Source organism: Lynx canadensis, chromosome A2 (genome assembly GCF_007474595.2).
Source record: "Lynx canadensis isolate LIC74 chromosome A2, mLynCan4.pri.v2, whole genome shotgun sequence".
NCBI classification, from domain to species: domain Eukaryota; kingdom Metazoa; phylum Chordata; class Mammalia; order Carnivora; family Felidae; genus Lynx; species Lynx canadensis.
In genome coordinates, this window is record NC_044304.2 from 117,520,147 (window position 1) to 117,664,325 (window position 144,179).

Below are 144,179 nucleotides of genomic sequence, written 5' to 3' on the forward strand. Positions count from 1 at the left end.
GCTCAATAAATGGTATTCATTATCATATACCATTATAGCTCTGATCATCATCCCAAATGTGTAAGGTACATCACCATAGCAACATGGCTGTCCTTAGACTGATTATGTAGAAAACTAAATTGAAACAAATTTAAATAATACCCACACCTCTTTTAGACATTCTTCTAGAAGCTGGGCTGTCTGAAAGTGGATTAGTGTGAGTGGGTTGCCTGTTCACGTGCTCTATCTTGCCTGTGTATTCACTGTTCCCTTCCTCTATTCAGACAAGAAGAGAAATTCCGATCTGTGGGTGTAGTAAAAGAGCACAGGTCTTTAAAAAGCTACATGGAGTGAATGGAGCCACCAAATTTCAGCAGCAAAAAGTCTATACATAGGGCTCCGAACTCAGAATCCAAAATGTCATTATTAGCTTTAACATTCTGAATTAATCAATTCATCCTAAATCCACACCTCTGAGGCAGACACAAAAGCCAAATGTAGTCCCCACAAACTATCTGCTTTGGAACGTCGTTCAAATATTGATGAGTTTCAAATGCAGTGTATTAATATAAAGAAACTGTAGGCCACATCTGAAAGCCAGACTTGACCCTGGAGGTGAAAGGGATCAAAGATAGATATTTACTATACACATTGCTTTCTGAAGCTATATGGGAATACCAAATAATATCCAGGTTAACTATTGATTTTACTTTGTTTCCTCCCATAAAAGAAAATTTCTGGAATTACAAAGACTACCTACAAACTGACCTCATCTAAGAAGAGGAAAAAAAAAAAAAAACTAGGAAAAAAAGCATCAACAGTGTGTTCCATTGTTTCTCCAGTTCCAAGCACACACATACACCACACAAATGCACATATACACTTAGCTGATAAAAAAAAAAATAATTAGCCTTTTGATAGAAAAAAAAAAAAAAAGCATTACCCGGGAAAAACTCTACCACTGCGAGAATAATGTTGAAGCATTTCTTCTTATCTTGCTATTCCTTAAACATGGGCCTGCCAAATATTTTATTTCCCTAGTTGAAATCACCACAGGAATACTACAGAAAAAGCTCTGTATGGCCCTAGTGTTTAAGACGGATCCATCATAAAAGGTATCATCTCACCTTCCCAAGAAGACTTAGGACAAGGACCTATATTTGTTCTTGTGAGGTTGACATGGGCTAAAAGAGATGCAGATGAATCTGGTAGGCTCAGAAATGTATTTGTAATTAACACAGGAGTAAATGTCATAACTCCTATTTGGCAGGAGTCAGGGGTGGTGGTGCGGACAGTTACAAGAAAGGTCGGGAAACACAGACCAGCCAGGGAAGCCTGCCTCCCTTTGAGAACAGGCGTGCTGCTACTCTACTCTGTCCAAGGGTTCAGACAGCCTCCACCACATACGGTACTTAAGAACCACCAGATGCAATTGAAAGGACCACAAAGCTGATGCAACATCTTCCCATGGGCTGATGGCCACAGAGGGGGTGCCTGGAGTGGCCATTACCATGGAGGAAATCTGACTAAGGGGGCCAAGGAAGCAAGTCACAGTCTCCTGTGTCTGGCCCTCAGCTCATTGATCACATCAATCAGTCAGAACCATGAATTCTGAACCAACTCAGCTGCTTCAGATGGTCTGGTAAAGAGACCCTGAGGGTTTTCACAGGATGTCCCCCCATAGCCCATCATTTATCCACATCCAAACTTAGTCCAGGGGCCTGGGAAGCACTGGGATTCTCTGATCAGGGCCCACCTCACCTGTGGCTCTGTCCAGGTGTGATTTTAAGTATATAATAAGAATCTCTTTCTTGAACCATTCCCTTCCTCACCCCCAATGCACCTCACCCATCTTCCCAGGCTGAATGCTTCAGTGTCCTATCTTTGAATTGCCCTGTCCAGAAAGAAGCTTCCTTTAAAATGCAAATGCAATAAGGTACATTTTTAAAAAGCAATTTAGCTTATGCCAGGTCCCTCAGGAAATGGGAGGTGGAGGACAGGGAGGCAGGAAAAGTATCTGGGGGGGGGCAGTCTAAGTGGGGGACCCTGGGAGGGGCTCTGAGCACCCCAGGAGAGCAGGGAGGCTCTGGGTGCTGAAAGAGCGGCTTCTGGTGAAAAGTGACAAGAAAGAACTGCAAGCATGAGAATGAAGGCAGATGAAGGAGGCCACATTTCTCATCTCTTCATTTGGGCCCTGGCTAAAGTCCCAAAGGGTCTAGAATAGTTTGGGCAAGACTGTTAATAGAGATTTTTCATTTTCCCACACCTGGTCCTGTTTTCAACGATCTAAAATAAGAGTTGGTATGGGGCACCTGGGTGGTTCAGTCGGTTGAGCATCCGACTTCAGTTCAGGTCATGACCTTGCGATTTGTGAGTTCAAGCCCTGCATTGGGCTCTGTGCTGACAGCTCAGAGTCTGGAGCCTGCTTCAGATTCTGTGTCTCCCTCTCTCTCTGCCCCTCCCCCACTCACACTCTATCTCTCTAAAAAATAAATAAACATTAAAAAAAATGTTTTTTAATTAAGAGTTGGTAAACCAGGGCCCACAGGCCAAATTCAGCCCACCCCCTATTCTGCACCTATGAGCGAAAAATGGTTTTTACATTTTTTTTTTAAATTTTTTTTTCAACGTTTTTATTTATTTTTTGGGGCAGAGAGAGACAGAGCATGAATTGGGGAGGGGCAGAGAGAGAGGGAGACACAGAATCGGAAACAGGCTCCAGGCTCTGAGCCATCAGCCCAGAGCCTGACGCGGGGCTCGAACTCACGGACCGCGAGATCGTGACCTGGCTGAAGTCGGACGCTTAACCGACTGCGCCACCCAGGCGCCCCGGTTTTTACATTTTTTAATGGTGGGGGATAAAATCAAAAGAAGAATACTTCCTGACATATGTAAATTATATGAAATTCAGATTTCACTACGCATAAATAAAATTGTATTGAAACATGGCCACACTCATTTGTTTACATATTATCTATGACTGCTTTCCACTCTCAAAGCCTAAAATATTTATCATGTAGCTCTTCATAGAAAAGGTTTTTGAATCCCTGATCTAGATAGTGGTTAAGAGCATGTGCTCTGTGGCCAGTGGTCAGGGTAGATGTCCTGGCACTTCTTAACTTCTCAGGCAAGTCACTTAATTTCCTTATCTGTAAAATGGGGACAAATTCTTATAGATTGAGGGTACGAACTGAACTAAGGGCACAGCCCACAATCTGCTGCCTCATGAGCGTTCAATAAGTGTTAGCCATAATTGTATTTTAATGTGATGAGGTACCAGCACATTTTGTTATTCTTCCACATCTCCCTGTCCTCCATTCCAAGTTAGAATTCATCTTGTGCTAGAATAAGACGTACTTGACTTCGGAAGACTTTGGAAAGCAATTTGCTTCAGGGGCTCCTGGGTGGCTCGGTTGGTTGAGCGTCTGACTTTGGCTCAGGTCATGATCTCACAGTTCATGAGTTTGAGCCCCGCTTCAGGCCCTGTGCTGACAGCTCAGAGCCTGGAGCTGGCTTCGGATTCCGTGTCTCCCTCTCTCCCTGCCCCTTCCCTACTCATGCTCTGTCTCTCTCTTTCTCTCTCTCTCTCCCTCTCTCTCTCCCAAAAATAAATAAACGTTAAAAAAAGTAAAAAAAAAAAAAAAAAAAAAAAAAAAAAAAGTAATCTGCTTCAGTATAGCCACCACAACCCAAAGCTTTCAGGGGAATAATTGCACAACAGGAGAGGACAATCGTTTGCACCAACCTCTAACCCCTTGAAACCCAAACTTCTATTTATTTCCCATGACTTATGGTAAAGCAAATAAATCATCTTATAACCACTTTAACAAAAATAAGATTTAATTAAAGCAGAGAGGTGATTTGACTCACAAATACCTCTGACGGAAGCTACACGGAGTTGGGGCAACATGAGGTGAAATGAATCACTGCTTGAAGCACTCTCTCACCAGTTGGGGGGGAAGAAAAGCAACCAGTTAGAAGTTAGGTACCTTGGGGTAGAAGCTCTTTGCTTTAACTCAAGAATTTCCAGGTTGGTTGGTTTTTGTTTTGTTTCGTTTCGTTTTGTTTGTTGTTGTTGTTGTTGTTGTTGTTATAATGCTCATTAGTCATGTGAGGCATCTATGAGGGATTAAGTTAGAGAGCAAACATTGGAAGAATAAATAAAGCCCCAAGTAGCTTGGGGGTAAAAAGCGAAGGGAAGAATTCTTGAGGGTGTGAAATGAAGCGAGTCAGCCTCTCAGACAGGCACTGACCTTCTAGGAGCCAGCAACTGCTACAATAGAGGTAGGAAAGGCAGGCAGATGGCCGTTATTTCCATCCTCCTAGACTTTGAGTTAAAATAAGGGAGCAAGGGACAGATTCTAAGTCCCTGGGTCAGGTAACAAGAATAGCTACCATTTTGTGAAGTCTCAGAACAGATGTGCCAAGCAGTCTGCTGAGTGTTTCGTACGCATTATCACATTTAAGCCACTCAATCCAGTTAGATAGGCTTGCTTGGCTCCATTTTACAGATGAGGAAACTGAAGATTCGGGAAAGCAAACAACTTGCTGGAAAACCGTGCAGCTAGTAAGCAGCAGAACTGGATTTTTTTTTTTTTGAATTTTTGGACTTGTTGACTTAGCAAATGTGCATACGTAACTCATGTATTCAAAAGGCGTGTAGTAAAAAACAAGCTAGTAAGTTTCCTTTCTTCTCTCCCTCCACAGAGGAAGGTGCTAATGCTGGTTTCTTTTGGACTCACTCTAAGAAATTCCATGCATTAGCGAACATGTGTGCACATGTTCCTTCACTCACAAGTGTAGTGAAGTAAACACACTGCCCTATGGCTTGTTTCCACCCCTCAACCCTTAGTAATACCTTTTAAGAACTTTCTGTATTGGAATACATACCTCTGGGACTTGAACCAGACCACCCAGCTCCCAAGTCTGTGCTGATGACCATTTTGCCACATTGCCTCTTGTGTACCGGTGAGGAGGGAAGCAGGAGGCGAGAGTGCTACCCTCAGAGTCTGGCTCGTGGGGAGAAATTCTCATTGAGCATTTGCTGTTTCTAGGACATGGCAGTAAATCCAAAGAACAGCAAGACCTAGTTTTTCCCTCTGTTCATTTGGAGTTAAATTGCATACGCCTACGACCAAGCATGTAAGCAGGGATTACCCAGCACAGACAGAAAATGCCAGTGGGTTTCAGTGGAAGGTGAGAAGCGTTCAGGAAGGAAGAGAGAAAGCTCAGGGGGGAAAGGAAATGGCGTGAGGAGGGGGAGGCTGGTGGCTGGGGGGACAGGCGTGGAGGGCCCACAGGGAAGTCAAGCGGGTCAAGCGGAGCCTGCTTTTCAGCCGTGGTGTGATCACATGCTGTTGACTGTGATATGTACTGCAAGTACTTTGCTGTTAATAGTGGAAAGCTTCTCAGCTTCTCAGTGTTCACTTTGAAAATACGAAGGTGGCTCACAGCTACGGTGATTTTCAGCAGGTTTCTGCCCTGCCCAGGTAAGGAGGGTGGAAGTAATTTGAGAAGCTTTTCAACTACTCTTCCCAAGACTTGCCACCAGGTATTCTAAAGGTGTGTTGAGAAGGAGCAGTATACTTTTTTTTTTTTAATGTTTATTTCTGAGAGAGAGAGACGGAGAGTGAGACGCAGAATCCAAAGCAGGCTCCAGGCTCTGAGCGGTCAGCACAGAGCCCAACACGGGGCTCGAACTCATGAACTGTGAGATCATGACCTGAGCCAAAGTGTGGCACCCAACCTGAGCCCAACCTGAGCCACCCAGGTGCCCTGGAGCAGTAAACTTTAAAAGCAATTCCACATCTAACCCCCAGAAGTCTATCCTGATGTCACCCTGCCTCTCTAGTGGTGTGGTGGGCTTTCTTGAGTGCAAGTGAGAACCTGCATCATCTGGATGGTGTAGGGAGATTGTAGACTCTGAAATCATTTGGAAATGATGAAGGGTAGAACTCCCACTTCTATCGGATTCTTGATAAAGACTCTAGACCTTCCTGGATTTTGTATCTAAAGACTATCTTTCCAATGAAATAGAATAGAAAATATTAAAAGGCATATAGATATATTTGTTTGTTCACTGGGCATATTTGTGTGTGTGTGTGTGTGTGTGTGTGTGTGTGTGTGTGTGTTTGTATGGACTCTGAGTCTCAGCATCAAATGGATTTCTTACACTAAGTCATGGTCCAAAGCATTTGAAATCTGTAATCTGCTCTAGAATATTCTACCTCCCCGAATTCAGCAACATATTCCTGAGGAATCCAAGCAACTGGACCATGCCTAGGTGTGCAGATCTCACATCCAGAGGAAGTTCAACCTCATTAGGAGAGCCACACATTACAAAGGCCAAGAACAGAAGGTGAAGACACCATTGGTGACTAAAACCACTGAGAGTGTTTGGGAACACCATGCTTCAGGATTGAGTCACAGGAAGCTGGCATATAATAAGTCAGCATTGGTAATTCAGGCCATCCGACAAGCCAGAACTGAATGACAACTATTGCCCCTTCCAGTGATGCTGTGGTTCTGAACCAACAGTGAATGGGTCTTACCTAGCCCGTGTGCATCGATTGAAATGGACACAGGTGGGCCAGACTCAGCAGGCCTCCAATATTAGTGGGCAGGGGCATTACCAGGATGTTTGTCAAACATCCAGGTTCCCAAGCCCTATCACCAGAAATTCTGACTCAGAGGGGGAGATCATGGAGTTCACAGCCAACCCACACTTGGAAACCACTGAAAAAGCAAAGCATTCCATTCCCATGATGGCAGTTAGGTCAATATCCACCTGTTGGCAAGCAGAATTAAGCAAGTGTACAGGACTAGGAGAAGGCTAGGCACTGATGGTTCTTAAAAGTATCTCTTAGGCTCTTGTATTAAGAAGTATATAAATGAAGAAGTATATAAATGAACTGCGTGTAGATGTGTGTGCATGTGCACATGTGTAATTTAATTAAGGAAGGGCAGGAAAATAGGGGACTAGGAAGAGGAAGACGACAAATGGAAAAGGTATGCCCTTCCCTTCTCTTCCTCTAACATTTGGGGAACAAGATCCAATCTCCTGTATTTCCCTAAAATTTGAAAAGGGTAGTGATATGAATGAGGTCAGGGAGTTCCTTGGAGGCTCTTTCTAAATAGCAGGAGGTGGAATAATGACAGTCACAGAACGAGCCAGTGGAGTGTCAGATCAGGAGAGGGAGATCACACATCCAGGTCTGATGTGAACACGAGAAAAGAGAGGGCCAGTATCTGCCTGATGGGACGTTTTGTTTGTTTGTTTTGTTTTCTTTGTTGCCTGATGTGTGATTTAAACTACAGTTGGTTCTTTTGACAGATTATGAAATAGAGAAACATACTTTAGAGTTCATTATACGATAGAGGATACTATACACTCATTACACTAAAGATCGGATACAGCCAATTATTTGCTCAAGGCTGTATGTTCGGAACCAAGACTTGAACTCAGAGCTTCTTTGGTGAATATATTTCATCTGCTTGTTCTGGATGTGAATGGCTGGCTGGCCACACAGGTAAAAACAAAGCCAAGGACGGAACTGACAGTGTCATGTGTACCTGGCAGGCACTCAACAAACATTTGTCAAATGAGTCAATGTCTTGTTTAAAAGATACACAATGTTGGGTCAGATGGCTGTGAAGAGCTGAAGCCTAGCACCTAACAGCTTCTATAAAACATGGCTGGGGGCTCCTGGGCGGCTCAGTCGGTTAAGCATTCGACTTCAGCTCAGGTCATGATCGCGGTTCGTGAGTTCGTGTCCTGCACCCGGCCCTGTGCTGACAGCTCAGAGCCTGGAGCCTGCTTCAGATTCTGTATCTCCCTCTCTCTCTGGCCCTCCCTCACTCACTCTCTGTCTCTCTCTCAAAAATAGATAAACATTTAAAAAAATGAATTAATTAAAAAAAAATAAAACATGGCCGATAATCAAACAAGTTGTTATTGATCCCTTACTCATGTGCCCAGAACAATAATAATACCTAACACTCACTGAATACTTTCTAGGTGCTAGGCACTTGCTTTCCATCCCTTGGCTTATTTAATCTTTACAACTATCCTACAGAGAAGGAACTGCCATGATCACCATTTTACAGAGCGGGAAACTGAGGCACAGAAAGGTGAATTAACACAGGCCCTTACTGCACAGAACTTATAAGCAAAATTTGAGAACAAGTAAATTCTAACTAATGGCTGCTGGATGGGATTTATCCATGCAACAGGAGTGGAGAATCGTTAGGGCATTAGGAGTTAGTCCTATAGGAAAAACCATCATAGGCCGTAGGACTGGAGAAAAGTTTATGGCACAAGTGGGATTTTAGCTGCATCTTAAAATCCAGGCAAGACTGAGATGTGGGAGAGTGAGGCATCAGGAATAAAGGAAACTGTGTAAACCAGGGCGCGGGGACCAGAATAAAGAAGGTATGCACAGGGGGCCTTCCTGCCTGGGACGGAGACCTGTGTTGGGGATTGATGAGAAGTCCATTTGGATAATGTGGAGTCAGGTTATAAGGGACTTACACCCAGAAGAGGGAGTTTGGCTGCTTTCTTAAGAAGCCTGTCTCTGTTCTTGACTAGGAAATAGCCCCAAAGAACTAAACATAAAGGGCATTAGCTTAGTAACATCCCGTGAGAAGAACAGGATGAGGCATCAGCTTGAAGGCCAAGAGACCAATATGGCCGTGGCTGCGTTAATCCAGGTCTGGAGGCAATAGGCATGAGGGAAAAAAGACTTACCTGCCAGACCATGTAATTAAAAAATAAGTACCCATGCTGAGTCCTCCAATGGCCAGGCCCTGTGCTAGGACCCGGGGAACTCATCCTCTTGCATCATCACAGCAACCCTGGGAGAGTTGTGTGGTCCCCATTCTAAAGAAGGGACGACTGAGCTCCAGAGCTTAGGGTCTCAGTGACATGAGCAGGCTCTGGCAATGAACGGGATGCCTCCATTTCTTCTCCAGAATGGATCCTTTGAATGGCTTCTAAGCCACTTGAGGGCACAGAGGCAGTTGGGGGCGATGAGTTCTGTTTGGGGTTCATTGAGTCTGAGTTGACCATGTGTTTGTAGAGGGAGATGAAGATACTAGATGAAGAACAGAGCTTATCTCTAAGTTTGGAGGCTCCTGTCCCACTCAAAGACGGTGACTGTGGTTACCAGGAAGCCTTTCTCAACTGTGCTTGACCTTTGCATCCAAAAGTCTTGTTTAATCCATACAACAGTCCTAGAAGTGGGTATTGCCCCTGAAAGATAACACACTGAAGGTTAAGGAACTAGCCAGTGGACATTGGTTAGACCCCAAACACTTCCTATTCCAGAAGCAGCATACATCAAGATATCCATTGGCTGGATGAGGAATGAGCGACCCTTCTCACAAACCTACTCCATTAGGGCTGTTCACTGAAGGCTTCGGACTAAAAGGGTCAGAACACAGAACACAGAACACAACCTTTTCTGAAAGCATTCTGGCCTTCTAATCCAGGTGTAGTCAAGAGAAAGTCGTACCAAAGCAGCATAACTCAGTAAAGTGTATTTTTAAGGGTTTTTTTTTTAATTGAACATTCCTATTCCATGATTATACAACAGCTCTTTTAAAAAGGACAGCATAAATTGTAACAGATTTGTCTCTGTCTTGCAAATATTACCCGTTCAGGGGCCTTTGGAGCATCTGGAAAAGAAAGTCTGCCAATCCACCAGCAGATGTCTCTGTTTTTTCCTAAATGAATAACGCGCTCCCTGTTCTCAGCCACTTTGTTTCAGATCCAATTAAAGAACGCCTTTCTCAACTTGTCCCCAGAGATCCCAAAACACATTTGTCTAAAATCAAAAAATTCCCTTCCTCCTTGATTTCTAAATGGAGAAATAGAATGAGATCACTTCTATATCTCCTAAAAAAAATCAGTATTCAAGTTTCATGTACCCACTTCTGGTAAATCTTCTAAAACCAAGCTCATACTAAAGAATATACTACCCTCAGCTTTAACCCTTACCATAAGTCCTACTCATTGACAAATTTTGCTACAATTGGCAGAAGTAGCTTGAGGAAAGGAGACTCATCTCAAGGATAAAATTTTAAATTCTGGGTGCTTAAAGTAAGTTTCTGAATGGACCATCTAAGGTTAATAATTCAGCAAGCCCATACTGAGCAGACAGGGAACACCCTGGTTTGGAAGTTTCTATGATAGAAAAGATGCTGAAAAAGAATTTAAACTTATGGTGAAAGTAACTCTTCATTTAAAACATTTGCAAAAAATCAGAAGCCAGCCAGCCATGCTGGCTCTGTCGGAAGAGCATGTGACTCTTGATCTCAGGGTTATGAGTTCAAGCCCCATGCTGGGTGTAGAGATTACTTAAAACTAAAATCTTTTTTTTTTAGAAAAGTTCTATTATTTTCTTCCTGTTATGCCTTTTGCCCTCAAGACATTTGAATTTTAAAATTACATAAAAAATAATAACTAACATTTCCTTAGTTTTTTCTCCCTGAACAAATTAGAGTTCCGCCTTCAATATACCCATTGTAGGCCTTGAGAAGTGGCTTTCCCCATGTCCAAGGTGAGTCCTGTTGGAACACTTCTCAATGAACATGACCCTGGGAAGGCAGGAAAACCTTCTCATCCAGAACCTCTCAAGGTCAAATGCCAGAAACTCAAAACCTGCCCCCAGCAAACTGTTCAAGTCAAGATTCAGGTTTCTATGGTGACATCTTTTTATTTCCTGACCACTAAGCCAAGTTTGGATTCTTATTTCACCCCTTAACAACACACATCTACATAAAAAGGAATGTGTTAGGAATAGACTTGACCTTAATGGAAATAAAGCCTCAAGAACTTCCCAGTAATTATTCAGAAGATTTCAAATGAAAGGTACATCAGGAGTCTCAGCCCAGACATTCTGTGTTTTCCCAGCAGAATCTTGGCCTGAACCTTTCATTACCTACCTCTCCTGTGTGCAGAAGAGAAAGTCATCCGTGGACATGGCTTTGATCCAACGAGCCTATGCTAAGCATCTGTAGATCTCACTTTTGCACTAAGTATCATTGTCTTTTGTGTTCAAAGGAGATGCCACATACCCCCTGTTTTGGCTCACACTGTATTAACGTGTGACCCGAATTTACTGCCAGGCTGGATGATATGTCAGCTGTGCTTTAGATATTTCCTTGCACTAGAAATCACACTGAGAATGTGTCAATCTGCTGGCATTATGCCACCAATGGCAAATCACTATCACCTCCCTTTATTTTTAGCTGTTAAGGGACAGGTGAATACCATCCATCTATTTCGAGTGCTACTCCCCTTATTGAAGCTTTTGGGAGAATTAGAGCTGGTAAAAGGTGCAGGCAATAGAGAAGGCCACAGCTCCCATGGTGGAGCGGTCACAGCATTAGGACAGGTCTCAAAGGACTGGTCACTGCAGACCCTCCCTGTCTATACTCTTAGGGAAGGGGAGGGAAATGGAAGGTCTTCTAGCTCTGTAGCTGTTGTATAAAAGGAACAAGTTTCTCCACAGAAAACTCTACTCATGGCCTAAGGGAAAGGGGCTTGGGCCTAAAGGCCTGGCAGGGAGGAGTCCAGGGGAAGGCTGTGAAGCTGTGGTCTGGATGGCCCGGCAGGCTTACTCACAGCCTGGCTCTGTCCCATGTAGCAATATGGTCTTCCACAAGTCACTGAAACCCTCAGACCTCAGTTTGCAAAATGGGAATCCCAAAATCCATCTTACAGGTATAATGGGATACTTTTCTGCAAAAAGTAAACATACTTTTTTAGCAAACATTTTAATGAAATATATGTATGGAAAAGTTGCACAATGATAAACTCAATGAATGTTCACAAAGCAAACACACCCAGACCAAGAAACAACAGATAAGGGGAGCCTGGGTGGCTCAGTCAGTTGAGCGTCTGACTTCAGCTCAGGTCATGATCTCGCGGTTCGTGAGTTCGAGCCTGGCATCAGGGCTTGCTGCTGTCAGCATGGAGCCTGCTTGGGATCTTTTGTCCCCCTCTCTTTGCTCCTCCCCAACTTGTGCTCTCAAAAACAAATAAGCTTTTTTTTAAAAAAGTTACAAAGAAACAACAGCCAAAAGGTAGAAACAACCCAAACATCCATCAGTATATGATAGGGTAAACAAAACAGGATATATACATGTAACAGCAAATTTTTCAGCCATAGAAAGAATGAAGTACTGATATGTGTGAAAATGAGGATGAACCTAGAAAACATTTTGTTAAGTGGAAAAAAAGATGCAAAACATCACATATCATATGGTTCATTTTATTTTAAATATTCAGACTCGATAAGTCTATAGAGACAGAAAGCACAGGGGGCAGGGCAGGGGACAAAGAGTAGTGACTCCCCAGTGAATATGGGGTTTCCTTCTGGGATGGAGAATATGTTTCGGAGTTTGATAGAGGTAGTGATTGCACAATATTGTAAGTCTACTAAATGCCACTGAATTGTACCTTTTTAAATGGCTAGCTTTATGTTATGTGAATTCCACCTCAATTTAAAAAAAATGAGAAGAAAAAAAAAAGAAACCACATAATCAGCACCTCACTCCCTCCCCAAAATGGCCACGACCTTGACATCTAACACCATAGACCAGCTCTGCCTGATTCTGAACTTTACATGAATGGGATCATCCAGGATGTACTCTTTATATCTGGCATTTTTCACTGAGTGTGATATTTCTCTGAGAAATAATGCATGTTGTTGTGAAAAGCAGATCCCTCCTCGCTGTTGTATAATATTCCATTGTATGAACATACCATAGTTTTTTAAACCCACTTAAATCATATTCCCTTGCAGCCTGCTTCTTCCAAGGCCAAGCCATGTGGCTTCTTTTTTAATAACAGTTTTATGAAGATATAATTCCCATACCGTATAATTAATCCCTTTAAAGTGTACAATTCAATGGCTTTAGGCATATTCATTGAGTCGTGTAACAATCACCCCATCTTGAGACCATTTTCATCACCCCCAAAAGAAAGATGTGTCCTATAAGCAGTCTGCCCAGCCACCTGCCCCCTAGCCATCAATGCACAGTCTATCTCTGTTTCTATAGGTCTGCCTTTTCTGGGCATTTCACCATGGATTTTTTACTGCAGAAAACATGGCAGGAACTACCTACAACACAAAGGCCAATAAGCAACTTTGAATTTAAAATCTCTTATTTTTATCTTTATAAAATAAGACAATGTTCATGAAAGCCAGATACAGTTGAGATATGGTTGATTTCTAAACTCCATTAGCCCCCATCTATATACCCCCACTAATAAATCGAGATTAAAGGGAGGAAAGGGGTGACAGAGGAAGGAAGACAAGTAGTTCAGTTCTGTCCTGACCTCCCCCCCTCTCTGGGCTCAAGCTGCAAAGGGGAGAGGGAATTCTATGAGAGGGGAATTGAAGAGAAGTCCCAGGTGCCATGATATCCTCCTGTCTCCATATTGATGGAAAATCTCCTCAGGCTGCCTTCCCTGGGCATGTACGCACATCAAAATAAGCTTACAATGCAGCATGACTAACCCGGCACTTGCTTCCCCAGCCACCCTGTTACCCTGATTCTTAAGACATCTTAAAACATCAGCAAGTAGGAAAAAAGTGATGATTAAGTTACTTTTGAGCGTTGATGACACCTGAAACCCAGACATTTTTTTATTATCCACAGCTAAATGGAGCTTCATATACATATTTGCTTAAATAAATCATTGCATACATAACCTGGATTATCACACCTCCTCCCCTCTTCAGTTGTTGAGTATCATGAATTTTTAATCAAACTCCTTCTCTTCTGCCTGAACTTTGAAGGTCGCCACACTTCTATTCCCCACCCCACCTCACCGCCAACTTTGGCTGGGGTGTGATATTATTCATTCTGGCAGATCCAAAATTTTATCTGTATTTATAACCCCCTTAAAGACACTCACATTTCCTGTGCCTAGAGTTGCCATATGCTCAGGATTTTTCAGTATAACCCCAACGTTGAATCTTCCTTCCATCATTTCTGTAAACTCACTCATATTTTCACACTATGTACCCCAACTTTGTGTTCTGAAAAGATGGCCTATATTTCTATTCCCATTCCAAAAGAGAACTCATATGCTGCACCCAAAGAAAAGGGGACTGTTTAAGGATGGACTTCCAGAACCACGTCACGGGTCCCCCCACCACCGCCCTGGGTGGATGTTAAAAAGACCACTTTGGGAACCCAGCTGGTCATAAAATCAAACCAAGGAGCCAGAGTATTCCATTTACTGAGCTGTTACACAAGAGTAGCACGAGCTACCTGGGGTTTGTCTATTACCCACAGACGGAGCCAGACTCCCAGGTGGCTCCTCTGTAAGCAATGAGAGACTGCCCCACCTCACTTTACTTCTCCATCAAATGGGGCCAACAAGGGTGTTATGAGACATAATTGCTGTTTATAGAGAACGTCAGCATCTTAGATGAAAGGTGCCAGAGTTTGTCCAAGATGAGCTAGTGCTTTGATCAGTGGAGTCCAAGGAAGAAAAATATATCCCATGTCGTCTGAGAAGTATCCTGCCTGCCCAGAGAAGCAAGGTTTCACTTTTCAGAAGACTTACGGGGGGGACTTTTTGTTCTCGTTTGAATAGGGTTTAGAATCCTTGGACTTCACTTCAGGTCTGAGGTTAAAGGAAGTCCTCAAACACAAAGGGAAATAACAACTCATTAGAACCATAGATAGGGCATCCAAATCATTCCTTCCACACAGCCACACACCGAGTACATGGTCCGATAAATTACTTTATTTGCTCAAATCTGTCCTAATGTCCACGAGACAGTCCCCAAGAACGATGTTAGCATAACAATTTCAAATCACAAAAAGATGAAAAATCTCAGAAAATTATATGACACAATTATTTTGAGTTACAGGAAATGTTTACACTCCATTAAGAATAATTCAGAAAGCCACACGTGTGTTCCCTCAAGCTGAAGTTTGAGCATGCAAACAACAGCAAAGTGAGACGTGGCTCAAGTTATTATTTGAGTCTAGAGAGAAAGAGAGAAACTCCAGAGTAATGCGGCAGATTTTGACACGAATGTTTAAAACTTACACATGTCTCTCTGAGTGCAAACCTGAAGAGGCTTACCGTCTTGTTCTAACAACGATGCCACTGATCACGACATCTTAAATTCCTCTTTAGAAACTTTAGACAGGCCTGAGGCCTATTCTTTTTTAAATCTGTTATAGTGGCACGTCTTCATATTTGGAGGGTAAATTTGATCCTTTTAGACGGCTAAAAGGCATTAGGAACAGATGGGTGATTGAGTACTCTACATGATAAACCAAAAAGGGAATGTGATTATGATGTAGTGAGAATTAATTTTCTCACATAGCTGATAAACAGGTCCTAAAAGCAAATCCAAAGGAGCAGTTCCAGAAATGGTTCTCAAGGGCTGATGTGGTAAATCTACTCACTCCCAGACAGGGGACAAACCCAGCATGAAGAATGCTTCGCGGCTGTCATTATACGGAATGCTGGCGTGTTAGGATTTGTCATTTACAACGTGCTTCAGCATAATAGGCCCACCTTTGCCCTTCACAACTGCCCTGTCCCGAGTCTGAGTACAGACCCATGACGTATGTAGCCTCAAAAAACATCTGCAAAGGGGCGCCTGGGTGGCTCAGTTGGTTAAGCGTCTGACTCTTGATTTCAGCTTAGGTCATGATCGCACTGTTTGTGAGTTCGAGCCCCACATCAGTGTCTGCACTGACAGTGCAGAGCCTGCCTGGGGTTCTCTCTCTCCCTATGTCTCCCCGCCTCTTCCCCCTCTCAAAATAAATAAATAGACTTTAAAAAATTATTTTTAAAAATCTACAAAATACAACATTGAGACTTTTTTCATAGTGTTCTACAATTAATAAGATATATTTTCAAATAATAATGCAAATTTACCCAATAGTCCTCAAGTCTCTCTAGCAGTCAAGTGAGTCTGCCCAGATCCACAAGGGTCTCAAAATAAAGTAGAGATTTAGAAGGAAAGGTGCCAACTCAGTATCAGGAACAGGAAAGTGATCTTTCAACTAGGTGACGGGTGAAACTTCCTCATCCTATACAAAGGCTAAACCAACATAACAAAGGGGAAAAACGGGAAGTTAAAAGACCACAAGAAATGTAAAAGCCTAATTCCAAACAAATTATCTTTATTATTACCTTTATAGTCAACATTTCTTAATATTTCTTACCTCCAATCCTTTTCACCCAGATATAATCATTGCGTCAGAATATCCACAACCTCGAATACACTTGGAAGCAGCCCGAAGATTTTCCAGGCCACCAAATGCTCCCCTAGGCCAATTTTGGAAAATGTGGAGGTGAGGATTTGAGCTGTGTTTTCTGGCAGCACAGGGTGCAGTGGTGCACGTGGAAAAGTCTGTGTCACTGAGTTCGCGCTGTCTCGCAAAGATAAGTCATTCCTCCGTGGTTGTCAGAATGCATATCAAAGATCAAAATAATGGCTCTCTGTGCCTGTAGCTGTTTGCACATGGAGTTTATTTATTTATTTTTTTATTTTTTTTCCAACGTTTATTTATTTTTGGGACAGAGAGAGACAGAGCATGAACGGGGGAGGGGCAGAGAGAGAGGGAGACACAGAATCCGAAACAGGCTCCAGGCTCTGAGCCATCAGCCCAGAGCCCGACGCGGGGCTCGAACTCCCGGACCGCGAGATCGTGACCTGGCTGAAGTCGGAAGCTTAACCGACTGCGCCACCCAGGTGCCCCATGCACATGGAGTTTAAATGGCACTTATTCAAGGCGCCCGGGTGGCTCAGTTGGTTAAGCATCCGACTTCAGCTCAGGTCATGATCTCACGGCTCCTGAGTTCGGGCCCCGTGTCGGGCTCTGTGCTGACAGCTCAGAGCCTGGAGCCTGTTTCAGATTCTGTGTCTCCCTCTCTCTCTGCCCCTCCCCCATTCATGCTCTGTCTCTCTCTGTCCCAAAAATAAATAAACGTTGGAAAAAAAAAAATTAAAAAAAAAAAAGAATAAATAAACATTAATTTTTTTTAATGGCATTTATTCATTTCCCATGAGCAGTAGAATATAAATGTTTCCTAGGGTGACTAACTGTCCCAGTTTGCCCAAAACTGTCCTGGTTTTAGCACTGCAAGTCCCACGTCCCAAGAAACCCCTCGGTTCCAGGCAAACTAGTACAAATCATTGATCACAGGAACAGGTGCCCAAGTGAGGCTCTCAGATATATTAGAGCTGCCCGAGGGGAGTAGAAGTCAGCTCTCCTGACATCATCCATCAGGTCATTTTGTCTGTTTGGCTGGTGCTCACCTCCAAGAACTGACTTTCCCAACCTTGTGACCTAGCAAGAGAAGAGTATGAAGGCGAGATCTGGGCCCCAACTTCAGAACGATACATGGACCATCCTGTATCAGTAAGGGGCTTACACGTCAGTATTTTCAAACTTCAGACAATAGTTTGACATTCATGGGTCATGAAATTAATTTACCGAATTATAAACAGCATTTGCAACTGATGAAATAAAATAGAACAATACAAGTAGAGAACACTAAGGACAACACTCATGGTAAGGAAGTATTGTTTGTAAAGCATACTTCAATTACATATCCATGTCTGCATGTACTGGGTCTCAGTGTCAAACTCACTGCTTAGTGTGGGTTTCAGCCAAACATTGAAAGCCAACAGATTAGATAATCTGGCTCTGAAATTTTACAGTCCTACAGAAGTCATTTTTGTAAATGTTTTTCTCTTCTGTTGTAAAAGTTCCTGGAATAAAAGTTACTGTTGTCCTATTTGCGGCACCCAGCACAGGGCCTTACAGTTAGTTCACTCTCCATAAACGTTTCTTATATTCCAACGCCCCCACGAGAACATACTCCAGCATGATCACTGGCGCCATCTTTCAGCTCCAGCAAAAGCAGTAGTCCTAGGGCCGGGTGGTGGTCCCAGTCAGTGGGAAAATGGCCTCTTGACCATCGTTGCCTTTCAGCCTGAGAGAACTCAGAAAGCCTGGTAAAAGCCACAACCAGGTGGGCAGCAGCCTCTGCAGATACAAACTTTGACACTGAGGTGAGATGCTGGGTCTGGGAACAATCTGGTTCACTTGCTGGAGAGATGAACCCTCTAGCAAGGGAAAAGCAGAAGGGAGAGAAAAGGGAACAGATACATCCCACGATTGAAAAACAGATACCAGCTACACATCACCAATGACTTCTAGAAGCTTGAAGCATGACAGGTACTGCTGGCAAATGGCTAAATAAAAGAACAAGAAGTATAATTTTATGGATTGCCACTTTTCAATAGCAGGATAAAGAAAACACCAAGGTTGGCAATTTTTACATCAGGACCCACAATTAGGGAAGCCATTTGTTCTCAAAGCGCCACCACCACCACCCCCCCCGAAAGAAGTGGTGTAAGACTTTCCAGAGAATCGGGTCTTTAAGCAAAAATATCAGCTTCCCGAAAGAAAAATGTCATTTCCTTTTGTTTTTTTCTTTATGTCACTTCCTTTTAAATCACATTCAGTCACTCCAATGTTAGTTAAAAAGATGGAAATGGAGAAGGCCCAGTCTTTTAAAAATTAGGAAGTGCTATTTCTTTTCCAAAATACAAAAACAGAGCAGAAATAAAAACTTAACATTTGGGGGCACCTGGGTGGCTCAGTCGGTTAAACGCCTCCCTTCGGCTCAGGTCACGACCTCACGGTTAGTGAGCTTGAGCCCCGTATCAGGCTCTCTGCTGTCAGTACAGAGCCCCATTCAGACCCTCCGTCCCCACGGCCCCCCCTCTGCCCCTCCCCTGCTCGCGTTCACTCTCTCTCTCTCTTTTTCAAAAATAAGTAAGTTAATTAATTAATTTTTTTTTTTTTTAATCCTACATCAAAGCCTAAACATTAGGCCACATCAGAAGCGTGGCTGGTCATGGGATGGGCTCACCCCCCAAGGAGGGCGCCTGAGACCCTGGGCCCACATCACATGCTGCTGAGGGAAGTCCATCCCTGTTAGAGAAATAAGGTTTCAGGGAGTGAGTTGACAGGGGTTACAGGCTGTCCAGGCAGGTGAGGAAGGACATGGAGTGTAGACACAGTAGAGCTGCACGGGTTCCCAGAACCCGGCAGGTGGACTGCTCTAGTCAGGACTTGTGGCCCTGGCAAAACAAAGTTCACAGAAAGGACAACCATGCCTGGAAGGTCCGGAGGAACAAGGCGGCCAGATCTCAGCAAGGGTGAACCGGGCACACTAACTGGCCACTTTCTCCTCTGCCGTCAGTTTACTAAGTTCCTTAAAAGTGGGTTACAAGTGAAACTTCAAAAGGAATCCAACAAAGCTACTAAACGGGCACCTAAGTGCTTCACGGCCTTTCCAGTCTCCTCACTTGACTCCAGATCCCCAAATTCCCAGGAGAGGGGCCAGCTCGTCACTCCCAGCAACGGCCGCCTGCAGGCCTGCGTCCATCCAGGGGGGCTGGATGCTCGCCTCTCGGCCGCTCATGCGGTCAGCTGTGGCTGGGGAGCAGAAGGGAGCCCCGCGAGAGCAGCCTGGCTCCCCGGACAGCAGGGCTCAGGGCAGGCAGTTTCCCCAAACCCAAGCGACCCCTGCGGCTGCAGGAAGTCCAATCCTGGATGAACGAAGAGACAAACACCCACACGGATGCTGGCCCAGGAGAACAATACAGGTACCCAGAGAGGAAAACTAGGGCACAACAGGGGAGCCTCATTACAGGAAAAAGAGAGTGGTGGCTGACCGTGGGGCGCACGGTGAGGAAAGGACGGGAGACCCGTTGGAACAATTGCTTCTCTTGTGGGGACCCGGCCATGGAGTCGTGCACGTGGTAGGGAATCAACAAAGATCATCTCGCTGTTTAAGCAAGAAACTCAGCAGCTTACTTAGCAAACCAGGGCGGCTTTGCCTTTGAGGAAAACCTGGATGAGCGAGTTAAGTCGGGGCTGCGGCCCCTGCTGCTTCAGAATCCCGTGGGGAGCCTGCTCCAAATGCAGATACCAGGTTCCAAAAGAGCCACAAAAACTCCTGAGCTGGAGGGGTGGGGCCCAGGAATCTGTACCTCACCGTGGGCTACACCAGCATAGATGTGGGCCATCTTGCTCTCTTGGGGAAACTGTGGTTGTATTTGATTGCTTGCCCTGCACTTCAGGTTAAAATGAATCTTTCTCCAGCTGAACAAAATGGAGGCACTGGCAGTATTCACACCAACATAGCTGGTGTGACCGGTCCCCACTGTGCGGTGAGATGTGGTCCCTGGGTGGAGGTTTTCTCGCACCCTCCTGCACACTGCTCCGGTTTTCCCAGACTGTTTTATTCACGGGCACCAGCTCCAGGGCCAGGCAGTTCCAGTTTCTGTGGCAATCCCAGGGGCAGGATCTCAGCTCCACCCTCCACCCACTTGGCTGATAATGAGGTCATCCTTTCCCGACCTGACACCCTGGGACCAACCAACCCTGCTCCTAATTGTTCCCTAAAGGTACACGGAGCCAGAGCATGGAAGGTGAGCCCTATGGGCCCACAGATCTTCAAGTACCAGCATCTTCCCTGCCCTCACCCTATCTCCCCAGAACACAGAAATGCTATCGCTTTCATTTCCCTTACTTGCTTCTTGTCTCCCTCAGGCACAAATATCTATTGAGCACCCACTGTACCCTGGACCCTGAGTAAGCAAAGCGAGAGTTCTCCAACTCACAGGGTCTTCAGTTCTCCAAAAGAGTGTTAGGGGTTCTTGTCCTTTAATGTTACGTTTTCATTTTAATGATAATCCTTTTTAAAAATCTCACTGCCATACAATCTAGAGTTTGTATTTATATTCATGAATACATTCTCACAAAGTGAAGGCCATGTGATATCATGTTATGATGAACAGTCAAGGTCCAAAATAATCTGAGTGAACTAAGCATTTAGAATGCCAAGCATAGTGGGATCCAAACGCAGAGGAACCTTGTAGTACCCAGAACCACACTTTCATCCTCTTCGAAAAGCCTATTTTGTACCTACCAGCTTGTAAAAGTTCACGTATGGTGAACGTTGCAATAAGTGAACAGTAAAGAACCTTTCTGTGTGTCATTCTAGCCATCATGCAATTAGACAGTCACTTAATGCAGATTTCCAGGATGTGGCGATGCTAACCTTACTTTTGAATGAACAAGACAACTCCATAGAGTTATCAGCTGGCATTTCATTAAAACAGGCAATTCTGGAATGCTCCAGGGTGGAGTTTTAATTAACTATAAGGTCTGATTATTCGGAACTAGAAAATAGGGCCAGACTATCGGGCATTCTCTCCATTAGCATTGAACCCAAAGGCCACAGTAAATACAGAAGGAGACCTGAGACCACCATGTCAAACTCAACATGACCTGTTAGTTTCAGAACAAAAGCATCATCTATCACATTAAATTAACGTGGCTTGCTTGAACAATACTGGTGTTGCAGATGTGTTTGGGTTTCATTCATGCACTGGCTTTGTTATGATGATGATATAATAGCTTAGTACTTATTGAGAGCTTCTTACATGCCAGGAACTATGCTAAGCACTTTACATGGATTAGCTCATCAAATCCTCACACCTCTGTGAAATAGGTACTATTACCTGCACTTTGCCAGTAAGTGAACTGAAGCACAGAGAGATTAACTTGCCTAAGGTTCCATACCACTGGGATGGCAGTTCTAGTGTTTGAACCCAAACAGATTGGGTTCCAGAACACAGATTCTTGACTACAACACTGTACTGTTTTATACTTACATCATTTTATATACACACATATATACATCCTTATATCATTATATATATATATATATATATATATATATATATACACATATGTGCGTACGTGTGTGTGTGTGTGTGTGTGTGTGTGTAGGGACTGGCATGGCATGGAATATATATATATTCCATATATAAAAATGGAAATATGGAATTACATAAATACTATGTGCCAAAATTTATATAGCTTTGATTTATACATTCTTAAGTAGCTATAATGAATTTTATTTAATCCAGGGGCACCTGGGTGGCTCAGTCGGTTAAGTGTCTGACTCCGGCTCAGGACATGATCTCATGGTTCGTGAGTTTGAGCCCCGTATCAGGCTCTGTGCTGACAGCTCGGAGCCTGGAGCCTGCTTCAGATTCTGTGTCTCCCTCTCTCTGCCTCTCCCTTACTCACACTCTGTCTCTCTTTCTCTCCCCAAAATAAATAAACATGAAAACAATTAGCACTATATGCTAATTTGGATGTAAATAAAAAAATAAAATTAAAAAAAATTTTTTTAATTTAAAAAAACATTTAATTCAATATTCAGCTTATAAGAATTTCTTTTTTAATGAGGTATAACTGACATGTAACATTATTTTGGTTTTTGGTGTACAAAATAATGATTCTATATTTGTATATAGGTTGAAATAATCACCACAATAAGTCTAGTTAACATAGAATTTCTTTCCTGATTAAGCAAACAAATAGAAAGGTTTGTAGTCTATTCCAGTGAATGAAATGCAGGTGTAGTGGTTTCTGCTCAGGATAACTGGGGCCCAGGCTGAAGCCCTGGGTTCCCGTGAAAGGTTCTGCTGAACATTAACCTAAACTGCTGTTAGGTTAGATCCAGTATGCACGGAAGCCTGAATCACAACTGACTCTGAGTTACAGCACTCAACCCAATGTATTGCTCAGCCCTCCCCTCCCACATCTGCACACACTGCAGGGCAGGTAAGTTCCCCCCTGCCACCTCCCAGAGCTGGCACCTGACTGTGGGGTCTCTATCAAGATCAGCTTCCTCACCCTCCTCCCTGCCCGTCTCTTGTCGCTGCATGCAGCCCAGATGCTTCCCCTTTGGCTCAGCTGAAGCCTCAGTAGCATATCTGAGTGCACCGCTGAAGTCTGCAGCTCTCCAGGCCAGTATTACAAAAGTGAAATTACGCTATTAAAACTGCATTTCAAGGGAGCCAGGAAAATGCAAGCAATAAGGCTTCTGTTCTGCTGGAGGGCCCATGAATTACCATCCTCCCTCTTTGCAATCACGGAAGATGTGAAGCATAATTACAAGTTAATGAAACATTTTTGCATGTGACGTGGGGATTAGAAATTAGAGCGCTGAGAGCATACTTGGAGTTAGATGGTTCAGTTACAAGTCACATTGCTTGTTTACTAATGCAAGCACTTTGCCCAGCAGTGGTGATTTCAGCCTTAACAGTTGAACCTCGGTGATCTCGCCGCCCTTGGGTTGCATCTTGTCCACTGTCCCGTCCCAGCTCCGTGAGTGATGAAAGGTGGTCGCAGAAGCAGCCAAGTGCCTTCCTGGTCCCTGGGTCATAGCTGTGGCCTTGTGTTCTTGAAGTCAGCTGTCCCTGTGATGGTCTCCTAGTGGTCTACCTTCCTGCTGGTCGCAAAAGAGGCAACTCCCCTGGCAGACAAGTTTGGAGGCGTGTTCCAGAAGGCATTCTGGCAGCCTGGAGCCTGCTTTTCTAGCCTTTCATTGATTGTCATGTTCCTAACTCCATGCATCAAATTCCTTTTCTGCTATTTATTTATTTATTTATTTATTTATTTATTTATTTATATTTTTAGAGAGAGAATGTAAGTAAGGAAGAGGGGTGGAGAGAGAGAGAGAGAGACAGAGAGAGAGAGAATCTTAAGCAGGCTCCATGCTCAGCACAGAGTCCAACATGGGGTTCGATCCCACGACCCTGGGATCATGACCTGAGCCAACATGAAGTGTCAGGCACTCAACCGAGTTACCCTGGCACCCCTCCTTTTCTGCTTTAACTACTCACAGTGGTTCCTTTTTCTTGACAAGAGCTCAGCCTGATACACTTGTATTGATTCATGTAATGCCAACAACAACCCTACGAGGGAAGTATTATTATCCCCTATTTACAATCTGAGGAAACTGAGGCATAAGGAGGTTAATTAGCGTGTCCAACGTCCTATTAGGGAGTGGCAGAACTGGGTTTCTAACTCAAGCAATCGGGCCCCACAGCCCATACTCGGAAGGCTACACTGTGCCCTCAGTATGCTACGTTAAGTACAAGGAATTCATGGCGCCCCACTGGACTTGAATTATTTTTGCGACTGGATGTTATTCCACTGGGGATTCAAATTCCCAGAAGAGTCTGACTGGCCCAATTCAGGTCTCAGGTCCCCCCACCTGTCCTGCACTGAGAGTTCCATCAACAACTGCATGCAGTGAAATACAGTATTTCCACCAAAAGAGAGTCTGACTGCCATTTCCCAAGGACAGGAAAAGGGATGCTGGCCGGACCAAAACAACAGATGTCCACCACAAGTACCAAAACGGATCTGACTCTGGTCATTGCTCAAAAGTGGCGTGGAAAAAATAGACCAAAAAATGCCCAGATGTTAGGTGGAAACTTGGCCTTTGTTCAGTTGTTAAATAGTCCCATATGGACCTTGCAAACCACTCATGAAATGTAAAGACTTTTGTGAATCACGTAGGCATGGCCTCGAAGCTGCCATGGAACGAAGACAGATATTCTGGAAAGAAAGATTGAAGAGAGATGACTGTGGAAGTGTGATGACTGGGGGCCACCCCCACCCCCACCTCAGACAGGACTTCTGGGACGCTTTGGCCAAAGCTCTGCAGAGCTCAGTGGTGGCCCTTCGCACACTATCAGGGAGACCAGCTGGACAATATCCTTGTGCTATGACTGAAAAGGCCTTAGAGGTGCCCTGAAACAGTCTGTTTGCTGAATGAGAACCTGATGCCCCAGTTCCCAATTCAGAATGTATTTCTGGGCAATTGGTGGCTCCCTCCATTTCCTGGAGATTTGTAATTTGATTTCAGAGATATACGTCATGGTACACTTGAGTGTCTCCGGCACCTCTGATTCAGTATTTTTGAGTCATTGTTTAGAGATTTTTTTTTCCGGAACTTCCAAAATAAAAAGTCCCTTTTTCTTTCTCTCTCTCTTTCCCTGCCTCCTTCCCTCCCTCCCCTCTGTCTCTTGTATAGATATATACTACTATCTCAGGTAAATCCCTAACTGGTGGATTTTATAATCCCTTGCTCCCAAGATAAAAAGGAAAACTCCGATTTTTAAACCCCAGGCAGGCATTCTTTGCTGCTTTTCCCTTGTCCATCATTCCCTGGGATTTCTCCACTGATTGCTTCCCATCGTTAGCTACTCCCTGCTTTTTGCTGAAGGTTGATTTTGTAGCTGAGAGATGGTTACAAAAATATATCCCTGAATATAACCTTTTCCCAAAGCTCTACCCTTCTCCCAGCCCAAACCTCGTGTTTTTACTTTTCCCTTCAGTATAAGCCATCTCCCAGTTATAAATTCCTAAACCTCAGTGGTGGAGACTTCCCTCCCCATCTGGTCATTCCCTGAACTGACCATAGTAAGAAGGTCTGAGGCATCATTTTATGAAGACCACCTTTCCCAATGATCTAGACCACAGGTCTAGAAAGAGGAAGTGGATTTGTTCTCTTTGAAGCCAGCCTCCTGCAGCCTTCAGCAGAGCCACACTTTGTCACCAGCCAAAAGGATGCTGAGCTGACGTTTTCGCTTACCTGTGTGGATAAAGTCATACCCAGGAAAGAAGCAGAAACATATGAACCCCTGGGCATTCTTTCTTCTTTTAGAATAGACAGAATTTCAGGAAGGTTGGGTCTCGCCTGATATGCCTGGTATTCAATGGGCAGAAATCAGCACGTTCACCATATCAGCTGAGACAGAAAATGTGTAGGGAAACGAAAGGAAGCAAATACCGTCTCCGACAAGTGTGAACAATCAGGTCACCAAGAGTCAAAGCTCTCTGAACATTCAAGGAGGATTTTCTCAAGTTTTCCGTGAGCTGGTGAACAATCATCTCCGTGGAGCCAATAATTTACATCAACCAAGAGGACAGTAGGGACCTGCATCAAGACGTGGTGAGACAGATGACTTACAAATGACAGATGAGCAGCAGAAATGGTCACACTGATGTAAACCATAACCATGGTGGCGGCCACGGCTAGTGCAGCTCTCAAGTCGAACACCTTCTTAATGGGATTTCATCCTCAGAGTCATACCCAGCTCCGCCACGGCAGAAACTCAGATCTTTTGCCTGAAAGTGCCAAAAAGAAATCTTACCTGAACGCAGGTGCCGGGTGAATTTCGTAACTATGGGTGACCTTGAGCCTGGTCCCTTCCCTTCTCCATACCAGATATTCAAAGGAAACGAGAAGATATTACTTCCTCTTTTCATATCAGAAGCCACAAAACAATTTATCCTACCACCTCTTTTTTATTTTTTAATGAATGACACTGATGTAATGCTAATTTAAGAAGATATTGGGGACGGGGCGCCTGGGTGGCTCAGTCAGTTAAGCATCTGACTTTGGCTTAGGTCATGATCTCACGGTTTACAAGTTCGAGCCCCATGTAGCATTCTGTGCTGACAGGTCAGAGCCTGGAGCCTGCTTCAGATTCTGTGTCTCCCTCTCTCTCTGCTCCTCCCCCACTCTCTGTCTCTCTCTCTCAAAAAAATAAATAAAAACATTTTAAAAATTTTTAAAGAAGAGATTGGGGGAAAACTCATCACATTACCAAATCACTCTACTAAAGCTACCTTATCAATTTATATCCCCTCCTTTTATTTCTGCAAAGTTAAAACCATTGTGTATATGTGATCTGTTCATCTACTTTTTTCATTTCTCATTATGGCAAGCATTTCCCGCTATTTCAAGTTGCAGAAGCATTATTTTTAACAAAAGGATAGGCCATCATATTGTTGACCTTAATTTACTAACTCATTCCCCTATTGTTCATCCAGGTGGAAAGAGTCCCTACCAGGACAAAACCAAAGAAGTTTCCATTCGCCATTAAGAATGGAGTTGTAAACTCTATTTGGAGAATAGTTACTGTACAAGCTGTATATGACTCCCCAGATGTAAGAGTGGGCCAACTCAGCTGGATTAAACTCCCACTGCAGAGGAGAATAGGGACTTGTGGAAAATTCCAGAACCTGAAGCTTTATCGTAAAACTGAGATTAGGGTGTGAGGAATAAGGTATCCAGCTCAGGTGCAAAACCAAAGCAAAACAACAGCACCAAAAACCCCAAAAAACAAAAACCTCTATGACAAATGTGACCCATAATTAGTTGTGGTTAATGCTGCCGGTCTTTTGCCCTTTCACATTTAAACCTTTAATATGAATACAAGTTCTTTTAAAATAACTTTAATCATTACTTTTTTGTTATTCTTTTTTTTTTTCACTGAAAAAGGAATATATGTATGTTTGTTTTTTTTTTTAATCCAGAGCAGAGTAGAGTATCTCATATCACCAGACAGCTATTCTTCATCAAGAAGCAAGCACTCCTGGGGCGCCTGGGTGGCTCAGTTGGTTAAGCGTCTGACTTCAGTTCAGGTCATGATCTTACAATTTGTGCCTCCCTATCCCTCTGCCCCTCCCCCGCTTGTGTTCTCTCTCTCTCTCTCTCTCTCTCTCTCTCTCTCTCTCTCTCAAAAATAAACATGAAAATTAAAAAAAAAAAAAGAAGCAAACATTACCAATAGTCTCTCCTGTGTCCTTCCAGAATTTTTCTTTGTATTTACTTGTGCATGTCCCTGTTTATTATTTACACAAATGAGGACACATACTATATTGCTCTTGCTAGTTTTACTTGACCTTGGATCTCAGACTGATGTATCTGGGCATATATAATCTACTTCATTACTTTTTAAAGAACTGAATAGCTTCCCATTATATAAAAGTGCTATAATTTATTTAACCATTTCCCTGTTGAAAAACATTTTCATAGTTTCTAGATTTTTGTTTCTGCTTTCTATTACAAAAAACGTTGTAACCATAATGCTTTTTGATAGTTTTGGGGCACCCAGAAGTCTTTGATATCCTGAGCAATCTTAATTGAATATAATAAATTATTTTCATATAAAGATTTTCATATAAATTAAAATAATTTGTATAGATTCCATAAAAGTATTTGACAAAATGTAACATTTTATTTCTGATTTTTTTTTAATTCTCAGAAAAGAAAAACAAAGTATTTTCCTATTTAATAAGGAGATAATAGAAGCATTCCCACTAGAGTCAGGAAAAAGACAAAGATCCCCACTCTCCCCACTGTTCTTTAGCATTACTTTAGAATTACTAGTCAATGTAAAAGAAATATAGAAGTACTAAAATTGGAAATAAGGAAGTAAAATTATCTTTATCTGCAATGATGTATTATAAAACTAGAAAAGCACACAGAAAATCAACAGAAGAACCATTAGAAGTAATAAGAGTGTTCAGTAAGATGACTCTCATACACTCTTGGTGACTGGTAAATGGTTCAACCCCTGGTGGGGGAATGGGGGGGAGGGGAGCGGGGATTTGGACCTTCTATAAAAACTAAGTGTGCACCTAATCACTGAGTCTGCTAATTTCACTTCCAGAAATGCACCCTTCAAATACCCTACCCCCAAGGACTGACAGACTGATGGCACAGGTATGTATAAAATTGGATATTTTATTAGTGTATTTTTCACAATAGCAAAAAGGCCAGAAACGACTTGCTTTTCAAGAAGCTGCCTATACATGTAGGAGGTGGTATATGATATAAGCATAAAATAACTCTTCAAAGAATAGCCAAGAAATTGGTCTCAGTGAATATCTCTAAGGAGCAAAACCTAGAAAGGATAAGACAGCTTTATTTTTCATCACATGCCTTTTGTATGGTTGGAATTTGCCATGTGCCCCCCAAATGTACACTTTTAAATGATTTACTTTTTGTACTATGTGTAAGGCTTTTCTAGTAGATACGTTTATTTTCATGAAATCCTTGATCAAAACCCAGAGACTGATTTCTAGTTCAAATAGATGGATGGCTTTTGTTCAATTAAGAACATGTACTCGTTGACATGAGGGGGAGGGAAATACACTTTAGTTTTTTAGTGTTTTGTTGTCATTGTTGGGGTTGCACTTGTCATGTTTAAATTTTTTTTGTGGATATATAATTGAGGGTTTTTTTTTTAATTTTTTTTAACGTTTATTTATTTTTGAGAGAGACAGAGACAGAGTGCGAGCAGGGGAGGAGCAGAGAGAGAGGGAGACACAGAATCCGAAGCAGGCTCCAGGCTCTGAGCTGTCAGCACAGAGCCTGATGTGGGGCTCAAACTCACAAACTGTGAGATCACGACCTGAGCCGAAGTCGGATGCTCAACCGATTGAGCCATCCAGACACCCCAATAATTGAGGATTTTAGTGTTGATAGCTTTGAAATGGTAGGACTGTGTCCCTACTCATGGGACCTTACAGGTCAATATTCCTCAAGCCCCGTGTCCAGGTACCAATTCACATCACTGAACATGCTGATTCTGCTGGCACATGACCCAGGACTGACCCAGTTTTCCTGAAGGTCTTCAGGGACCCAGCCAAATGGAGTGACGTGACCCAAAGAACTTAGTCCAGACCAGGCCAGCGGGGGGAGGCGGGGGGAGCTCATCAGGTGGCTGTTCGCTTGCTCTAGCTGGCTCCTTAATTCACAGTGATGACATGGTTCCACTGGGACCTCCATCACTTCATTTGTCCTTCTCCTCTGAAGTTCACTTCTAATGTAGGGAGAGGAGGCAAAGATTTAAGGACATGTGGTGTTTGCAACAGAAAATTGTACCTTCAATGACAATAACATTTTAACCTTAAAATTACCCAAGACTAAACTGTATTGATCAGTTCTCAAACCCCAGTCCGCCGCGAGAAGATGGGTCGCACCTTTCAATGGGAAAATTCCCAGGCCACACCCTCAGGAATTCTGCTTCACCCGGTCTGGGGTGAGACCTGGGAATCTGTATTTTTAAGATTCTCCCCATGTCATTCTGATGGGCAGCCAGGCTTGGCAAACACAGATATAAATTATTCAGTTACACCCAGATTACTGTGAATCGTATAACAGTCTAATAAATTTTGATGTGACCCTTTCGGGGAAAAAAGTCCCAAGACAAATTGTTTCCGTAAAAGAATTAAAGTAATCCTCAGGAGTAAGTAAATTAACCCCAGTAAACACATTGTAGTTACTGCATTCAGTAAAAATTTTGTCTGCCTAATCAATAATGAAATAAGCAGAGAGAGGACATTTTAAAGCCTGCAGGAGATATAATTCAAACACTAGCCTAGATCTGATAAATATTTTATAGACAATCAATTTTATTTCATTCTACTTGAGAAATGAGTAAGGGCCTATGATGCTGTTTGGCAACATCAGGTTTTTAAAATTGAATTGGAAGCATACAGGGTTAGTTAAACTAATGTGAATTTCTCCCTCAAGGTGAGTATTAGCAACCTCATAACTGAAAAACACCTGGTCACTTTCTGTCACTTCACGTGGTCTTTTCGGCTCTGGGTCTGAACTGCGGATCTGTGAGCCATCTTTTGCTGGGTAGTGGTGGGGAGAAACCTCCCTGCTCTCCAGCGGTTTTCTGGTGCCTCCCAGACCGGGTCCTGGTCCTCCTTGACTTCCTCCTGCTGAGAACCTTGCAAAACCTCAGGTTCTTTTCATTCATCAACGGACTGAACCACAACAAACGTGCCTGCTAACAGTGAGTGAGCTTGTGGGTTCGCATGCACAGAGGGTGAAAGTTGGTCTCGGTTTTGTTTTTGTTTTTTTTCTCACCCTACATTTCCCCTCCTAATGAGTAAGGTGTTTTGTAAAGGATAAAATCAAGCCAGCCTAGAAGGCCTTCAGGGTTTGACAAACATATGGAGAGATTCTCTCGATTACAAACAAGGAATGGAGTCTGTGAAACTTAGGTGTTTCCGGGTCTCAGAAAGTTGCAGGACAGGGCAGTCCAACTCCACGTGAAAATGTACTAGGGAAACTGGTCATCAGAGTTAAAGCTGAGATTTTTCTTCTAAGGGGAAGCATAACTTGAACGTTTCCCCCATTTCCTGGCCCCACGGCACTGCGGGCTGCTCGCATTGGCTGATGGGTTTGGTGTCCAGACTAACGAGAACCTCCGCGGGATTTAACTGGGATGCCACAGCCGGCCTCTAGAGGTCGCATTTCCTAAAAGAACTTGGGCTTTCCCCGGAGGCAAGGGGAAGAGAGTTGGTGATCGAAGCTCCGGACCCCCAGGTTAAGCCCCCTGAAAACCACCCTTTTGGAGAGAGTGTCCCCAGAAGAGAGGAAACTAAGGTACAAAAGATTGGAGAGCCGTGTGCTTTATTTCAAGACAAAACTGGAAGGTGAAGACAACTGCGCAGGGGTGTGTCCCGCCACGGCCACGGCCCCCAGCCCACCCTCGCTCTGCCACCCCCAACCCCCACCCAGGGCAGACTGTCCCCTGCTGGCTAGAGCGCTGTGGCTTAAAGAGCGTGTCTTTCGTTTGGGGGGGGGGGCGGTGAAAAGAGAAGGGTCTCTAAGCACTCTAAGAACAGGGTGAGGAAGCTGGGTCTCTGAGTGGAGCCGGAGGAGGGCCGTGATGTGAAAAGTCAAGCAGTCTTCAGACCCACCCGCCACCAACCAGGAACGGGTTGGGACAGAGGGCTACGACGCCCTGCTCAGCACATTTGCACCTAAGAGAGAGGAAACCAGCCAGGGGTGGGAACTGCTGAATCAGCGCCTCAGTACCAGTGTCTTTATTATTATGATCTTGGTCCTCAATTGTCTCTCCTTTGTCCCCTCCTCTGGGGGTATCGAGGAGAAGGGGTAGATATAGGTTGCTAATGAATTTCTCATATTTCTGTATTTATAACACACAGGAATACATGACTGAATAAATTGGATACAAAGAATGCATGATTCTTTGAGAATTATATGAGAATTCTTGCGTGCAAATTATGTGAAAACCATATGAAAATTTACAGCCTTGGTTGGCTCTTTATTCAGCAAAAAACATTACTTCAAGTTGGTCAATGCAACGTATACCTCCCTTTCACATAGACAGGTTTTCAGTGCAGTTATTGGAAGTAAAATATTTACACTGACCTCCAAGCGTTTTATTTTAGACGAAACGATAAAACACACCCATCTAATAATTCAAGATCAATATGAGGCAGAACAGAATTAGAACCTAACTAGCGCAGAGGTGGATGAAAATCAGGACAGTGATCTAGAGAAGGAAAGCATCAATGGGAGCGGGGGTTTCTGCTCCAGTAAAAGGTTTCGTAGAGAAGAAGCAGGACTCCAGCTGAACTCTGAAAATAATTTGGTTAAGTGTATATGGGAGTGGAGATGAAGGAAGGTTGTTGGAGAAGCAACCACAAAAGTACAGAGCTCACAGTATGGAGGTTCCTTAAAATTTTTTAAATAAAACCACCCTATGATCCAGCAATTCCATTCCTGAGTATTTATCTGGAGAAAACAAAAGCACTAATTCTAAAACACATATGCACCCTCATGTTCATAGGAATATTCTTTACAATAGCCAAGATAGGGAAATAACCTACGTGTCCGTCAGTGGATGAATGGATAAAGAAAATGTGGTATACATATATATAAAGCAATGTTACTCAACCATTAAAAAAAAAAAGTGAAATCGTGCCATTTGCAACATCACAGACCTCAAGGGCATTGTGCTAAGTGAAAGCAGTCAAATAGAGGAAGACAAATCTTGAATGATCTCATTTATATGTGGAATCTTTTTTTTTTTTTTTCATGTTTATTTATTCATTTTGAGAGAGGAAAACAGAGCATGAGCAGGGGAGGCACAGAAAGAGAAGGAGAGAGAGAATCCCAAGCAGGCCCTGAGCTATTAGCACAAAGCCCAAGGCAGGGCTCTATCTCGTAAACCATGAAATCATGACGTCAGCCGAAATCAAGAGTCAGCCACTTAACCACCGACTGAGCCACCCACACAACCCTTATATGTGGAATCTTAAAAAAAACAAAAAACAAAAAAAAAACGAGCACACAGATTTGTGGTTGTCAGAATGGGCGGTTGTGGGTGAGCCAAATGGGTGAAGGGAATCAAAATGCACAAACTTTAATTTATAAAATAAATGTACAACGTGGTGACTATAGTTGATAATACTGTATTGCATAATTGAAAATTGCTAAAAGAATCGATTTAAAAGTTCTCATCACAAGAAAAAAAGTTCTGTAACTATGTATGATGACAGATGTTGACTCGACTTCTTATGGCAATTGTGTTGCAATATATACAAATATAAAATCATTATGTTGCACATCTGAAATTACCATAATATCGTGTGTCAGAAATTACCATAATATCATATGTCAATTATACCTCAATTTAAAGAGAAAGTACAGAAGCAGGATGAGAGGGGCTGTCTGTGCGTGGGACAATGAGATAGATGTCTGTCTGTTGCTCTCCATAATCTGTGACACTGACAAGAATATCCCCCAAGTTACCTGCTCCCTCTACTTCATCATTTAAATTAATCTCCCTCGCTTAATCTTAATCCCCCAAATTGCCAGCCCCTTAATCGCTTAATTTAATCCCCCAAATTGCCTCAACATATCCATGTATTACCCTGTTACACCCCCCAAAAAAGCCCCACGAGCCAAAAATAGAATGGCTCAAAGGGTATCCATAACTTGTCCAAAGTCATAGGACCCCAATTGACATTGGCTGAGTCCAGAGCCTGTACCACTAACTTCTACGCAATTGTATACACCAGGGGTCAGGTGATGGGCAGCACCGAGTGGCATAAAGCTCTCAGATATGTGTTCTTGACCTGCACAGGGTTTAGAAAAGCAAAGTGACTAGACAGCCTGGCTGCCCAACCAGCCTAATTTCTATTCTCCTCCTCTCCTTGCTTCACACATTTATGAGACCTAGCCAGGCAACTGTGCTTGGGATCTTGGGCTGACACTGAGGCAGGGGAAGGGGCAATGGAAAAAAAAAGCCTGTTCTTGAGACTCTTCTAAAAGAAGACTTCGCAAACAAAAGACAAAAGAAGGGAAAGAGATAGGACAAGTCAACAAGGTTTTTCAAAGGCTGTCCGCTACCATCAGAATCCCCTGAGGAACTTGTTAGAAATACAGAGCCCTGGGCCCGGAGAACACGTACTGAGTCTTGGAGATGGCCAAGGAGTCTAAATTTTTAATGAGCTCCCAGGGGTTTCTGATATGCCTTTGTAATTTGAGAACCATTGAATTATACTTGTTCCAGAAAAATTTCTCACAATCATCTACTTTTCCCTTTTTGCAAATATAACAGTTTGCCATATCTAGTGGAAAATAGCATTCACCATCAGTTTCACATATGTCCTAGAAAACCCTCTAATCACCTAACTTTCCTTTCTCTGAGCACTTCTTTTTATCTTTGAGCTTTGGCGTGCCAAACTGAAGTCAGTCCCAAATACGTTCTGGACCAGCCCTCACATCAAAGGGCTTCGTTGTAATCCAGCTCATCTGAGCCATTTTCACCATTTATTTTCGGTCTGTCATTACCAAGGAGCTGGTCAGTGGCACTGAGAATAAATTTTTCACACTGACCGAAGCCCAGGGTTCATGAGCCACAAGACATATTTGAGGGCCACAGGCAATCACTAAACCTCCTCCTGCTCATCCTCTGGGAAAGGTGGGCAAGAGAAATCCCTCCAAAGCCTCAGGGCAGTGAGGGGTGCCCATTCCCTTGCCCCTGACTTTGGAAAAAAACTTTACATCTCCATACATTTCCTTTGAAGTTCAGTATGCCTCGAGAGACCTTCCCTGCCTGCCACACCCATACACATCCTATTCATCACAGCTCAGAAGTAGTGACCATCAAAATAGTAATCATAAATAGGTTTTGCCCCTCTTATTCTGTCCTACCTTGCTGTAATTTCCCTTTATAGCACTCATCAAAATCTGCAGTGATGTATTTCGTGTTTATTTCGTGCACATCTATGCATCCTACTTGACTGAAGGCTGCATGAAGGCAGAGATCATTTGCTTTGCCCATCCTTGTATTTATAACCTGTTACAATTATAACCTGTTACAATGTCTGGCACATAGTAGGTACTCAATTTTAATATTATTGAATGAATGAATGAATGAATGAATGAATTTATTGACTATTTTCAATGTTGTCAGGCTCTGGGCTAAATGCTACTGATACCGGGTCTGTTTTAATCTTCTCGACAACCTTCTGAGGTAGGTATTATTATTACCCCTTTTGAACAGATAAGGAAGCTGAGGTTCAGTGAGGCTCAAGAATTTGTCAGTCACACAGCTAATAAGCGGGGACCCTTGGATTCAAATATGACTTTGTCTACATCTACAACGCAGCTCTCAGCCACAATACCACACACTTTGAATAATTGCAAATGGTGATGGGGATAATTAAGATGATGATAAGATAATCATTTAAACACCTCTAAATCAGAAAAAAATCAGAAGACTGATAATACTCAGTGTTGGTGGAGATGTGGATCACTAGGAATTCCTAATACATGGCTGGTAGGCATATATATTAGAAATCATTTTAGGAAAAAGGTTGGCAATATCTAATCCATTACATTATACTTATACTATAGCACAGTGCACGTAGTGAAATATGGATAAGCTGGTGCGGCCACTGTGGAAAGCAGTATAACAATTCCTCAAAACATGGAATTACCATATGATGCAGCAATTCCATTTTGGGGCATATATTTGAAGAGATATTGGCACACCCATGTTCACAGCAGCATTTTTCCCGAGAGCCAAAAGGTGGAAGCAACTCAAGGATCCATCAGTGGATGGATGAATGGATAAGTATACTGCACAGAATGTGGTGTGTGCATATGGATCCGTGGATATGATTTAGCTTTAAAAAGGAAGAAATTCTGGGGTGCCTGAGTGGCTCAGTCAGTTGGGCGTCTGACTTCTGCTCAGGTCACGATCTTTCAGTTCATGGGTTTGAGCCCCGTGTCGGGCTCTGTGCTGACAGCTCAGAGCCTGGAGCTGGCTTCGGATTCCATGTCTCCCTCTCTCTCTGCCCCTTCTCTACTCACACTCTGTTTCTCTCTCTGCCCCTCCCCCACTCACACTCTGTTCCTCTCTCTCTCTCTGCCCCTCCCCCACTCACACTCTGTTCCTCTCTCTCTCTCTCTCTCTCTCTCAAAAATGAATCAACATTAAAAAAAAATTTTAGGGGCGCCTGGGTGGCTCAGTCGGTTAAGCGTCTGACTTCGGCTCAGGTCATGACCTCACGGTCCGTGGGTTCAAACCCCGCGTCAGGCTCTGTGCTGATGGCTCGGAGCCTGGAGCCTGCTTCAGATTCTGTGTCTCCCTCTCTCTCTGACCCTCCTCCATTCATGCTCTGTCTCTCTCTGTCTCAAAAATAAATAAACATTAAAATTAAAAAAAAAAATTTTAGAAGTATACTGCCCAGAAAAGGGGGCTCTGACCAGACTACCCATGCCATATTTTACTCCTTTGCTGGGTATCCCTTTTAAGACCATTGGCTGATTGATGCTGGCTGGTTGGTGGTGGACTGTCACCAGGCTGGCAAGAGGTCTGGAAACTTTGAAAACGAGGAAAGGTTGAATGAGAGGGGTGCTGGTCTGGAAAGCGCCCATGGGCTTGTTGGAGAGTGTAATCGAGAAGTCCAGCTCTTTGCTTGGCTAAACCACTGTTCTGTTCTCTCTGGGAAATTCATCCTCTTTGATTAAGCGAGTAACCTCAGAAGGAGCCAGATCCACAGAATCAGCCTGGAAAAAGGAAAGGGCAAGTTAGGGGACACAAGAAACCTACCACCAACTACCAGAAAACCTGTCTTATAGACATGGATTCATTCTGGGAAGTTCCAGAGTAGGTTAGAGGCCACAGGGGAACTGTATAAACAGAGCTGGGTAAGCACCTGCGAGATGGGCTCCCTGTGAGGTCTTGGACATGTCCAACCATCTAGATTGGGAGAGATTCCAGAACTAAAGGCTGGGGAGGCCAAAGAAGATGACAGTGTGTCCTCTCCTGCTTTATGCTAATGATTCAAATGCATCCAAATGCTAGGCACCCTGCCCGCCAGTAACAGCATTTGGTTTTAGATCCACTCAATGTTGGAGTTGGATTTTCTGTCTAATTCTTCCATAAACCATTCTGATTGTACCATGTGCTAGATTAGCCCTTTTTACAAAAGTTGCGGTCCCTGGAGAATTAAAACTTCTGCCCAGGCTTAGGTTTTACTATTGATAAAGCAAGCCATGCATTCCACTAATAAAAAGCAGTTTAAAGCAGATGCATCTAGTTTATTCTATTTTGCAGACCGGTCATAGGTGCTACCTCCCCTATAAACAGTCCACCATCTTTTCAAGTTTTTTTCCCACATGCTTTTTATTTTTATTTATTTATTTATTTTTCACAGAAAAGCCAATTTATTATTACTAATGTTAGCTTTTGTGGAGGATTTTAGGTCACATATTAGCAGTCTCATCAATAATGTGACCATTACCTATAATCAAAACTTTTCAGAAATAAAATTATATACATATATAATGTATAATATAATACAAATATTTTTTCTATCCGTTAATTTGCAAAGCATGCCCATTCATATCTGACTGACCAATAGTACATAAATATCCTTTTATGATAGGCCAGGACATCCATTTTCTCCCAATTATACAAAAACAAATGCAAAATAGTGTTACGTGACTTCCTTGCCTGAAATGATAAGACTGTGTGTACATACATACATTTAAATCCCTTTATTCCCATTCCATGTTTTTGGCTGAACTTTCTTCGTATAATATCTGCCCTTCTTATGAAAGGCATCTCTATCTCTTCTCTTGTGAAAGGCATCACTATCCAGTTACCCAAGCCAAATCTCCTTCTTCTCCATCCCCCCCACCTCTAGTCACTGAGTGCTAACAAGACATCTTCTTAAATCTTTCTGGGATGGATCTCCTCTCCATTAGAATTCCCTTTTGCAAGCCCACTTCTTCATCAGTCAGAACAAAAGATTTTAATTGCTCTGCTGCAGTTTTCTCTCCTTTAGTCAGTGGTGACAGCTCCACATCTGTTTGCTTTCGTAGTTCTTGTATCATGGTCATCGTCTTATTGACAGCACAAATGCGGTTCTTACTGTCTTTCTGTTCTATACCAATTGGTTTAAAGCGGGCATACAAAGTTTGATATCGAGACTTTATTGCTGACAATTCCTTTAAGAAGGTAACTGGATTTCTCCTGCCTGCTGTATCAGGATGACTAGTCTTGATTTCATATTCCAGCCTGTATTGAATGTAATCCAGATCAGAGCTTTCTGGAACATCAGTTCCAGCTTATCGACCTCCGCCTCCATGTTGAATCCCCCACATGCTTTTTAAAGCATTTCCATATTCTGCAATAAGTGTTTCAATCACCTTTTATGGAAACCCACAAGACACTGAACTTAAGGATTTGTATAAACAGCCACAGGCGGTTGTCTTTCGATACCGTACAACGCACGGTCATGAAGAAGGGACCACAAATAAGTCAGCTGATTGCATGTCACTTTAAAACCACTGAATGTAGACTAAAGGCCGCTGAAAGGTTCTAATCAATACTGACTCCAACTTGAACCCCATGAGAAATGCGAGGTATGATGCCGATGTCTTTTCCTAAATCTGGCGATTTCTTTTCTAAGCAGTAATTAAATCAGTGAAAATGATATAGATTTATGTGAGTTGTTCAAATCTTTTTAGCAGCCATCACGAAACCAAAACCCCACCGATACACTTTACACGTCTGCGATTGGCAAATTTTGAAATGTCAGATCCACGCTAATTTATTTTGCAAGCCACTCCAGGAAAGCCAGTCTCAGCCCAAGCCTCCCCCTGCCGGTAGGAGAACGGTTCCAGAAAGTCCTCCAGAGCTGACGTCAGGGCCCAGTGGGCTCTCTTTGTCCCTTCGCTGGCTCCGTGTGGTGTCCCTGTGAAATTTTCTGCTTCTGCTGCCGGCACTGGCATCAGGTCAAACCTGGTTCAACACTTCAGTGTATGCTGAGTCAGAACAGGTGCAGGGATGAAGTAACCACTTTGTATCCACATTTGAATATTTCAGCTCATGAGCAAGCTGGCTCAGGTGTGCTTCCTCCTTTCATCTGCCACCCATTTGCTCAGCCCAGGACCGGTTGTCTGCCCAGCATGACCTGAACAGGTTGCTTCATCCTTGTCATCTGATTGAATTACTGACAGCATGTTTGAAGCTGCCTTTTCGTTCGTAAGAGGCAACTTCTTTCTGCTGTGGAATCATTTCTCCCTTCAGAGCAAAGGGCCCTGGGCCCTGCCGAGACATGGCCCTGAGCTTATGACCGGAGACTGTGGTAGAAGGGAGGCAGTCATGTGTTTGGCCATAGGAGTGTCTCTCCACCTTTCTTTCTTCCAGAGTGGAAGGAAGCACAGAGAAGGAAGAAGCCCCGGCCTCCCTTAGGGACCCAGGAAGGGAAATGAGAAGCTGACTCAGATTCACAAAGAACTTAGCAACGAAAAGGGAGGTCTTCAGCATTTCGTGCTTTCCAAGTGGGCAGTTCCACATGCATACCTACTTTTTAAGGTTAATAGGGATTACGAATGAGGGGCTGGCTTGCAGACTGACATGGGCTGAGGTTGCTGCCGATGAGGAAAATCAAAGCAGTCTATTAGAGACGTCAAGTTCTCCTAGACGCCAGTGACGTTTGCCTTTAACACACAAACAGCTTCTCTGACCTCACAACAGAGATGTCTGAGCCTAGGGCTGGGATCCACTAGAATGGTCCGGAGGTGGTGCTGAGAGAAGGCAGAGTTACATAATCAGAGGTGAGAGGCGGAAAGAACTAGATGCCCAATATCCAGAACACTCTCACACACAAGCACAGGGCTGAGGATGTGCCCTAGAGAGGATATGGCCAAGGTGAGAGGGACGAGCACTGGCAGAGTTAGAGAGGAAGGCAGTTGCATTGACAGTCTCAAAATAATTTTTTCAACAAAAAACAAAAGTGTATTTCTGCAGCCCAAAGTGGAAAGGACTTTTGTTTCTTCCGAAACAAACAAAAAAAATGGGGGTAGGTAGATGAAGGAGGCAAAGGAGTCTTGGTCTGGTATTAGCCAATTCTATAAGGAGGTTAAATAGATCCCCAAGCCATCATGAGGGTACAGAGCTGGAGCACTGGGGTGGGCAGGCTGGGGAGGGTGGGAGCTGAAGGGCCGGTTTTCTCTCCCGGGGAAGCTGGGACCAGGGAAAAGCCCCTGGCTGCAGAAAGCCAGGCAAGCCAGTTGGCCTGGACGCCTCTGGACACGTGATGTGTGGACACTCAGCTCCCTATGCCTGGCAATTTCCGGCACTCTCCCCACCCCACCTTCACCAACCTATTATCAAGAGAAAGGAAAGATATGTTTAATGATCCGAGGGAAGGTTTTCTCTAGAATGAGCCAAATTTTCTCTTCTCATGTAGAAAAGAAAAAGAAAAAACAAGCCGATGGGGCGCTTGGGTGGCTCAGTCGGTTAAGCGTCTGACTTTGGCTTAGGACATGATCTTGTGGTTTGCGAGTTGGAGCCCCGCATCGAGCTCTGTGCTGACAGCTCAGAGCCTGGAGCCTGCTTCGGATTCTGAGTGTTCCTCTCTCTCTGCCCCTCCCCCACTCATACTCTGTCTCTCCCTCTCTCAAAAATAAACATTAAAGAAAATGTTTTTAAAATAAAATACGAGAACCAGAAAAAAAAATTTTTCTAAAGAAAGGAAAAACAAGCTGAGTCATCAGAAAAAAGTTATAATCTTATACTTAGTTGAAACCATGGTGATTATTCTAAAGAAAACAGGTGAGAGACACATGAGACCCACTAGAGATGGAGGCCAGGAGGGGCAATCAGGTAACCCAGGTACACGGTTGACGTGAACTTGGCCACTATCCCCCTTAGAACCAAGACCGCAGCAAACCACGATCTGGGCCAATTGCCAAGGAAGGGGGTGCTGTAACCCTCCCTATTGCAAACTGCTGGGGTGTCTGGTGAAAGCAGGCATCATCTTCTGCTTGTGACCTCGAAAGTGAAGAGCACATGGTCAGTACCCTGCATGGCTCGTTGACCGGTGAGAATCTTTTAAAAGCAAATGGATGGGTGAGATGTATTAAAGGGGACAGTTCTTCCTAAAGGCCACATGAAGGGAATACTGTCAAACCTCTGACCCTCAGAAAGTCATTCAAGGAACCTTCTAGATCTTCCCTCCATATGTCTTCCATGTTTACCATCATCTAACCAGTCTGACCGTGTCAGCGGTGAGACAGCACCCATGGCAGTGTGACCCAGGAAAATACAATAGGGGACCGCCCTGCATGGGGTCTGGGGCCATGTGGAGTGAAGCCATGAGGGGCAGAGAGAGGGACTGGGGTGGCTCTGGAATCCTCGGGCCACATCAGTGCAGCATTGTCCTAAGGTTTATCCTGATGGGAGGCATCCCAAGGCATCCGGCAAACACTCTAGGGCTGAGGTGATAGTGACATCGATATTTTCTTGCTTGATTTTAGCTTTCATTCCCAGGAACATGATCTCAATTTAGAGTTTCCATGGGAAATTCTGCTAGAAATCTTGCCAGTTCTGCCATCCAGGGCTTCCACAAGTGTGCCATCAGCTTATGGCCACTGAGGGAGACTGTCAGGCTGCTTCCAGACAGCTAAGGAACACATTTCTCCAAGTAACCTAGACACTAAGACAGTATTCTCTGAAACATGCATTCAGTACAAAGAATCGTACGGGAAAAAAAAATGTTTGTAGTCACATCAACTTGGGAAATACAGAGCTAAACAAAAGTAAACAGGCTTCTTTGCCGCAGAACTTCCGGGGGGGGGGGGCTCGCCATGTGAGCGGGTGCTGGAATCTACAGCAAGGGGGTCCGTTGTGTGTAGCCTTTCCCACCCTTCTTGGCCATCAATCCCTCCCTCCCCCACCTTCTTCCTCTCAGAGAACCACATGACCTCAGTTGCCCAGAACAGCGTTGCTTTAATACTAACTGAAAATAAAGGATTAGACCACCTGGAAAGCATGCTGTTGGAACCCTAACGGAATAGGCCGTGATCATCAGTGGTGCCTAAATTCCATAAAGGTGAAAGCCCACAGGGAATGTCACCATGTATGGATCAGTCTGATGCCAACCGAACCCACTGATGCACCCTCATATCACAAAAAGAGAGGCACTCCTAGGTGTGTACACCAAAGAAATAACATAGGCGTTCAAGCAAAAATTGGTACACGAATGTTCATTGCATCACTGTTCACAAAAGTCAAAAGGTGAAAACAACCCAAACGTCCATCGACTGACTGATGAATAAATACAATATGGCGTATCTGGGCAACGGAACGTGATTCAGCCATGAAGAGAAATGAAGACCTCACATGTGCTGCAATGTGGATGAACCTTGAGAACACCATCCTAAGTGAAAGAAGCTGTCCTAAAAGGCCACATATTATACGATTCCATTTATATAAAATACCCCTGGACACAAAAAGCCATTAGTGGCTTCCAGGGCTGGCGGAGGGAGCGATCGGAGAATGGGTCAAGGGTTTTTTTGGGGGGTGATGGAAAAGTTCTGGAATTAGTGATGGTTGTACAACATTGTGCATGTCCTAAATGCCTCTGGATGGCACACTTTAATATGGCTTAAATGGTACGTTTGATGTTAGATGTATTTTACTACAAAGAGAGAGAGAAGGAGGGAGAGAAAGCAGTAAAGGAAGGTGTACCTTTCTGATGGGGTGCAACAGGCCGTTCACAGCACCTCCTATGAGATAGTCTTGCCAAAAAATCCAACTCGATTATGCCTCTGGGCTACCAGTTTATAGGAAAACAGGAAAGGGAAACATTCAACAACTCAATGCAGGTGCATTCAGCAAAATGGAAAATGAGGGTCACCTAAGGAACAAATCACCAGATTTCTTCAACAAATAAAAGATAAAGAGGGAAAAAAAGTGGGAGGGTGGACAGTCAGAGTTTAAAAGATTTACAAGAGCTATCAGCCGAATGCAATGTGTGAACCATATTTGGATTGTGATTAAACAAGTTAAGTTTGTTTGTTTGTTTGTTCGTTTTAAGTATTAACGTGACAACCAAGGACATTTGATTACCGACTGGATTTTTTTTTTATATTAAGGAAGTATTGTTAAGCTTGTAGCTGTGATAATGACATTATGGTGATGCAAAAGGATTTTATTTTTAGAAATACATACTGAAGCATTCATGGATGAAAAGATATGTGTGGGATTTGTCATAAAGTAATTCAGTACAAGGAAGGGGAAGAAAATGGATGGCAGTTTAGAAGAAACAAGATTAGCCATAAATTGATAACTGCTGGAAGCTGGGTATTCTAATTTTGTATTAAGTTTGAAAATGTCAGGGGCACCTAGGTGGCTCAGTCAGTTAAGCATCCAACTTCAGCTCAGGTCACGATCTCGCAGTTTGTGAGTTTGAGCCCCGTGTCAGGCTCAGTGCTGACAGCCCAGAGCCTGGAACCTGCTTCGGATTCTGTGTCTCCCTCTCTCTCTGCCCCTCCCCTGCTTGCACTCTGTCTCTCAAAAATGAATATAACATTAAAGAATTTTTTTTAGAAAATGTCCATCCAAGATGTATTTTGAAAATACATTGCCGAGCAACGAATGAAAAGAAGGACCTAAGTCTTGGACGTGGGGTAATTTTCTTTTGTCTTTTCTTTTTTTTTTTTTTTTTAACATTTATTTATTTTTGAGAGACAGAGCATGAGCAGGGGAGGGGCAGAGAGAGAGGGAGACACAATCTGAAGCAGGTTCCAGGCTCCAAGCTATCAGCACAGAGCCCGATGCGGGCTCGAACCCACAAACCGCAAGATCATGACCTGAGCCGAAGTCGGACACTTAACCGACTGAGCCACCCAGGTGCCCCCGGGGGTAATTTTCTAATGATCACATCTCTGGTAGATGTGGGATGTTCAGATTAGACCCAGAAATTGTAAGCCTGGGATTTTTATATTTGCTTTCCATCCTTCCTGCCATGTTTGAGAAAGAAGATAACCATTCTTGTAAAGCAGGGTCGTGTCAAGGAGAGCAAAAATAAAAGCATTTTTTGAATGTTTGCTGCATGCATGTATTAATTTTTTTTTTTTTAAGTTTTTTAGGGGCACCTGGGTGGCTCAGTTGGTTAAGAGGCCAAGTCTTTTTTTATTTTTATTTTTGTTTTTCTTAATTATTTTTTATAGAACACAACGGGGGAGGAGAAGAGAGAGGGAGACACAGAATCCGAAGCAGGCTCCAGGTTCTGAGCTGTCAGCATAGAGCCCGACGCTGGGTGCAAACCCAGAGACCGTGAGATCATGACCTGAGCTGAAGTCGGTTGCCCAACCAACTGAGCCACCCAGGTGCCCCTTAAGCAGCCAACTCTTGATTCATGATCTCACTGTTGGTGAGTTGGAGCCCTGCGTTGGGTTCTGTGCTGACAGTGCTGAGCCTGCTTAGGATTCTCTCTCTCTCCCTCTCTCCCCCTCTATGTAAACAAACAAACAAACAAACAAACAAATAGAAATGTATTATTTTGAGAGAGAGAGCATGAGTGGGGCAGGGGCAGAGAGAGAGAGTTCCAAGCAGGCTCAGTGCCGTCAGCACAGAACCTGGTGCGGGGCTGGAACTCACCAACAGTGAGATCATGACCTGAGCCGAGATCAAGAGTTGGCAGCCTAACCAACTGAGTCACCCAGGCACCCCTGCATGTATTAATTTCTTATTCACTATCTTCTAATAGCTTCCCATCCCACTAAGATTAAATATAAATTCTTTACCATGTTCCATGATGTCCAGTATGATTTCGCACCGAATACCATTCTCCCTTCCTGTTGCATAGGCCTCCTGCTATTTTTTGAAAACAGTTGGTATTCTCCTGCCTCAGGGCCTTTGCACTCACTATTCTCACCACCTGGAGTACCTTTCCCCCAGCTAACTGCGTGGTTCTCTCCTTTATCTCCTTCAAGTCAGACTTTCCCTAGGCACTTCCTTAGGGAACACAGGCATGTGCTCCTGTGCACATACCATCACTTGCCTCTCCTTTATCTCTTTCCCCCTGCTTTATTTATATCTTGTAGCATTTATTACCCTCCCCCCACCCCTGACAAATTACTTGTTGATTGTCTGTCTGCCCCCAGTGGACTGCAAACTCCAATAGACCTGGGCTTTGTTTTATTCACAAAACAATGCCTGACACACAGTAGGTGCTCATTAAATATTTATGGAATTAATTAATTTAGTGCGCACCAAAACTGTGTAGGTAAACATGCCCATGTATTCAGGAGGGGGGGGATGGCTGTGGCTGAAATGTGTTTTCATACTGGCCCAGTCCCTCCTGGGTTAGCTGGATCTAGTTAAACTGGGCCAAGATGTCTGCAGGGTATGCAAATGCTTTGCAGTGGAAGGAGATTCAGTCCATTCCAGTGTAGAGCAGCGATCTGGAGGAAGTGTTCTAGAATTCTGCTGAGGCTGGGGTGACTCTTCTTTTCTTGAGAAGAGTGAAATTAGATGAAGGCCCAGCTAAGGAGTGGCAGCGTCTGCTGGGGAAAAAAAACTTGGGAGAAATGACACAAGCGGACAGAGTGTTTAGGGGTCACAAGAATGCAATGGACTCAGAGTCTACAGATGGTTCCAGGTGCTTCAGTGAATTTGTTTCCGGGGAGAGCACGCCAATTCACAGATGAATAAGCGATTCCGAGTGGTAAATATTGGACAAGCAACCATGTGTGGGAGGAGAATTGGGCCCTGATAGCTGTCGAATGTATTTGGAAGAATTTCACTCCTGCCCGAGATGACCTCTTGAGCTGCTCTTCAGGTTGCTGTACAGAGGAATCTGGGTTTTTTCCTAAAGGAATCCAGGTAGCTAATAACCCCCCTTAGCACCCAGGTCGACAACTCACACTTCAGAAGCTGGGCTTTGTGGGTTATGTACGCCTGCACCCTAAAACTGCAAAGAAACTGAGTTTCCATATGTCGGAGAAGAGAGTCGTGAGCCTATCTCCTCGAGAAACAGCCCGGTTGAAGCCACAGAGTGGGGAGAGGGACCCGTGTCTTCTCAGCTGCTCACTTCCTAGAAGCTGTACGGCAAAATAGCGTGTTAACGATGTGAATATTTAAATCAACAAGGTGGTCCTGCTGAGCACAAGATTCCTATAGGAAACATTTTGGTAGAATAAATAATCCTTAATGTACAGTTTCAAAAATGAAACACATTTCTGTACTTCCAGTTCCTACATGGCAAAGCATCTCTTGACATCAGCCAGTTTCTGATCTGTAAGCCACCTCGCTGAATTTCAGTGTCAGCTACGCCAAATAACATCTCTTGGCTGTGAAAAGATTTTCTGGCAGGCTCTCAGAGACACGGACAGATGGCATTCCGTTGGGGGTACTCCCAGCTCTTTGTTTTAGCAAATATTGACACTTTTGTAGGAAACAGATCCAGATCCTCTTTCTTCCTAACTCATCTTGGCAATCCTGAAGGTTTGGAGAGAGATAGTTCCATAGAATCGGGACAGTGCACTTGCCACAATTACAAAAGGCATATAGCAAGGAGGGTAATGGTCATGGTTGATTGATGCTCGCAAAGGTCACAAACTAGTAAGCAATATTCTGTGATCACAAATCACTTACAAATAGCAATGAGAGAGGACAGGTGGGGAGAGGGGACCACGTGAAGGAAAAGCCTCTCCAAAAAAATTCCCATTACTGTAGCAAGTGGTTTTAAGATCCCCAAAATATGTATAAAAAAGAGTGTATCGTGGAGTTATAAAAGTGAAAATATAACAACAACCTAAACCTTCATCAGCAGCAAACTGTTTGACTAAATCAAGATACATCCATATTATAGGATATATTGCAGCCTATAAAGATGACAGTATGGACCTGTATTTGTTTAATATGGAAGATGCAATCAATAGAAGTGTTTTTTAAAATTTTTTAATCTTTATTTATTTTTGAGGGAGAGACAGAGTGTGAGCAGGGGAGGAGCAGAGAGAGAGGGAGACACAGAACCCGAAGCAGGCTCCAGGCTCTGAGCTGTCAGCACAGAGCCCGACGCGGGGCTCGAACTCACAGACCACGAGATCATGACCCGAGCCGAAGTCGGACGCTCAACCGACTGAGCCACCCGAGCGCCCCAGAAGTGGTTTTTTAAAAGCAGGTACGAAAACCAAGTTGTTACAAAAACAACTTATCTTGACAAAATTATTATAGAACTCACATGTTATATACGTTATAAAAATTATTTTTATAAAATGTGTGTGTGTGTGTGTGTGTCAGAGAGAGAGAGAGAGAGAGACAGAGAGAGACAGAGAGAGAGGGAGACATTGCCTGAGGCTTTTGCTGGGGGCCTTGCTGCAAGAGTGAGGGAAAGAACAAAACAAGTCAGGGCAGAGGGAGCCTTGCAGGTAAGACATGGGGACAGGGTAAAAAAGGTTCAAATGGCTTCCGAACCAAGCCTCCCGCCCATCTGTCCTTACCGGAACAGGCCTCCCGAGAGCCAACATCAAAACTCTCTGTTTCAGCATCACCCCTTCCATACCCCGGTTCTGAGGGTGCCATGAACTCAGTGGTACCCAGAGTATCCTGATCTTTACTCAGGAAAAATTACTTCCTATATAATAACAAGAACAATGCCAAGATGAAGAGAAATAGTAAACTTGACTGCATTAGTTTTCTAGAACTGCCATGGCAAATTACCACACGAAAAGCTTGGTGACTTGAAACAGAAATGTATCTGTCACATGTGGTTCGGAGGTGACATGTGCAAAACCAAGGTCCTGGGAGAGCTGTGCTCCCCCGGAATGTTCTAGGGGAGAATCCTTGTTGCCTCTTCTGGCTTCCAGTGGCTCCTGGCGCTCCATGGCTTATGGTGGCATTGCTCTGATCTCTGCCTCTGTCTTCACACCGCCTTCTTCTCTGTGTGTCTGTGTCCTTTTCTGTGTGTGTCTGTGTCCTTCCTCTGTGTGTCAGTGGATTCAGGGCCCACCCTAATCTGGTATGATCTCACCTCAATCCTCACCTTATTATATCTGCGGAGACCCTATTTCCAATTTAGGTCACAGCCTGAGGTTTGGGGTGGATGTGAATTTTGGGGGGACTATTCGGCCTACTGTAATATCATAGACAACATTTGTTCAGCAAGCAACAACTCTGACTAGAATTTACCTGTTTAAGGAGCGCCTGCGTCACTCATCGGTTAAGCGTCCAACTTCAGCTTAGGTCATGATCTCACGGTTTGTGAGTTCGAGCCTCACGTCAGGCTCAGGGCTGACAGCTCAGAGCCTGGAGGCTGCTTGGGATTCTGGGTCTCCCTCTCTTTCTCTGCCCCTCCCCTGCTCGCACTCTGTCTCTCTCAAAAATAAGTAAGCATTAAAGAAATTAAGAATTTACCTGTTTACAAAAGGAGGCAGAAGGCAGGTAGGGATCGGCAGGAGGCTCAGAATCAGTTCTCCATGGCCCAGAAAGCCCTGCCTCTGTCGTGTAGTTTGACGGAGCGCTGCCTTGGAATTAAGATCTGATAGAGATTCTGGAGTACAGGACAACAAAACTAGGAATTAGAGAAAACTAGCAAGGACAAAGAAACAGTTAAGCAGGAATTATTAATGATGTGCATTACCAAAGAGAACATTATAGCTGCTATCAAAAATATAAATATGCTTGAAGGAGATGATCAAGTAAGTGAGAGACTTCAGGTGCTAAACTAACCATCAGTTCAAAGAATAAAATACCCGTCAACTTTACTAAATAATGGTCAGGGTCGTTGGCCTCAAAACTAGTTTCTTAGTGTAAAGGGGCACTAAGTGGGGCCTCTAGAAACTGGACTTACATTGATCCCCACTCAAGGATTCTTAGGTTTTCTACGCTCTGGATGATCAATGACTTTCCCCACAACCCAAGTTATGTGCAGCTTCCCTATCGTCAAATAATGTGACATTGCAGGATAGAGATCAATGTGTTAGCCTTTCCAGATGTCATCACCCAGGTAGATGTACTAACAAAAAAAGGAAGACACATCAGAAAGTCAGGGGGAGACCCGTACATGTTCCCCTTCCAGTTGGAGATTTAACCAAGAGGAGAGTGTGTTTTCTTCTCCAGAGCTATGTGGTGGTGCTTTTTTAGGACCAAAGGCCTCACAGTCAAGTGAGAACACGAGTTTGGTAGCAATCAAACATGGTTCCTCATTCATTGCCAAGACTTTCAGAGACATTGACGGCAAGAAGGGAACTTAGAAAGCTGTCAGGTTCAAGTTCTCTCTGTGCAGGTAAGAGGCCCAAGGTCCAGATATGTAGGGTCCCCCTTCCAAAATGACTTGTTTAGGTGAAACTAGGATTAGACTCAGGAGTCCCAAGCTTTCTTCATGATATGCTTTGAACATTCTCACCAAGCAGCATTTCTTTTTTTAATTTTTTTTAACACTTAATCATTTTTGAGAGAGAGACAGAGAGAGACAGAGCATGCGCAGGGGAGGGGCAGAGAGAGATGGAGACACAGAATCCAAAGCAGGCTCCAGGCTCTGAGCTGTCAGCACACAGCCCAACGCGGGGCTCGAACCCACCAACCGCAAGATCATGACCTGAGTTGAAGTCAGACAGTTAACTGACTGAGCCACCCAGGCACTCCAGCATTTCTTAAACACCTAGAGTATAAATGGGTAAAGTGTTGACCTACTTTGAACATGCCACTCTAGGTTTGCATTAGTATATTAAGTCACTGGGAGTGCTAAAATAATATCCTCAGTCGAAAAGAGTAGGTGCTGAATGAGTGGTTTCTAAATGAATGGAATGCAGAATAAGACCAAAGGACAGTGGCTCCCCAGATGTGCCAAAGACAGATATTCAGGCTCTCCTCTTGTCTTGGAAACACTACGAGTCCCCACCTTCCAGCTTCCTTTGCTGCTAAGTGTGGCCATGTGGCCGAGTTCTGGCCAATGGAATGTGAGTAGAAGTCATGGGTGCCACTTTCAGGCCCAGCCCATCAAACCCTCCTCCCATGCTTGGTCTTCACTCTCTTTCTTCATCACCAGCCAATGGAGAAGATGCTGAGGACGGGGAAGAAGACAGAGCCACAATAAGGAAATGGCCTGTGTCCTCAAATGACCCAAAAAAGTGCAGACTCTCCTTATCCCAAACACTTTTTTGAACAGTGAAATAAGAAGTCAACTTTCACTGGGTTAAGCCACTGAGATTTGGGGGTCATTTACTGTAGTGGTTAGCCACTCTGATTCTGTTTGTGTGGGTGGTTAATCAGAACGAGCCCCACAATATTTTAGGTGGTAGGCACTTCAGTTGTGATGGACAGGACCAAGGTTGGCAATGCTAATTTCTTTTGTTCCCAAACGTGGATGGTGCAAACTCGTAGATTTCTCATTCCCTGCTGATCAGCCTCACTCTGTCTCCCATGCCTCTCTTCATAATTCCCTTTCTGTTGTCTGTGTGTCTTAAACACACACACATACACACACACACAACGATCAAACTCTGGAACTTTAACCTGAATATAAGAATTCTTATTCATACTACAGAGACCAGGTGGGAGGAAGCAAAACCCTTTAGATTGTGAGTTCCTTGGCATTGGCCTAGCCTTAAACAAACCTATTTCTCACATAAGGAGTCTGAGGCTCCCCAATCGGTGGTGTGTGTTTCATCCTAACAAGACTGTAAGGTAGAAATCAAAACTGTACCCTAAATACAGGATTGGTTATTTTTGTGTAATAGATCAAAAAGGAAGAGCACGATACAATTAGGTATCAGTTGATTCATCATCACCAAGACTGGTACCAGATAGCAAATGAGGCCATTCTTAAATCTATTTTGCAGAAGCCTCTGGTAAAATGTCTTAACAACTGCAGAGCCATTTAAATTCTAGTGACTAATATCTGTTTGGAAACTAGCGATGCTTAATTCTTCCTCCTAGGTAAAATGACTTCTGCCTGAATTCATGTCGTGGACTTTTAATGGGCTATTTTGCTCAATCCCGGAATTTCTACTACAAATTGAAATTTTTCTGTGGCTAATATTAGCGAAACTTTCAAAAGAAGGATTGCAAAGTTCTAACGTGTTTTCTTTTTTGCTGATTTTGGATAGATACTTACAAGGAGTTGCCACAGAAGAAAGCACGGGAGCTCAATTCACAGCAGCTCTTGATGGCTATGTTTTCATAGTAACTATCCTTCATGCCAAGTTACAATCTTACATTTATGATTGGGGTAAACAAGATTATTGTATCTAAGGACCAGGATGTGCTGCTGCAATGCTACTTGGTAGTTATAAATTATTCATTGACTATATCACTAACCACACAGCACAATTACAGTTGCATTTTCAGTGTTTCTTTCCACTTGTCTGATGTCCTCTTCTGACACAGGGTGTGTTAGTTATCTAGGCTGTGTAACAAATTACCCCAAGATTTAGTGGTTGGAAAGAACATTTGTTATCTTAGAGTTTTTTTCTGGGTCACAATGTGCCACTTAGATACATCCTCTGGCTTGAGGGTCTTCTGCAAGGTGTAATCGAGAAGCTAGAGTGGGCTACAGTCATCTCAGACCTCAACTGGGATAAAATGTGCTTCAAAGCTCACTCAAGAGACCATTGGCAGGCCTCAGGGTCTCACTGGCTATTGGCTGAAGACATGAGTGCCTTGCCACATGAGCTTGTTCATAGGGTATTTGCAACACAGCGGCCCTCTCCAAGAAGGCGAGAGTAAGAGATGGAGAGAGGAGGTGAGTGCTATGGTCTGAATTCTTGTGTGCCCCCAAAATTCATGTATTGAAACCTATCCCCCCAAGATGATGTTATTAGGAGGCATGACCTTTGGGAGGTGGGTAGGTCATGAGGATGGAACTATCGTGAATGAGATTAGTGCCTTTATAAAAGCTGCTGAGAAAGCTCCCTTGCCCCTTCCACCAGGTAAGGATACAACCGGATGTCGGCATTCTGCAGCCCGGAAGAGGGTTCCCACCAAAACCCACCCACAGTGGCACATTGATCTTGGATTCCCAGGCTCCAGAACAATAGACTTATGAGCCACCCAGTCCTATGTTATTTTTTTATGGCAGCCAGAACAAATTCAGCAAGCAAAAAAGAAGCCACTGAGTCTTTTTGTAACCTAACCTCGAGGATGACATCCCATCACTTTTGGCATAGTCTATATGTTAGAAGTAAATCACTAGGCTCCACCCACACACAGGGCAAGGGGAGCCCAGGAAGTCATCTTAGAACCCGCCTACCTCACAGGAATGCCATTTAAAGCCGTGCTTTGCAAAGTAATCCTGATGAAGGAGCCCTTTTCTTCCCCCCCACCATCTGTTGAACGTCGATACTTTTTTAAAATAAATATTCATTTCTAAAAAAATAACAAAGGCATAAAAAAGCAAACCCACTGGATGTCGCATAATGTCAAACTGCTATAAAAACTTCTAAACACTTTTGATTCTATTACTTACCTCATGAGGACCAGAAACAAATAGTTTGTGGATTGGCACCAGTCTCGGACCATCCTTTGAGTAGCAACAATTTAAGGATTTTAATAAATGCAGGTTACTTTTCAAGGCTGTTACAAGACAATCGTTTGTACTTTTCACTTGGCTACTTCTGGATGGTGGGGTTCCAGAAATTTTAAAAAAACTGAGTAGAAGTCATTCCTTCTGTTTGCACTCCACTCTCTCTGCAAACCTAAAACTGGGGTCTTTTGTTTTGATTAAAGTCAAGAGTGTGTGGAACTGATCCTGAGTCTCCTGTTTAAGATTTTACTGCAAGGTCCTTTATAGGCCCTCCTCGTCACTAATCTGTGAGCTAGAATTAAGGCACTTTGGAATGAAGCAGTCTGACAAATAATATGATTATCCACGTGCTTATTTATTTATTCTTTCTTTATATTTAAAGATTTTTTTTTTTTATTAAATAATCTCTACACCCAACGTGGGCCTCAAACTCACAACCCCAAGATCAAGAGTTGCACGCTCCACCGACTGAGCCAGCCAGGTGCCCCTCCATGCACATTTTTGAAGATGAGGGACCAACCCCTTTCCCAACTAATGTTAGGAAGTTTGAGGGCCCTTCCTGATGCTAGTCTGTTACTCAGATCCCTGAAAACGCTTCTCAAGTGTAAATTCCTCAACTCAACTGAAAACAGTCTTTCTGGAGCACCAACTCTGTGCAAGGTTCTGGAAGATAAGACCTTGAAGAGAGCCCCATCCCTGTTCTCACCTGGTTTACAGCACTTCCTTAATGGTCACGTACATCTCAATATTTTCCCACGTGAGTACATCCTTTCTCTTGTTTCTAAGTGTGTCACATATCTATATCTAATCTCCCTAATAAAATCATAAACTCACCAAGCAAAAGTATCCATTTCATGTCCTTCAGTCTTCGGCAACAGCATCAGGCAATTTAGTAGGTCCTTGTAAAAACCGGAATTCGGTGGACATTCACTGAGCCCAGAGCCTGAATCCCCAGCCCAGGCACTAAGTGCTGTGAACAAGGCTTCTGTCCCAAACCTCACTAGGCTGGCGGTCATCCCTCTTCTTGCCTCTTTGTCACCCCTTAACCCATCCTTCAAGGCTTAAAGCAGAAGCAACTTTAAGAAGTCTGCTTCTGCCCCCCTGGTTCTCAGTGGGGAAAATGAAATCTAGTGTGAACTTTTCACACCGGGCCCAGAAGAGAGAACTATGTCGAGAAAGGGGCTTTTAAAAACAAGTCTTTCTTGCTCAGCTCCTCACACAATTGCCAAACCTCAGTTGGTCATCCCCTTCTATTCTCTCCCTGCTCCAAGGAAGGGAGTGAGGGTTAGTAAAAGCTACTTTTGCAAGGCCCCGTACTGAGTACCATGTGAGCACAGAAGTGAGCCAAACAGGTTTTTTTTGTTTTTGTTTTTTTGTTTTTTTTTTATCCTCAATAATTTACAATGGGCAAATGAGACGTATCCTCCACTATAATACAAAGTGGAATGGGCCAAGTGTTGCACTGTGGGAGAATATGGGGGGGGGGAGAGATTAATTCCAAATGGTGAAAATTCAGAGGATGTATTTTTGGGGTAAGCCTCGGAGGACGGGTGACATAAATAATGAGTAACACAGAACACTTTCTATGCCAAGTGCTGTGGTTAGTGGTCTGCATGCATCTCATTTAGGGTTCACAACTCTCCTGGGGAAGTGCTATTATTAAAACCACTTTACAGGGAGGAAACTGAGCCACAGACAGAGGGAGAAATTTGTCCAAGCCAGGCTAGTAAGCGGTGGAGGGGAGGATTTGAACTCATACAGGGTAATTCTAGGGCTGGTGCTCTTAACCCTCACTTAAGGAACAAAGGGGACCACGTGGCAAGGTCTAGCAGTGTGCAGGGCTTGCTCAGGAAACAGTGAGGAGTTGTGAGGCTGGAGCACAGGGCCTGGAGGGGTGAGGTGGGGGGTGAGGAAGAACAAGGGTTTGGATGGGATGCTGCTTGATCTCAATGGCAGCTGTGGAATCTATATGTCAAACTCCGGGCTTTACAAAGAGTATTTCATCTGACTTCACCACATCCCTACTGGACAGGTACTATTATCCCCATTTTACAGGTAAGAGAACTGAGGTACAGACAAGTTAAGCAACTTAGTCAAGGTCACACGACTGGCTGATGGTGGGGCCAGGATACGAAGTCAAAGGTCATACTCTCAAACCCACTGCGCCAGCCCAGTGTTCTCATATGGGCGGAAGCCCTTTGCATGCTGCCCAGGGTGTCTGCTTTCCCCTAGTTTACATATCCTGTCCCTTCGCACCCACCTCTACCCATGACCCCCACCCCCACCCCGCGCCTTCAGCTACAGCAGCCAGGCCCCCGGGCACTGGGCTGGGGCCACCTGGTGCCCAGAACAACCTCTGCTCCCAGAAAGCTTTGCGTTCCCCCCGAATAAAGAACCTTTGAGCTGGGAAGCCCCGCCCCATGCGGGCCCCTCCCACGGGCGCGAGCCTTGGGGGCGGTCGTGGGCGTGTCCCCGGCGGCAGCGCCCGCGGCCCGGGGCGGAGCCTAGCTGGAGGGGCGGGGCTTGCTTTCAGCGCAGGGCTGCGGGGAAGGCGGGCGGGTTGGGTCTCCGGGCAGGTGGCTCCTCTTCCGCCTCTCCTGAGCCCCTGGCACAGCGCCGGCTGCGGAGGGAGCGTCTTTGTGCCCGGTCCCGGAGCCCGCGACGGCCCCTGCGCGCCCGGGTCCATTGTTTCGCTTCTCGGTCTCTTCCGGGCAGGTGCCCGCAGAGCGCCGGGCCCGCACGTGCCAAAGCGGCGGCCGCAGCAGCGCAGGGACCCGTGGGCGCCAGCAGGGGCGTCCCGGGGCGCGCGGCGGGAGATGAAGTACCTGAAGCCGTGGTGGTCGGACGGCGGCGGCCTCCTGCACCTCACCATCCTGCTGAGCTTGGCGGAGCTCCACCTGGACCTTGACCTGGACCTCTACCTGCTGCTCCCGCCGCCCACCCGGCTCTGGGATGAGCTGCTGCTAGCCAGCGGTCCGACGAGCTCCGCCTATGCACTCAGCCCCTTCCCGGCCTCGGGAGTGTGGGGGCGCGCGGACCAGTTGCACCCCAAAGGCCGCGAGCTGGACCCCGCGGCGGAGTCCGCAGGCCGGCTGCTCCGGGAGGTGCGCGCGCTGGGGGTCCCCTTCATCCCCCGCACCCGAGTGGATGCGTGGCTGGTGCACAGCGTGGCGGCCGGGGACGCCGACGGAGCCCACGGACTGCTCGGCGCCGCCGCCGCCGCCTCCGCCGGGGGAGTCGGCGCCAGCGTGGACGACAGTAGCCAGGCTGCGCCGGGGGATGGCGGGGACCCCCGAGCGGCTGCGAGTAGCCCCTTGGACGCTGGGGAAGAGGAGAAGGCACCCGCAGAACCGACGGCTCAAGTGCTGGACGCCGCAGCGCGCCAGGTAACCGGAGAGCTGGGACTCGAGCACGGTGCTGGGGGAGCTGGCCAGGAGCCCTGGAGTGTTGTGACGGACCCGGGAGGGAGCACACCCGCTCTTCTTCCACCCTCAGTCCCTGGGTGGTTGCAGTTTCGGGATCACTCTCGCCTCCCTTTTTTGTGAATCCAAACAAAAGCTGTTAGTGCTGTCGCTGTGGCTTTTGGGTGTTTGAGAAAGAAGTGGGTGAAATCATCCGTTTGTCCGTAGGGGATACCTTTTTCCTGTGTTTGATGGCTGTCAAGGCTAGTTCGGGGCAGTGGAGGGGAGAAGGGTAACTGGTGATTTTCTCGCCTACGGTTTTCGTTCAGTACGTCGTGTACACTGAGATGTGTTTTTCCGGAACCTGTGTCCGAACCGGGGAATCCAAAAGTGGCCTTGGCCACCAGGAGGACACGTTTCTCTTTAAGAGCTCACTCTCCCGCCTAACGTGATGGCCCCTTCTCGGATTTTAACCCAGTTGCAGTTCGTTTTGGTGCTTGCCTGGATTAAAGTGCCATGGTCAGTGTTCAGTCTGAGGCCAGTTGGTGGACGGTCCGCTGACCTAACCATCCCCAGCTCCTAAAAACCCTCCTCCCTCCTGGAACCTGTGTAACTTCTAATTAGCATAAAGAAAGCATGTGCCCTGGCGGTCACCTAGTGACTTAAGTGCCCTTTGGCTTATGGGTTCAAATCCCTTGGGTTAACTTCCTTTTGAAACAGAGCTCGCTGAGATGGACTGATGGAAGTATCTATGTGGTGCTCCCACTAGCTGCTGGAGTCTAAGGACACTTAATTCCAATTTTCACAAAACCATCTTGCCCAAAGTTCCTTCATAGTGACCTTTTTAATTGTCTCTTGGCCCAAATCTGAGTGTTAACGTTTGGTATCGATCAACAGGTGTTGCTTGGACGTTGTTTTTGTGGAGCGCAATCTCATGCACAATGGGAACTGGGGTAGACGGGTTTGTTTGCTGCTCTTCAGAATTGCCCCGTTTGTGTAGGCAGTTGCCAGACGAGCTTCTCCACCCTCTCCTGGAGGGGTCATTGTGCCGAAGTGCTTGTGATTCACTGTTATGCAGATCCGATCCCTTCCTCTTCCTGAGGCCGGAACTAATGGGATGGGGGTTAGTGCGAGTCTGGGTGGGCTCCTGTGGAAAACAAAAAGTGGAAGGCTCTTCCCACTCACTCATCTAGTCTCGGCCTTCACCTGAATCCTCTGCCTCCTAAGGGGTGGTGCCTGGGGCACTGCAACCTTTCCCGATTCTGCAGCAGGGGAGTGGGGGTGGGGAGAGAAACCCAATGCTCCATGCTGTAGCAGATGGCTCCCCCCCCCCCACCCTGCTTCATGTCACCCGCCTTGCACAGCAAACCCGGACCTGGGGAGAGGTGAAGCTGTTCCCTCCCCTTCCCAGCATTACCTTATTTAGTCTCTGCAAACCCGCATTCGGGGAAGCTCTGGGGGCCAAGGCTTGGCCGCACCTCCATGGAGGCCTTGAGCCCAGCTTTCCTAGCGGGGAGAATGAAGTTCCTACGGGGCCGTTCTCCTGGTGTTGCCTTCCTCAGCTAGCACGTGTGGACCTGCTGGACCGCGGCAGCTGCTGGGGTGCCCCGGTGATATGCATCCTGGTGATGATCAGGTGCTGAACACCCTACATTTTCACAGCCAATTCACCTGGATTCGCAAAAACAAAGAAAACATAAGGAAGTTTGGTTGTAAGTTTGTATGTGTTTGGCAATACTTTTTTTTTTTTTTTTTAAAGCAACCTTGTGAGGTAGGCAGACCGGGCATCCTTCCAAACAATTTGTACTAAAAGAAAATAGAGGACCAGCGATGTTAGGGGACTTGGGTAAAGCCACGCAGTTAATTGGTGCCAGAGGTGCAACTAGAACCTGAGCTTTCGGATCCTAGGCTAACGCTTTATTTCTTTTAAACATTTTTTTTTTAACGTTTATTTATTTTGGGGACAGAGAGAGACAGAGCTTGAACGGGGGAGGGTCAGAGAGAGAGGGAGACACAGAATCTGAAACAGGCTCCGGGCTCTGAGCTGTCAGCACAGCCCGATGCGGGGCTCGAACTCATGGACCGCAATTTCATGACCTCAGCCGAAGTCAGACGCTTAACCGACTGAGCCACCCAGGCACCCCCCAGGCTAGCACTTTAATTAAGCACTTGTGTCTGTACCCAGGTTCTCTGAACCAGCCTGCAGCTGGGATGGGGGTGATGCCTCCCACTCCTGACCTCAGCACCACCACTCTCCAGTGCTGGATTGACTTTTTTTTTTTTTTTTTCCAATGTTTATTTATTTATTTTGAGAGCGCAAGCCCAGGAGGGCAGAAAGAGAGAGGGAGAGAGAGAATCCCAAGCAGGCTCCTCACTGTCCGTGCAGAGCCCAGTGCAGGGCTCCATCCCATGCACCTCGAGATCGTGACCTGAACTGCAATCAAGAGTCAATGCTTAACCAGCTGAGCCACCCGGGCAGCCCCGGGTTGGCTTTTAAAAGCAGATTGTACCATCCATAATACTGAGGTTACAATTTGAAACCATGACTCTGTGGAAAATGGGCTGGGAAAACAGCGCGGGTTTTTGCAATCCGCAAACCTGGGTTTAGGGATATCACTTACTAATATGCCCTCATACAGGTTCCTTTAATCATTCCAAGCCTCAGTGTTTCACCTCTCAAGTGGGAGAGTAACACTGACTTCAAGGTTTGTGCGAATTAAATGGGAACAGCATGTGTGAAGTGCCAGCCCCGTGCTTGGAATATAATTGCTGTTCTCTTCTTTCTGCCTCGGTTCTCAACCCACGCTACTTAACCAGTCCCCACTCACTTTGTTTCCTTTTGTCCTGTTTATAAGTCTGAGCTGGTTGTTTGCTTGTTAGGGGGTTGGGTGTGGTGTGTTGCAGCCAGACTGCCTGGTTTTGAATCCCAGCCCTCTACCACTTACAGCTCTGTGACCTTGGGCCAGTTTCCTTGCCTGTCTGTGCTTCATTTTCCTCACCTGCGCGATGGGAATAGTAAAGGTCCCCACCACACAGGATTGTGAGAATCAGTTCATTCCGTGTAGTTGGCTTAGAAGTGTGGGGGTGCCTGGTTGGCTCAGTTGGTTGAGCGTCCAACTTTGGCTCGGGTCATGATTTCTGGTCCATGAGATCGAGCCCCACATTGGGCTCACTGCTGTCAGTGTGGAACCCGCTTTAGATCCTCTGTCCTCTCTCTGCCCCTCCCCTGCTCTTGCAAGGTGGCTACTGTTAACTTCGACAAGAGAGAGTGTTTTGTCCTACAGGAACAGCATAGGTTTGTTTTGTTTATTATTTTTTAAAGTTTATTTATTTATTTTTTAATTTTTTTTTTTTACGTTTATTTTTGAGACAGAGAGAGACAGAGCATGAACGGGGGAGGGGCAGAGAGAGAGGGAGACACAGAATCGGAAGCAGGCTCCAGGCTCCGAGCCATTAGCCCAGAGCCCGACGCGGGGCTCGAACTCACGGACCGCGAGATCGTGACCTGAGCTGAAGTCGGACGCTCAACCGACTGAGCCACCCAGGCGCCCCTAAAGTTTATTTATTTTTGAGAGAGACAGGGAAAAAGAGAGAATACCAAGCAGGCTTCCCTCGGTCGGTGCATAGAGCCCGATGTGGGGCTTGAACTCACGAACCATTAGATCATGACTTGAGCCAAAATCAAGAGTTGGATGCTTAACCAACTGAGCTACCCAGGTGCCCAGTTTTGTTTGTCTTTAAATAGATAATTTCAGTGGCTTATTTGAGCTGTAGGAGATTCTGGTCTTAACGGTATAATTTTCCATAATTTTTGTACATATGCAAAACTGTTTCGGAGTAGGGGATTTTCCAAGTATCAGAAGAAATACTGCTTTGGTTTCACTTCTTAGCGGGGCCAATCATCATCTGAAAACAGAACCCGGAATTCCCCAGGGTAGACCTGCTTCCCTTCATAACCACAGCCATTCACTCATGACCGATGATGCACGTGTTTTCAAAGTAACGCACAGGTTAAACAAAGAATTGAACAGTTTTTGCAGAATTGAATGTGTGAGCATATGTTGGCCTATAGCCAGCCATCAGCATTTCAGAGAGCTGTCTCCCCTTTGAAGCTGAGAGGCTTGTGGTCATCTCGATAATGGTTTCAAGCCCCCAGGAGAGGGACCCTGTGCTGCGTGAGGGGTCCAGCAGGACCTCGTGGGTTAGACTGGGTTTCTTTGGGTCACAGGAAGAATCTAAGCGTAAAGGAAGAGAAAGAAGCTCCTTAATTGTTAAAGTAAAATTGGTTTTTCATTTCAAAAGCAAAGTTAATCAGTCACTGGTGCCTGGGCAGTTGGAGATAGATGAAATCTCAAACACTTGCTTGTTTTTAACTCACGCTTATGATACAAAAGTAGTCTTACACCTTCATACATCGCTGTGTAACCAAGTTTCAGAGGAGGCTCTTTGCTTAAGGACGCAGTGAACATTCACCTATGGCCTTACACAGGAGAAGATGGCATAGGGTCACTGTATCAGTGTCCCAGGGCGGCTCTAACAAAGTGCCACCAACTGGGTGGCCTACACAACGGAAATTTGTCTCCCAGTTCTGGAGGTGAAAAGTCGGAGGTCAAGGCCTGGTTCATTATGAGGCTGAGAGGGAGAGTCTGTTCCAGGCCTCTCTGCTAACTTCTGGTGGTTTGCTGACCATCTTTGGTGACTCTTGGTTTCTACGGTGTCGCCCCAATCTCTGCCTTCATCTTCACGAGACACTCTCCCTGTGTGCACACCTGTAGCCAAACTTCCCCTTTTGTAAGGACACTGGTCGTACAGGATCGGGGCCCACCCGACTCAACTGATTGCATCTGCATTGACCCCATTTCCAAACAAAGGCACACTCTTAGATACTGAGGGTTATGACTTCAACATGGGAATTTTGAGGGACACGATTCAATCCGTTACGCAGTCACCATCTCCCTTTTCCTGGCAACTCTTGGGGCGTTCACCTTGTTGAGCAAGTAGGCCGCAGCAGTTTCTGGAAGCAGCTGGTCTATGTGTACGATCATTTGCTGCAGGACTTGGTGTAAGCCCATGAGCAAACCTGGGGTGTTTTTTGCTGGCTTCATGTACAACCAACCCCAAGGAACCTTACTTCAGACTTCTTCCAGTCAGTTTTTCACCTCAATATGCAGTTTATAGAAATATCACCCTCTGCAGTGTCCCTTGTATCGTTTCCCTGCTGCTCAGCTCAGAAATCAGAGCGCAGGGCCCGGGCTGGGACTCCCGAGGCAGGCTGGGCCAGTGGTCAAGTTTACTTGATGCTGGAGTCAAACCCGAGGCAGGGGTAGCTGTAGATCTCGGCTCACTGCTGACAGGTTGTGTGATCTGGGGCACACTTTTTAACCTCTCTGTGCCTTGGTTCCCTTATCCGTAAAGTGGGATGGTAAGAGTACTTTAGGGAGTTGTGAGGGTTAAATGAGATCATACAAATTAGGGTTGGTACACAGTAAGCCCTGCTACTGCTGTTAATTCAGCTGGGGCTGTGACGCCCCTGCCCCGATTTATTCCTATTCCTTCTCTTGCCCGGCACAGGTTTCCAAAGCTCACGGTCATCTCTTCACTTTCATCTGGGGAGCGTCCACCAGCTCATTACCTACCTACCAATTCAATCTTTTGTCATTTGAGGCGCCCCATTAGGCTAGTGTGACCCATCTCCCCAGCTGCCCAAGCTGAGCTCATCTCCCACTTAGGTTCTACCTGTGGCCTACTTTCCACCTAAAACTTTCTCCCTTCCTTTTCCCCAGACCGCCCCGTGCTCTCCTGCACCTCACTCTGTCACCTTGGCCCAGAATGTGTCCTTTCATCCCTTCCAAGTCTTTTACTGCTACATTCTCAGACTTCTCTCAACTATCATCACCTCTGCGATAAGCATTTCCTGTTCTTTCCTTTGAGCCCGGCTGCACTGTGTAATGTTTCATAGGTGGGCCTTGGCATCCTCTCCTTGGGACTGCAGTGTCTTGAGCTTGGAAACTGAGTCTTCACTTGAACCTGCAAGTAGCACCAAGGCCAGGGTCAAGGGCAGAGGCCGGTGCAGCACACCTCTGCTGAGCACTCTTCACCCATCCGTCACGTTGCCTTGCCAGAACTTCCAGAATGCCATGAGCTTGAACGGGTCTTGGGTCATTCAAGGCTAGGTAGCGCCCCGACTGGAAAGTAGGTCAGATCTGAAATCCTGATAGGCCGTCTGACCATTTAATGCCAGTTTGAGTGGATGGGGGCCATGGAAAGCCGACTTTCAGGTTGGCATGATCATTAATCAGGTGGTGAAATTTAGGATTGCCTAAAGTGATATAGCAAGTTAGTGACCTTGCCCGGAATAGAACAAATCACCACTGTTAAGCACCGAGTAAACCATACCTCCCACACACTACAAAACTTCAAACTTGGGGGAAACACGCTTCCCCCATCTACGGCAGTTTCTTGATATGAGTAGCTTATTCTCAAAATCTAGTTGTTAAGGACCTGTGTTAATATTCCAGTACACCTCTGGGCAGCAGAAGCTGGCTGAGGCTCAGACACACACCTGGGTTGGTTTGGGTTGAGTTGCAGATAGTGGTTGGCAGAGTATGGACAGTGACGTAGAGGCAAGGCATGGCCTTTTGAGGTTGGATAGAACTGGCTTCCCATTGGCATCAGGGTTCTTCGGAGAACAGAACCAGTATGATAAATATACATGTATACATGTGTATGCATGTGTATACATCTAGTTTTTTTTTGTTTTTTTTTTTTTATGTTCATTGATTTATTTTGAGAAGGGGAGGGGCAGAGAGAAAGAGAGAATCCCAAGCAGGCTCCGCACTGTCAGCACAGAGCCCCATGCGGGACTCGAACCCATGAGCCGTGAGGTCACGACCTGAGCTGAAATCAAGAGTCAGACGCTTAACCGACTGAGCTGCCCAGGTGCCCCTATATATCTGTTTTAGAGATTTGTTTCAATTGGCTGATGCAGTTGTGGAGGCTGGCAAGTCCCAACTCTGGGGTCGCTGGACACTCCCAGCAGGCACTGATGCTGCAGGCTTGAGGCAGAATGTCTTCTGCCTCAGTGAAACCTCAGTTTTGCTCTTAAGGTCCTTCAGCTGGTTGGATGAGTCTCACTCCGATTAGCAAAGTAATCTTTTACTTAAAGTCACTTGGTTGACTGTAGCTGTAACCACAAGTACAAAATATCCTGACAGTACCACCTCGGTTAGTGTATAATTGCATAACTGAGTACAAGAGCATAGCCACTTTGACACCTGAAACTAACCATCACACCATCCCAGCTCTGGCTCTTCCTGGGCAACCTCTGTGAGCCTTAGTTCCCAGATTGTAGAAGAGGAATATTAACGTCTTTTGGGGAGAGTTCTTATGAGGGTTAAAGAACACTGTATGTTAAAAGGCTAGTATAGTTCCTGGTGTGCTAATAGATGTCTAACAGATGATTTGCTCTTATCGCCCCTGAGCTGGGGGTCCGATCTCCAGGAAACCCCTGTCCTCTGGAGGAAAGCATCAGACTGCTAGGACATGCTGGGACCTGCTTTGCTGGAAATGGCTGAATGGATTGGGGTTGTGCCATGCTGAGAAGATCAGACTGAGGGAGGAACATGATGGGCAACTCAGATATTTGAAGAGCTGTTATGTAAGGGAGGCCTGGAAATTGTGGAGGAGCCAGACCCTGAACATGAAGGCTCATCCAAAGGAAGAACTTTTGAGCGTGTCTGGGTGGCTCACTTGGTTAAGCGTCTGACTCTTGGTTTCGGCTCAGGTCAGGATCTCATGGTTCGTGAGATCAAGCCCTGCACTGGGCTCTGTGCTGACAGCGTGAAGCCTGCTTGGGATTCTCTCTCCCCTTTTCTCTCTGCCCCTCACTTGCTCTCTCTCTCTCTCTCTCTCAAAAATAGATATATAAACATTTTAAAATAAATAAATAAATAAAGGAATAACTTTTGTTTGTTTTCAGGTAGGCTCCACGCTCCATGTGAGGCTTGGACTCACAACCCTCCCTGAGATTAAGGGTCACATTCTCTACTAACTAAGCCAACCCGGCACACTTTTCTTAGCCTTTCTTTATTTTTTAATTTTTAAAAATTTTTTTAACATTTATTTATTTATTTATTTATTTATTTTAAATTTTTTTTTTTTTTCAACGTTTATTTATTTTTGGGGCAGAGAGAGACAGAGCATGAACGGGCGAGGGGCAGAGAGAGAGGGAGACACAGAATCGGAAACAGGCTCCAGGCTCTGAGCCATCAGCCCAGAGCCCGACGCGGGGCTCGAACTCACGGACCGCGAGATCGTGACCTGGCTGAAGTCGGACGCTTAACCGACTGCGCCACCCAGGCGCCCCAACATTTATTTATTTTTGAGACAGGGAGAGACAGTATGAACGGGGGAGGGTCAGAGAGAGAGGAGACACAGAATCTGAAACAGGCTCCAGGCTCTGAGCTGTCAGCACAGAGCCCGACGCGGGGCTCGAACTCACAGACCACGAGATCATGACCTGAGCCGAAGTCGGCCACTTAACCAACTGAGCCACCCAGGCTCCCCTCTTATCCTTTCTCTAGAGTGGAGTTTCTCCCAGGGTCATCCAGTGACTGCGTCATTTACTAAGTTGCTTGTTAAAATGTAGATTTGGGGGCCTACCCCTGATGGGCCGAATTAGAGCTTCTCAAGTGGGGCCTGGGAATCTCCAGTTTATGGGACCTCCCGATGATTCTTAGGTTTCTTTCCCATGGCCTCCCAATATCCCCCCTCCGCCCCCCCCCCCCCAAATGGAAGACGTGCCTGGTGTTTTAAAGCTGAAGCCAGATCTCTCTAGTTCCTTGCTGAAGGGTGGGGGACTAGCTTGGCAAAAAACTAATAATGAATGCAGAACTACAGTTGACCCTTGAACAATCAGGTTCAGGGTTCTGATGCCACACACAGGCGAAATGCCATGTGTAACTTTTGACTCCCCCCAAACTGAACTGCTGATGGGCTACTGATAACATGAAGAGTTGATGACATATTCTGTAAGTTATGTGCATGACGTTCTGTATTCTTACAGTAAAGGAAGCTAGAGCAAAATGTTAAGAAAATCATGGGGAAGAGAAAAAAAAAACTTTACGGTACAATGCTGTTAAAAACTCCACGTATCAGTGGACGTGCGCAGTTGAAGCCTGTGTTGTTCAAGGGTCAAATATAGCTCATGCATGAATGCAGTTGAAAGCTCGTGCTTAAGTTCTAAAGCAGGCAAAGCCAAGGTAGAAATACCAGAACAGGAGAGAACTTTCTGGGCAGGTGAAAACGTTCTGTGTTGCAGTTAAGATGTGAGTTAAGTGGGTGCCTCCATTTATCGAAATCGTACAGCTAAGGTTTATGCATTCCTGCCTATGTAAATCCTACCTAAATACCGTGTTAGAATAGTTTTGCATGGAGGGATGGAGATACTGATGATAGAAGAATGACAGAGTGCTGATAGTGGCTGAAATGGATGAAGGGTACATTACTATGTTCCGTTTTCTGCTTATTTTATGTGTTTGAAATTTTCAATAGTAAAGAAATACAAACACATTATGCATTTTGAGGCCCACTTGGCCTGTCTTGCCTGCTGGGGTAATCATTTATTTATTCATTAAAGAAATGAATCGTAAATGAATTTTTTTTCTAATGTTTATTTATTGGGGGGGGGTGGGGGAGGGCAGAGGGAGAGAGAGAGAGAGAGAGAGAAAGAAAGAGAGAGAGAGAGAAAGAAAGAAAGAATCCCAAGCAGGCTCCGCTCTGCCAGCACAGAGCCCGATGCGGGGCTCAAACCCACAAACCACGTGAGATCATGACCTGAGCCAAAATCAGGAGTCAGACGCTCAGCCGACTGAGTACGCAGGCGCCTCTAAATGAATTCCTACTGCCTACCTCACCACTCCCCCCAGCCCCTCAGCCTGCACAGAGGGGCTGCTTGTATGGGAAACAGCTCCTTTTAAAACCAGAGCCTGAAAAAAAATAAAATAAAAATAAAATCAGAGCCTGTGCGCTGGAGCTCATACCCTGTGTCATAGGTGTGGAGGCTCCTATTTAGAAACACCGTTATTTTTACACCTGACTTCTAGTGGGCAGTCACATCAAATAACTTCGTTTCAGCCTTGGGGAGCATTCCTGCCAGTTGCTTAGCTGCCTCCCTGCCATGTCCAGGGGCTTCAGAAATGAGTTTAGCTTCTATCTCGTGTTATTATGGGAAAATTTCAAGCATATATTACACGTGGAGAGAATGGCTACCAGGGCCCAGGGTAATGGGACTTCCTGTCTCTGTTATCTGGCTTTAACAGTTACAGTTCATGGGGTCTTGTTTTGTCTATTACAGCCCCCACCCTACCCCCAGACTTCATTTCTTGTGATTCCCCCGGCCAGTTCCCTGCAGAGACTTCTCAAGAGAAGAGAAACAGCCCATCTTTGTTCCTGTCTGACTCTTCCCACTACCTTCGCTGACTCAGAAAACCTTCTGTAAATATTTCCGCATATATCCCTAAAATATAAGGACCCTTCTAAACATCACCGGCGCATCACCATTAGCACACCTAAAAAAATCAACTGTAATTCTTCAATAATCACCAAATTTCCAGTCGGTATTCAGGCTCCCCCAAACGTCTCACGAGTAGTTTTTCCACAGTTGGTTTGTTGGACTCACGATCCAGACGAGATCCACACCTCCCACACCTCGCATTGTAGCCAGCCGGCCGTGTTTGCACGGGAAGGTGATAGACAGACGGAACGTCGCTTCCTGGTCTGGAGTCAGCCCTCCCCATGGCTGCTGCTGTCATCTGCGTGGCGCGGAGCGAAGCAAGTGGACGCCAGCGTGGGCAGTGGTGTTGCGGTCAGGGCTCTGGCAGGAAGCACAATCTACCCTAGGTGGCTCAGAGGAAGGGACTTCATGAATGATCTCTTATGGGAACAGATGGGGATGTTAGAGGACCCAGAGACTTCCAAAGGGGAAGGGTTGAAAGTTTCCGAAGCTGAATGAGGAGGGGGCCGTCACTGACGATCAAAGCGGAGAAGTGCTCTGGCCTTTCCTTTGTTCGCTGTCCAGACTTCCTGCTTCTGCCGTCCCACTGTTGAACCCAGCTGGAAGCCAGCCTGCCCAGAGTTAGCAGGGGACAGCTTCTGTGGGCACACACAGATCTGGAGGGACAAACAAGAACTAGTGCAGGGGCTAAGATCCGGCCATGAAGGACAAATGCCTGCAGCCAAATCCTGGTTGTCACTTAAAAGCTGTGTGACTTCAGGCAAGTTGCTTAACCTCTCTGGGCCTCAGCTTCCTCCTCTGTAACAGGAGATAACAAGAGTACCTACCTCTGAGCAACTTAAATGAGATCACGTATGTGGTGCCTGGCCCACAGCGAGTGCTCAATAAATGTGAACTATAATTATTATAAACTGCTATTAAAAACCACCCAGGCCAAATAGAACACAGCCTCTCTTTATCTGGCTTCTCGTTTCTCTCTAGACCTGATGACTCCAGCTTGCCTCCAGCATAGAGACAGGCCTCAGAATTCTTTGGCCTTCACCCCTCTCCCTCTGATGTCATCCTTCTCGTAGGCAGCACACTGTTCTTTGTCTTTGAAGGTCCATCCAGCCCTAAAGGTCAAAGCAGGTCTCAGTCGTTCCTCCCCCAGAAGCATAAATGAAAGGCCCAGCTAAGCCAGCTGGGACTGTTCACAAAGACTTGTTTCAGGGTCAAGCTCTGCATCACAGTATTGAGGTCCCAATACATTATAATAAGTACAGGCTTGGAAATCATGGTGCCAGTTATCAGGAACTTCAGGGATTTAGCAAGAAGAGAAAAGCCCAGCTTTGCTCCTCTCTTCCCCTTCCCATTACCTCCACTGCCTCAGAAAATTTGCAAGACTTTGCACCTTAACATCGTTGGCGGGGGCGGGGTGGCGCGTCTGTGTTGCTCAGTCGGTTAAGCGTCCGACTTTGGCCGTGGTCATGATCTCGCAGTTAGTGGGTTTGAGCCCCGCATCCGGCTCTGTGCAGACAGCTCAGAGCTTGGAGCCTGCTTTAGATTCTGTGTCTCCCTCTCTCTCTGCCCCTCCCCCGTTTGCACACAGTGTTTCTCTCTCTCTCTCTCTCTCTCTCTCTCTCAAAAATAAACATTAAAAAAAAAAAAGAAACATTGGTGGCACAGGTGAATTACAGCTGGAGGACAGGTGTTGTAAGTTTACAGCCCATCAGGAAAGAAAAGATCCAAAGAATTATAATTTTTAAATAGAATAGGATAGATAGAATGAGATAAGTGTCATAAGAGAAAGCCCAGAAGCCATGGCGTTTTAGGGACAGAAAGACTTGAGTTTTAGCTTAGGGGCCCAAAGTCATAAGGTTGTGGATCCATGGGGAGGAAGAGACAAGTCCCCTCCTAGCAGAGGACTGTGGTGGAGAGAACGTTTCTAGCAGGTGCCGGTTCAGTCCAAGTCATTGGACTTGTAGAAGTGTTGAAGTGCTCCAGCTCACAAGTTTACGGTGGCTTCCTATGGCAAGTGTGGAAACTTTTTTTTTTTCTTAATTGAGTCCCAGCCCCACAAGAGTAAAAATCACCTACACACAAATAAAAAGTAACTTAATGATGGGTTTGACTTACCCACTCTTTAAATTAAGAGCATGGACCATAAATCTCCAGTATATACAACAGTACTCGTAAAACACATATGCTCTGTGTCTCAGCCCCATGTCACTGAGTTGAGAAAAACAGGAAGAGAAGAGAGCAAAGATGATAATTACTGGTATCAGGGTCAGGTATGGCTTTCTCTTGACGTTCTGATGGAGTTGCCAGCAGTTAGTACTTGCAACTCTTGAGAATGAGAAAGCGGTGGAAAGGAGTCGTAATTAGTATAACATCTTAATGTACAAAGTGCTTTTTCTCAACGAATCCCTTAAAATGTGTGTTAGAAAATATCCTTCCACTCCACAGACAAGGAAACTGAGGGTCATAGTGGCCCAAGGTCACACAGCTGATAGGAGTAGGATGAGCCTTTTTACTCGGCCATTTTTGGATCTGAGCCCTCCTTTGGGCTTTTGAGGTGCCTTGCAGGCTGTGCAAATTATATTTCAAGTGCCATAGGCCTTTTTTACTTTCTAAATAGAAATGTCATATCACATCCTCTACCCCTCCCTGCCTAGAGATCTGGCCTCCCCTTTCTTCCCGCCAAGAGAAAATTGCTAACTGTGCCGTCACAAATTGGGTTCTCTGGGGAGGGGACTCTGAGACCCAAGTTTAGTGTGCAGGGTGATTACAAGGGAGTGACTGTGGGCGCTACAACTAGGGAAAGGGGGACAAGAAAGCGACGGGGCAGAAGTCAAGCTTGGTGCAGCCTCAGGAAACTAGCAGCTTCCGGGCTGACACGGCTCATCACAGTTGGCCAGGCCTTTATACCGTCCCTGGTCAGCCTGGGTTACACAACTGGGTTACACACTGACCCGGGGAAGATTCTTCTCATTCATCACTTCTCATAGCACGTTTCTGTTCACTTTCTAATAGCTCGCAGCAGCTGGCACTTGAATGTGTAAGTGAAGGAGCAGCTAAGAAAATACTGAGTGCCCGAGGCTGTGCGGGTTCAAGTGTGTCTCTTCCCTGGGTCTTTGGAATCTTATTTGCCATCAAGATTCTTGATAGTTAGCAGTCTGCTCTGTCGTCCTCTGTCACCCTCACAGAGAGGGTGAGCATTTGGGACAGTCTTTGTGCCTGTTGTCCAGCTTGTTAATAGCACCCTCCTACCCTTTCAAAAATGGACTGGTTTGGGTGCTAAATTGTCTGGCCACTTACGGATAGACCCTCGGAGAGGCAGAACTGGAAAGGGCCCTCTCCGGAGACTAGGTGGTACTCAGCACTGAAGTGAAGCAAGCCCTCCACGTCTCACCGCCTGCCTCTCCCGCCTCCCTCGATGTGGCCAGAGAGGAGGAGACACAGTACCTGCGGGCAGCACAGCTCAAATTCCTGCTCCGACCTTGACTTTCCTCCCTTGGCTCCCCTGGCTAGCTCCAAATGCCTCCATCCTTAGGAGTATTTGCAAATCCTCTCACACGTAGACTCCGCCCCCAATTTGAATCTAGAGCCCCGCCTCCACTGTCTTCATGTCACCACCTGCTTCGTGGGTACATTGAGAGCCCCAAGATGATCATTGCTGCTAAGGAGCTGCGTTTTTGAACTTTTAATTAGCAAAATATGTTTTTAACGTTATTTATTTTGGGAGAGAGAGAAAGCAAGAAGGCGAGCAGGGGAGGAGGAGAGAGAGAGAGAGAGAAAGAGAGAGAGGAAGAGAGAATCCCAGGCAGGCTCTGTGCCGTGAGCGCAGAGCCCCACGTGGGGCTCCCTCTCATGAACCACGAGATCATGACCTGAGCTGAAATCAAGAATCTGACGCTTAACCGACTCAGCCACCTTTTAATTAGCAGAGCATTAAGAAAGTGGATATGTTCAAATACCACCGATGATGATGTAAATCAGCCCTTTTGGGAGGGTTGTTTGGCATACCCCATGAAAGAAGTTGAAAACATCATCAGCACGATTTATTTAAAAAGTTAAAAAATACAGGGGTGCACCCCTACTTGGGATTCTCTTTCTTCCTCTCTCTCTCCCTCTCAAAATAAATAAAGTTTAAAAAAAGTTAAAAAATATTAACTGGTGTGGGTAGATTTCAAGAATTCTTTCAAACTTTCCAATAGGGAATTCTATTACATAAAGCTTCCCAAATCTCTTTTTTCAAAACCAGCACAACAGTGATACCAAGACCTAAAAAAATAGATCAAAGAAATCTTAAGAATTACTCTTACGCGTGTTCATGCAGAGTATTAAGTAAAATATTAGCAAGAGATACAAGAAATGTGGATGCAAAAAGCATTTTTTAAATGTTTATGTTACTTATCCATTGTTGCATCAACAAATTGTCCCAAATTTAATGGCTTAACACAACAAATATTTATTATCCCATGGTGTCTATGGGTTAGAAATTCTGGGGCCCCTTGGCTGGCTGGTTCACATTCAGGGTCTCATGCAGCCTTAATCGAGGTGTTGGTTGGGTTGTATTTATGTGAAGGCTTGATTGAAGCTGGAGAATACACTTCCGAGATGGATCAGTCATGGCTGTGGCGAGAAGCCTCAGTTCCTCGCCATAGAGAGCTTGATCTTCCAGCTCACGTGATGGCTTTCACCAGAGCAAGTGATAGCGAGCGAGGAAGAAGCCAGTGCCATAATCATCCCTTCCACCTTGCTTGTTCGAAGCAATTCACTAGGTCCAGCCCCCACACAAGCTGAGGGGAATTAAGCTTTACCTCTTGGAGGAAAGAGTGTCCAATAATTTCTGGGCATAATTTTTAAATCCTTTTATTTCATTTTATTTTTTTTATTAATAATTTATTTATTTTTTAACTTACATCCAAGTTAGCATCTAGTGCAACAATGATTTCAGGAGTAGATTCCTCAGTGCCCCTTACCCAGTTAGCCCATCCCCCCTCCCACACCCCCTCCAGTAACCCTCAGTTTGTTCTCCATATTTAAGAGTCTCTTCTGTTTTGTCCCCCTCCCTGTTTTTATATTATTTTTGTTTCCCTTCCCTTCTGTTCATCTGTTTTGTCGCTTAAAGTCCTCATATGAGTGAAGTCATATGATATTGGTCTTTCTCCGACTAATTTCACTTAGCATAATACCCTCCAGTTCCATCCACGTAGTTGCAAATGGCAAGATTTCATTCTTTTTGATTGCTGAGTAATACTCCATTATATATATATACACACACACACACACACACACACACACACACACACACACCACATCTTTATCCATTCATCCATCGATGGGCATTTGGGCTCTTTCCATACTTTGGCTATTGTCGATAGTGCTGCTATAAACATGGGGGTGCACGTGCCCCTTCGAAACAGCATCCCTGTATCCCTTGGATAAATGCCTAGCAGTGCAATTGCTGGGTCATAAGGTAGTTCTATTTTTAATGTTTTGAGCAACCTCCATACTGTTTCCCAGAGTGGCTGTGCCAGCTTGCATTCCCACCAGCAGTGCAAAAGAGATCCTCTTTCTCCACGTCCTCACTAACATCTGTCGTTGCCTGAATTGTTAATGTTAGCCATTCTGACAGGTGTGAGGTGGTATCTCATTGTGGTTTTGATTTGTATTTCCCTGATGAGGAGTGATGTGGAGCATTTTTTCATGTGATGGTTGGCCATCTGGATGTCTTCTTTGGAGAAGCATCTGTTCATGTCTTTTGCCCATTTCTTCACTGGATTATTTGTTTTTTGGGTGTTGAGTTTGATAAGTTCTTTATAGATTTTGGATACTAACCCTTTACCTGGTATGTCATTTGCAAATATCTTCTCCCATTCTGTTGGTTGCCTTTTAGTTTTGCTGATTGTTTCCTTCACTGTGCAGAAACTTTTTATTTTGATGAGGTCCCAGTAGTTCATTTTTGCTTTTGTTTCCCTTGCCTCTGGAGACATGTTGAGTAAGAAGTTGCTGTGGCCAAGATCAAAGAGGTTTTTGCCTGCTTTCTCCTCAAGGATTTTGATGGCTTCCTGTCTTACATTGAGAACTTTCATCCGTTTTGAGTTTTGTGTATGGTGTAAGAAAGTGGTCCATGTTCATTCTTCTGCATGTCGCTGTCCAGTTTTCAGCCACTTGCTGAAGAGACTGTCCGTCTTTTTCCATTGGATATTCTTTCCTGCTTTGTCAAAAATCGGTTGACCTTTAAATCCCTTTAATCCTCAATATCCATTTCTACTTTTTAAAAAATACCTTCAGAAATAAGGATAGACCTTCCCACCACTAAATCCTCAAATACGTTCTTCCATCTACTTCCTCCTGATCTTGAAATAAAAGCTCTAATTTCACCTCTTTCTGAATCAGCCGCACCACTTGTACTTTGCAATTTGCCCTCTGTTGCCTTCTGTGGGACCTTGCTTTACCGTTACTCTGTCTCCTAAACCATTCCCTTACAAAGGTACTGTGGTTTCTGTCGTCTCTAAAACCGAACAAAACACTGCTCTGTCATATGTCACTCACTTCATAGCCAACATTCCTGAAGAATTGTCTGGATGCTGTTTCTAATTTGTCAGTTCCCATTTATTCTTCTATACAGTATCACTGGCTTTGACCCTAAGTTGACTTTTTTTTTTTTTTTAGTTTATTTATTGAGAGAGAGAGGGAGAGAGAGAGAATATCAAGCAGGCTCTGTGCTGTCAACACAGAGCCCGACTCGGGGCTTGAACTCACGAACCGTGAGATCATGACCTGAGCCAAAATTAAGAGTCCGATGCTTAACCGACTGAGCCACCCAGGCACCCCCTAAGTTGATTGTTTTCAGGCCGCCGCCAACTTTCTTATTGCTAAAATTACTACTACTTTTCTGTCTTTACCATGTGCAACCCCCGAGGAGCACTCAACACCATCAACCACTCCATTCTTCTTGAAACGCTCTCGGATTCTGACGCACTGCTCTCCTTTGGCTGCCCTGCATCTCGCTTTCTGTCCTCCTCAGCGTCTTTGCCGGCTCCTCTGCCTGACCACGGGATGTTGCGGTTCCTCAGGACCCAGTGCCGAGCCCCTTTCCCTTGCTTTGTCCTCTCTTGCTGGAATCTTGCTAGTTCCCGTAGGGTTTTGTCTCTGCTGCCACTGTTGAGATGTTCCCAGTTTATACCTCCAGTTCACACCTTTGCTGTAAATTCCGGATTCTAATCTCACCAGTGTGTGTAATCAGGCATTTCTACCTGACTTTTCACGTCTCACATTTAACATGTCCAAATTAAACAACTCACTCACTGTCTTTCTGCCATTCTCTCCATAACTGTCCACCAAGTTATTCAAGCCAGAAATCTAGGAGTCATTTTTTTTAAATGTTTTTATTTATTTCTGAGAGTGAGAGAGTGCACATGAGCAGGGGAGGGACAGAAAGAAAGGGATCTGAAGCGGTTTTGCAGCGAGCCCCGCAGTGAGCCCGATGCGATGCTCCAACTTACAAACCTTGAGATCATGACCTGAGCGGAAGTCAGATGCTTAACCGGCTGACTGAGCCGCCCAAGCGCCCCTAGGGGTCATTCTTAATTCTTCTCTTTTCTTGATCTCCCATTTCCAGTCCATCAACAAGCCCTGCATATTCTCTCTCTACAATATAGCATGGATTTTCTCTTTCTTACCACCACCTTCTTCCATATTGTCATCTACTGTCCCTTAAATTATTGTAGTAGCCTCCCCACTGGTCTGTGTCCCCACTTCTGCTCTTGCACTTCTGCAGAGACTGGATGGGAGGCGGGGGAGTAAAAACAACCCTATGCCATTAATGATCAATAGGAAAAAGACCAACACCCTGATGGCAAAATGGGCAAAGGCCATAAACAGTTCGCAGAAAAGGAAATACAAAGGCTCTCAACCACACTCGGTAAGACCAAGTAAAATTACAATGAGATACCAGTTTTCATCTATCAAGTTGGCACTTTTATCCATTGTTGGTAGGGATTTAAGTTACCACAAACATTTCTGAAGGGCTCTTGGGTAGAATCTGTCAAATAAAAAATGTGCATCTCCATTGACCTAGCATAGGTTCTAGGAATTTGTTCTGCTTGCACACGTCTGCAAAGAAGTATGGATGAGGACGTTTTAATATTGTTTGTTAGGAGGAAATGTTGGAAACAAGTGAATATCCATCATTTAGAAGCTAATGAAACACGTTATGGTAACAGGCACATGAGCGCGCTCTTGGGATGTTACCCGTTGCCTTTGATGTATTCCTCTTTCTGTTTCTTTAGATCTCGGCTCAAATACCACCTCCCCTGAGAGCCCTTCCCTGGCCACACACTAAAGGGGGTCTCCTCTTTCCTCTTTCACTTGCCGTCGTTTGCAGTTATTTTGTTAGTTCACTTGTATTTTTGGCTCCCTGCCTTTGAATGTGAACTCTGAAGGGGCAGTCTGAATTTTTCACTCTTGCATCCCCCAGCATCTAGTATGTATTGATTGAACGAATGACTAAAAACTGATCGCCAAATCTCGAATAAAAGTCCATGTGTTATCCTTGCTGGTGGTGAATCATTAAAAGTATTCCCATTAGAGGTGCCTGGGTGGCTCAGTCGGTTAAGTGTCTGACTCGTGATCTCAGCTCACGTCTTGATCTCAGGGTTGTGAGTTCAAGCCCCGCGTCGGGATCCATGCTGGCCATGAAGCCTACTTTAAAAAAAAAAAAAAAAAAAAAAAGGCATTCCTATTAAAGTCATGAGCAGGATGAGAACGTCAGGTATGATGGTCTGGTTCAAATGTGTATTTGATCCTCATCCCCCTTTCTAGCCCAGGGCTCCCCAAACTCTTGGTTTCCTAAAAGTTAAGAGCAGTGGGAGCATCTTTTGCTATAATATTTGTTTTGGTCTTTGGCCCTCAGTTCTTAAAATAGTTCTAGAGTAAAATAGTTCTAGAGCCGTAAAGGTAAAATGAACGTCTTGTTATTTACAACAAGCCCCTTGCAACCACTCTCGATTTATGTTAATGAGGTGGCCTTTGTAAAGTCCCCAGAGGTGGGGTGCCAAGGCCACCACCCCCCTTACCTCTCAGACCTCTGGGGAAGCTGCCATCTGGCAGCTCAGTTGTGACCAGCGGTCAATGATTTAATCAGTCGTGCCTGCCAAGTGAAGCCGCCATTAAGAGAAGCCCCGAGGTGTGGCGTTCAGAGACCTTCCAAGCTGGTGAGGATGTGCAAGAGTGGCACGCCCTGGGGGCGGAGCCTCCTTGCCCCTGCCCGCATACCTCGCCCCTGGTGCCCCTGGTGGTTCCTGAGTTGTATTCGTTTATAAAAAAATGGGAACCTCGTAAGTACAATTTTTTTTTTTCCTGAGATCTGTGAGCCACTCCAGCGAATTAATCAGTCCCGAGGAGGGGGTCGTGGGTGGTTCCGAAGCACACACAGGTGACAACCTGGACCGGCACTGGACATCCGAAAGAAGGGGCATGGGCAGGCTTGTGAGAGCAAGCGCTAAACCTGTGGCATCTGGCGCTCTGCTCGGTTAGGTAGCATCAGAATTGAGTTAAAATGGGAGGACGCCCCGCTGTGTTGCAGAATCGCTTCGTGTGTGGAAACCTACATCTGGCGGCAAATGAAATAGTGCCGTAGTTAGTAGAGTATCCAGAGGAGACGCACTGAGTGCTTTCCTGGAATCAAGGGTCACCGTTATTATTAAGCATACCGGAAGCATACCCAAAGCAATTAGGCAAGAAGACGAAAATATGAATCTGAATAGTGGAAAGGATGAGGGGAAAATAATAAAGCAATTGATACGGCTATTGTACACTTCAGGAAGAAAATAACAGACTAGCAGAAAATTTAATGGAAGAATACTTCTGGGTCAACCCTTTGCTGTTGCATTGACCAAAGTGACTCTGCCATGTATGGACTCTTTAGTGAGGTAGGGTCACTCTTTAGTGAGGTAGAACCTCAAACTTTAAAAAAAGCCACAAGAATAGCATATATCCTTTACTCGGGTTTACCTGTTGTTTGCATTTTGCCCCATGACTTCCCTGATTTGTTTATTTGTTTATTTATTTATTTATTTTTAAATTGTTATTTTTAAAAAAAAATTTTTTTTTTAACATTTATTTATTTTTGAGACAGAGAGAGAGAGAGAGAGCATGAACAGGGGAGGGTCAGAGAAAGAGGGAGACACAGAATCTGAAACAGGCTCCAGGCTCTGAGCCGTCAGCACAGAGCCCAACGTGGGGCTCGAACTCACGGACCGCGAGATCGTGACCTGAGCCGAAGTCGGACGCTTAACCGACTGAGCCACCCAGGCGCCCCGATGACTTCCCTTGTTTTATAATTATCGCTAGCTATCTCTCCAGAATTCTTTTGGTCGTGAGACATTTAAGAGTGAGTTGAAGCTGTTTTGTCCCTCAGTACCGAAATACTTAAGTGTATATTTATCAAAATTATCAAAATTACGAAATGAACCTAAATCTAAGACCGTTGTCTAATCTGTCCATATTCACATTTTATCTATGATCACAGAAATGTCCTATATAATACTTTTTCCTCCTGGATCAGCATCTAACCCAGGGTCACACATTGTATTCAGTTGCCAAGTCTCTTAGGCACCTTCCATCGGGAAAAGTTCCTGTCTTGGATTTCTTAAACTCTAGATTTTGGAAGCGCATCAGACAGTTATTTGTAAAATGGCCCCAATTTTTATTTGATATTTCCTTGTGACTATGTTGAGATTATGAGTTTTTGGCAGGAATATCACAGAAGTGGTCATTTATACTTCTCCATATCGTATCAGAAGGCACATGATGTCAGTTTATTTCCATTTTGTGATGCTGGAATCTACCATTAGGCTTAGGTGGTGTTGGCCATGTGTCTCCTGTTGTGTTATTTTTCTCTTTGTAATTAAGTTATCTGTGAAGTGATACTTGAGACTATTACACTACCTTGTTTCTTGTCAAACTTTTACTCCCTAGTTTTAGCATCCCTTGATGATTTTAATTGCATTCTACTGTAAGAGATTTCCTTTTTCCCTCATTTACTTGTTTGTGTTCAAATGGACTCTGATTCTTCTGTTTAACTCATTTAATGAGTTATTCATTATTAAAGGATTTTTTTCTGCTTCTTGTAACGTGAACAGTGGTCATACAGAACTTCTCTACCTTCAGTTTTTCTCTTCCGGAGTTTTTAGGCAGGCCATTACCGCTCTTAAGTACCCCCCCCCCCCCCCAAAAGCCTTTCCAGACTAAAGTCTGCTTGGTTTCTTTATCGGCTTCACCCAGGCCTGTATTAGCTACCTGTTCCCTCTGTTTTGTTTGTGTAACTTTAGACTTAACATATTCCTCTGTTTGCAAGTCCACATGTGTCTATACATGTTGTATTAACTCACATACTACAGATTAATGAAAAGGACCTCGCTTCATGGCTCTAAACCAGGTCATGCAATTTAGAGTTTAGAAGCTCCTAAGCCCAAACAGCGAATTTGTAAACAAAGTAAGCTGCCTCAGGAACCCAGAATTTGTGAATTTGTTTATCTTCAGGCTTAACTCTCCCTCAAAATAAATAAACAAACCTTAAGAAAAGAAAGGAAAGGAAAAGAAACCTTGCTTTGGCAGGAGAGCCATTAAAAGAATGATGACCCATCACCTTTTTCTTCCTTCCTCAAATTTAGGTAGGAATCACCACGTCATTGCAGGAAAGAGCAAGACAATAGCAGCTCACCAGTTGGAAGCAGGTCCCTACCAGAGTCTGCGGATGTTGTGTCTAGGAATTCGTCTATTCCACAAGTATCTACTAAGGGTCTACTATGTGGCTGGTGCTAAATGCTATGAAAAAAAAATTATGAAGCAAGGGAAATAGATATTGATGGGAGAGGAGAGGTGCCTTTTTATTTATTTGTTTTAAATAATAGTAACATGGTGATTTTGACTAGAGACCTGAACTTCAAAGCCACGGGGTGGGGAGTGGAGGAGTGAGCAGAGGGAGAGCCCTACAAGCAGAAGGAACAGCAAACACGAGCTGGGAGATGGGATGGTGTCTGGTGCCTGAGACTGAGCCTTGGTGGGGGGGGGGGGGGGTAATGGCTTGTTTAGAGGCGGTGAACATGAAGCTTCAGCCAAAGAGAAGTAGCTGGTGAGGTAAGATGATAGAGAAGGTACTCGGATGCCAGGTGAAGAAGCTGTTTCCAGAAGGAGGGAGTATCTAAGGGAAATGTTGACGGGGTCCGGTAAGGTGAGTGCGGAGAACTGTCCGACTTGGGGAGACCCTGGTGAGGTGTTTCAAAATTCCCACAGGAGTAGGTCCAAGAGAAAATGCATGGAGACCAGAGGACTCTTCGGAGGATTGTGCTCTAAAAGGGACCAGAAGAATGGGATGGGATCCAGAGAGTAACATGGGACACCAAGGGAGGGATTTTTAAAGATGAGAGGTGGTGTAGATTCGTAGGCTGGTGGGAATAATCCAAAAGACAGGAAATAATTGACGCAGAAGAGGACAGAGTAGCAGAAGCAGTGTCCTTGAGCACAAGAGTGGGGTCATGCAGAGAGACCGACTGAGACAGGAACAAGACCGACCCCAGGTCAGGAGGGAAGCTGAGAAGGTCAGAGTTCAGTCCAGCGAACAGAGAAGCCAGTAAACCAAGTGGGCCACTAGCACGCGTGCTTCTTCTTTCTGCTCGTCTTGATTTCTTTCCTTGCTTCTGGCATCTGTAGATTTTACATTCCTTTGACCTTCATGTGTTTTTATTTGCTTGTTTTGTAAAATTAGCATTTCTGTGCATTAAGAGTATGGGCGTGGTGCTGATGTCCTGGAATTAGCCCAGTGTACGTACTATCCCTCCTGAAAGAGAAAAGTTACAAATAGATCCTTTGATGGGGCAGCTGGGTGGCTCAGTTGGTTAAGCGTCCTGTTCTTGATCTTGGCTCAGGAGCCCTGCGAATTGTCAGGCTGCTGAGAGCCAGAAGCCTGCTTGGGATCCTCTCCTCTCTGTCCCTCCCCTTCTCGCATGCGAGCATGCTCTCGCTCTCCCTCTCTCTCAAAATAAATACACTTTAAAAACGGGGGCGCCTGGGTGGCTTCAGTCGGTTAAGGGTTCCGCTCTTGATTTCGGCTCGGGTCATGATCTCAGTTTTGTGCGTTCGAGCCCCACGTCAGGCTCTGCGATGATAGCACAGAACCTGCTTGAGATTCTCCCTCTCTCTCTCTGCTGCGCCCTTAGTCACACTCTTTCTCAAACAGAAGTAAAAATAAATTAAAAAAAAAAAAATAGATCCTTTGAAAGCATTTGAGAAGCTTTGATCTTATGTTAGAGGGGGGAGAATTGTAAGCCTTTAATATAATTAAAAGTATCAGTATATACAGTGTATGTTAATGGTCGACTCTTATGTCTCCAATTAAATTGAAAAGTAGTAGGACTCATATAAGCAAGCATAGTTGAAAATCTCTATGGAGGGGCACTTGGGTGGCTTGGTCGGTTTCAGCTCAGGTCATGATCTAAAAAAAATTTTTTTAATTTAATCTCTGCAAGTTCTATAGAAAGGTGTAAGTAGTGCCTGCTGTATTAGGGCAGGAGAGATGTAATGAACGATGCCGATGTCTCATTGAATTAACATAAAAATACCTATGGAGATGTTAGTCTGAGCTTTGTTGTTAACGTCTGTTAACGTTTTTTCTGGTTTTAAAAGAAGTAACATTTGTTGTGGGGCACCTAGGTGGCCCAGTCAGTTAAGAGTCCCACTCCTGATTTCAGCTCAGGTCATGATCTCACGGTTGGTGGATTCGAGCCGTGTATCAGGCTGTCTGCTGAGCGTGGAGTCAGCTTGGGCGTCCCCCCCCCCCCCCCCCCCGTCGCTGCCCCTCCTCCCCCTCTCAAAATAAATAAACTTAAAAAAAGTCATTTCTTTGATACTGAAATAATGTAACGCCAGTCTTACCTTTTGACCTGTTTTTTTAAATGATCACTGAGCAGTGTTACACAGTTTTAAAGGTTTGACTTATTTGATGAAATACAGATTTCTGCTTAGCACATTTTTGGCTATTTTTATAGGAGAATGAGGTACTAGGAGAGAGACATCAAGAAGTGGGTCACAGCTCCCAGAACGAGGAAAATGAGCAAAGAGTATCAGCCCAAGAGCAAAAACTACAGCATAAGAACGAGGATGCACGCGAAGCAGCAGATAAACCTGACCGGGAGGCAGAAAAGACCACTGAATCTAGAAATGAGGTAAGCGTATCAATATCCAAGCGTGTTTTGGCTAGAAGGTGTATTTTATGGCTTTGACAGTATGTGTGTCAGTAATGATTTCTGCATGTAAGGGTGCCCTACTATAAGCAAATCAGATATATGAAAAGATATTTTAATTGTGGAAGTGGTTATGATTCACAAAGGAATCAGCCCATAGAATTAGTAATCTCTGGTTAAACTCCAGATTGGGGGTGGGGATGGGTATATTATGTATTTACACACACACACACACCCACCCCATCCAGGAGGTTGCTAGCAGGTTTTGTGTTTGCCATGGCAAGGAATAGAGGACTAGCATGCTAAACCCAGGAATCCTCAACCAGCCATCTGCAGAGGCACCCAAGCTCAGAACTTGAAGGCAAATGACCCCTCAATACCAACTAGGTCTTGAGCTCAAATCCTCAGTGTCCCTGTAGGCCGTGCTGAATTCAGGAGCCTGCCTACTTTGTACCTCTAGCCTGGCCCAGTGGGACAGCCTCTTTAAGAGAGACAGAAACAGAGACAGAATCCGTCAGCAAAAAGCCTGACGTGGGGCTCAAACTCCTAAACCATGAGATCATGACCTGAGCCAAGGTCGGACGCTTAACCGACTGAGCCACGCAGGTGCCCCCCTCCTTTTGCTATTTTTCACCATACCCTTTTGCTGTGAGAGAGGCCAGGCTGAGAGCCGGATTCTTTCTGCAGCCTGTGCTTCCCCTCCTCCTTTCAATTGGACCATACTCTGGTTTCTACTCAGCCCTGCCGGGGTTCTGCTCCACAAGCCTGGCAAACAAATCCTCCAAACACAGGCCTGGAGGTTCCACAGACCCCAGACCACTCGGCACTTCCACTTAGAAGGTGCATCCTTGTAGGTCTTGCCCTGATGGTGCTCTCAGCCGTGACTTGCCCCAGACAAGGAACCATGTGTTTGTATTTAACATGAAGGTTTTAGGAAGAATGATTAGGCTGACCATTTTGCACCTCAGGTATGGAATGTGTCTTGTAAGAATGGCTCAGTTGTCTGTTTTTGTGCGAGATCTATACCCAGCTAAACAAAAAAATAAAACAATTAAGTAATGGATCAACCAAATCCTTTGAGACCAAAGGTCTCAAAATTGCTCTTTAAGAAATTATAAAGTGTTGTAGACAGGAGAACTCTGTTGCATGGACTGCAAACAGATTTAAGGTGCTCATATCATAGGAAGCATGTATTAGCCCATCTGATAAGATTCTGAAGAGAAGTGAGGGTTTCTTGTTTTTAAGAGGTGAGAGCAGGTTTAAGGGAAACACCGAAGAATAGGGAAACTCCCAAGGATGAATAGCAACATGAAGCCACATGAAACCATTATTCCCATCAGGGCAGAAGGGAACCTGGGGAGAAAGAGAGCTCAGTTGTCTCTAAGGCACATTTGTCTCTCCTTCCATCTCAGACCTTTCTCCCCTGTGGATCCAGTAAGGGTTAACTCCTGTGTTCCATCTCCGGGGGCACTGAAGACGAGGGAACAAGCAAAGGTGTACAGAAACCTATCTGACTAGCCTGAAGGATCAGTCCAGAATTCATTTTAAGCAGAATGGGCTTTATACCCTTCCCTCACTGTTGTAAATATTAAGGCTTTCTTTTCTGCAAATAGCATTATTTACTCACCATTAAGGATTTTCACAGGATTCCAGATTTGTGCTGATACTCATTCTCACACACTCGTGACCATCTGCAAATTTTGGTTAGTGGCTGGGCAGGACTAATGGCCCAAGTTTGGGGTCATTAACAGAATAGGACACTACTAAAATTTCTTAAGAAATGAAGAATCATTTTAAGTTAACAGTCACGTTAGCAAATACGTCTTCTCCCCACTAAGAATGTGTGATTTGCCAGTAAAAAGAAACTGTATCTACGAATTTAGCTTAAGTGGTCATATAGCATCCACAGAAAGCACAGAAAGCCTTCTATTTGTTGTATGTTATGGGCCTCAAAAACAAGGAATTTGGTAGAAGAGGAAATGAAGTCAAGTATTTGTATAGACTTAGAATACTTCACACTGGTCTGAACCCTCAAAAAGGGAAACCTGAAAGTAAAAAGTGGAGGGAGGGGAGTCAGGAATGTGAACTTGCTAACACTTAAAAACCCCTAGGATAGAACAAAAATGGAAATCCAGATTTTAAGTGCATAGCAGAACTCAAAAGCAGGAAAGGAACTCAAGATAGTATGCAGCAAAGAGGGGACTCAAATCGAGAGTTAGACTGACCCCAAAGCTGAAGAAGCCCCAAGGAGGTATTGGATACAAATTTCATGACTGGGGTTGAATAGATGAGAAGTGAGGTCTCAAGTCCATACATGGGGGAGTGGTGGGGGGGGACCTAAGTTCCCCACCTAAAGCCTAAACTTTATAAAGTCTCTTTGTTCAGGAGGTAGGGACTAGGGCAACCCTAGCCACCACCAAGAAGACAGCAAAGAAGTCCATTCGTCCTTAGAAATCAGAAGTCCAAATGGGCCCCAAGGTTTGATTTGGAGTCTGAATCTGCACTACCATTGTTACCAGGAATCCTGAGCCGAGAAGGCAAAGTCTACAAGATGATATAAAAAATGGTCCTTGCAGAGAAAAATAAAATTTAATAGTAAGTTGGTAACCCTTGGTGTGTGATTCCCATGGAAACCGTTCCCAACAAAGATGAACTCACCTTTAAATATAAAGGGGGCACCTGGGAGCCTCAGTCAGTTAAGCATTGGACTCTTGATTCCAGCTCAGGGCATGATCTCGCAGTTCATGGGTTTGAGCCCTACCTCAGGCTCTGCCTCGGTAGTATGGACTACTTGGGATTTGCTCTCCCTCTCTGCCCCTCCCCTGCTCATACTGTCTCTCCGTTTCTCTCAAACATTTAAAAAACTTTTTAATAAAAAAAAAAAAAGTCTCTCAGAAAAGACCAGAAGTATGAAGGTGAAGCACCGTTCAGAGTGTTTATGGCAAAATATTTTGAAAATTAAAATGATCTTAGGACAGATTAAATACCAAGCAGAGTAGGGGCGCCTGGGTGGCTCAGTCGGTTAAGCGTCCGACTTCAGCTCAGGTCACAATCTCGCGGTCCAAGAGTTCGAGCCCCGAGTCGGGCTCTGGGCTGATGGCTCAGAGCCTGGTGCCTGCTTCTGATTCTGTGTCTCCTTCTCTGTCTCTCTGCGCCCCTCCCCCGTTCATGCTCTGTCTCTCTCGGTCTCAAAAATAAATAAATGTAAAAAAAAAAATTTTTTTTTAAATAAATACCAAGCAGAGTAAATAAAAATGAATTAAGTCCCCAAATACATCCAGCTGAAATAGGACAGCAATTTTAAAGGGAAAAAAAAATCTTTAAATTACTGGAGGAAAAAAGATTGGCATAACAACAGATGGATAGCAAACATCAATAGCGATGCATGCCTTAGTGCAAAGCACAAAGGGAAAACATTAAACCTGATCATCTTAACAGATAAATCATTGTTTAAGCATGAAAGCAAAGTAACTCCAGGTTCCAAAAATGAATTTGCCACCGGTGGAGCCACTCTAAAAAGATCAAAGGAGTTATTTCAATTAACCTGAAGGCTGAGGATGAAGCAGTGAGTGAAATTGGCAAAACATTTTGGAGAAGTCTAAATACGTATTTGACTTGTAAAAATTACAGAATTTGGTAACCAATTTAGAAGGTAAAAATAAGGCAGAACAATACTAGGCAAAAATTATATGGAATGTGGTTAGGGCAAGAACGGGGGAGAGGTTTGGGAGTTCAGGATTCTTATTTTAAGGAGGGATATTAAAATATTGAGTACTGAAAAAGATCTAAAAATTCCAAAATAGGGATGAAAATCCAGTGGAGAGAGCCCCCAAGCAACCTTCCTAAATGAATGGTGCACCTTACGTTTTTTTCTAGAGATCTCTAAATGGGACAGACACTGCTTTCTCTCTGGAAGACTTGTTTCAGTTGCTTTCATCACAGCCTGAAAATTCACTGGAGGTAATTGGAAACCTGACTTTTTTATCCTTGTAGGAAAATCACTGATCTGTGAATGTATTTAACTTCTTTAAGCTGAATGACATGGTTTAGCTTGTACAATAGGATCTACTGGTGGTGTATTAAATGCAGGTTTAGGATTATTACTTTTTATAGAAATACTTCAATTTTGGAGAATTTGCTAAATTATATATCCTTCTAAATGATCACAAGCATATTGAACAGAATGGCAGTAAACATCAGACATGCCAAGGCATACTTCATACTTCAGACTAGCATAATTTACCTTAAAAAAAAAAAACAAACCTGCACCCACCTTCCCCAGACTTCTTCACTGTAACTGTTAATGTTGACTGTTGCATCTATAAAGCAGCAAATTACTACAGTAATTAACATCAAGGCCAGCTTTTAATACTAATCGAATCAAACTTTCCCCCAAAATAGCATCGTTCACATTTCAGCTCACATTGCATGTTGTATTTTCCTGTATTTAAAGTGATTCGTAGCTAACAGCATGTTTGTAATAGAGAAAAGTGCTAAATTAGGTACTAGAACTATTGAAATAGGGTTATGTGTATTTAAAAGGTTTTTTCTTTCCCTTTTCAGGGCCTCTTACTTGGAGATACTCCTCCAGTAAGTATCAACGATGGCATGAATTCAACATATAACGTGAATTTTAGCCAGGCTATAAGTCACGATGTGAATCTACATGAGGCCATGTTGCTGTGTCCTGACAATACGTTTAGAAGAGATCCAGTAGCAAGGACTTCACAACCACCACAAGAACCATTTCTGCACTTAAATTCTCATACCAATTCTGAGCAGACCCTTCCTGGGACTAATTGGACAGGATTTCTTCCCCTTGTTGGCAATCAGATTCATCTAACAAGTGAGGATCTTCTACATGACCTTGATATAAATATATTTGATGAAATAAGTTTAATGTCTTTGGCCACAGAAGAAGGTTTTGATCCAATGGAAGTTCCTCAGCTTTTTCAAGAACCAGATTCCGATTCTGGGCTTTCCTTAAATTCAAGCCACAATAGTACCTCTGTCACCAAATCTAATTCTTCCCATTCTATGTGTGGAGGTGCTACAGGTTCTAGTAGTGACCTTGAATCTCTCTCCCACCATGACTTGGAAGGGGCTGTGGGAGGCTACTACCCAGAACCCAATAAGCTTTGTCACGTGGATCATAGGAGTGATTCTGGTTTTCATGGGGATCTTGCATTTCAACACCTATTTCATAACCACACTTACCACTTACAGCCAAGTGGTATAGAATCCACTTCTAATTCTTTTTCACGGTATGGGAAGTCACAGAAAATACGGGGTAGATGCCTCAATGACACAGACAGAAACTTAAGCCGTGATGAGCGGCGTGCTAAGGCATTGCATATCCCTTTTTCTGTAGATGAAATTGTCGGTATGCCCGTTGAGTCTTTCAACAACATGCTCAGCAGGCACTATTTGACAGATTTACAAATGTCACTCATCCGTGATATTAGAAGAAGAGGGAAAAATAAAGTTGCTGCTCAGAACTGTCGTAAGCGCAAACTGGACATAATTCTGAATCTTGAAGATGACGTATGTAACTTGCAAGCAAAGAAGGAAATCCTTAAGAGAGAACGAGCCCAGTATAACAAAGCTATTAACATACTGAAACAGAAACTGCATAACCTGTATCGTGATATTTTTAGTAGGCTAAGAGATGATGAAGGTAGGCCAGTCAATCCGAACCAATACACTCTTCAGTGCAGCCAAGATGGAAGTGTTTTGATTGTACCCAAGGAACTGATGACCCCGGGCCACAGAAAAGAAAACCAAAAGGGAAAAACAAAGTGAAGAAATTGAAGGCGGATCCATCAATATACCTTATGCATGAGGTATCAGAAACTGATACATGGTCACAAATCATTGAAACTGCTTCAAAGTTTAGCACAAGTGTTCTAAATATCTTAAGTACTGCTACTTGACAGGGCTACATTTTGAAGCTTTTATGGAGAAGTTTGGGAGAAGCCACAACTTTTTTCACGAAGTCCTACTGCATTATATGTATGATTCTTAAGTACTATTTATGAAGAACAGGGTGACATGAAAAACTGGATTAAGACAGTCCAGTCTTTGAGCTAATACTGGATGTGGATGTAATTAGTTTTAAACGTATTTTGGTTTTTATAAAGGACTTGAAATGCAAAGTAGCCTTAATGTTTTTATTTAGGTAGCACGGACCTACAGTTCTACAAAAGCTATTTTAACTGGACTTTTATGAATGCAACCTATTGTGGAAATAAATCTTACAGTTGAATTTATAAAATAACTTTCCCCTTTTATACAGAAGTTCTAAGCAAATTATCCACATTTAGGAATACGGGTGACAGATCTAGTAAATGGAGCATTGTATTTTTAAAATTTGCACAAACTGATCAGAATCTAGCCAAATTATAGTATACCAGCTAAACTCATTACGGGAAGTCACTCCTTCAACCTAATAGCCACAATCTCTAAACCAACATGCCAAGAACAAAAATAGAGCTTCAAAATATTAGAGTATGTTAGGGTTCAATGCCTAAGGACAAAGACCTTTATAGTTACATAAGGGTTTATGCTTCCTTTAAGTAGAACATAAGTACCTGCATATAGGGTAAGAGAACTACCTGGGCAAGTTAGGCCAGCCCATAGAATAGGCTGCACATCTAGAATATGGATGTGCCCCTGCAAAAGGCTCACATAACATGAAAACGTTAAGTCACGCAAGGATACAAACCAATTGTAGAGGAAAGGGAAGTCAGTAGATGGGTATGGACTTTATAACCAAAAGAACTGGAAATACTAGAATCACAAAACTTAAAATTAAGAGCACATATGGGGGAGGGGGAGAGACTACCAAGCAGCCTACATGAAGTGCAGAGCCCAAGGGGCCATATAGCTCACAAACGGGGGGGGGGGGGATCACAACCAGGACCTGAGCTGAAATCAATTTCAGGCACCCCATTCCTAGAAATTTAAGTGGCATTTGAGATGAAGCTCAATGAGCTTATTTCAGCAGTAAGATGGTAAAAAAAAAATAAGGTTATCAGGAATTTCTGCCCTAGTGGTCTACCACAGAGTATCACAAGTCAGAGTACTACTTTGTAGAAATGCTTCCAGATCTGGTCAGTTTTGTACAGTAACTTAAAATCTGTTTAGACTGGTTTTGCAAGGGAGCACACCTCCAATTGTAACTTGATCCTTGATTTTAGCAAGACACATTCCCCCCAGAAGTTACGTCAAATCTTCAATTTGAGCTTCTGTATTACCAATTTACTTGTAGGTCTTCAAACTACAAGTACCATCATACACTGTATTAACAGACTAGGCATGGTCCTCTAATCCTTGAAAGCACAAGCACAATGACCAACTACACTCAAAGCATCAAATGCAGGTAAATAAGGCACCTAAAGGTAACATGGACTCAAGACAGTCACAATAACTAAAAACTTAAAACTGTCTGGAAGGTATTTGGTCCATTGTGACCCGAAAAGTAAATCCATCAAGCTTCCTCCAAAGTTTTATCTAACCTTTTCACGAGTTTCCAATGGCCTCAAAAATCACAATGGCTTCAAAGCACGTAAATGGGAGCTTTCCCACAATATGCCAGTTTCAGCAATGGAAATCCCACACCAAAATTTCAGCCTAAACACTCTTGCAGATTGACCTGGATACCCAGATTGACTAAAATGTTCTTGCTAGCTAGGAAGTAGTCTTAAAATGGAGTTAGCCTGGAGTTCAGAGAATTGGTGAATGTTGGAAAAAAGAGCAATCTGACCTAATTACTTTAAATATCAAAACCTAATTGAAACTATGTATTTTACTGGGTATAACTTGATTCAAGTTAAGTTATACCCAATTATCTGACCCATTTCCTGTTTATCACTCCAGTCAATCTGAACAAACCATGGCTCAGGAGACAGCACCTTTTTGGAGAGACTACATCAAAGATTTTAAGGGGAGAGTTACGTGAACTTCGTACCTAATGTGTTCCCAAGTATTTGGTACAAGGTTTACAAATGCAAACTGTAAGGGGATCACTAAGATCTACACAGTTGAGACGAGTAGATCTACTCAAACATCTTGTAGTTTATATAGTTTACCTTTGGCTGCTATGAAATACACGTTTTGGTGAACACCTTTGTGCATAAGGGCCAACTCCCATCCCAGTTTGAGTTGGACCCAACATGAAATTAGTCTTACCTTCTTCACCTATGGGGAAAAAAACATACTCCTGTAAGCCATTCCTTCAATTACAAAGTTTCAAGAAATCTTAACAGATTCTCATCTTTGTTTTCCAGATAAAGCCATCCCGTTTCAAAAGTAGCCTCAATAGGCTGCAATGTTGAACAAAGTCTTAGAGAAGGTGAAATTAGATTCTCCACTGTACAATCTCCATGTAACATGTGGTAAACAAGAATGTCTGGATTATTTGGGTCCCCCGTCAAGGCTGGTTCCAGTTCCAACAGCGACCAGTGGAACTCAGAACACAATTTGCACACACCCAAGCCCCAGAATGGAGAATGCAAGTGCTTTTATCCTTCTTGATCCGTCTTCCTCCTGAATTTGCCCCTTTCTTGGGTAGTCTACTACTCACCTAATTTGACCAGTCACCAAAAGACCCGTTTCAGCTAACAAGTTATTGTTGTAGTAACAGTGGTATGGCATTGAAGCTGGTTGGGGAGTATCAACCATCTAGGCATTCATTCCAAAGATAACACACATACATAAAATGTTGCCAAGAATGTGCATGTGCTTTTTGGTATATTGAGATTCATGTTTTCTACTTGGCAAGGAACCCATACTTGTGAGCTGGTTAACCGTCATTACTAAGGTGCCAAGATTAAGATTCTTTTAACGTTTCCTTGAATTAACCCCATACTCTTAGTACAAATAATTTCTAATCACTTTTAGGTCTTAGCTTGCCTTCATACACCAGACTAATGAAAACTTTAAACACAATAGAAAGATCAAGTTTCAAAAACTTTCAGTGAGTAACACTCTAGTGTGGGAGCCAGCCCTCAATTTGGCTCCCAATGATGCTAGCTTCTCAGTAATCTTGTAAGTAAAACCCTTCAATCTGTAGAACATGACCAATACACAAGGTAGCATCACTTCCAAACACTGATCCTATTTGGAGGCTTTGGGTTGCTCTTGGGATGGCTCACTACTGGGGAGGGAATGGCCAGCATCAACTTGCCAGTCCTGTCAGTATGCCCTAATCAAATTTTTCCTAACCGCAACCTTGAGCTTCCGCAGAGTCACAGCTGCAGTTTGCAGTTTAAGTTGTTGACCTGCAAAGTGATGAGTTCATTGTTGCTCTGAACTAAGTATTGAGGTTAAGGGTTAATTAATTAAAGCCGGTTTTAGAAATACTACACATGTATCAAAGGTTGTGATTTCCTCCTGGTAGAAAACTTACACAAAACCCACACTTCTCTCACGTTCTTAAACAGTTCAATATACAACATACACATGGGGAAAATGCCTGTGGAGTATTCAACATTACATACTCAGTTGAAGTAAGCCAGTGAGCTTGATGTGCATTTTTCCCATTTGTGCAGATTAAGGATTAGGTACTTAACGTTGTGTTAGCATACCAACTTGATTTACCTTTCAAGTTCAACTTCTTGGTAGAGTTGGGCATTTCTAAAACCTTCAAAAAATTTACCTAACTTTGAAGCATTCTCACAAGTTCACAGTTGATGGACGCAGCTACTGTTTGAAACAAAACAGTTCATCTTCTTTCGGCCATTAGTTTAACTTACCTGTGAGATACCTCATCAAAACCAAAACAACAAAAAGTTAAATCAACCTTCCTATGGATCTTTCATTATTTCAGGTAAACATCCAAGGCACTGCTTATTAAAACTCCGTCCACCATGTTTAACCCTTAAAAAAGACAACCACTGAAACGAAGTTTGAGATGCATATAAAGCTACTGGACATCTGAGAAACTGGTATGAGATGGTGTCTCAGTGCTTTGCCCTTAACTGGGACCACTCTAGTTGTTTAAAATATTTGCGAAAACGCCACCAGCAATGTTAAACATAACAAGGTAAAGCGAGAAAACTAGAGCAGTATTCAAACGCTGAATGTACAGTATAAAAAGAATGGCATTTTATTAGGGACAGCCAATAATGTCCACAATGCTTTTCTTGACTATTAATATTGAAATAAAAATGGCAATATGCATAGCTTTGTGAAACTGCTTTAAAACTCTAGGGGATGGCAATCTTTTAGACAACTGTAAGTTGATAGAACAAGATTCACACATTTTATGTGTAAACATTACACCAAGTATTTGAATACAAAAGTGTTTATTTTATAAACTTTATATTTAAAATAGAATTTTAATCTGTCTACTCACAAAACCTAATTTAAAACATGATACATTTCTCTATCTAGCTTACTTGATGTTACTCTTTTACAAACAGTACTCAATTTGTAATGGTTTTATATTAAGAACCTGTACTAAATGATGTATTTTATCAGAAAACATTTCCCTTTAATCTTAAAGTGCTTTTTTTTAAATGAAGGCACCAACAAGAACTACTTTCAGATGGTACAGTATTTCTTATTTCTTGAAGACTCTGTGGTTGACCACTTCTTCATTAGTTACCTGCAGCAAGACACCTTCCTGCCAAAGGAAAAAAAAAGTATCTGAAGAAGTTTATCATGTTTGTCCAAAGAACCTAAATAACTTCAGTGGTGGTCTTAGGATCAAAGAAGACTCACTGGTGCATACAGTAGAATAAGCCCTGATAATCACATTCCTGAAAAGGCAATAAAGCCAGGCAAATCAAACTGTTGACACTTAAATGAATTTCAGCAGCCAACCTACATCTCTCCTATAAGGTAGGGGATTGGAAAGAATTACCACATTTAAACCTAAATATTTAGTACTTGATACATACAGGATTTATAATGTAGACACTTTATTCATAAATATAAACTATCATCTGAAAAGTTTCAACCATTTTACCCTACCTTTTCCTGAGCCTGACCCTGATAAGCATGTACAACTAGGAACAACCATATAACAGAAGAACAAAATTCTTTATTTTTAATAAAAACCACTAGTTCACTCAAAATGCTTGATCCAAGAAATGTGAATACACAAGGGTGTAATGATGGGTAATTTCATGATTTATTGAACTTGCAGCCTAACTTTTACCTACCATTTTACTACCAACACCACTGAAGGAACCAAGAAAAGCTTTATTAATGATCACTTGGCTTGCGCCTCAGCTGTTGAAATGAAGCACTTTACAGTCTTTGTGGCAGCAGAATATACTTGTCCATGGTTCATATCAATGCTAAATTCCAGCAGGGAAAAAAATGATATGTTAAGCACCTGAATCTTCATAGAGGGAGGAGGGGGTGGGAAAGAAGGGAAAAAAGGGGGGAAAAAAACAACCAAAATAATTTAAGTAAATGACAGATTGGAAAACAGGGTTTATAAGATTCTCTTGAGTTTATAAATTGTTAAACTCAAATTTATAGCTATGTTAAACTACATAAGAACCACTATACTGAAAGACCATTGAAGAATAGTATTAGTTTATCTTTTGGGGAGGAAAATTAAGAAAGGAAAAGTAAATAAGATCTTACCTAAAGAAGTTTAACTGAAGCTTAGAACTATTTTGCTCTACACCCTCAGCTTTCGTTGTCATCCTTATAAACTACTGTAGTTAAAGCTTTGTAGAAACAGCACAGTTTTTTAAGACTGGCTGAACTTAGTAGCCGTCAAGAGTTCTCTTGTACTAGACCTGTATCCCTGAAGAGTACCTCGCTGGGGTTATTTCCTTTCCTTGCATTGAAGAAGCAGCATCTAAAAGATCTAAAAAGGTGTTTCTCTTTGCAGAGATATCCCTTAAGTTATCTAGATAATTTAATCCTGATGAATTGCAGACAACACACTTATATCTGACCAGCATTTATCTTACACAAATATAACAACAACTTTGCAAAGGACCTTAATTATACTACCCACTCCTTAACTTATTTAAAATAAAAAGTCTATAATTACACAATTTCCTTTAGAATTATTTTATTAAATCATAAATGTACAACAGCTTCTTAACTCTACACACGCACTTAAATTTTTTTAAAGGAAAAACGTTATGTCTTATTACACCATGATCCTGGCTAATAGCTTTTCAAAACTTTGAGAAAAATCTTAAAAAAGGTTTCACATGTCACCTGAAACTTACAAATTTAACATTATCAAAGAAGGAATGCTTCTACACTCTTACAAAGACCACTAGAAAGAAACAACAATTAAAAAGCTAAGAAACTGTCTCAAAGGCATTTTTTTTTTTTTTACAATCCTTCCTCCACAGTAAGGTAATGTTATTAAATAATCCAATCCATTCACAAAATGGCTCTCTGCATCTGCTCTGGTGTCTTCTGCCATATCACTGCATATTTATGCATGACTGAGATAAGAGTTTCCTTAACATTGTTATTTCGATAACCTGAAGCTGTTCTGTTACCTCTGGGCTCTCATCCTCTCCTATTTATACAGTGAAGCCTGTTTCAACAGAAGTAAAGAGTAAAAAAAAAATAGGTTATGAAATTATCCATCTAACCAGATTTTAAGGAAAGATAACATGATCCTAAAAAGCTTTTACTCCTGGCAGCTAGATCTCCCAAGACAATAATAAGGTAAAACTCAAAAGCTACTTACCCATGGCAAATAGGAAGAAGCTCAATATCGGCTTCTCCCTCCATAACCCCCACTTCCTCCACTGCCTCCAGGACCATAGTTTCCTAGAATTGTTAAAAACAGCAAGAGAAAGCAAATTTACTCCCATTTTCTGCAATTAGCCTAATAGTATCTATAATCGATTTCTATTTTATAGACATACACTCCTTGAAACAAGCAGCTCATAACCTGTTACCTGCTTCTAGTCAACCTATTACTCGGGAAATGATTTATCCAGACTCACAAAAAGGTTAATTTGCCCTTTACAATTGAGAACATGATCTACCACAATCATTTGGAGTAAGATCAAAAAAAAAAAAAAAAGACAAAAAATCGGTTTGGTTCTGCTGAAAACTTTAAGAGCTCAATACTGTGAAATAAAGGTTTGTGATTTAACTTTCAAAGAGAAACATAGAATTTAATATAGCTTGCAATGTGCTCAATTTTATTTGGCTTTTTAAAAAGTAATCAGCCAAAGAAAAAGAGCCCCACCTGAAGTGTCTAACCTACTTTTGTAAGTCCTAAATATTCTATACCACTGAATATCCAATCCCATCATTTTAGTTATCATAATGGAAATGTTACTCAAACTAGCAATTAAAGTATCTTAAGACTAATCCTTTAATCACACAAAATAATTTAAAGAACCTTATAAATTACCTCCACCATATGGTCCCCCCATGTTCCTGCTACCACCAAAGTTTCCACTCTTCATTGGACCATAGTTAGAAGGTTGCTGGTTATAATTTCCAAAATCATTGTAATTTCCACTTCCGTAATTTCCTGTGAAAAAATCGGAAGAATAGGTTTTGCATCATGACTTTCAAAATAACATATTCCAACATTCAACCAGCGACATACGCTAAATATTTAGGACAAAATCTCCCATAAAAACAATCAGAATAAATGCAAAACACCTATCTACAACTCTACAGTTTAAGGCAACTATTGACAACATTGAAATAAAAATCTCACTTGTTAAATCATTTTAATTCCAATCCAAATTCCCACATAAAGGTTGCAGGTGAAGTTATTACCTCCTCCATAGTTGTCATAACCACCTCCGTAGCCCCCACCCTGGTTGCCATATCCAGGTCCTCCACCACCATATCCTCCTCTTCCTCCTCCATAACCAGGGCTACCTCCAAAATTGCCACCTATTATAAAATAAGCCTTTAAGTAATTACTTAGTATTTTCAATACCATTTGAACTGTCTTATCACACCCATTTCCAACTTTCCAAAACATTCTTATAAGCAAAATATTTATTCTACAAAACCTCTTCCGTAACAGCCTCAAGGGCAGAATAGAGTATGTATGCTTGATAAACATTTAGAGGCAGGGAACACCTCCTCACAACCAACGGGATAAAAACCTTTACAGAGACCAATACTTGCAATGCCATAGCGACCAATACTTGCAATGCCATAGCTGTTCTCCCCTAACACTAAAGATACTAAAGATTCGTACAGGTACTTTCAAAAGTTTGTATTTTGTGTAAGGATTGGGGGGTGGGGGCAGATGAAAAGCATAGGCAAGCGGGATAAAAAAGCCACACACCTCTACTGGTCCAAAATATTAAGTTCCAAACATGCTTCCTGATAAATAACCGTGTCTCTTAAATAATATACCCACGACACCCTTCTGAGTAGAAATGGGGGGAGGACCAGAAATTAGCAAACTTGCATCTAATTAAAAAACTTACAATGGTAGTCTCAAATTATTGAGGTGCAAGAACTCCTCTTTCTCTTAATACCAATTAATATCTGGACTTCAAAGCAGAATTGAAACAGTTGAGATGTTGGAGTAACTCAGTTACGCTTAAGGAGTGGCAAAACCAGCAATCGCGTCTACTACTAGCTCAGTTTATAACATCCCTTTCTTAATAGGATATTTGTCAGCAAATATTAACTTTCCTGTACTCCAACAGAACATATATCTAATACATTTATTACGTAACAGTAATTCACAACTTAGCTAAACCCAGGAAGAATGTTGTGTATTTTAGAAATTCTTTTGGTGACTTTTTACAAGTTATCTTATGGGACTTAACCTTCGTAAGAGACTAAAACAACACAACTGCTTACATATACTTCCTTTGACATGTTAACCATGATCACGTCTATTGGTTTGTAGTTGTTCAGGAAAACAGCACGTGAAATACATATCTAATTATTTTGCTTGAGAAACAATGGGATATAGTATGACAGCATCTATAAATTCTAATTTAAAATCCACTGAAATAATTTGCAACCTGTAAACACCTACAAGCAAAAATATCCTTTCCATAAAAAATGCAAATTATGAAGGAATAGCCAAATAATGAAACACTATCACCTAAGCCCTTTACAAAACATAAAATGCAAAACACTTAAAATTTGATGTACACACTTAACTGGACAAACACAAATAGGGTTTAAATCTTTAAGTCACAAAAACCGTATGTGAAAGAAACTGACCTCCAGGTCCTCCTCCATACCCATTATAGCCATCCCCAAATCCGCGACCACTTCCATATCCATCTGTTAGAAACAGGAAAAACGTTATTAAATCCTGTCCACCCTATTTAATTTCTCTTCCTGCTTTTCTCCACCCTCTTTATTAGTACCTCTCAATGAAAATTATCAGGAACCAACCTCCTTGTGCCAGAACACTGGTGTTTACTGGCGTATTCTTAAAACACAAATTGTGTAATTAGATCTCATGAGAATAACTGCCTAAACAAGAGGCTCAGACTTGGCAAGTCTCAATTTAAGAGATTCCATTTATCTATAAAGAATGAAGTTGGGTGAGAGAAACAACTGGTTTTCTGTTGGCACCTCATCACATTAGTAAGCCAAGCCAAACAAATCTGAAACCTAAAGCCAAAAACAACAACAAATACACAAAGCCTCCACAGTATTTTCACTCCTGATTCAGGGGGTTCCTCATTTTTTAAAGTAACTGTAATAGCACCTAATTTTTTTAAAAAGTTGATTACCTTAAAAAGATCTCTGCAATGGATTGTTCTGGATTAGAATTTAGAAAATTATGCTTTTAGCTATAACCTCTTACCTGACCAATTCAGAACATCCCAGCGTAATACCACCTACTTAACCCTTCAAGGTAACTTTAAAAACACTGGATTTCCTGAATCTAATTAAAACTAAGTTTTTAAACAAGCATATTCACCTTTCTATTCACGCAGGTGAACTTACCAGATCCTCCTCTAAAGTTACTTCCCGGGCCTGGTCCAAAATTTCCACCACCACCACGAGAATCTCCAAAACCGAAGTTGCCTGCAATGAACAACCAGGTTAGTAACAGGCATTTTATTAAACAAATCTTGAAAAAAATAAAATAAAATACAGTAAAATAAACGACTTAGACGTTACCTCCTCTTCCACTTCTAGAACTCTGGACTTCCTGCATTTCTTGTCTAGACAGAGCCTTTCTTACTTCTGCATTATGACCATTGATGGTATGGTATTTCTGCACTGGAATGAAAAGTTCGTACTCTATTACATCAATATTCTTTACCAACAACTTGTACAATTTACCTTTTAATAAACAAACCCAAAAATTAATGAAAAGAGCCATACACCTAGAGCTTATAGACACTTACACACAATTTTATCCACGGGATCGTGATCATCAAAGGTAACAAATCCAAAGCCTCTTTTCTTTCCAGACTGCCTATCAGTAATTATCTCAATGGTATCAATCTTTCCATACTCTTCGAAGTAATCTCTAAGATGATGTTCCTCAGTATCTTCTTTAATTCCACCAACAAACAGCTTCTTCACAGTTACGTGAGCCCCTGGCTTTCCAGATTCCTGAAAAAGGAAAAAAAGAAACTACCTTAACAAAACAAACCAAAACATGATTTAGAGCACAATATCTAGGTACCAAAGGTAGTTTCTATTCTATGATAAAATACCACCTAAAGCAATAGCTTATAACTAAAAAACTAGTTTCAGAAAAGTAGGGAAATCTAGGAAAATCAAGAGACACAAGACTGACAGCTTTAAAGTGGCAAGATTTAAGTTATGTATAAAACTTAGTTACTTTCATATTTACTGACAAAGTTCTATTTTGCTCACCTCTCTTGCAACAGCACGTTTTGGCTCAACCACTCTCCCATCAATTGAATGAGGTCTTGCAGCCATGGCAGCGTCAACCTCAGCCATGGACGAAAAAGTTACAAAACCAAATCCTCTTGATCTTTTGCTTGCAGGATCTCTCATGACCTTAAAAACAAAAAACAAACAAACAAAAAAAAACAAAGGGGAAACTTTAGCATTTCTTATTACTTGTGTTATGAAAAAGCAGTTTGAATGATGAGCAATTTTCATGAACATGGCTTTAAAAATAGCTTACTCAACACGTTAAACTTAGGAGTCCAAAAGTTGAAAGACTAGCATCTATAGACATTTTTACATTTAACGTACCACACAGTCTGTAAGTTTCCCCCATTGCTCGTAGTAGTTCCTCAAACTTTCTTCTGTGGTTTCAAAGCTCAAGCCACCAATAAAAAGTTTACGGAACTGTTCCTTTTCTCTCTGCAAAGGAAAACATCATTTCAATTTTTATTTACATTTCCTCTTTGTATGCAGGAAATTAAATTCTTAAATATGAGGTGACCTGCTGGCAGAGTACCTTTTTCCTCTCCAAAGGAACAGTTTCTAAAGTTTTCTGGGGGGGAAAAAAAAAACTTACATCAAATTTAAACCATATGTTAAACTGCATATTAGTTGCGTTACACCAAAAAAATTGCCTCAGCTGAACTACTACACAAGTTTCAAAGTCATTAATGCTTGATCCAAATTTACTTGACATTAAATTATTTTAACATGCCTTAATCTTAAAAAAAAATTTCTGTAGAGAGAGGAGCAAACCTAGTCCTTGGTCATTGAAAGTTTAAAGGATTGTTACTAACTTTAGATTCAATCCTATTGTCCACATCAAATAAAGTGCCTTTTAAATACTCATTGTAAACACTTTTTCTTTTAAAACATAAAGAACTGTTGGTTCTTATAACTCACAATTTACCATTTCAGGATTCAGTATCTAAAACTGACATTTATTTTCCCTTTACTGCTCCCTCTGGTGGTGATTCTTATGTATTTCAGTCCAAAAAAAACCCCCCCCCCCCCCACACCACCAAACCTTGTAAAAATCATTCTTCCCCCATACACCAACTCTCCATGAGAAAAAAAAACCCTTAAACATCAATGCATTTACCAAAACATCCCTATAAAATCTGCCTCTCTCTTCTGACCAAGGGAGAAATACCTTTTATGACTAACAGTGTTCAGAGCTTTAGAAGTTTTTAACATAACTCATTTTTTGTGGGCATGCTTGTATTTGGTATTTACAAAACACAAAAAAATCTAGTATATTACTGAACCGTATATAAATGCAGTACAATGTTGCTGTAATCTCACTTTTCAAGAACCATAAAAGCTTAAATGACCACTGTTAACTTAGTTTTTGTATTACCACAATTTACACTTCATTGATGCAGTAAAAAAAACCCAAAACTCGAGATATCGACCTTAACGGCCATCTGGCAGACTACAAAGCACAAGTGTCTCCAATTTTACATGGGGGGGGGGGGGGGCCGGGAAACCTGGGCAGAAAAAACGTTAACCCCTTTAAACCACCAAGCAAATATATGTTGCATTAACAGCCGGTATCTTCGGCTCTCAATTAAGATGGGTTGTTATGCTTCGTTTTCAGATAACTAGGATAAAAATTTAAAACAGGTATTCAGAAGCCAGAATAGGTCATAGTGCCCAGAAACATCTGCTGTGAGTCTATAATACAAATCAAAGGTCAAATAAAATTTTCCATACAAGAGACTTTATTACCAGCTAGTACTACATACAGCTCAGGCCCGTGGAGGTTACTACTTCTATGCACGAAAATTCCCCAACAGCTCAAAAAAATAGTGGTAAGTATACAATTAGAGATTTTTTTTCCTCTGTTCTCAGAATTATATTTTTAAAAGCTCAACAAATTCTCAAACTACCTCCTAAAGCCTTCAAAGACCTGTTAAATGATTATCTGACACATTGATATTTAAATTAACCTAATTTTACTTAACTTAGTCTAACTACTATAAATCAGTTTTTACAACCCAAATAAATTACGCAAATACAAAAGCACATTTACAACAACTTTTACACATCACTAACAAAAGGCAAAAACTCATTACTTACCTCAGTTTTTCCAAACTTACCCGATGTCCACTATCGATTACAAACAAAGTTATTTTATAAGCGTGCTTAAGAAAGAAAATACCCAACCAGGCCCCCTTCGCTGGAGACCTTTTTGCTTATCAATGTAATGATCAACCATCATAGCAAACATAAATGAGAAAAGCAAATGACAAAGTTCAAATACATAGTGGCCAAGCCTGAAAACAAGTTTTGTACGTAACCGTTAAAAGCAATTAAAGACTGAGCCACGTTTTAACTGAAGACCAAAAGTTTTTATTTTACTTCCCTCTTAATTTCTAGCTTATCACAAGACCCTCTAGTCTTACCCAGGAAAGATTACATTTCCCAGCAAAAATGTGATTTACCACGAATATCTTACAATTCAAGGAATCCTTACGGGATCGTGAAACCAACCCCCCCACCCCCGTCCCCACTGCCACCCCCAATCGGTACTAACTTAATGGCTCCCCTTTTTATGTCTAAAGTTTCCTGCAATTCAACTAGCTTTTAAGTCACCGCAGACTCCGATAAAACCGTTACCCAAAAAGCGAGGGCTGGAAAACAAAATGTTCTCTTTGTAATATGGCTTCCCTTAAAACTCGGCCCGACACCCTAGGTCGTTTTACCTCCTCTTACACCGGTGCGAACCAGCCCCGGGGAACCGACTCCCCCACCCGCCCGCTCTTCGGTGTGGCTTCTGAACGCAATGGCGCCATTTCATCGAGGGGAAAGCAAAGAGCCTCTAACGAGCTGCGCAGGACTTTAAAGATCCAAGCTCCCCCAAACCCTCGGAATCCACCCCGAAACGGCATGAGAACAACCCGAAAACAAAGAAAAATAGTTAGCCACTTCTCTTCTTCCGTAAAGGAACGATACTAGCAGAATCCAAAGACTGAAAAGAAAAACGCTGCGAGGAAGGAAAGGAATGAAAATGGCGGCCGCCAAATCCGGTTCCCGGGAGGGGGGGAGGGGAAGCTCCGCAGCCTCGCTCCGGAGGATCCGAAGCCCGCCGAAAAGCTCAAACGCGGGGACGCCAGAGCCCCCAAATCAGCGTGCTTTGAAAAGGAAGTAAGAATTTCCGCCTCCGCGCCCCACTTTTCGCCAAACCAGGACTGCGTCCGCCATGTGGAAGTTCCCCATCCCCCACCCCCAGCAAAGGGAAATGGCGCCGGCAGGCTGAGGGTGGGGAAGATACTGTTCACAATCCGGCCTCCGCTAACGACCTCTCCTCAAAAATATCCTGAGACGAGCCGCTTTTGAAGTGGCCCAATTTCACCGCCGCTCTCCCACGGAGGCGGATGGCCGACTTCCACCGAGGCGCCAACGGCCTCGCTATGCCCTTTTCAATAACTCATTGATTTCAAACCCGTTACCTCCATCGCGGACTCAGTCGCCTCAGCCCGATTTCCCGCAGCCGAGCGAGATGAGAGAGATCTCCGCGGACGAACACGAACCGGACTCGTCCTGGCGCTGTAGTGAGAGCTGCTGCTGCTCGAGAAACAACACCGCTAAGAGCACCTCCACACGGGAGCCGGCGCTGCTGCTACTGCCGCTAGAGCCGCTGCCGCCGCTTTTCTAGAACCTTCCCCCCGACCAACGCGTCTTCCCCTACGTCAGGCCGTTGCGTAAACGTCCTAACCGCCGCCAATGGCGGGAACGCTCTACGCCCTCCTTACGCCAGGTACGTACTCCTCCCCCCCCAGCAGCCAGTAGCAGTGCTTGACGTCACTTGCGTAAATGGGCTCAGTGAATTGCGGAAGGCTCGAGTCCTGCGTAGTTCTCTCTAATGGAATTGGGTCCAGCCCCCGCCTTAGCGCAGGGCAGGTGAGAAACGGTCGCGCAGTTTGAAATTAACGCTGTCGGGAGGAGCTTAACCCGCAGCCCTAAAGCCCAGCCCCCTCAAGCCGGGAGGTGGTCCCTGCAGCAAAACTTCTGTTAATTCGCTCCCCCGCCCTTCATCTCCCGCCAGAATAATCTGTAGCCTCCCCCTAGCGATTTCCCTCCCCCAATTTTCCCCTCCTGCTCTGAGGACTGACTCGGCCCCTTCCGGAAACACCCGAAGCGACTTCTAGTCAACACGTTACACTTCACACGCCACCAACCCTGTCCAACGTCTTTGGGAGTCGACCCCTTGGGTTCAAGAGAGGTCTTTGGAGAGAGTGGTTTGAGAGGGGCACTCCTGCTTAGTTCCGATTCTCCCCGCCCAAGTTTTTCTTCACTCCCTCACCCCTAGCGTTTGAAGGCACCCACATCCAGGGGCGAGGAAGTGGGCGGAGCCCGGTTTTGGCGCCAGGCGCTGCAGCTGCGAAACAGAAACGCCTCCGTCTAGAAGCTCGGTCACTGTCCTCGCCCCTACTTCCCTCTCCCTCCCCTCCGGGGGCCACCAGGCGCTACGCCGCGAACGGTAAGTGCCCCGTCGCTGGCGCCCTCCACCTGCCCCGGGCACCGGCTCCCAGCGGGCGCGGCGCGCGGCCCCTCCCCCGCCGGGAGCGCGCACCCGGCTGCCCCGCCCCTCGCGGCCGCCCGGCGTGGGCGGTGCCATTTCCCCTACCCCCCCCCCCCCCAGCGGCTGCCCGGCGCGCAGCTCCCCAGCCCCCTCCCCCTCGGATGTGGCTGGAGCTTGAGGCGCGCAGGGCCGGAGACGCCGCAGACCCGGGACGCGGAGCAGCTCGGAGGCGGTGAAGTCGGTGTCTTTCTTTCTCTTTCTCTACGCGGTGGTGGTGCTTAAGATACCACCTGCGCCCCAGGGATTCTCGCCCCGCACCCCAGTTCCTTGCTTCCCGCCCTTCCCCGCCCGACCCCGAGTCAGGAGCTGGCGGGAAGCAGCGGAGAGTCGAGCGGAGACCCAGCGGCTGGCCTGGCGCTGGGCCGCTGCCTGGAGTTAGTTGTGGGGGAGGGGGAGAACGAGACAGACCTCGAGAGGGTAGAGAGCTGTGGCGACAGCCGCCTTATTTCTAGACAAAGCGCATTTCCTTTCCCCCTCCCCCACCCGCGATCAAGATGAGGGGCCCTCCTCCCCTTCGCGGCCTCGGTCGGCGACTTGGGCCTCCCGTGAGGGCGGTGCGTTCTCCCGCATCAGCACGGCTCGCTGTCTTGAGGCTGCGGCGGGCGTTCCGTTACGTGGCTGCCGCCGGGTGGGGACGAACGCGGGCCCAGTGGTGCAGTGCCCTTGAGCCCCCGGGCCGCGGCCTTTGTTTCTCCCCGCGGATGCGCTGACCACGAGGCCCGCGCTCCCGGGTGGGGGGCGGGGGCCGGGTGTTTGGGCCTGGTTAAGCAGGGTGGGGCTTATGGGGGGCGGATAGACTGAAGAGGTGGTTTGTCTTAAAAGTGGCACGAAATGGGACTCACGCATCTCAGTATGTTTTTTTTCTGTCTTCAGCTTTTAAAACTAGTGATTAGAAAGGGGGGGGGGTTCTAAAAAGAAACCAAGTTGGGGTTATGTAGGTGCCTGTTTGGACTGTTACAAGGTCTAGTGGGAAAATTGAAGGTAGTTTAATAATTATGATTGTTTGGGTTATCACATCGAATTTTGAAACTAGTTATTTGACTTTTTTAAAAATTCTGGATAGGATTGATATCAGCGGGATTTAGATTGGGGAAAAAATATTTGTCTACTGTTTTTTCCTTTGTAAAACTGTCTCAGATACCAGGGTACCCAATAAGGATTTCTCAATCCACTTGGTTACAACACTGATATACTCAGCAAGCATAGGTCACTAATAACTTAGGCAGGAGCTCAAATCTGCATCTCTGGATTTGAGTACAAATTTTAAATATACGATACATAAGTGGGGGTTGGAATCCAAACAAAACTTGTGTTTACCTACCTTTTTTGTGTCGTGCAAACTTCTTTTTAACTGTCATGCATTTTTCTAGTAATAGCTCTTCAAGTCTGCAATAAAAAATGGCCTCCAATAAAACTACATTGGTAAGTTAATGAAAACCTAAAATACGTAAGGATCTAACTCAAATTTTTTTCCCCCCAAAATTATAACTTTGCATCTCTGTGGTTGAGATATTTACATCCACATGTATTTCCCAGTCCCCTCTCCCTGCAGTGTTGTTATGGGGAGAATTAGGGGCAAAAACGAAATCATTACATTAAGATACTTAAAGGCTTGGCTTAATAGTGTCTTAATCCATTTAAAGAAACCTAATCTTGGGAGGATAGCAACATGAATTTTACAGAGTATTTTTATCTTGAAATAAAAATAAACTTTTGCAACATGGAAGAATATTGACAGGCAGTGCTGTAAAGCTCTTGCGTGTTGGCATAAGAGTCCCTAAATCTCCCTATATTGAATTCTAGAGAGAGCAGGTATTTTCAGTGTTGGTTAAAGAAGTTGTTCCTCATACACCTAGGTTGGGACAAAAGTCATTCAATCTTGGGAATTACTTTAGTCATACTGTCATATTTCAAGCTTAATTATTCTAAAATACATTAAGGCCTTAAAATCACATCATTGCCATGTGGTTTTTTAAATACAAAATGAACAAAACCATACATATGTCCCGGGAAGAGAGAAGACTAGATCTGCAGCAATTAAATTTGGAGCAATTAAATTTTTTCACTCTCTTAAATCCAAAGTTTGCATTCATTCCTATACTTCGTTAAAAGTTCTATGAATGTGTAAAGACGTAGTATGCTCAGCCATATTGTTACAGGTTTTTTAAAACATTGAAATATTCATATACAAATCGCAAAATTCAACGTTATGATTCTCACAGTAATTCTAACACATTGCATTAATAATTGCAATCATGTTAAAGGTGAGTGCTAACACGTAAATAAGGTAAAACATTTGGTTTTGGTTTGTATATTCCTCTCTTGGGTTTCACACTAAAAAGGCAAGTTGCTGGTTTTTAATTTTTACCATCATTAGGTTGCACATTTAACTCAAATCCTGGCAAATGTTGAAGTGTAAAGTGTGGCACAAAAGATTCACATCAAAGCCCTCAGTGGAAGAAAGCGCAAAGCATCTTCCATGCCCCGTCAGGATTGAACTGCCCTTCAACTTCCATAACCAGTAAACCAAAGTGTATAGATAATTGAATTGGCTGTACGGTTGCCTGTGACCTTCAAGTATTGGAAGGAGAAGGAACTAGCTATCCCTGAGGTTTGGAGGATGAAAGCACACATAGATGCCTCTATTGCTTTGGCACAGTTTTGATAGTCTTCAATGTCCGTAACTTGATGATCCTGAAGCATTTTATCCTTTGTCAAGGGATCATAAATTGACAGTCTTGAAAGTTCTTTTCACTTCAAGAGATGAGGTGTGCTTTTAATTTATGTGGGAAAGTGGGTGAATTTTTTTTGAAAAGAAAAAAATGAACATTTGTAAGTAGCTTATGGGTGCCATAGAAGTAAATACTTCATTTTTTGTGCCAAGTTTTATTAGTGTTTATTCTTCTCACTCTCTGTGCTTATTTTTGCTTTCCTCTTTATTCTGTTAACCTCATCTTCATGAAGATGGCTGTTTTATCATTTAGGATCACTGATAGACTTTTGTCTACACCAGTTCTTCATTTCTCTCACTACCATTCCTTGTACTGTACAGAAACAAAAAGCTATCTGACTGGTTGTGATAACCCAGTATGTGAATTAATGAAAATTATAAGGCCTGACTTAGAGAAGGTATCCAACAAAATCAGGTGTTTGCTGGGTTATTGTAAATTCCAGAGGAGTTTTATTACTTCTATGTGTGTACATTTGTGAATAATTCCATAATTTTAATGTTTTTTTGCCATCTTGAAGTATTGCTGGTTAACTTTTTTGCTTGTATGCTGTATTAGGGGTGACTTCAGTGTTAGCAATTAAGGTTTTTTTTTTAATAGCACCACTGAAATGAATTTAGAATTAACATTTGAGGTTTCCCTCCCTTAGTCTCTTCTAATTAACCATTTAAGTTTTTTGTTTTATCCCTTATCAATCCTCATAACATCTGACTTACTGGAAAATAGTGTGGGGTTTAGCATGGTCTTTTGGCTTCTCTCGTAGCATTATGTAAAGAAAAAAACTAACCTAAAAACTTCTCTACATGAATTTTGTTGGCTACCAGTTTGGACTCTTGAGAAACCAAGATTTTTTCACATTGGAGAATTAAAATGATCCAGCATTTTGGCATCTTCGTGTGACAACATTATAGCTTTGTTCCACGTGATCTGTAATACTATCTACAGAAATTACGGAACAATACTAGCGTCCTTTTTAGCCTCTTCATGGTCTCCTTAGTTGACTCTACAATTGATATCAGGATTCTGAACCATGTTTTCATTCCGCATTTACCTCTTTTCTGTATAATCAAGGCTTAACGTTGGTGTTTGCATTGACACGGGGTTTTAGTGTTTGGGGGCTATAGTTTAATGGGACTGTGGCTCAGTAAGACCTGTTACTAGTACTCTCTTCTTTGTGTCATCTTCTGGTACTTTTCCAGTTGTCTGTTGCTTTTTGCAGTTAAAATGAGTGCAAACTCTAGTAAACTTGGTCTTGTAGACTAGATGAGAGATTGGATTTGGAGAAGATAACAGTATTTTCCAGTGTTTTTGATTGTATTATTTCAGTGAAGGGGGGTGGGTGATAGGTTTGAGCTAAAATGGAATTAAGTATTCCTTTTGTTGACTTTAATCTTTTCAGAAGGGTCTCCCTGGGATATAGAAGTAAAAACACAGGTGTCGAATGCAGTCTTTAATTTAGTCCTTAAAATGTACTCAGAATTTTTAAAAAATGTCTCTTAAATCTCTTTTTTGTTTTATTTTAGCAAAAAATGGGAAAGAAACAGAATGGAAAGAGTAAAAAAGTAGAAGAGGCAGAGCCTGAAGAATTTGTGGTGGAAAAAGTACTGGACCGACGTGTAGTGAATGGGAAGGTGGAGTATTTCCTGAAGTGGAAGGGATTTACAGAGTAAGAAACCTGGTGCTTTTATTAGATGTTTAACTGCAGTTAAGTGACATTTAAAGTTTGCTTTTAGTCTGAAGTTTTTAAAATCAGTTTCTCCATAGATTTCTTTAAATGTAAAGATACCTTTTTAAATGTAAAGATACCTCAATCTAGGGTACCTTGATTGAGAGCTGTTTAAAAAGAGCCAAGTCTTTAGCCTACAGTCGTAACCAAGCATATTTGAAACTAGTCGATTGCCTTGAAGAGTCACATTTACAGAGTGCAGTTCACCGTATAATGCATTTTAAGGTAGTTAAGTATTGTACCAATTAGAATATCTAATTGACGTTTCCTTACATAGGGAGGGTGTGCTATATAAGGTGTGAAGCTATATAAGGTAGACTGGTGGGTGTTGAACAGAAGTGCTTATCATAATCCAGGACCTGCGCCATACACTAGGTTTACTGTATCCTAATCTCTAAGAAGCAGTCAGGGCATTTTTCAAGCTCCTTAGTTCTTTATATTCCTCGTTGCTAATTGTTGTCCTAATTTTTATAATGTATTGCGAATAACTCATGCAGAAATTCTACTCTTACATTTAGCTTGTGCTAAATCTCCTTGGAATCTTTTGCCTAATACCACAAAAACAGCAAGGTTCCACGGCCAGTGACTTATAAAAAATGGATAGTGAAGATAGTCAACAGTTTTCTGAACGGGGTGGACATGGGGGAGTGTGCTAGTTAAATAATTAGGCTTCAGATATCTGATACCTACTACATGCCCCACCGTTTACCTTTAAAGCTGCCTCCATAAGCAATTTGGGAATTACGAGTTAAATGGAAGATTGAAGGTTTCTTATTTTATCCTTTCAGTATTCTTAGTTGAGCGAAAGTGTACATCATAAATTCGTAATTTGCCACTAGAAAAATTTCCAACAGGTAGGAGAACAAAGCAAAATAAGTCTGAACTTTTATTTTATCATATTTTATTTTACTTTATTTTCATTTTTGAGAGAACGTGTGCAGGATGGGGATGAGGTGCGGAGAGAGAGGGAGCTGTCAGCTACAGGGCTCGCTCTCACAAAGTGTGAGTTCGTGACCTGAACTGAAATCAAGAGTCGAAAGCTTAACTGACTGAGCCACTCAGGTGCCCCAAGTCCGAACTATTTTAAAGTTAGATTTAACCAATGTGTCAAAGAATTGATTACCTTCATATGGTGGGTTTTTTTTTGTTGTTTTGGAATCTCGAGACATTAAATGCTGTTTGTTTCTACCCAGCCCATCAAAATATTAAGAAACTTAACTCCTTTTCTCCCTCTTTCTCTGAAACTTAAGGCCATTATTATGATTGAGACCTGCTAGATAACTGTGCAGTGTATTAGGTAATATACAAGCCTATATTATCCACATATAGAAAGGGTTAGGGTTACGTAGATCTGTGTTATATTAGACGGAGGCTCTGCTTCAACTCTGTTGTGCTCCTCTGTTCTCAGATTCAGGTTTTCCAATTTTAGAGTCTCAGCATATCAAAAGACGCAGGTTATAATCAGAGGTTAACATTACCTTTGTTTTCCAACATCTCTAAAATTAATTTCTTTCTGTCTTGTTCTGTAAAGTCTTTTTGGATCAGAGCACGCAAAGTTAAAACTAGGGGTCTTAACCAGCCTGGCTGGTTCCGTTTGTAAACCATACTACTCATGATCTCGCAGTTTTGAGTTCTGGCTCCACATTGGGCATAGCGTTTACAAAAAAAAAAAAGTTGCAAGCCTATCACTAGGATTATCTTTCATATTGGTAATTGCTATTCATTTTTCTTCTAGTCCTTCTGAAAAACATGAAAATGCTCATCTCAGCCTTATATCAGGGGTTGCCAAACTTTTTCCTTAAAGAATCATATGGTAAATACTTCAGGCATTGTGGACCATAGGTCTCTCATGATTACTCATCTCTGCAAATATAATACAAAAGGAGCAGCAGACACTACATTAAACAAATGAGCATGGCTGTGTTCTAATGACACTGTATGGCCCTAAAGTTTGAATTTCACGTAAATGTCATTTTGAAATTTTTTCCCAACAAATTAAAAATGTGAAAACCATTCTTAGTTTGCCCAACATACAAAAAGCTGGATTTGACTTTTGGGTTGCCAACCCCTGTTCTTCATTACCCAATTTGAGGACCCAGCAGAAATTGACAATTCTGTCTCACATTTAAGAATGCCTTAGAATTGTGTTTTCAAACACAGTATTGGAGATCCCAATTTGAGGCATAGTCTGATTGATCTGGTAAAGTAACTTGGGGTGGGAATAAGGAATCCACATTTTTAAAGCCTTTTCAGAGAAATTCTGAAGTGGGTTATTGGTGTACTTAGAAAAATATTAGCTCTAATTATTCTGCTAGAGTCAGGTACAGTTAACTTGGATGTAATACAGCAGATTAATAGGGGGCTGAGAAAGACACAGGAAACATAAGCAGATTTTCTTGAGAATGTGGAGCTAGGGAAGAAGCATCTGCAGTACAGCAGACTTTTTTCAGATAAATATTAAATGGATGTGGATGATGGTGATGAATTGTATTTAATTGAATTTTTTTTCTTTTTTTTTTAACTGAACCTAGTGCTGACAATACTTGGGAACCTGAAGAAAATTTAGATTGTCCAGAGTTAATTGAAGCGTTTCTTAATTCTCAAAAAGCTGGTAAAGAAAAAGATGGCACAAAAAGAAAATCTTTATCTGACAGTGAATCTGATGATAGCAAATCCAAGAAGAAAAGAGATGCTGTAAGTGTAAAATATTGTCCACCAGACTAACTTTGTAAAAGGTTGATGGCTTGATTTTTAAAGTACATTTAAAATACTTAAAATTGGAATGCTTTAAAAATCATTGAAAAGCTTTTTTAAAATGCGTAATATGTAGGACAAAAAAGGATAAACATGATTTAGCCTGCATCATATAAATGTGCAGTAAGTGCTTATACCACTTAAATTGTTATGCTAGTGTTATTTTGAGTAGATTGTTGGATTTGAGCCTTAGTAAAACCATTTCCTGTGATCCGGGACTGGCAGTCTTAAATACAACGAACACAAAGATTAGATCATTGCTGTCCTTTACAATGTAGTAAAAATAATCCACATGGCACATCCTGATTAGGGACTGTTAGTGGCATTGACCACCAGAAAGTACTTCTGCATGAGATCCTTGTTTTGTCAAGGATATTGGCAAATAACACTTTGATTTTGAAGTATATAATCATTGGTAATGGAAGTTATTTTTATGGTTTTTTGGGGTTTGGTTGGGGGGAGGGTGTGAAATGAGATAATTGGTTCATTCAGTACATGGATATTTTGATCCAGTCTTTGCTTCTCTAATGTTTCTGTGGCTTTGGGCAAAACACATAACTACTTGCTTATACCCTCAACTCCAAAACATTATACTGACCGTGCCTACTGACCTAACATCAATTTGAGAAAAGGTCTTGATTCTGAATTAGTATTTAGGTTTAGGAATTAAACAGAAAACATAGATGCATTGATAAGGTCTTTGGATTTAAAATTTTATCATTTGAACTAGATGCCAAGTGCTTCACAGATAATCTGTTAAATCTTCATGGCAAGTTTATTAAGATTATAGGTATTATCCCCATTTCCCAGATGAGAAACAGAGAGGTTGACGACATATTTGGTTCTGAATGCTTCAGCGGCCAAAGCAAAAAGGTAGTGTGTTAAGAATTTATAGGCATAGATAGATACTGATAAGAAGCACTGTTTAATAACAATACTTAACCCTACTTTGAGCTCTTACAATGTGCCCAGCAGTGTTCTATGTAACTTAATTTGTACTTTGCATACTGCAAAACGTCTGAGACAGATAGTATTATTCCTGTTTTATAGAAAAACCTGAACCACAGAGGTTAACTTGCCCAAAGCCACACAGTAAAGGTTAGAGTCTTCATTCTAACTAACCCAGGTAATCTGACTCCAGACCCTAGGATATAGATAAAGTCTGGTAGGGAGAAGGGATTTGTTGACGTAGGCAGTTCTCAAACGTTTTTGGCCTCAGAACCCCTTTAATACTTGAGAAAATTACTGAGAATCCCCAAAAACTTTTGTTCATGTGTGTTATGACTATCAATACTAACTATATGAGAAATAAAACAAATTCCTAAAATCCTTGTATTCAGTTAACAGTGACAGAACCTATTGCATGTTCATAACTTTTCATGAAAAATAAACGAGAAGAGTGTCGTTTTACATTTTTGCAAATCTTTTCGATGTCTGGCTTAAGATACTTCTGCATCTGATTTGCTCTCAATGTTTGGAGATAATACGAAGATAATCTGAAGTCAGAGATACATGAAAAGAGGGGACCTTGCAGATAAACAGACACATACCAATGGTCTCTAGAATATCCAGGGGTCCTCAAACCACACTTTTAGAAGCACTGGTTTATGCTAAGTATTTTATAAGGTTTCCTATAATTCACATTGATTACATTACTGATGAGTGTGAGTTTTGAAGTTTTTACTATTTTCCTATTTGTGTTTTGTGTGTGCTTTTAAAATATGTGGGTAATTTAGACTAATACCTACAAGTGAAATCTTCAAGAATTTACAATTATTGATGGATGAGTTAGCAAAATAAAGGGATTAATTTTTTTATGTGCCCATACAGTTCTGTCTTTTGATGTATTAGGATACGGAAAGGTATTTGTTACCTTGACTTGCAATTTAGAATACTTTTAGATACCCACATTTGTTGTAGCTTCTTGAAAGGTTAATGGAAATTATGTTTTAGTACTAAATAAGGGTTTTTTCTCTTGCTATTTCTTTTTCACTATGGGATGATTTTTATTTGAAAGCTATATTTCATGTAAACACATTGGAAGTTAATATTATTAGTTTGCTATATGAAAAGTCAATATCTTTTTAATAGTCAATATCTTTTTAATCAGGCTGATAAACCAAGAGGCTTTGCCAGAGGTCTTGATCCTGAACGAATAATTGGTGCCACAGACAGCAGTGGAGAATTAATGTTTCTCATGAAATGGTAAGTGTGCAGATGATTGCTGTTTTATTTTAAAATAGGAATAGATTTTTTTAAATTTGTGAAGCCTTAACTAGAAAAGGTTTTATAGTTTTCATCATTATGAGGTAGTAATTATCTGCTGAAAGGATGATTCTAGTTTCTCTTGCTATGATGTTTTAAAACAAAATTTGGCAAACTGGCTTGTTTTGGAAGATGAGGTTGTATTGGAACATAGTCACATGTACCACATAATCCTTCAGAAGCACTTAAACACCTTTTGATTGAATTACGACTTAAGTGAAAGACTTGCAGTTGACAAAAATCATTGAGACTTTTGACTGAACATTTTTTTTCCTCACAACAGGAAAGATTCAGATGAGGCAGACTTGGTGCTGGCAAAAGAGGCAAATATGAAGTGTCCTCAGATTGTAATTGCTTTTTATGAAGAGAGACTAACTTGGCATTCTTGTCCGGAAGATGAAGCTCAATAATTGTTTGTGTTGCTTTTTATATATATTTATATATATATATAAAATCTGGGTCTTGGTTTTTTGGTTTATTAGTGTGAAAAAATAACATTCTAATGAAAATCAAGTTTGATATGTTTGTTTTGAAGTAGTATTGGGGGAGTTGTTGGGGTTTTTTGCATCTATAGCACTGGTTACTTTGAACAAATAAAAGCTTTCTGTAGTTGCTTCCTTTATCAGAGAAGAATATTTGAGACCATGGTATATTATTCCCCTGCTTTAGAGAACACCTTTTCTAAATGTTGGGGGAAATCTTCATAGTTGTTCTTCAATCAGAATTTGTGTTTAACTCCTATATACCTAAGGACCATTCTGGGTTTTTTGTTTATTTGGGGGTTTTTTTTGTGTGTATATACTTAAAATACATACGTAAATCGTTTTCTTTTTTTTTTTTTTTTTTTTTTTAACATTCCCCAAAATAAAAACAGCATTTTATAACCATGGATAAGCCCACGTTTCTGGGATGCCATCATTTTCAGCAACCTAAGAAATCACTTAAATTGAAAGTTTTCCTGAAGCCTTAACCTTTCAAATTTTGTAATTAATTGGGCTTACACATAATGTAAGCAATTTAAATTGGACAATTTGAAACCAGCCGTAACAGAATTCATGTCTGCAGTCACACAAATGCAAGTTCGTTTGCAAGATTCCTGAAAGGAAAATTTTATCACTACCAATAACCTCCCCACCCAAATGAAAAAAACCAGACAAGTCCTGGTATGTTTTAATTAGGTAAGCAAAACTTAGTTAAATGGACATTTAAAGGTTCCTTCTGGTGAACCATTCCCTTTGAAGAAGTTGAAATCCCTATACTGCACTGACTAAAAAAAGGTCATGATTCATGGAATGTTTAAAACTTGTTCATGGAAACCTGATCATAATCAGATGGTTAGAGATGTTGGCATTTAGCACCTGCTGGAATAAATGGGGGGACAGACCTCTGTAATCTAAATTCTTGACCTGCATGTTTTTTCTTTACCCCAACTCATTCCTTACATGTAGGCTCAATCTTCTCAGTATTTGAGTTACTGGTTCAGCAGAAACCAGGAAAAACAATAACTTTGTAGTCAGAATGTTATCCAACTGTATATTATTTACTTTATTGTAAATACTGGTAAACAGTGGTCAATAAATAGTTTTATATTCCTTTATGTGGTTAGACTTTTTTTTTATTGTCTTTTCTAGTAGAGCATTCACATACCTTTGAATCACTTTTATGTGTATTTATAATGTAACATTAAAGCATTAGAGTACATGTCTTAGATCTTTTGAGCTTAGGAGTTACAGACATACTAGAATATGTATTTCCACAAAATGAATATTAGTTTCTTGTGATGCTTAAGAGGAATCTGCATCATTAATGTGAAATTTTGATAACTCAGAATGTAGTTTGTTGAAACTGCTATCTGAAAAAGTTATTCTGATAGGACTGATCCTGTTGTGATGGACACATTTTCTACTAATTTCCAAAATCCATAGAGAAAAGGTAATCGTTTTGCAATATATACAAATATTTAATCCTGTCATATACCCGGAACTGCTAGTTCAATGTCAAATTATACCTCAATAAAAAAGTCATATCTATGCTAAGCTGTTATTTATTCATGTTTATTACGTATCTCTTTATGGATCTAGCACTGTTCTCAGCAATAGGTTCATAGATGATACAGAACTTAACTGTTTATACCAGAAAGTGATGGCCCCTACATTAAACTTTAGTAAAGGCATTTTTGGAAATAATGTCCACATAGTACTTTTATTATCCCTTATTATGTTGTATTAGTTTCTTATCGGTGTTGTAAAAAAATTGCATCAATCTTAATGGCTTAAAGCAACACGAACTTACCAGTTTGGGAGGTCAGAAGTCTGAAATTTGTCTCACTGAGCTGAAAGGTGTCAGCAGGGCTGTTTCCTTCTCAAGGCTCTGATGTCAAAATCTGTTTTTCTTATCTTTTTCTGTTTCTAGAAGCCATCTACACTTCTTGGTTTCTGGCCCCCTCCATCTATAAAACCAGCAGTATGACATAGTCTCAATGAGTTACTTCTCTCTGTGTCTCAGTTACTACTTCTATAATACAGAGATAAATCATGGGCTTCTGTAAAGAAGAAATATATGCATGTGAGTCACAATAGTGCCTTGTACTTATTAATCAAAATGGCTTTTACGTATTTTTAATAGGAGCATAGTAGGCTGTTGTATGAAGGTTCCCCAACTTAACCAACTGCCCCAGGTAGGTTATTTGTAGTTTTTGCTATTAATGTAGTGAACATTCTTAGACAAAATGATGGTGGCACTTAAGTAGATAAAGATGGATTCCCATTTATTAGTGAAGTCAAGCTTACAGTTGATTTACTCTTCCCATCAATCACCTTTATCTTATATCCTCACTTGTACTGCAAATTAATAATAGTGTTTTTTAGCCAGTCCAATGGCTTCATGTTTTAATTTGGCATATCTATGATTTTTTTGAGTATTCTTTTCATGCTTAATGATAATTCCATTTCCTCATCTGAAATCAATTGCCAATTTTACAAAAATTTTTGATTGGTAGGAATAGTAAGAATATTAACACAATTTTTTGGATTGCAAATATTTTTCACCATTGTCTGTATTTTGACATGATTTACGGTATATTTTGATTGTACCATTTTTTTTAATGTCCACTCTTAACCAGTTTTTATGTCTTCTGGATTTCCTGTCTTGTTTAAAATTACTCCCATCCTGAAGTTGACATTATGTGGCTTTCTTTTAAATTTTCCTCATTTACATTGTCATTTTTATAGTAAGGTTTTTAATCGAGATTTTGTTGGATATTGTGATGCAGGTTTTAGGTTTTTCTGCTCCCCAAGATGGACATCAATACCTTTGAAGAAGTGAGATGTGTGGGTAACAAAGTTTGCCTAATCCTATGGATCAAAGAAGACCTTATGCCACTACAAAAATGTTAGTTAACAGTTAAAACTGAAGTTTTTCTTTCTCATAAAAGGCCTGGAATCTATTCAAATGCCTGAACAAGTATTGGTGTGGCAAGATTCCCAAGTTTCATATCATTCAGAACAGAAGGGAAAACTTTGACCTGGAGTTTATTACCAATAGGCTACTTCTAAAACCTCTGAAATTTAAAAAATACTGTGACTCCTCACTACCGTTCCCCTACCCAGTGTTTTCCTTTTGTGTTTGAAGACAAATTATATATCCCTCATTTATAAACCAGAAATCTGGTTCCTGGTAATTCTAACAGGACCTGATACTGCTCAGGTGTTAATGTAGTAAACAACATGGACAGTAATGGAAAGGTATGAAAATCAGTAAGGGGAAGTAGTCCTTTAGGGTAACTTAAAGACATTTAAAAATACTATCTTCTGTTAAAAGTTTGAATCTTAACTAGGCAATGAAGATACATGTTGGAGAGAAAAATGTAAGGAAATCATAAGTTTGAGCTTGATCATTATGTTTTCCTTTTCTATCTCTTACACAAAGATCAATTCATGTTTGTTTTGTTTGTTTTAAACACCCCACCCATAGGCTCCAAGTTGGGTTCATATGTTGGCTAATTAGAAAGCTAATAAAGACAAGTGCTTAATTTTACTTAAAATTTCTGTGTGTGTGTGTGTATGTTAATGGATAAGGCTGAATGGCTGTGTCAAATATTTGATCCTTACAGTATGCTTTTTTATGCTTTATTAATCCAATATGAAAATTGGGTATCAAGCCAAAGAATCTAATATGAAGTAGAATATGAATAATATGTGTATTGTATATAACCTGTATGATACATAGGCCCTTCTGTGTTCGGGTGAATGTGTGAATTTATATTTTATTTTTTGAATGTTCACTAAACAAGGGGAACAACTTAAAGCTCTAGTAGTTGACTTAATACAATCAAGGAAGTTGATTCTGAATGTGTATATCTGATGAATGTGCTGTACTCATCAGATACATGGCAATCCCTAACATAGCTGCTAATAGAGCATAGTTAAGGAGTGGGGATTGAATGTTGTTGGGTTTTGGGGAGTGGGGTTTTGTGTGTGTGTTCTAAGAATTTTTATTACGTTGGAAAATGCAGGAAATCATACAGGTCACTTGAAGTGCAAAAATATGAAATCATTTGATGAATTTATTATAGTTTGTGTTTTTGCTATAAAAGCAAACAATGAATTCTCCATGAGCACATATTAAAACTTTTTTAGTTCTTAAAAGAAATACCTTAACAGTTGTCGAATACTGTGCTAAGTGGTTCTCACACTTTATCTTATTTAATCCTCGAATGCCTCAGGGGATAGGTATGATTGACCCCCTCTTACTGGTGAAGATCCTAGGGCACTAAAAGGTTAAAGAAGGTTAAGACCATTTGTATGAATTAGGGCATCAAATGTGGGAATGAAGAGAAAGGGGGCATGCCTGGGTGACTTAATCAGTTTAGCGTCCGACTTGATCTTAACTCAGGGCCTGATCTCAGGGTTGTGAGTTCAAGCTCTATACTGGGTGTGTAGCCTACTTTAAAAAGTGAAAGTAAAAATTAAAAAAAGGGGACTGGCTTGAGGATCAGGTTGTGTCCATTACAACTGCCCAATTTTTGTAGAATAAAGAGGCTTGGGATATAAAATGAGGTGTTGTGGAAGCTGAGAAGGGATCCAGAATGATTCCCAAGATTTAATTTCATCTTGTATGGATGAAAATGTCATTTAGAGAGAAAGGGAAGGGAAACAAGTTTGAGAAAGATAACAACATGGCTTTGGACATACTCAGATTGAGGTATTCTTTGATTGCTTTCATTAGTGTATTACTTAGTATACCTACAATACATAGTACATAATTTGGCTGAAAGTGCAAGATACCCAACTGAAACTTGCTTTGATGAGGGAAATTGCTTATTAGCTTAGAGATGGAGTAAAAATGTAGTTCAGAGCACTGGCTCTAGAGTTGGACCCCATGGGTTGGAATCCCAGCTCAGCTTTGTAGTTACTTAAGCTCCTTATGCCTCAGAATGTTCCATAAAGCTGAGAGGACGTGATGATATTTATCTCCAGGGATTTTCAGGCTAAAAGAGAAACATGAAAAATACCTAGAGCTGAATGTCTGGTACTTCATAAGAACCAGTTAAATCATTGCCAGCCGTAATGTAATGTGATGTAAGCCTCAGGATGACTGGGACCCTGGACTGGCACAATCCCAAGACTCACCATCTCTGGTTGTTGGTTCTCCCCTCTGGAACCAAAAACAGAAGGCTGGGGCACCTGGGTGGTTCAGTCAGTTAAGCGTCCCACTCTTGGTTTCAGCTCAGATCATGATCTCATGGTTTGTGAGTTCGAGCCCCACATCGGTCTCCAAACTGACAGTGCTTGGGATTGGGATCCCACTGACACTGCTTGGGATTCTTTCTGTCTCCCTGCTCCTCCCCTGCTCTTTCTCTCTCAAAATAAATTAGCTTTAAAAATAAAATTAAAAACAAAAAAACCAGAAGGGCTGGCAGCACCCTAATCCCCAAGCCTGCCTCTAAAGCGACATTGAGGTTTTTTTCTCTCTGCTGAACGAGAGTCCTTTACAGGATCTGCCTGAGCTGGCTTGGGTCAGCTGCCCTCCCTGGAACTGTCAACTGTAACCAGATGTGTGGAGAAATATGGATCAATCACCAGAAGGGAACTTTCCAGAAAAAGTGGATACTATTTAAACAAAATGTGTAACTAATGCAAAGAATTTCAGCCAATCTGAAAGCACTTTAAAAAAAAAAAAAATTTAATGTTTATTTTATTTTTGAGAGAGAGACAGAGTGCAAGTGGGGAGGGGCAGAGAGAGAAGGAGACACAGGATCCAAGGGAGGCTCCAGGCTCTGAGCTGTCAGCACAGAGCCTGACATGGAGCTCAGCCCCACAAACCAGGAGATCATGACCTGAACCAAAGTCAGCACTTAACCGACTGAGCCACCCAGGTGCCCCTCAAAGTGCTGCCTTAAAATACCCTGTGTCCTTGCTTTTAAGAACACTTCTAATGTGAATTATATCAGTGTCCTGAAACATCGTAGACCTTTCTACCAGCTTTAATTTTTTTCAAATGAAGATTGAAATCTGCCCTTTTCCTTAAATGAGTGTTGGAGAAAATAATGACTTGAGAGAGCAGAACAAGGACATTGATATTTAAAGCTGCTCTTGTACCACCATGAATGCATAGGAGAACTTTCACTTTTTAAAAATGAAGCCTATCCTTAGTCAGAAGTTCTGCATATTAGCTTCCTAAAAGAAAAATGACACGGAAACTAGTACTTAGTGACGTTTCATAGTAACCTTTTTCCTTGTCATATTTCAATGTCTACTATAAGGATCAAGCTCAATGGTATCCACCGTCTCCTACCTATTCCCCCTGATGCATTTATTGGATCCCGACAATGCCCTAATTGATATCCTGAATTGGTTTTTCTGGTATATTAACCTGATATTTTTAGAGTTCCAAAGCCAATTTTGGTGTCTCAAAGCTCTAAGCCATTTTGATGGAGAACGGTAGAGCAGTGGGAAGAGAAATGAGGGGCCGATATCCAGGGGGAAAATCTAAATGCGAATGGACATTGGGGAATTCAAGAGTGAGATTAGTAAGCCAAAGAAGATACATATTACATTCAGGATCCATGCCATCACTTCACAAGGCCCGTTGGTAGTTCAGGAACTGAACGCCTTTGGATAGATTCCAAGATGGACTCCCTTTAAAGTGAATTCATTTCTAGCATAGTGTCACAATATACTTTCTCACTCCTTGGGTCGCTTTGTTTCCTGTTCACAGATATCTGATTCCTATGCACTAGGAAACTGTTCTGAATACAGAAATAGAAACGTATCTGATGTGCTGAAAAGGGATAAACATTTGGACATTTTGCTGTGGGGATGCTTAGCTTTCTTGCAGTTTTAGAGTGGCGACACAAAGGAAAACTCAGTTTTACCCTGAGATCCCACTTGTTCTCCGCTGAAAGTCAGGCTTAGCAAGTTTCTAGCACCAGACATTACATCTAATTGGAGAGGATTCTTAAATTACACTGCACTCTTATTTTATCATAAATAAATAGGATACTTGTCTCTCTGCAGGTGCTTGTGACGCAGATGAGGGCAGAAAAGGACTCTTAACCTTTGTTTTCTCCCTCTTCTAAAATGTAAGGGTCATTGGAACAAGTATTTGTCTTTTTCAGTAGTGTATCCCTGGCACCTTAGAAGAGGGCCTGGTATCAATTTGAGGACAAGAACAATGGAGGAAGGAAAGAGCCCTGGATTTAAATTTGGACTTGGGGGTGCCTGGATGGATCAGTCGGTTGAGTGTCTGACTCGATTTTGGCTCAGGTCATGATACTAGGGTCATGGGGGATCAATTTTTTTTTTTGGTTTTTTTTTTTTTTGAGAGAGAGAGAGAGAGAGAGCGTGCAACCAGGGGAGAGGGGCAGAAGTAGAGAGAATCTTAAGCAGGCTCCATGACCAGCACAGAGCCTAATGCAGGGCTGGGTCTGATGACCCTGAGATCATGACCTGAGCTGAAATCAAGAGTTGGATGCTTAACCAACTGAGACACCCAGGCACCCCCAACTTACTGCATATAATTTGCAATAGCCCCCTGTGCCTATCCTTGCTGCTAAACTGTTGATAATTTCTCCTTCCATTCTCATTTGTCTTACTAAACACGTATTTGTCTTTAGTAGCAAATATGTGTTCCCCATTTGACATATATATATAATGGAATATGTATTATAATAATATATATATGTATATATATATTCATTCCAAGAAAAGTAGAGTAGTAGGATTATCCTGTTTTGCTATTTTGACCTGAAAGGAGTGGAAGGAAGGAGAAGTGAGAAGAACCTAGAGATTGGGAACACATGTTCATTTTCAGGGATGAACTGTAAATCCATGATGGAAATTACCACCATTCCTTGTAACAAACAGGCTCAAATTAAAAATGGTGAAATTATTATGCAATAAGGGTTGACTGTGTGACCCTTTGTTCAGGCAGCCCAAAGAAAGAATATGCCACATTTAAGAGGCATGCCTCTGGTTACACAAACCTATGAATATATTCAAAGCCGTTGAATTGTACACTTTGAATGGATTGAATTGTATGGTATGTAAATTATATCTCAATAAAACTTTTTCTTATTTTTTGAGAGAGACAGAGTGTGAGCAGGGGAGGGGCCGAGAGAGAGGGAGACACAGAATCCAAAGCAGACTCCAGTCTCCAAGCTGTCAGCACAGAGCCTGATGTGGGGCTCGAGCCCACAAACCCGTGAGATCATGACCAGAGCCGAAGTCGGATGCTTGGCCCAATGAACCACCCAGGTGCCCTTTAATCAAAAAAAATTTTTTTAAAGAAAAAGCTGAGGCATCAAAGGCTCTTAGCTGGAAAAAAAAATAATAATTTAAAAAGAAAATCATGCCTCTTATTTTTCTTCTTCAGAAATTCTCCAATTTGATCATACCGTAATTTTCTGTCACCTCTTTGAAATGTTCACTTCTACTACTCTTGCCTCCAGGTTGTCCCATCCTCACACTTGTATGATGTCAAATGATAAAACGGTCATATTATCCATCTTGCAGAGTTAAAATGATTATGAAAGTGTTTGGCAACAGTGACCTGAACTGAGTAAACACCTGAATCTTGGAATACCCTCGGCTCCACAAAGCTGACCTGGGGATGAGGGAAATTCTTACAGGCAGGTTTCCTAGCCAACTCTTGGGGAGATGAAGGGTCTACTGTCCGGCAGCCTAGACCACAGAGAACCCAGATGCTGTTATATATGCTGCTAGCAAGAGGACTCCATTTTGTTTCCCATTCACAACCACATCCTTGGCTACTGACTCTGGTATTCAGTACTACGACTTCCTGGTTACATCTTTTGGGGCCCCCTTTAGATTGTTCTGACCATCCTGGGGCTCCAGTGATTTCCTACAGGCTGGAAACCTGAGTGCCGGTCAAGAGACATAAAATCAAGATGAACTGCACCTTCCAAACAATTCCTAGACTTCAGCAAACTTGCCAGGTTTCCCACAGAAAATTTAAAAATAACTCATTTTTCACTATTTTGTTTATGGGTTGATTTTTGTGGTTTTCTCCTTCCCTGCCAAAAAACAAATCCCAAAACCAAAATGCAAAGCAATATCTAAGGTAACCCAAAGAAAAATCCTGACATAAATTACTAAAACAAGCTGGGGAATTTTAAGAATAGTCATTACCAGCTTGTTCCTCTGCAGCAACAAATAAAGGCTCCAGTTAGCAGACTGGAAGCCATAAAAGTCCTTAAACTTTGATAGAAATTTTCTTGAAAGCTCCCCATTTCATGCTCACTGAAAGGACCCTTGTACTGAAGTGGTCAACTAAATTTAGAAGAAAAAAAGTTACTGTGATTGTCACAGTACTCTGACTTGTAGCATAGAAGATGCTAGAGATGCTAAAAGAACTACAGCCCCACTGAAGTTTGACAGAATGGCTGCACATGCCCTGCCATTCTGTGACCTCTTTTACTTAACCTCTTCCCCCCATTTCTTACTTCCTTCTTTCTGCCTTCAGTTGTCCTCTATCTACTAATTTACATCCCCCCCCAAATATACATTTATGAGTTAAGCTTCCTGCCATGAGCTTCCTACCTCTACCCCATCACACCCCCTACCTCTCAGAATACTTTATTTGCTAGTTCCTTTTCCTGTCTTCCTATGACAAGCTCCAGGGGGGCAAGAACTGTGTCTTGTTCACCGTTTGAGCCTCTATTCCTGTCATACACCCACCTGGTTCTGATTAACCATTTGCCAAAAATCTGAATAAAATCTCAGTCAGTTACCCATTCAAGCACCATACACATCTGTGTGCTCCCAGAGCCTAAAGACCATTTCCACCTAAGTTTATAGGTTCATGCTTTGCAAAGTCTTTGCCAGCCATTAGGCAGAAATTTGACTTACTTCACAAAACACACTTTCAGGGGCACCTGGGTGGCGCAGTCGGTTAAGCGTCCGACTTCAGCCAGGTCATGATCTCGCAGTCCGTGAGTTCGAGCCCCGTGTCAGGCTCTGGGCTGATGGCTCAGAGCCTGGAGCCTGTTTCCGATTCTGTGTCTCCCTCTCTCTCTGCCCCTCCCCCGTTCATGCTCTGTCTCTCTCTGTCCCAAAAAAAATAAATAAACGTTGAAAAAAAAAAATTTAAAAAAAACACACTTTCAGCCCTAGCCTGATGTATGTGTATGACATCTTGTTCATGTATGTATATGACATCTTGTAAAATCCCAAATAATATCTCTAATATAACAATACATGTCTATCATACTGTGTTACTGTATCATAGCAACAAAGGAAGCACTACTCTATTTATTGACCCCATATCAATAATTCGTAGCTCATTTGTTCCTACATATAGAATCCATTGTTCAGGAAGAGTCATCTATGAACATGAGATGGATGCCCAAAAAGCTATAAACAAAGCCACTCATCCAAAGACAGGAGAAAGGACATACTGTTTGAATTTATTATATTTTTAGCTGGAGGGCTAAAAGGTCTTTGACTTATCTCCTGACGGCAGTTCTGAAGCATCTCAACAGTATTTTTAAAGTTCTAGTAAATAGTAAGGTTTGGGGATTACATTATCTATCTCTGTCTCGTTCCCAGCCCTCTTTCTTTATTTTTTCCTGTCTGTAAGTTCCGTGTGTGCTGAGGTTGATCGCTGCATTGATTCTGAAGGGAGATATGAAATAGAAACCCCATGTAGCCTGTGAATGGGATGGCTCTCTGGAATGTTGGGGGAGGAAGTGCCCATGAAGACAGTAGCCCTGTCAGTGGCCGCAGTCTCCAACAGGCAGGGACTTCCACTCTGTCTACTTACCTGACTGCTGTGGCCCTACCCCACCAGAATGTGAGCTCCATTTGAGCTTAACTGTTTTGTTCCCCCACGAAACCTTGACTGTCTGGAATAGGCCCCGGTAGAGCAGATGCTTAGTAAATATTTGATTAATGAATGATAACTGCAGACAGTGTCTCCAGTACATAACCCAGTTTTATCTTTTCCTTCCTGTCCTCCGTGGCTTGGATTGAGTTGGCCTCAGAATACACAAAATCATGTGTCCTCAGGGATCACGGCTAAGGGTTTCTTAATGGATTATACCCACAACTCAGCAACTCCATAGAGCAGGTTGGCCAAACATCTCATAGTAAGAAAGAAATTTTACATTAGGATACAGTACTGTACACGCCCACCTGCACACGTCTGAAAATGAAGTTTCACAAAATAATATATATGTCTTCTGATCTGTTTTGTCTTTTATTATTACGGTAATTATTATTATTTTGCTGGTCCCGGGCCACCACTAATTTCATGCACAACCCACTAATAGGTGGGACGTATTAGTTTGAACAACACTGGCCTAAGCCCTCTCAGTCCTGCCCCATCGGTTCCTGATTGGCAGGCAGTGGAGACCTGCTCCCTGCAGGAGGGAGTAGAAAAAGGCCATAGCTTTTCTAAGTCAAGAGAGCGCAAACTCTCATTCCACCACTGGGCGCAACTAGGGCAAATAACTCTTGTCAGCCTCAGTTCCCCGAAAGGAGAGCTGAGGACAAGGAAAAGTCTCCTTATATGGAAAAGGAGGATAATATCCTTCTGGGGCTTTTGTAAGGACTAAATTAGACAGGGTCCATAAGGGTTTCTCAACCTTGGCACTATTGACATTCGGACCTCACAGTTCTTCGTGGTAGGGCCTGTTCCATGCATTGTAGATACCAGTAGCATCCCTCCAGTTCTGGCAACCAAAAGTATCTCCAGAAATTGCCAGTTCTCCTCTCGGGGGCAAATGACCCCTGGCTGAGCATCACTGGTCTATACAAAGTGCCTGTCACAGTCCCTGCCGCTATTATTCCCTTAACGCTTTCTACTTTAAAGAGACTGTGGTTTAGTCTATGGGAGAGGACAGGGAACAGCACCAAGCTGTGTGTCTGTATCATAAGCGAGGACATGAGCACTATGGTGGACAGAAGACAGGCATAAACCTGTGTCATCCTTGCTATCATGAGGGGCCAGACTGAGTTTGGAGTTGGAGGAATATTCCATAGTGAGAACACTGCATTGCAGGTGGTTGCATTTAATGGAGGCTGTAGGCAGAGGGAATGAGGATCTGAGTTGGACTCAGCTGGGCTGATGACTGGATGTGTAGGACAAAGACTGAAGCAATAGGCCAGCAGGTGTCCCCCACCTGGAAGACGTGGTGAGGCAGAGGATACCTGAAGTTGTTAATGGGAAAAGTAGGAAACGAGAGAGTAGAAGAAAGGTCAAATGGCAGTGATGAGTGCGGATGTTTCAGATTTCAGAGGAGTTTCAGATTTCAGAATATCAGACTAGACATTCCCATGCAGAGAGCAGCACACTCTTGGCTCTATAAGCCAGAACTCCAGGGCACCTGGGTGGCTCAGTTAAGCACCCAACTCTTGACTTTGGCTCAGGTCATGAGCCTCATCTCATGAACCATGAGATTAAGCCTTGCATCAGGCTCCACACTGACCAGCTGACCATGAAGCCTGCTCAAGATTCCCTCCCTCTCTCTCCCTCTGCCCCTCCCCTGCTTGTGTGCATGCTCTCTCTCTAAAGGAGGGGAGGGGAGGAAAAACAACTCCAGAATGAGGACAGCTGATTGGGGGAAAAAACGTAGTAGTCATTTCTCCATTTGCGTAAAGGCCCAGAAAGGAGTCCCTTGAGTCCTGCAACAGTGGGTGTGTTTCCTTGGACGGTATGCAGTAATCCTTGAATTGTACTAAATTCTAGTAAACAAAAGAAACTATTGAACAAATGTCAGTGTGTATTTTCAGTTCCTTTTTAACTGTAAAGAGCAATTACCCAAGATTGCATTATTACCATCAGAGTTAATATCCTTTATTTAAGGGCATCTGTATCCTTTATGAGAAACAAAATCTTAGGACCACAGAATATAAGGTGAAAACAAAAGTGATCCATGATTTTCATTCCTGTTTATAGAATATTAGTTGTAAATATTTTTCATCCAGAGATTTTTAAGTTACATTGTAGGTTACATTATAGATGCATTTATTTAGATACAAATTTAAGAGTAAATTCTACAGCTACATTTTTATAGTTATGCAAATGCCCACAATGGTATGTGTATTTCTTTTCTAAAACAAGTTGGAGCATGTGAATTTGAGCCCACAGTAAAACAAAGACTCTATGAAAAGATGGCATATTTATTAATAATGTCAGTGTCTATTAACATTACCTTCAAGAAAAAGAAAAATGACGTAATGTAAAAAACAAAAACAAAAACCTGGGAATTCAAGCGGGTGCAGCCACTCTGGAAAACAGTATGGAGGTTCCTCATAGAACTACCCTATGACCCAGCAATTGCACTACTAGGTATTTATCCAAGGGATACAGGTGTGCTGTTTCGAAGGGATACATGCATCCCAATGTTTATAGCAGCACTATCAACAATAGCCAAAGTATGGAAAGAGCCCAAATGTGCATTGACGGACGAATGGATAAAGAAGATGTAGCATACACACACACACACACACACACACACACAATGGAGTATTACTCAGAAATCAAAAAGAATGAAATCTTGCCATTTGCAACTACGTGGATGGAACTGGAGGGTATTATGCTAAGCGAAATTAGTCAAAGAAAGACAAATATCATATGACTTCACTCATATGAAGACTTTAAGAGACAAAACAGATGAACATAAGGGAAGCAAAAATAATGTAAAAACAGGGAGGGGGACAAACCATAAGAGACTCATATATGGAGAACAAACAGAGGGTTACTGGAGGGGGGATGGGCTAAATATATGGAGAACAAACAGAGGGGAGGGGGGATGGGCTAAATGGGTAAGGGGCACTAAGGAATCTACTCCTAAGATCACTGTTGCACTATAAGCTAACTAATTTGGATGTAAATTAAAAAAAAAAATTAAATTAAAAAATAAGTAAAATAAAATAAAATAACCCAAACAAAAACATACACCAGTAATCTTACAAGTAGAGAGCTAGTATATAATGTTACTGCAATAGGGAAATAGAGACCTATAATGAAGTAACTAATAGACCAACCGTATGTTGTATACAATGTCCCAATGTCAAATAAGCCCAACAGAAAATGTGGCAAAATGCAAATTAAATATCACCAAAATAGCAACGAAACTTCCACTCTTTGCAATGTGTGCCTCCGTAACCACGTAGGGCTTGGCAAACCATGGATAAGTTTACAATTCCCAGAGTGACCGAGTGGGAAGCTTATTGTTTAAAAAGGAAATTGTGTTCCCCTGTTTCTATTGATGTTCAGAAGGCATGAGGCAGGAAACATTGGTTAGATGCTATCCTAGCCAGTGTCCAAGATGGCCTCTGATGACTCCACCTCCTGGCATTCACGCCCTTGGGCAGTTCTCCGCTTTGTACTAGCCTTGGTCTGGGTGATCAAAAGCATACAGCAGAAAAGATGGTATGTCACCTCCAAGAGGTTGTAAAAGGTGGCAACCTCTGTCTGAGTGCTCTCCACCACCTCACCCCAACTTCAGATCACTTGCCCTGGGGGAGGGAAGCAAGCTGCCACTGCCACGTGGTGAGCTGTCCTAAGAAAGACCCACCTGGTGAGGAATGAAGCCAGCGAGGAACTGAGGGCTGCCATCAACCTCAGGAGTGGGCTTGGAAGTGGGTTCCCTGGCCACAGTGGAGCCCAAAGATGATTGCAGCTCCAGCCAGCAGTTTGACTGCAACCTCACGAGGGATTCTCAGTACCACTGTGGTAAGCCCTTCCTGGATCTTTGACTCTTAGTAATTGTATGAAATCATGAATGTTTGTTTTAAGCCGCTAAATTTTGGAGTAATGTATTATGCAGTGATAGATAACTAATAACAAATGTCTTCCTTGTCTTTCACAGAGACACCTCTTAGAATACTGGATGAAACTAGTTTTGCTAATCTGATAGATCACCAACATGGGGGGCGGGGGGGGGGGTGGAAACCCAGGAGAGAAAATCAAGCAAGTGACTAATCCTTTAAGGAGGAGTGGTAACTCATACAGAGCTCCTACAGTGTTTATCCCTTTATTAAAGAAGTATTAACATCCATATCGTCTTCAAAAGGTTTTTGTTATATCCATGACACGATGCTAGGTTGAGGACGTCTGTTGAGAAAGATGAGAGAGAAAACACTTGCGCACCTCCTCTGTCTTTAAGAGGTTGGTGACTCACTCAGTAATTGTCTGTTGAACGCCTACTCCCATGAAACTATTAAATGATGGATAAAAATGGCATGTGCCTACCAAAATGTCAAACACCAGGGAAATGGTAAATTAAGGCACAAATACACTGTGGACTCTTAATGCAGCCATCTGAAAGAATTCTGATGAAGCACATTGAAATTGGGAAATGTTATGAATCATTAATATAGAAATACACTTACACAGTAGTACACGCTTTGTGTATAATAGATGTAATACTAGGTAAAATGCAACAAAAGAGAAAGGGCATGCATAAAATTTGTGATGGTCACTAGGTTGGGAGATAATAGAAGTTTCATTGGGGCAGATAGAGTAAGAGGCGGCTCCTCATAGGATAGCATCATTAGTAGGTTTGGGAGGTAAGCATTCTAACGTGTCGCTTAATAACCATATAACTTTGGCAAGCTAATTAAACATCACTCTATGCTAGAGCTTCCTTATTTACGAAATGGGGCTAATGTTAATAATGTTAGTACCTACTTCATAAGATTAATGTAAAGATTCAATGAGAGAAATGAATGAACAGATTTACACTGGGGCCTGTCATGTAGCAAACAAGCAACAAGCTAATAACTATATTGCTTGGTCGTGCCTTCTGTATTGCACGTATCACTTCTATAGTAACAAGAAACAAAATAAAAATTAAGGCATGTTTCTCTGCCCAGTAAACCATCACAATGGCAAAACACAGACAACTGACAGAATGGTGTCTGTGACAAACCAAACCTACAATACCACAGTCCCCTTCATCTGTGGTTTGCTCCCTGAGGTTTCAGTTACCTCGGGTCAACTGTGGTCAGAAAGTAGATGATCCTCCTTCTGACGTATATAGTAGCCTGACTCTACATCGCGATGCCTGTTATTCATCTCACTTCATCTCATCACGTAGGCATTTTATCATCTCACATCATCACAAGAAGAGTAAAGTCTAATATTCTAAGAGAAAGACCATATTTACATAACTTTTATTATAGCATATTATACTTGTTCTATTTTACTATTGTTCTTAATCTCTTCTTGTGCCTAATTTATAAATTAAACTTTATCATAGATGTGTATACCTAGGAAAAAACATATTTAGGGGTCAGTACTATCCGTGGTTTCAGGCATCCACTGGGAATCTTAGAATGTATCCTCCACAGATAAGTGGGGAGGAACTACTGTAAAAATAAAGTATCAGCAAATACATAACACCTACTACACTCTTACTCATGACTGCATTTTTAAAAATTTCAAATGATGTGTATTTCTTTGCAAAGTAGGGGACATAGAGAAAACATGTGAGTTCATGGCTATTTTTCTTTTTAAATGTTTTTATTTATTTTTGAAAGTGAGCATGGGAGGGACAGAGAGGGAGGGGACAGAGGATCTGAGGGGCTCCACACTGACAGCAGAGAGCCCAATGCAGGGCTCGAACATAACAAACTGTGAGATCATGACCTGAGCAGAAGTTGGACACTCAACCAACTGAGCCACCTAGGTGTGCAACTGCCCCCCCACCCCCTGTCCAAGTTCATGACTATTTTTGAGTTTGGGATTGGATCTGTAATAAGAATAGGGGTAGGATACCATAGTATGGTGCCCCCTAGGGTGGTGCAGAGAAGAATCCTTACAACCAACCATGTCAGTGAAAAGACTGCCAGGTAGGGATGGGGTCGGTGGTATTGGTATTTTGGAAAGTGAGATCATTTCTTTGGGTTAATTTAGTAAAATGTATTATGATCTAAAAACAATGTTATTGAACTCAGTACTATCACTTTGAAGAAATTACACATAAGGAAATCATTCTCAAAAAGAAAAAGCTAGGGACACCTGGGTGGCTCAGTCAATTAAGCACCCAACTTCAGCTCAGGTTATTATCTCTCAGTTCATGGGTTCGAGCTCCGCATCGGGCTCTGTGCTGACAGCTTGGAGCCTGGAGCCTGCTTCGGATGCTGTCTCTCCCTCTCTCCCTGCCCCTCCCCTGCTCACACTCTGTCTCTGTCTCCCAAAAATGAATAAATGTTAAAAAAAAATTTTTTTAAGAAAAAGCTAAATGCACCAGGTATTTATTGTACCCTTAAAATTAAAGAATTGAAAACAATCCGAATGCCCAACAACAAGGAATTGTTAAATAGTGTTTAAAGTTGATAAACTAGTATACAGTCATGGAAAATGAAAATTATAAAAAGTAGGGGCTAATAAGTTCTTTTTAAAAATTTTTTTTTACTTGTATTCATTTTTGAGAGACAGAGAGACAGAACACAAGTGGGGGATGGGCAGAAAGAGAGAAAGACACAGAATCTGAAGCAGGCTGCAGGCTCCGAGCTATCAGCACAGAGCCCAACGTGGGGCTCGAACTCCGTGAGATCATGACCTGAGCCAACTAAGCCACCCGGGTGCCCCTAGGGGCTAATAAGTTCTAATAAAGATTTTTATCATAGGAAAGCCTGGCTGGCTGAGTCAGTAGAATATGTGACTCTTAATCTCGGGGTGGTAAGTTAGAGCCCCACATTGAGCATAGAAATTACTTTTTAAAAAGTTATAATAAAAAAGACAAAACAGTAAGCATTCTGTAACTATATAAATCATATGTGCTTATGGGCAAGATTTAAAAAGAAAAAAAATCAGAAAAGTTTGCTAGGGTGGTGGAATGAAAAAATGACTATTTCATGAATTGTTTTTATTGTTGATATTAGATGCTTAGTGTAACTTTAAAATGTTAAAAAAAAAATTTAACTAGAAATTTGACTCAGCAATTCTATTTCTAGAAATGTATTCCAAGAAAATAACCAAACAGGAAAAAATTTACATTTAAGATTACTCAAAACAAGCCTTCTTTGTAATAGAGAAAAATTGGACACAACCTATGCTGTTAAAAATAGAGTGCCAGTTAATATCATGGTATCTACATAGTCATTGAAAGGGTGATGCAGATTTACGTTTATAAATATGAATAAATGTTGCTGATATGCTGCTAAGCTAAAGAAAATACAGTTTTGCATATATAACAACACAGAGAAAAGTTTGAAAGGATGCATGCCAAAATATTAACAGTGATTATATCTAAGCATTGATATTTTGGTGATTATTTGAATTTTGAGCTAATCTGTATTCCTGATTCTTCCACAATTAAAATGTATAGCTTATGTAATTTTATTTCTTTATTTTTAGAGAGGGCACACCAGCGGGGGAAAGGGGAAGAGGGAGAGAGAGAGACAGAATCTCAAGCAGCCTCCACACTCAGCGTGGAGCCCAATAGGATCATGACCATGAACCAAAATCAAGAGTTCGGACATTCAACCTACTGAGCCACCCAAATGCTCCTAGCTTATGTAATTTTAAAAAGGTGATCAGAACCTTAGACATGCAACTGACCTGCACATTCTTTTCTTATCTTCTCTCCTTAAAGAATCAGAGGCTAGTTTGATGTCCGAGTGGCATGTGGACAGCTGAGTGGAGCCCCCAAGACACACACCCCGGTCACATGCACAGATGGAAGGTAGTGACAGGAACCTGGAGCCCAGAGGAATGAGAACCAAATTCAAAGCTCATCTTAGTTCTATCCCTACTTCTTCATGGCTTTGGACAAATCCCTTAACTACCACCTCCAATATTTTTGGAAAGAGTTTGAAAATAAATCATAAGTTACATAAAACTAGGTCATTTGAGTCTTATTCCCATTTACCAAATGAGGAAAACAATGCCAGTTTTTCCTACCTTGCAGAAGGGCTTTAAGAATCAAAGTGGAAAAAAAAAATCCAAAGTGAAAGGAATAGGAAAGTATTTCTAAAAGTGTCAACATCATCATTTTACACTTGATCTTAGCCAAAAGGTTGGGAAGCGATCAACATCATCATTTTAAAATGATTAACATGCACATTATGAATCATTATGGAAAAGTGTTTTCGGAATAAGTGGAAAAGAACATATCACATAGTTGCACTGGGGTGGGACAATAAGTGATATTTTTTATAATATTTATTGAGCTGTTCTTTACATATGATAAAATGCATAAATCTGAAGTGTACAGTTTAATGACTTTTTGCATATGTATGTAACTATAGGACCATCATCCAGATCAAGATAGGGAACATTTCCTTTTTTTTTTTTTTTTTGTCCATTTCTTTTGTTTTTTATTTTATTTTTATTTTTATTCAATATATGAAGTTTATTGTCAAATTGGTTTCCATACAACACCCAGTGCTCATCCCAAAAGGTGCCCTCCTCAATACCCATCACCCACCCTCCCCTCCCTCCCACCCCCCATCAACCTTCAGTTTGTTCTCAGTTTTTAAGAGTCTCTTATGCTTTGGCTCTCTTCCACTCTAACCTCTTTTTTTTTTTTTTTCCCCTTCCCCTCCCCCATGGGTTTCTGTTAAGTTTCTCAGGATCCACATAAGAGTGAAACCATATGGTATCTGTCTTTCTCTGTATGGCTTATTTCACTTAGCATCACACTCTCCAGTTCCATCCACGTTGCTACAAAGGGCCATATTTCATTCTTTCTCATTGCCACATAGTACTCCATTGTGTATATAAACCACAATTTCTTTATCCCTTCATCAGTTGATGGACATTTAGGCTCTTTCCACAATTTGGCTATTGTTGAGAGTGCTGCTATAAACATTGGGGTACAAGTGCCCCTATGCATCAGTACTCCTGTATCCCTTGGGTAAATTCCTAGCAGTGCTATTGCTGGGTCATAGGGTAGGTCTATTTTTAATTTTCTGAGGAACCTCCACACTGTTTTCCAGAGCGGCTGCACCAATTTACATTCCCGCCAACAGTGCAAGAGGGTTCCCGTTTCTCCACATCCTCGCCAGCATCTATAGTCTCCTCATTTGTTCATTTTGGCCACTCTGACTGGCGTGAGGTTATATATGAGTGTGGTTTTGATTTGTATTTCCCTGATGAGGAGCGACATTGAGCATCTTTTCATGTGCCTGTTGGCCATCCGGATGTCTTCTTTAGAGAAGTGTCTATTCATGTTTTCTGCCCATTTCTTCACTGGGTTATTTGTTTTTTGGGTGTGGAGTTTGGTGAGCTCTTTATAGATTTTGGATACTAGCCCTTTGTCCGATATGTCATTTGCAAATATCTTTTCCCATTCCGTTGGTTGCCTTTTAGTTTTGTCGGTTGTTTCCTTTGCTGTGCAGAAGCTTTTTATCTTCATAAGGTCCCAGTAGTTCATTTTTGCTTTTAATTCCCTTGTCTTTGGGGATGTGTCAAGTAAGAAATTGCTACTGCTGAGGTCAGAGAGGTCTTTTCCTGCTTTCTCCTCTAGGGTTTTGATGGTTTCCTGTCTCACATTCAGGTCCTTTATCCATTTTGAGTTTATTTTTGTGAATGGTGTGAGAAAGTGGTCTAGTTTCAATCTTCTGCATGTTGCTGTCCAGTTCTCCCAGCACCATTTGTTAAAGAGACTTTTTTCCATTGAATATTCTTTCCTGCTTTGTCAAAGATGAGTTGGCCATACGTTTGTGGGTCTAGTTCTGGGGTTTCTATTCTATCCCATTGGTCTATGTGTCTGTTTTTGTGCCAGGGAATGTTTCCTTCTTAAGGAGTTCATTCACTGGGGTGCCTGGGTGCCTCAGTCGGCTGAGCGTCCAACTTTGGCTCTGGTCATGATCTCACAGTCAGTGAGTTTGAGTCCCATGTCGGGCCAGTGCTGACAGCTTGGATTCTGTGTCCCCCTCTCTCTCTGCCTCTCCCCTACTCATGCTCTGTCTCTCTCCCTCTCTCTCAAAAATAAAATAAAAACAGTTTTTAAAACTTTAAAGAGTTCATTCATGCCCATTTCCAGTCAATCCTCACTCCCACCCCAGAGGTAACCAGATTCTGACCTTCAGATGAAACCATTTTAACAATAATATTAATGTTCAAAGGTTTTTCACAATCCATTCAAAAACATTTGACATAGAACCTGAGGTCCTGGGTTCACACCTGAAATCTTCCCTTTACCAACTATGGCCTATAAGGAAGTCACAAATACTTTTTGTGCCTCACGTTTATCATCTGTTTCATGGGAATAATAATTTGCTCTCAAGACTTCAAGGTTGTGGAGAAATTAAAAACCCCATAAAATGAGCACCTGTCGCGGTGCCTGCTCATGGGAGGCACTTCACAAATGATTGTTGCTTGTGTATTTTTCCTGTAGTGATTAGTGTTCCAGGGGTGCAAATTCTGGGTTTACAGATCTCCATTGTCTCCCAACCCACCTGAATGACCTTGGTCAACTCTTAATCTATCCGCTCAGTTTCATCATCTGTAAATTAAATACCTTATTGTTTTCAGAATACATAATCCTCTGAGAAATACATAAGAACCTGCATGCAAAAAGATTTTAAAAGCTGGATTTAGGGCATTATTCTGAACACTGGGAGGCCTTACCAGGTCATTGTTTTAAATCCTTTTGGAAACGGGGTCAGAGGGCCTTGGACACAGTGAATGAGTAACAGAAATCAGATTGGAATTTAGTCTAGGGCTCTGAGTCACCTCCAGGTTTGACCTTTACCCCACCAGACATTTCTACTCATAGCCAGGTGACTGAATAAAGAACAATGAAAGCATAACACATTCTATGGAAATCATTGTTAATTTTTTTCACTGACTTAATTTTTTAAAGAGGACTACTTTGTCTCAGAGACTACATAATTACATTATCTTGCCATTGCATGCCTCTAAACCAATTTAGTGTCATCTATATCCATGACAATGGGTTCTAGAACCGACTTCTGCCTTCATCATGGGAACATGGAAAAACGCAAGCATAAATGACAGAAAGATCCCCCAGAAAACTAGATTTAATACAAAGTAAAAAAGATCAGCTTGGCAAAGTCAATAGCTATGAGTATAAACACCTTCACAGTGAGAGCAAAGTGGAATGGCATTTATAGTATGTTATTAAAAGCAAAGCAGGGGCACCTGGGTGGCTCAGTTGGTTAAGCGCTGGACTTCAGATCAGGTCATGATCTCATTGTTTGTGGGTTCAAGCCCTGTGTGGGGTTCTGTGCTGACAGCTCAGAGCATGGAGTCTGCTTCAAATTCTGTGTCTCCCTCTCTGTCCCTCCCCCACTCATTCACGCTCTCTCTCTCAAAAATAAATAAATTTAAAAAAAAAGCAAAGCAAGAAAAGTCATGCTCACAAGCATTCCTAACAGAACTATTTTTTTTTTCCAAGTCCAAAGGTAATTCTTATTGATTCTGGAAAAGAAATAAAAGAAATGGATAAATTTTTTTAAATTCACTATGTGAATATTTTGGTATATATTCCTCAATCTTTTTCATGCATTCTTCTTTAAATCTTAGAATCAATCATATTAGACACCAACACAGTTGTGCAAGAACTACAATTTTTTAAATTCTTCTATATAATTAAGCTTACTGTATTTTTCAAGCCCCTTCCATCTAGAAGTGAAATCTTGTCACTCTCCTTTCTCTGCCTGGGGCTAGGGAGAGGGAGGAGAAGGCTAGTGTCTACTCAGTTCATTTTCATCTATCTATACTGGCTGCTTCATTTTTTTGAATCTTAAGAATATTTTTCTTTTGTGTTGAAAAATGTATTTTTCTTCTCAGGTGGTTTGTACATTTTTAAGAACTTTGAAACAATGTCAAGTTATCCATGTAAAGATTATAGGAATTTAGGGGCGCCTGGCTGGCTTAGTTGGAAGAGCGTGTGACTCTTGATCATAAGTTCAAGCCCCACGATGGGTGCAGAGATTAATTTTTTTAAAAACTTAAAAAAAAGGTTATAGAAATTTATACTTCTATCTTCCAAGTGAATTCCTATTTGTTTGTAATTTCCACACACTATGGTTTTGTTCTTTCAACATTGGAAGAAATCATAAAATTAATATATATTAATTTAAAAAACTTAAACTGTGCCAAAGTCCCATCAATAGAAAGTGAAAACTCTGTTCTCAGGGTGCCAGGCTGGTTCAGTTGGTGGAGCATGCAACTCTTGATCTCGGGCTTGTGGGTCTGAGGCCCATGTTGGGTGTAGAGATTGCTTAAAAATCAAATCTTAATCAAAACCACAATGAGATACCACCTCACACCTGTCAGAATGGCTAACATGAACAACTCAGGCAACAACAGATGTTGGCGAGGATGCAGAGAAAGGATCTCTTTTGCACTGCTGGTGGGAATGCAAACTGGTGCAGCCACTCTGGAAAACAGTATGGAGGTTCCTTAAAAAACTAAAAATAGAACTCCCCTACGACCCAGCAATTTCACTACTAGGTATTTATCCAAGGGATACAGGTGTGCTGTTTCGAAGGGGCACATGCACCCCCATGTTTATAGCAGCACTATCAACAATAGCCAAAGGATGGAAAGAGCCCAAATGTCCATCGATGGATGGATGGACGGATAAAGAAGAGGTGGTATACACACACACACACACACACACACACACACACACACACACACACAATGGAGTATTACTCAGCAATCAAAAAGAATGAAATCTTGCCATTTGCAACTACGTGGATGGAACTAGAGGGTATTATGCTAAGCGAAATTAGTCAGAGAAAGACAAATATCATATGACTTCACTCATATGAGGACTTTAAGATACAAAACAGAAGAACATAAGGGAAGGGAAGCAAAAATAATATAAAAACAGGGAGGGGGACAAAACATAAGAGACTCTTAAATATGGAGAAAAGACGGGGTTGTTGGGGGTGTGTGGGGGGGGAGGAATGGGCTAAATGGGTAAGGGAATTAAGGAATCTACTTGTGAAATCATTGTTGCACTATATGCTAACTAACTGGGATGTAAATTAAAAAATAAATTTAAAAAACAATAAATAAATAAATAAGTAAATAAATAAATAAATAAATAAATAAATAAAATCTAAAGAGGTGCCAGGTGGTTCAGTTGGTAAGAGTCCAACTTCGGCTCAGGTCATGATCTTACAGTTCATGAGTTAGAGCCCGGCACTGGGCTCTGTGCTAACAGTCCAAAGCCCGGAGCCTGCTTCAGATTCTATGTTTCCCTCTCTCTGTGCCCCTCCCCCACTTGCACTCACTCTCTCTCTCTCAAAAATAAACATTTAAAAATATTTTTTTTAAGAATAAAATCTTTAAAAAAACACACACCAAAACCCTGTTCTCCCAACAATACTCTCTACTGTTTTACCAATATATTTCCAGGGTATTTTCATATAGTAAGGGAGAGACAGACAGATGAAAGATGGATAGGAAAGACAGAGAGATTATGTATATATTTAATATAACACAGAGATACATATATTTTTGAAAAAACAAAAAAATAGGAGCATGTATACTGTTTTGTAACTTTTTTTTTTTACCTATTATAGTCACTCATTTAGTTAAAATTTACTGAATATCTGCCATGTGCCAAACACTAGATGTTTTTCCACATCAGTAAATACAGATCTATATAATCATTTTAATGGGTGCACAGTATTCTGTTGTATAATACATCATAAGTAAGTAACCAATCCTCTGTTATTACGATTTAAAGCTATATTCAGTCTTTGTACAACCATCTTTGTGTACTTATTTTTTGAAGTTAAATTCCCAGAAGGGGAGAGCGGAGACAAAGGACATGCACATTAAAAATGTTGATACATCTTCCCAGCTTTATCCCCAGAAAAGATGGTTAATCTCACTAACAGTGTAGAAGAATTCTTGTTTCTCAATATCATTTCCAAAATGGGCACTCTTCTCCTTTTTAATTCTTAGCACAGCATCAAACAAAAACCCTAATTTGTTGTTTTATTTTGCTTTTAATTAGTACTTAATTCTATGTACATTTGAGAAAGTCAAGGAAGCTTCTAAGCAGGAAAGGACTTTACCCTATCAACGTGAGGGTTGGAGTTGAATAAAGAGGCCTAGGGGTGCCTGGGTGGCGCAGTCGGTTAAGCGTCCGACTTCAGCCAGGTCACGATCTCGCGGTCCGGGAGTTCGAGCCCCGCGTCGGGCTCTGGGCTGATGGCTCAGAGCCTAGAGCCTGTTTCCGATTCTGTGTCTCCCTCTCTCTCTGCCCCTCCCCCGTTCATGCTCTGTCTCTCTCTGTCCCAAAAAAATAAATAAACGTTGAAAAAAAAATTAAAAAAAAAAAGAGGCCTAGAGACAGGGAGACCAGGTGAGAAGTGCTTAGGTCTGAGGCAGGCTGTGAAGAAGGCAGATTGCAGTGTTCAGGGCAGTCAAAATCCAATTAAGATCATCCAGATGAAATCTCAGAACCGTGTGGTCTGATGTAGTTATAACCGCAAAAGGTCAAACTTAATCACTTATATTGTGCTTTAAGACGTTTAACAAAAAGGGGCTGACTTAACGGGTGTGATAAATTTGGGTGGTTCAACCAGTTCTAAGGAGGGAAGAGGGAACCCGGCTCTAATACTCACGAATGAATGAATATGTGCCCCAGTGTACCTATGGGTGGAGCTGGAGAGCTCATTTGAATCTATCATGACTGGATTTTCTTTTCTTTTTTTTTTTAATTCAGCATCATCATCATCATCATCAAATTACTAGTGTTTATACAGTGGAAAGCAAGTGTCTTTAAGATTGCCAAAGTTAGAGACTGTTTTTCTTCCCTTGCTGGGTTTAATACTACTACTACTAATAGTTCACTTTTTTTTTTAGTGGTTACTCTGTCTCAGAAACTAGATTTCCTACTTATATTTACTCACTCAAATCCCCTACAACTCTCTGAATATGTTCGGCTTACAATCCTCATATTTCTAGACAACACCGTATCACCGAGAGGTTCAATAACTTGCCCAAGGTTGCATGATTTATGAGCAATGGAGCTGGAATTCAAACCCAGACACTCTGGCTTGCCAGCCTGTTTCATTAATCTAATCATACTGCTCTGAATTCTTTTCATGGTAGTAGGGTGGGATTTTCTAGACACAAAGAGAGAAGGGACAAACAACTTTGCGTTATTTCCCATCACAGGTGATGCTAAGCAGATTTCACCTAACTCCTGAGCTGGTGTGACGCCGTCAGCACTAGAGGCCGACTCAAGTGGTTTATCCACAGCTGCCCACTACTACCATTTCTTCTATGTCTTTCCTGGGATGGACAAATATAGGGATAGTTTTTCTGTACAACTTTTAAACAAGTGGTTAAAAATTCGCCTTGGAAGTCATTCTTTTTGGCTCATAACTAACTCATTCATATTCTTTTTTATCAGCTGATATTCCATTTCTTTATGTAATAAATCCCTTGGTTATAGATTGTTTCTAAACAATACTACAATGAGTATCTTTGGATATAAGTCCTTTGCATAGGGGAAAGCCACACTATATTCCTAGTAGTGGAATTATTGTATCAAAGGGTATGTGCATTTGAAAGCTTACTAGATTGTGCTTAATTTACCTCCAAGGCATACCAATCTGCATTTACACCAAACACGTGCCTCCACTTCGTGGATTAAATACATGCATCTTCAGTCTGACACCCCCTCACCATCACAATCCATTCCCTAATTCCATTTTTCAAGGAAGACTTTGGTCAGCAATTCTGTCCTCTGGGAAGGAAAGGAATACAGTACCTAGCGGACATGCCAACCCTCGCTGGGAAGTTCTGTCCTCTCCATTCTCTGTGAGAAGTGACCGATTCCAGGGCTGGGGTAGAGAAACTAGAAATGGGTCTGGAACATCCTGTTGTGCCCGAAAAACAATGAAGTGCTCAAAGAACTATGGGGGGATGTCAATGAGGTCATAGAAACTGTCACGTATGGAATAATTCGTGCTATAAAAATAATTTTGATTTATATAAGCCATTGCATCAGATTAGAATCTACTGAATAAAATAAAAATCCATGAGTCTATTGTGATAAAAATAAATGAATATATAAACAAATGGGAGAGAAAGTAAACCTCTTGTAGGAGTGTGCCAACAAATAAATGTAGAAGGAATGACAGAATTAGAAAATCACCAATTGGTAACCACAATAGTAATAAACAATCCAGACACGAATCATAAATAAATTCTAAAATAATGAGTGAAAGTTGAATGGAGAACAAGATATTCATAGAGTCTAAAGTATCTCTTCACAAAAATAGTCATTAATTGCTTATTAATTGATAGCACAAAATACTCATTAACTTACCAGTGGGAAAACATGGGGGACATTAACTTAATCATATGACAAAAGTTAACATCACCAGTAATGGAACAAATCGACATTATGTGCTGTTATGTTACACTGAGAAAAAAACACAACATCTGCTTGTGGGAGGTTTTTTTCCCCCAACAACGCACAGCTTGAATCTAATCATAAATGATCATCAGACAAACCCAAATTTCACCACAATCTACAAAGTAACCGGACTGTCCTTTTCAGAAATGTCAAGGTCCCGAAAGGCAGAGAAACAGTTCCAGATTGAAAAGAATAAAGAGATATTACAACTATGTACAATTCTGAGCTTGGCTTGGATCCCAGGCAAATAAAGGACATCATTGGGACTAACAGTGAAACGTGAAAGGGTCTGTGGATAGATGAAAATATAATACCTGTTAATTTGTTTTATTGGTTATATATTATTATGCAGGAGAGTGTTTTTGTTTTTAGGAAACATACACCAAAGTAGTAAGAAGTAATGGAACTTTAAGTCTGCAACATATTCTCAAGTTCAGAAAAATATCATGTACTATAATAACAAGGCAAATATGATAAAATGTTAACAACTGGAAAATCTGGGTAAAGTATATACAGGAGTTCTTTGTAGTGTACTTACAACTTTTCTATATGCTGAAATTATCTAAAAACAAAAAGCGAAGACAATGTTTAAAGTATAAAACTCATCACCATACGTACAAGGAAATTTACTGAACTTTCAAGGAACTGATGATTCCAATTTAATACAAGACTTCCAAAGAATGCAAAAGGACAAAACAGTCCTCAATTCGTTCTATGAGGCTAGTGCAAACTCAGTAACTAGACTAGATATGACAGATGATACGAGAAGGAAAAATTACAGTCTCATACATGAACATACACATGCAAAACCCCAAACAAAATATTAGTAAAGCGAATCCAGCAATGTGTAGAAAAGATAATACACTGTAAGTTCAGCTTATCCCTAGAATACAAATTTCACCTCACATTGTTTTGTAAATGTAATTCTTTACATTAGATTTAAAAAGGAAAATCATAGATTCTCAAGAAGCGTATCAAAAGCATTTGTGAAAAAAACCTTGGCAAACTAGGAATGGAGAGAAATTTCTTTAACCAGATAAATAGTATCTACCAAAAAAGGTGATCTCCCTTATCACCTCTAGTCTACACCGTACTGGTGGTTGTAGCCAGCCCAGCAAGACAAGGAAGGAAAGGAATTGGGAAGAAAAGGGAGAGGATAAGGAAGGAGAGAAGATACATAGGCATTAGGAGTGAAAAGGCAGAAACAAAATTGGTTTTATCCACAGAGGGTACAAATGTTTACTAGAAAACTCAAGATTCTCCAGACAAATTATAATTAATAAGTTAAGATGGCCAGATACAAAGTCAATATACAAAACATCAATTTATGTAGATACTCTGGCCACAAAGAAAACTTAATTTCCAAAATGATACCATTAACCAGAGAAAAATAGAGATCCTAGTAATAAATGTACTAAAAGATGTACAAAGAATTAAGGACGACATGCTAAATGCATGTTCCTGGATAGAAAGATGTTCTCTTAAAAATGTGGCTGAAAAGCATAAACTTCGGATCCAAAATGTCCTGGGCTCTACCACTTCGTAGCAGGCAAGTAGCTTAACCTCTCCCTATCTCCATTTCCTTCTCTGTAAAACAGAGGGGAAAAGAGCACTTCCCTCATAGGATTAAGCGGATTACACAAAATGATGCCTCGGAGAGCATAGCGCCTGCTGCGTAGGAAACCACGTGGTGATGTTGGCATAGGAAGCCGTGCTTTGTGGAGCAACAAATAAAAGTCTGGTCCCCTAACCAACAGGCAGCAATCACCTCTCCGTGTTTACGTGACAAAGCGAAATATACTTCTACCCTGTTGAAACCACTCTTGTTGGGACGCCTGTGTGGCTCTGTCGGGCCGACTTTGGCTCAGGTCTCGACCTCGCAGTTGGAGCCCCTCCTGGGGCTCTGTGCTGCAGCCCAGAGCCTGGAACCCGCTTCGGATTCTGTCTCCCTGTCTGTCGGCCCCTCCCTGCTCGTGTTCTCTCTCTTTCTCTCTCTCTTTCTCAAAAATAAACAAATAAACATTCAAAAAAAAAAAAAAAAAAAACAAAACCATAGGGCGCCTGGGTGGCTCCTTCGGTAAAGCCTCCGACTCCCGCTCAGGTCATGATCTCGCGGTTTGTGAGTTCCAGTCCCACCTCGGGCTCTGTGCTGACCGCTCAGAGCCTGGAGCCTGCTTTGGATTCTGTGTCTCCCCCTCTCTCTGCCCCTCCCATGCTCATGCTCTGTCGTCTCTCTCAATAATAAATACATGTTAAAAAAAAAAAAAAAACAAAAAACCAAAAACCACTCTTGTTTGCAGCTTCCCCCTCCTCCACGCGCGCTCTCTCCCTCAAAAATGAATAAACGTTTAAAAACTTAAAACAAAAAGAAGAAAACAAACACTCTTGTTTGCGGGTTTCCCGTCCCTGGTAGCTGAGCTTAATGCAAACAAATACACTGGTTAACCCAACAACAGCCAAGGGCCACACTGCCGAATCCCTCACCCACCTTCCACCAACCAGGTGCTGACTCCTCACTCCTCTCCAACGGGAAGGGGGGGCGCACGTGACCCAGTTTCGGCCAATAGGCTGTAAGGGGCGTCTGCAGAGGGCTTCTGGGAAACTCCCCAGTCTCAGGCAGAGCAGATGAGGTTCAGGTGCTACTTGTCCTAGTTTGAGCTCCCCCAGGAGCCGGCTCTGAAACAAGCATTTGAGCATCAGTAGTTTGTTTGGGAGATGTTCCCAGGAAACACTGGTAGGGGAGTGGGGAAGTGAGACTGGAAAAGGCAAGACGCCAATGAAAGATGAGTTATCAAAGCATGTTCCCTTGGGGGTAGCTGAGGCATAATCCCACGGGGAAGCAATGTGGAACAGCCCCCCTCCCCAAGGGCAAGGAGCAGGCCTTACTCAACGATTCCCATCAGCTATTGCTTGAGTGCTGTTCCCAGGGGTCCCAGTGGCCAGAGAACCCTCACCTAGGAGCGTGTATGGGGTCGGTTGCTAGCAGTCTGAAGCTGGGCCAGCATCCATGAAAATGGTACATGCCAAGGGGGTATGGGCAGGGTACTGACAGCATTTGTTACATCCAACTTGCTCGCCCTGTTGAAACGTTTGTGAGAGAAGGTGACATGGGGGGCTACTGCACTTGTGATGGGAAGGCAGAAAAAACTCAGAGTCCGGGCCCCAGAAGTTGGGCATCAAAGAGCCACTGAACCCAAAGAACAAAGCCCTACCTCAGGACTTCCTGCTGTGTAAGAAAAAAAAAGAAACTCCTCTTTATTAAGCCACTGATTGTTGGGACAAATGCATTCTTAAAACCCATATATCTTTCTCTTGATGCTTCGCTCAGGGACATTTAGCTAACTCCATGGGGTTAGAGTTTTGGAAGCCAAAGCCAGGAGACTTAGTGATAGTTCTGATTTTTGTTTGGGGGAAAGAGCGAGAGAAAAAAAAAGGAAAACACTTGATAAGGGGTGGGAGGGGGAAAGGAAGAACACAGGATAATAGCTTGAAAATACTATCTTGCCACAGTGGTTCGTGATGGCTGTAGCTTCGAGTTGGGAGGCCAGCCCTGCATCTAAATTAATTCCCAGGCCGGGTCCTCACCCAGCTGTTCTCTCTCCACCGCCCCTACCCTCCCCCACCACGGAGAGACCTGAGAACGGACCAGAACATCCAGAATTCAAAACAAGTCTGAAAAAATCTGTTTGTTTCCCTAGCTATGTATGTTGGGTTCAAACTGCTGTGGAGCAAACTGACTAGATACTGGAGCGTAGGAAGAGACACTTCAGAGACACAAGGGACGAGTGGTACTTACTGGAAAGAAATTACAGAGATGTGCTCTTTTATCTTCCTTACCCTACCTTGGCTTCTTGTGTTTCCCTGTCAGGATTCACCTTATGTTTGCCTGACTCGGGCCTTCACTGAACTTCCTCTCCTAACAACTGCTGCCTCACCAACTGGTGGAAATGAACCTCAGCCTTGACAGGATCCTGTTCACTCGGTTCTTGTGGTTCTCTCCCGTAATACTAGGCCCATGTGGCCATTGTGTTCAGCTGAGGTTGGCAGAGATATAACTTCCCTCTGCACCTTCTAGATACTATCTGCAGGACATTGTTCTGTCTTGAACCTTTTTTTCCCCTGAGTTTTGAAACTTATCACCTTTCCAGAATCTTAAGGGAAGGGAAGTGACAGTGTGTCAGACTTCTGGCTGGATTTACTCACGTTACCCTCCCTTCATCCCTGAGAAGGTGTTCTTCTCATTGCAAGATCATTTATGGAGAAAACTACTGGAGTGTCCCAAAGGGATTGAAAGAAGGAGGTGCCTTTGAGATGCCATGTGATGGACAGGAAAGTTTCCTCAGGTGAAATGTTTGTGAGTCCTCCAAGAAGGACCATCAAAACTTTGTTCTAACTAGTAGAAACAAATGAGGTTCACCTTCTAGGGTGCGCCGCATAAAATCTTCACATGACGTTATATTTGGGTCCCAGACTCTCTTCCAGACTGTAGGTTAGGTAGTTTGTCCTGGATCCACACCACTCTCTCTCTGAGTCCTATCTGAAAGGACTGGGTAGCTGCATTTCATTTTCTGACTGGCTCGGGTCCCTGGGAGGCCTTTGGGCTTGGAGGTAGCCTTAGAAGGCTGACTCTTGGAAAATTATCTCTGGACTTTACCAGAAATATCCTTTTACCTTGCAAGGTACAAAAGTGACAGATCCCAGACTCTGGAATAATGGATGGCTTGGTGGTAACTAGGCTATGCAGTTATCTGATGACCCAGGTCTTCCCTTGTGTATTGGCACTATGTAATGCTCCAAGACTTTTGCCCAATCACAGCAGAGGTAACCCCAAGAATAACTAAGATTGAATCTCCCACAAGTCGAATGAAATGGGGAACCAGAGCCAGTTGGTTTATTTGAAGAAAGTCAAGGTATTTCTTACAGACTTCAGTTTATAGAGTGACATTAACATGGGTTACTGGCCAACAAATTCAAGCTCAGAGAGGTTACATAA

The 144,179-nt window shown here is 42.5% G+C and overlaps 4 protein-coding genes across 15 annotated transcripts; 2 read left to right on the top strand and 2 right to left on the bottom strand.

Moving 5' to 3' along the window:
- Window positions 1–37,714: 37,714 nt before the first annotated feature.
- LOC115501723 (spindle and kinetochore-associated protein 2-like) lies at window positions 37,715–38,148 on the bottom strand. Its single transcript, XM_030296887.1, is given in 2 exon segments — window positions 37,715–38,106; window positions 38,109–38,148. Coding segments are annotated over 2 exon segments (432 nt in total).
- A 16,604-nt stretch (window positions 38,149–54,752) lies between these two features.
- Window positions 54,753–86,807, top strand: NFE2L3 (nuclear factor, erythroid 2 like 3). The gene is made up of 4 exons (XM_030308121.1): window positions 54,753–55,706; window positions 80,271–80,447; window positions 84,342–84,425; window positions 85,029–86,807. Exons 1-4 carry the CDS (start codon window positions 55,137–55,139, stop codon window positions 86,265–86,267), a joined length of 2,070 nt encoding a protein of 689 aa, XP_030163981.1. The 5' UTR covers window positions 54,753–55,136; the 3' UTR covers window positions 86,268–86,807.
- Window positions 86,808–90,557: 3,750 nt separating this feature from the next.
- On the bottom strand, window positions 90,558–100,991 carry HNRNPA2B1 (heterogeneous nuclear ribonucleoprotein A2/B1). 9 transcript variants are annotated; one of them, XR_003967184.2, is made up of 13 exons: window positions 100,739–100,937; window positions 97,801–97,836; window positions 97,593–97,703; window positions 97,245–97,391; window positions 96,767–96,977; window positions 96,537–96,638; window positions 96,360–96,440; window positions 95,622–95,684; window positions 94,200–94,319; window positions 93,823–93,945; window positions 93,145–93,227; window positions 91,634–91,771; window positions 90,756–91,092 (listed from the first exon to the last, which is right to left on the bottom strand). XR_003967184.2 is itself a non-coding variant. In XM_030308123.2 (12 exons), exons 1-11 carry the CDS (start codon window positions 100,742–100,744, stop codon window positions 93,166–93,168), a joined length of 1,062 nt encoding a protein of 353 aa, XP_030163983.1. In that variant the 5' UTR covers window positions 100,745–100,937; the 3' UTR covers window positions 90,756–91,092; window positions 93,145–93,165. The 9 variants fall into 9 exon arrangements, 2 of the variants coding, with proteins under 2 accessions (XP_032448316.1, XP_030163983.1); XR_003967183.2 differs by having other exon boundaries at window positions 91,634–92,988; XR_004343297.1 differs by lacking the exon at window positions 97,801–97,836 and having other exon boundaries at window positions 90,558–91,092; window positions 100,739–100,949.
- Window positions 100,992–101,534: 543 nt separating this feature from the next.
- Window positions 101,535–112,942, top strand: CBX3 (chromobox 3). 4 transcript variants are annotated; one of them, XM_030308124.2, is made up of 6 exons: window positions 101,948–102,048; window positions 103,242–103,293; window positions 106,124–106,266; window positions 108,858–109,020; window positions 111,191–111,285; window positions 111,629–112,942. In XM_030308124.2, exons 2-6 carry the CDS (start codon window positions 103,270–103,272, stop codon window positions 111,753–111,755), a joined length of 552 nt encoding a protein of 183 aa, XP_030163984.1. In that variant the 5' UTR covers window positions 101,948–102,048; window positions 103,242–103,269; the 3' UTR covers window positions 111,756–112,942. The 4 variants fall into 4 exon arrangements, with proteins under 4 accessions (XP_030163987.1, XP_030163984.1, XP_030163986.1 ...); XM_030308127.1 differs by lacking the exons at window positions 101,948–102,048; window positions 103,242–103,293 and adding an exon at window positions 101,535–101,769; XM_030308126.2 differs by lacking the exon at window positions 103,242–103,293 and having other exon boundaries at window positions 101,954–102,048.
- The last annotated feature ends 31,237 nt before the right edge of the window (window positions 112,943–144,179 follow it).

Bases quoted from the DNA above. Each gene is read 5' to 3' on its own strand.
- NFE2L3 (XM_030308121.1), top strand. From the start codon at position 55,137: ATGAAGTACCTGAAGCCGTGGTGGTCGGACGGCGGCGGCCTCCTGCAC. The intron at 55,707-80,270 runs GTAACCGGAGAG...CTATTTTTATAG, and splicing joins TGGACGCCGCAGCGCGCCAG to GAGAATGAGGTACTAGGAGA. The intron at 80,448-84,341 runs GTAAGCGTATCA...GTTTTTTTCTAG, and splicing joins CCACTGAATCTAGAAATGAG to AGATCTCTAAATGGGACAGA.
- HNRNPA2B1 (XM_030308123.2), bottom strand. The intron at 96,441-96,536 runs GTAACGTCTAAG...TGTTCATTGCAG, and splicing joins TTCTAGAAGTGGAAGAGGAG to GCAACTTCGGTTTTGGAGAT. The intron at 94,320-95,621 runs GTCAGTTTCTTT...ATTTTATAATAG, and splicing joins GTATGGAGGAGGACCTGGAG to GTGGCAATTTTGGAGGTAGC.
- CBX3 (XM_030308124.2), top strand. From the start codon at position 103,270: ATGGCCTCCAATAAAACTACATTG. The intron at 109,021-111,190 runs GTAAGTGTAAAA...CTTTTTAATCAG, and splicing joins CCAAGAAGAAAAGAGATGCT to GCTGATAAACCAAGAGGCTT. The intron at 111,286-111,628 runs GTAAGTGTGCAG...TCCTCACAACAG, and splicing joins TTAATGTTTCTCATGAAATG to GAAAGATTCAGATGAGGCAG.